General features: G+C 36.7%; 1 protein-coding gene across 3 annotated transcripts; it reads right to left on the bottom strand.

Annotated features, from left to right (window-relative positions):
* Positions 1-5,860: 5,860 nt before the first annotated feature.
* Positions 5,861-67,130, bottom strand: LOC100917314 (adhesion G protein-coupled receptor E4). Of its 3 annotated transcripts, XM_031947716.1 has the most exons (19): positions 66,812-66,843; positions 59,621-59,671; positions 41,596-41,748; positions 38,050-38,184; positions 35,566-35,694; positions 33,822-33,982; positions 26,841-26,899; positions 26,062-26,163; positions 23,681-23,846; positions 22,003-22,122; positions 20,943-21,136; positions 20,695-20,853; positions 19,416-19,610; positions 15,669-15,904; positions 12,308-12,374; positions 11,448-11,539; positions 9,490-9,670; positions 7,959-8,054; positions 5,861-6,687 (listed from the first exon to the last, which is right to left on the bottom strand). In XM_031947716.1, exons 9-19 carry the CDS (start codon positions 23,682-23,684, stop codon positions 6,676-6,678), a joined length of 1,356 nt encoding a protein of 451 aa, XP_031803576.1. In that variant the 5' UTR covers positions 23,685-23,846; positions 26,062-26,163; positions 26,841-26,899; positions 33,822-33,982; positions 35,566-35,694; positions 38,050-38,184; positions 41,596-41,748; positions 59,621-59,671; positions 66,812-66,843; the 3' UTR covers positions 5,861-6,675. The 3 variants fall into 3 exon arrangements, with proteins under 3 accessions (XP_031803576.1, XP_031803577.1, XP_012399301.1); XM_031947717.1 differs by lacking the exons at positions 35,566-35,694; positions 38,050-38,184; XM_012543847.3 differs by lacking the exons at positions 5,861-6,687; positions 7,959-8,054; positions 9,490-9,670; ... (12 more) ...; positions 38,050-38,184; positions 41,596-41,748 and adding an exon at positions 55,043-56,692 and having other exon boundaries at positions 66,812-67,130.
* Between the last annotated feature and the right edge of the window lie 53,001 nt (positions 67,131-120,131).

Genomic DNA, 120,131 nt, shown 5'->3' on the forward strand with positions numbered 1-120,131 from the left:
ATTAACTTATGGCCCTGGTACTGATCAGTTGCTTTAGACATTCCCAACCCCTCTAGGGACTTCTATTCAACAAGAGTGTAAGACTAGATGATTCCTAACATTTTGATATTCCATCACTGTCACTGACTATTATAAGTTATATGAACCTAGCCAAGTTCTTCTCCTTTCTTCACTTTAGTGTTCTCTGAGGAATAGGAATAATATTAATCATATTATTTACCCAACATAGAAGGTGTGAGAAAAACATTTTGTAAGCCTTCAAACTCTAGAGAATTATTGGTTTTTATTGTGTGATCCTGTTCTAAATTTCTAAATTTAGGGAAGAAGAGATCAACTCCCTGTTAAAGATTATATGACAAGTAGGACATTTCCTATTTGAAAAGAGGGAGCTAAAGAAATAAGCACTATCCCAAAGATACAATACCCAGTCCTCTTTGGAAGTTACATATTGAATTTATAATGAAAAGGCAATGTGTATACAATAGAAATCTGGAGTTTCATATATAATCCTCTTCTGTAACACACACGCACACACACACGCACACACACACACACACACACACACACACATACATGAAAATGTCCCTTTCATTTGATTCTTTAATTCAGAATAAGACACACATATAAATTTGTATATGCACAATAGAACATTCTTATAATGTTGGTTAGCACCCTGTCTCTTGAGATAGTTAGACAGAAGGTAGATGACTACTTCTCTGTAACATTGTAGAGAGGAATTATGCTTCAGGTAGTGAGTTTTAGTGGATGCTCATTGACATTTCTTGAAGATCTACCATTTAGTCATTCTCAATTCCTATTAAATTTAATCTGTAGTGTCATAAAATTGGACAATTATCTGATAGTCTGTAGGTATAGTCTGTATCAATTGAATGTCCCAGGAAAAGTAGGGAAGTAGATGTTGTAGTGTTGGGTTCTCTTTAGGAACCACATCTCTCTTCCTAAATTAGCTGTCTTTTGGGATACACATGATTTCACCTCACTATGGGGCAGAGGCTGCAATTCTTAATACTTTCTAGTATTTATCAAGTTCCCAGTAGTCCGAGTCCCAACACTCTGGGAAATAAACAGAAAAACAAAACACAATTCTTATCTTAAAGAATTTACCTTCTCTGAGGAGTTGAGATGAGAATACAATATTTATATAGAGAAGCAGGTAAAAGAAAGTATGAAGTAGCTTTTAAAGGCTAGGGATAGAAGATAAGTTCAGTTTAGAGAAATGCAAGTAGGTCAGTTAAAATGTGATTAGAATGTGTGAAGAGGAATCATGTGTAGTTATCCAGAAAACATAGATAGTGATCATACAGTGAGAGGCTTGAAAAGGAAGTTAAGTATATAAAGTTTGTGCTTTATCCTTGAGATCTTTAGCTTAGAGAACCCTTAAAGTTTCTTGATCAATGGAATGGCATGAGCACATCTGTTTTAAGATTGAGTAGACAGTTTTGTGAAGGATGGATTTAAGAAAGGAGTGAGTAGAAGAAAAAAATTAGAAGGTTATTGCAATAGTCTTGGGGAAAACAGTAAGAACCTGAAATAGTGAGGTGGCCATGTGAGTAGAATAAAAGAGATGTATGAAATGCAGAAATAGAATGACAGACTTATCAGTAGATTGTTATGAATAGTGAAGCAGAAGAAAAAACTGAATGTATATAGCTGAGTGACATCTTAATAAGAAATAAGAAAGCTTTAAGGAGTGGGCAAGAGAGAAGATAGTGAGTTCTGTTGTAAACATGTGAAGTTGGAGGATCCTACAGGTCATCCAGTTTAAAATGTCCAATAATGGTAAAGGTACACACTGGATGGAACTCAGAAGAGAGACTAGATATAAGTAAATAGATATATAAGACAGATAAAAATCTGGGAGTTATCTGCTAGAAATTATACAGGAACTGATGAGATCACTAAGTAGGAGGTCAAAAAGGAAAAAAAAAAAGAGTAAAAGACTTAAGTTAAAGTTTGGGGGTATACCCACATTTGGTAGACATGACTTTAGTAGAGATTTAGCTAAAGAACACTGTGAAGTAGTTAAATAGGTAGAAAGAGAAGCATGAGAAAGAAATGTCATGAAAAACTAGAGAAACAAATATATCTAGGAGGAAGAATGATCAGCAATATAAAATGTTTGAGAAGTCAAGAAGAATGAGAACAGAGAAGACATTAGATTTGGAAAATAAGAGATTTACTGTTAATTTGGAAAAGGCTAGTTTTGGTTTAGTAATGGAGCGAGAAGCCATATTTGAAAGGGTTTTGAAAGGATTAAGAAAAAAGGAAGTAGGATTTTCTAAAGGAGTATGACTGAGAAAGGAAAGAGACATATAGGACAACAAATAGTAGGAAAGATAGAACCTAATGAGGGTTTATTGAGGATGGTGGGACCTTGGGATTATTTGTAGGCCACAGAGAACGAAGTAATATAGAGGGAGAAATGAAAGATTAGCAAGAAGCATTTGGAGCAACCTGCTAAAGTGGACAAGAAGGAATAGGTGGTCCAATGGCACATATAGAGGGGTTGGACTTATCGGTAAAGGGTCATCTCTTCATCAGAGATGGGAATAAAAAATGAGATAGTAGGAGATATCAGAAAGAGAAGGAGGCCAAAATGAATTATATGGTAAGATTGTCAGCTGCAAGAGTGAGGGAAGAAGTCCTAAAAGCAATTTGGAAGGAGAAAAGGTTTGGAACAGCTGCTCTGTTTAATAGAAAATGGGGGAGGAATAGCTAAATCATTCACAATTGGTCATTGTACAATATTGCTGGTATAATTATTTTTGTACATATAAGTCCTTTCCCTTTTTCTTTGATCTCTTTGGGCTATAGGCCTAGTAGATGTATTTTTGGATCAAAGGGAATGCACAGTTTTATAGATCTTTGGGCATAGTTCCAGGATGATTGGCTCAATTCACATCTCACAAATACTACATTTCTGTCCCAATGCTTCTGAATGGTCTCTAACATTTGTCATTTTCCTTTTCTGTCACCTTAGCTAATATGATAAATGTGAGGCTGTGCTTCAGAATTGTTTTAATTTTAATTTTTCTAATCTCTACTGATTAGAACTTCTAAATGACTATATACAGTAGTTTATATGACTACATACTACATACAATTTTGATAAATTGAAAATTTATCAATTGGGGAATAATTTGTATTATCATTAACTTGACTCAGTTGCCTAGATTTTTGAGAAACGGGACCTTTATCTGAGAAATTTCTTGTAAAATCCCCCCCCCCCCAGTATATTGCTTTCTGTCTAATCTAAGTCGTATTGGTTTTGTTTAAAAGTAAAAACTTTTAAATTTTATGTAATCAAAATTATTATTATTATATTTTATATTCCAAAACTTTTTCTTCCTCTTGTTTGGTCACAAAATATAAAATTTGTGACCAAAATAGATCTGACAGGTAAAATTTTCCATGTCTCCTAAGTTGCTTATGATGCCACCTTTTATTTTTAAATCAAGAACCCATTTTCACCTTATCTCAGTGTATGGTATGAGATGCTTTCTCTAACTAATGGATTTCCATTTTTCTCAGCAGATTTTGTCAAATAGTGAGTCCTTGTCTCAAAAACTTGGATCTTTGGATTTATCAAACAATAGATTACTATAGTCATTTACACTATGTACACTTGTGTATTGTGTACCTAATGTATCCTTCTGGTCCATTCCATTAATTCTTAGCCAGGACCAGATTGTTTTGATTATTACTGTTTTGTAAGGCAGCTTGAGACCAAATACTGCTCTTCCATCTTCCTTCATATTTTTCTTATTGATTCCCTTGATCTTGATTTTTTTGTCCTTCCAGATTAATGCTGTTATTATTTTTTCCTGGTTTTATAAAATATTTTTGATAGATTGATTGCTATCGCACTAAATAGTAAATTAATTTAAGTAGAATTGTTATTTTTAATCTATTGGCTTGGCCTACCTGTGAGTTATTAATATTTCTCCAATTGTTAAGATCAGACTTTCTTTGTGTGAATAGTATTCTATAATTGTGCTCATATTGTTCCTAGATTTGTCTAGGTAAACTAGTAAGAATTTTCTATGATCTATGGTTGCTTTCAATTGTAATTTCTCTTTCTACCTCTTTTTGATGGATTTTGTCCCCATTAAGAAAAATGCTGATGATTTACATGGGTTTATTTTATATCCTGCAAAATTGCTGAAGTTGTTCATTATTTCCACAATTTTTGATTGACTCTCTAGAACTTTCCAAGTATACTATTATATTATCTACAAAAACAGAGAAAGTTTTGTTTCATCATAGTTTATTTTAATTCCTTTCATTTTTTTTTCTATAGCTAGCATTTCTAGTACAGTATTGCATAATAGTGGTAATAATGAACCTAGTTGCTTTATCCCTGATTTTATTGGGAAGACTTCTAGGTCATTCCTATACAACCAATTTATTGGTCTACTTTTTTCTATTTTATTGAAGTGAGAGCTTAAAAATACAAATTTTCCTTCAAGTGCTATTTTGGTTGTATCCCTTAAATATAGGTATGTTGCCCCATTGTTATTTCTCTTTAATGAAATTATCAATTATTTCTATGATTTGTTCTTTGACCCATTCAATCTTTAGGATTAGATTATTTGATTTCCAATTAATCCATGTTTCCATAGCTCTTTATTGAGTATAATTTGTGTTGTATTATTATCTGAAAAGGATGCATCTAATATTTCTGCTTTTCTGCATTTGGTTTTGAAGTGTTTATGCCCTAATATTTGGTCAATTTTGGTGATGGTGCCATGTTTAGCTAAGAAAAAGGTATACTCCTTTCTATTCCCATGATGTTAGGCGATGCAGTGGATAGAACACTGGGACTGGAGTAAAGAAGACTGCTCTTTGTGAGGGCAAATCCATTCTCACATATTTATTAATTGTGTGACTGTGGGCAAGTCACATAACCCTGTTTGCCTCAATTCCTGATCTGTAAAAATGACCTGGAAAAGGAAATGACAAACCACTCCAGAATCTTTGCCAAGAAAACCCTAAATGGGGGCAGAGACAGGACTGAAAAATAACTCAACAACCACTATAATTCTAACTTTTTTGAAATTCTATTTATCTCTTTAACTTCTTTCTTGTTTGTTTTATGATTAGATCTATCTAGTTCTAAGAGGGGAAAACTGAAGTCCACCAGTAGTATATTATTGTCTATTTCTCCTATAGCTCATTTAATTTTTCCTTTAAAAATTTATATAACTCCAAGCATTTTTACTGGTTGATCTAAATGCTCTTCCTCCTTGACTCCCTGAATTCATTAAAGTCTCAGCGATAAAATGGGAATAAACTAACTACCCTAGCTCACAGGTCTATTCTAAGGAAAGTGCCCTTTAACCCTAAAGTTCTAAATTACGTCTTTGATCACTTAAAATCTTATGACTGAATAGGAGTGTGGTTGAGATGGGTAAAAATGTAAAGAATTTGGAGATTTAGAAGGAAAAAGGTTTATTTACTTATTTCTTTGAATTAAGGTGAAATGTGAGCATTGCCTCTAGTCAAAGCTTTGTTAATAACTGGATAGGTAGCTCAGGACTTGTAAACTGCCCCATTTTCCCCCTGCAGTTGTACTGATTTGTGACTGATAGCTGAGCTGAGTTATAATTCCAGGAGGTACCAAGGTGATGACCTTTCTGCAAAATTTAATTAGTAAATTATATACCAAAGCATTTTGATTTTTTTCACCTTGACTTCAGTCATCAAACTTTAGCAGTGTCCTCTGATTTTTCTGGTAGCATTTCCAAAGATGCCTATTTCATTTCAACAAATTTTTTGTATTAGCAATCAACTTTCTACCTGTTTTAACAAACTTTTATATTCTTAAACGGAAGACACTGGGTCTCATTCAAGAGTGCTTATATTGTGTTGTCCTCTTTTATTGGTGATGTCACAATCTTGTGGATGACAAGGATATTGATACTGAAGATTTAGAACCATACTTAATTTTACAACTGCAAACACAAATGGGAATTGTAATTTTTAAAAGTTTCTCTCTTTGGCATCAAGTCTTTAATGTTTCTTCATTGAATCCTTTTAGGTTCACTACAATGCAAAGAAGATGGTACCCTCTTGTATGCCATATCAATGAGATTAACACAGCAAAAACTTAGCTTTATACATTTTCACATATGTAACTAACCCAAAATGACATACAGATTGATAAATACAATACTGAGAAATACCTTAGTAGTAGTAATGATTTTGATGTTGCTTGTAGTTTATAACCTTACAAAGTAATTATAAAAACTGATTAACAATGTATTACATTAACAAACTTTATTTGTGAATTCATTGTTTGACAGTAGAAATGTGAATACTGTTTAATCATTGGTAGTCATATTCCAAGGCTAGCCCAGAGAATCCTGTTCAAACCATAAAATAGCTAAAATGCTGTACATTTGTGATAAAAAAAAGTAGATAATATTGCAATACCAATTGAAAGTAAGAACTAATAAAATCAGAAAAGGAGAATGTGAGGAGGGTTAGAATTATTTATACAGGGAAGGAGAAGGAGAAAAATGAATGAGGCAATTTATATATGAGTCCATTCTGTTTCTTCTTATCCCCCCAAAGCTGGAGTCTGCTGATGGAGTGACCAGTGAGATTTTTTTTCTGGCAGAGGTGACATCTTTTTTTCCTTTTAAACTTCACTTATCTTTCCAGCTGTATTGATGAGGAAGGGCACACAGGAAGAGTGGCAATAAAGTGAACAAAAAGGAAGTAGGCAATATGAAGAAGACAAAAACATATTGAAAATGAATAAAAAGGTAATAAGATTTTTGTCCATTGAACGAAAAAGTAAGTCATATAACAATTTTTTGTTGCTGAGGCATTTGGGATTAAGTGACTTGCCCAAGGTCACACAGCTAGGAAATGTTAAATGTCTGAGGTCAGATTACAACTCGGGTCCTCTTGACTTCAGGACTGGTGCTCTAATCACTGTACCACATAGCTGCCCCTTATATACCAATTTAAAACTTATATGAACTAGTTTTTATATTTCAATCAGACATGAAAAATCTGAGCTTCACTTTTAAATATTTGTGATTGTAATTAGATTTATTTGGCAAAGAGTTATATATGACTAGTATTTTAATAAATAACTGGCTCATTAGTTTTATATTTGCAACTTTTGGCTATCCTTTAACTCACATCAACCTAAACTGCAACCCAGATCATTTTCAGTTTACTGGTAAAATTCTCACAAGAAGGGCGCAGCTAGGTGGTGTAATGGATAGAGCACCAGCACTGAAAACAGGAGGACCTCAGTTCAAATTTGGTCTCATACATTTAACACTTTGTAGCTGTGTGACCCTAGGCAAGTCACTTAACCCTAACTGCCTCAGCAAAAAAAAAAAAAAAAAAAATCTTATAAGAAGATGCCAAAATCTATTCATAGACCTGGGGCAAGACATGCATAAGTTTATCTCATACTTGTTCAGTGTTCTCTGATAGATTTTTCCAATCTACCCCGATCTTGTGAAGTGATACTGTTCAAGATAAGTTTGTGATGAGACCCTTAAAGTTTTACACAGTTTCTCATTCATGAGGATGAAAAATCATTCTAGTATAGAATGTAGAGCTAAGGTCCTTTCTCTCAGGAGCAGCTCTTCCTATATATAGGATTTCATTTTCTTTGGTTGAACTAAACTTACTTTAAAGTAAAATTTGAAAATTAATTCAGGTTGCTTTCAGCTTCTACAACTCTTTGAACTCTGGATGATTCCAATATGGAATTCAAAAATTACTTTCAATATTTCTAGGAATTTTACTTTGGGTCTCAGAAAGGTATCAGGAGAAATTGCTATTTTTAGCCTATGATGGGATAGTGACCAGGTCACACTATTATTGGCAAACCAAAAAGCAAAGAACTCCAACAAAGTTGAGGTGTTTGGTTTGGACAATGATGATAAGTGATAAAGAAATAGTCTTACTGTTCTGGTGTGGCTGGTTGAAGAAGACAGCACATAGGTATCTGTTTCAGTCCTTTTCTTACTTCTTTTAAAGCATTTCTTATATTCTTCTTGAACCTGAAGATTCAGGAGGGCAGAGAATTTAGTTGTGGCAACCACATAATCAAAATGGCAGTGTGTGTGTATATGTCTGTGTGTCTGCGTGTGGTGTGTGCATGCATACACACAAACGTGTGTGCGCCATTATCTCCTTTTTCACTAATATTCTGTAGGGGACTTTCTCTTTAAAATGCTATAGAATGTTAATCTTACCTGTTGCTACTCTAAATGTGAGATCTGGGCTCAGGGCGCATTAATTTTACTTTTCCGTCATAAAGTCTCAGGACTTTTGCGAGGACAAGACTTTTTATTATATAGATTGGACAACAGATGAAACAGTTCCAGACATTTTGTTATTGTGAACTTAGTGAGAGAATTAGGAATTACCCTATTGGGCATCTGAGAGGATTAGGCAACTGGGCATCTGAACCTCAACAGGAGTCAAAACTCTACAGGCAATCTCTTGCTGGATCTCTACAAGTAAATGGAAAAAAGTAACCCCTTCCTAGATGAGCTGGCAGGGTTAAGGTCCACATGATCTTGGCAGTGACTTTTTCTATAAATTTGTCATTACCCCAGGTGACCTACCTCTCTCTCTCTCTCTCTCTCTCTCTCTCTCTTTCTTTCTTTCTCTCTCTCTCTCTTTCATTCTTTTTCTCTTTCTCTCTCCCTCTTTCTCTCTCTCTCTCTTTTGTTCTTTCTCTCCTTTCTTTTTCTTTCTCTCTTTCTCTCTCTCTTTCTTTCTTTCTCTCTCTCTTTCTTTCTTTCTCGCTCTCTTTCTTCCTTTCTCTCTCTTTCTTTCTTTCATCTTACCATTGATAATGTGACAGAAGTTTAGATGAATATATCTTATATTAAATTCTTCCTGTCCTTTTATTGTGATCCTTTTGGGGGGGGGGAAGAAACTAATATTGTAATCAGGAAAATAGAGAAAGCTTTATGAAAAATTGAGGATTGCCAAACAGGTTACTGTCTGCTTTGCCAAGAACTATTTTTCCATCAAGAAAATGGAGTAAGGGAATCATAACAAAACTTTTATTCAAGTGATAGCAAACTGGAAGATTGAAAATGAGGGAAGTTCTTGGTCAAAAGGAGTTTCTCCTCCAAAGAAAATGTTTGAAAGAATACAATGTATTAGAAAAAAGATAATATGTACCCATCAAATGGGAGCAGAGGATGGAGGTTACAAAGAGTCAAATTTAGCCTTGAAATAAGGAAACACTTCCTAGGAACTAGAGCATTTCAAGTATGAAATGGACTATCTCAGTGAGTGACAGGACATCTTCACCAAAGGCAAAATGGGGACAAAACAAAGGCAACATTTGTTCCAGAGTGGGGATTAGACTAAATGGCCTCTGAGGCCCTTTCCACTTGGAGATTCTATGAATCTGTAATTCTTGGAAATGGGATTCTTTATGTAAACTGATAAGAGAGGATAAAAGCCCCTTATTACCTGGCGATTGAAGACACAGTGTACCAGGAAGATGTAGACTCCCTGCAAGGAATTGATGATGGTGAAGGCATAGGCAATGATTAATCGGATTGGTTCAGCTATAGAGTCAATCAGAAAGAAGCCAAGACTCCAGGAGCAGCCCAGGATGAAGAGCTGAGCTAGGGCTTTAATTGTCAGGGTCCTGTAAAATCCAAGAGGCAAAGATGAGATTCTTGTTTCATGTTTTATCCTAGACTCAACTCAACAGGTCTTATTCCTATTTAGTTCTTGTCCTTTGTTCCCAAAGAGGACCAATGTGAAGATCGAGTTAGCATCCTGGATACCTTAGAATCAGCTGGAGTCAGGAGAAGCAAAAGTCCTTGGTCTTTATTCATGGTCTTTAGGGGTAGAAGTGAAGGGAATAGACACAGGATCTCCACAACCTTCCTTCTCCTCCTCTACCACCAAAATGACTCTGGCTTGTCTTATTCCACCCCTTAATCCTTCCCACAATTCTCTGTACACACCAAAAGAGCAAACTAGCACAGAATAGTGGGAAGGGCCATTTTCCAAGCATATGTTAATAGAATATTGTCCAATCAAGTAATTAGCCTTAAGTGCTTGGTTGTCTAACCCCAATGCATCAACTCAGAGTTTCAGCCCTTTATAGATCAAAATGACATTACTGTGTTAGAATCAAAGTACAGGGTGTCCAGCTATGGCTGATCAGATCTAACTGAGTTTAGAAAGCTTTACCACAGATTGAGCACAAATAGTCTATAACCTCTTATCAAATGAGACGATTTTTATAAAAAGCACTTAGTACAATGACTGGCACATAATAAGTCTTATACAATTTTTTTTCCTTCTTTCCTTTCTTCCCTATTCCTAAGAACTCTTTTTGAACACCCTTATTTAAGGCTGCCTTTGCTGGTATAAAAAGCCCAAGCTTTACTACTATTAAAGGGGCATTTGGGGAAATGAATTAATGGTTAAAACAAAGTTGAACGTTCTGGCACTTAACTTTATGAAAAGCATATTAAATGTGGATTTTAAATTGTTATTATAGTAAAGCTAAAGCTACCTATTCTTGTACAATAGATAATTTCTTAAAAATGGTATATGAAACTATGGATTTCTGTTATGTACAGCTATTTAAAAAATATATTTTGTCATCAGTATATTAAAATGTTCATTTTTTTAGTTATTGCAAAGTTCATGATAAAAAAGAAAATTTAATTTTAAAATATTTTTTAAAAAACCCTATGAAATAGGTATTTATAAATGAATCACATTTTCCCATAAAATTTTCAACATGGAAGTGAACACAGTGGCTGTCTAGTACTACTTATATTGGAGCAAATGTTCCTCCCAAAAGTGGTAAAAGAAATCTCCTATGGTGGGAAACTCATTACCTACTAGGATAGACCATTATACTTTTCTAATTGTCTCCTGTACTATGTTGATTGATTTCCACCTGGCAGTATCTACTTTTCTTTGAGAGCTTAATGATAATTCTAAATCAGAATGCAAAAATGGAGTTGTTGAGAGATGCCACTTGTTTTAGTGGACAGACAACTGGACTTGAAGTCAAGAGGCCTGTGTACAACTCTTATCCTTGCAACTTATATAGCTGGGGACCATGGACAAGTCATTTATTCTTTTTAAGATGGGATAATATCTATTGAGGTATACCTTGAAGAAGAGTAGTTAGAAAAATGCTCTATCAACTTTAAAATATCTATAAATGGGAACCATCTTTCTCCTCCTTTACTTCTTTCTTCTCCTCTTCCTTTTATTACTATTATTTTATTATTCAATAGAAATGTTCTGTAGAAATGTCAAATCAGCTTAGCACACAGAGTTCACAGAGCATCAGTATTGGAAGGGATCTCAGAGGGAAGACTAGAGCAATACCGTTTATAAATTATCCAGAGTTCCCTGGACTTTTAAGGCAAGGAAGGGGCTGAGCAGCTTACCTGTTGTTTTGTATGGTGGATACTTCTTTGTTGAGTGCTGAAAGTCTATCTCTCAAAATCCATAGGGTTGTCAAATAAAAAGATAAGTTGATCTGTAGGAATTGTAAGAAATGCTTGAACCAAACTTTGGGGATCAATATTTATAATCAACATGGTTATAACCATCTAACCAATAGACTTAGGAGCTCATTCCCTAGCATTGTTGTTGTTGTTTGGTGATTTCAGTTGTGTCTTACTCTTCATTGCCCCATTTGGGATTTGCATGGCAAAGATACTGGAGTGGCTTTTTCAGCTCATTTGACAAATGAAGCCAAGGCAAACAGGGTGAACTGACTTGGCCGGGGTTATACAGTTAATGTCTTAGCCCACTCCACTATATTTGCCAAGAAAACTTCAAATTTTTTCAAAAGAAATCTCACAAAGAGTTAAAAAATGATTGAATAGTGGAAAATTCTTTGATAACCAATGGATTCAGCTCAAATCTCATTTTCTGAAAGAGACCTTTCTCATTTCCTCTGCCTCTTCCATTCATATCTCCTATTTATCCTATATATTTCATAAATGTACAGATTTGATTGGTTGTTATCAGCCCTATTAAAATATGAACTTCTTGGGAATATAGGCTGTGTTTTTGTCTTTCTATCCCTAGCACCCAGCCTAGCCTATAGTAAATACTTATATGAATTTATTGATTGATAAATAACTTATCCAATGTCATCTAGGGATTAAGCAGAAAAATCTAGACTTGAATTCTGGTTTTGTGATATCAAATCCAGTGCTATTTCCACCACCCACTAACCTGTTTTGATTTTCAGCTCATTTTGACAGAAGCAGAAAATTAAAGTTGTTTTTTGACTCACCAAGATGATGAAAAATACTGGTCCCATAAAACTCCAGACAAATCCCATGTGTAGATTTAACCAACAACTGGAAAAAAAGGAAATAACAGCATCAATAAATGAGCATTTTTGTATTGGAGTATGCATCCTGGCTTTGGAGATTTGGGTATTGAAGTCAAGATTAGGGAGAATATCTCCTCCCCAATAGAATTTTGTATCCCCCAAAATTCACTTAGGGCCTGATACATAGGAGCAGCTTTATACAAACATGTTGGATTGATTTGAATTAATAATAGCTCACATTTCTGTGGCCTTTTAAGATTTGTCAAGCCCTTCTGAAGACCCTGTGAGTTAGTCTGTAGAAATGCTATTATTTTTATTTTGTAGATGAAGAAATGATGACCCAAAGTAGTGAATCACCTTCCTCCGGGTCACCCAAATAGTATGTCATAAACTGGGTTTCCAACTCAGATCATTAGATTCCAAGCTCATTTTGCCAACAATTACACAAGTTTCCCAGAAATTTAAAATCCGATTGGAGAAACAGCCCTAAAACACATTAACCAATTAAAAAGCAATTAAAGACTCTAGTGTGAAGATGTTGGTTATGACGAAAGGAAGAAACTGACTGTAGCTAGATACAGGTATTAGTCTGTCCCCAGGGCACTGACAGTCCTTACTTGCCTTCAACAAAGTAGGAACAACTGTACTTAGTATAATTGATAGATCAACTAAGATTCATTAATCTCCTACTATATACCAAGCTCTGTGCTGAATGCTAGAGATGGCCACTAGACAATCAGAACTTCATGAAACATACTTGAAAAACTAGGTTTATTATAAGAGAAATGAATGTGCATGTGGAACCTTAAGCAAGTGCAAAAAGTTCAAGTTCCAAATAGAAATTTTCATATTTATGAAAGTGCAACAAAGGAAGGAGGAGGAAACAGAAATCTTCTCCTAAATGGGAATAGTATTGGAAGAGAAAAGGTGAAGTAAAGGAGGGTGAAGGAAATGAGAAAGGTCTCTTTTCAGAAAATGAGATTTGAGCTGAATCCATTGGTTATCAAAGAATTTTCCACTATTCAATCATTTTTTAACTCTTTGTGAGATTTCTTTTGAAAAAATTTGAAGTTTTCTTGGCAAATATAGTGGAGTGGGCTAAGACATTAACTGCTTTCCTGCTGAAGGAAAAGAGCAAGGTGATAGCAAAAGTTGCATTCTTCACCCTTGGGAACTGCTAGACCAAAAGATATGGAGGGTATGTTTATTTAAGAGGGTCCCAGCTTCACAAGCAGTTTCTTAGCCTAGGAAAGACTGGTCCCTTTCATGACTCCCAAAAGCACATATAAAGTCCAGCAGTTTCTTAGCCTAGGAAAGACTGGTCCCTTTCATGACTCCCAAAAGCACATATAAAGTCCAGCTTGAGGTACAAACAACAAATTATGTCAGCTGTAGGGGGAAGGTTTATCTTCAATATATTTAGAGTCTCCTGATCACTCTGGTTCCAATTTCTAGAAAACATGGCAACTCAAGAAGACAGATCAAGTTAGATTCAGAGCAATATTTCTTCACTGAGATCAAAGCAGCATCTGGGAACACTGATGACCACATCTGATAAACCATTATCTTGGATACCACCTGGGCTGAGTAGCTGGGGGCAAGACTAAAGAGATATTTAACAAAGATAAAGGTTAGCAAACAGAAATTTAACAAGAGAACCAACATGTGAAGGATGGCTTAAGTCTCTGGGAAATCAGCTAAACTGATCAAGATTCTATTGTCCTATAGTACAGAAATAAGAAAACTTTTCTTCAAAGGCTGCAAGGCCTTCTTAGCATTTTCCAACATATTTTTCTGCTCTGATACAGGTACAGGTTTCTGTGTTGTAGTCAATGCATCAAGAGCATAGTAGTTCTACAGAAGCATTACTGAAAGAGTAAGAAGCTCTTCATGAACAGCAGAGATTAACTAGGAAGAAGTATTCATTGATTAAGCACCATGTGCAGAGATATCTCTGCTTCAAGATAGCTTCAAGAGATACCAATGTATCCTTCATATTATTTCTTCAAAACCTTTGCTCAGGTTGTTTCCTATATCCAGACTACCTTCCTTTTCTATTTTGCTATTGAATTCCAAGGGTTTCTGTCCCATTCCTGAATCCTTTTCCTGGTCTTTATTCACTACCTTACAAAGTACTGTTCTTGCTTCTCCCTGATGTATTTACCATTACACATTTTATTTTATTAGCTTTCTTTTCCTGTACCTTTTTCCTATCCTTAAAGAAGTGTGAGCTCCAGGAAGTCTGGGGGCTGTGTCTTAGCTAAGCATTCTGTCTGCCCTGGCATTGAGCACATTCTTAATGAGCACATTAAGCACAGTGCTTCACATGTGCTGAATAAATGAGTTTGTTGGCTAAAGTGTTTGTTGAATGACTGTCTTAGTAACAATTGTTTCAGCAAGGAATCATCTGGTATATGCATCATGTCTATTCACTCCATTATCAGGTCCATAGGTAATGATTATGATTTTGTCTCTACCAAAGGTATTGAGTGAAGATGGGAAAACCTGGGGATGACATCCCAAATGAGTATAAAGGGCACACAAACATTCTTTTGGCTTTATATATAATCTGCTTCAGGATGGGCAAGAGAGGAGATATGGCATAGTAGAGGTGTAATAGAGTACAAATTCCTTGAGGGCAGGGACTGTTTCATTTGTCATTGGATGCCTAAGCACAGTGGATACAGGAACAAAGCAAAAATGAAACAGTCCCTGCTTTCAAGGAGCCTATTTCTTCTGGAGGCAAAAATATATACACAACAAGTAAATACAAATTATATACAACAGAAATACAAATCATTTCAAGAGGCCATTAATGTATGGGGTATTCTACAGAAGGGGATCCTTGAACTAAGCCTAAGAGGCTGGGAGATTCTAAGAGCTCAGGGGAAGGAAAGAGAAACACTTCAGACATGGATTATTGGAGAACATGTCTTATTGACTGTAAGCTAAACAAAAATAAGGACTTATGTTGCATCTTTGTTCAGTCTCAGGGGGCAATGCTGTGCAAATTATAGGTTGTAGGTGCTAGGGAAATGGATGATTTGAATTGGAACCTGCTTGGTCTTCAGTTCCTGAACCTCATTTCTCTAATTTAAAGATATTTATAAATATAGGCAAAACTTATGGATTTAGATAGGAGTAGGCATTGGATTGAAATGACTGGACACTGAATCTTAGGTTATTAGACTCCAATCTTATGAGAAAGGTAACTTGAATTTTGAATAAATTAGGAAACAAATAAAAAAGTTTTAACTCCAGAATACCAGTTGAATATGTAGATTAATGCACAATAACAAAAATGCTGGGCCCCACTCACTAGTGATTTGTCCCATATCCCTGGGGGACAATTCCTGCTGACACAGCCACAATCACAGCTGGAATTCCATAGCCAAAAGGGTACATGAATCTTTTTTTGAACCGGCTGGCACTGGTGTAATTGGCAACCCTGAGGTTCCTGACAGTGAGGAAAAGGTGCAGCCCTTCCAGGAACATCCAAGTGAAAGCAGCCAGGTATAAGTAGTGCAATCCCCCAGCAATGATGGAACACATGATCTGAAAGAAACAGGTAAGGCCGAGATGAGTGATGTGTACGTGGAAGAGAATGTCTACAATTTACCAAGGTGGATAGAGAAAGGAAAATGATATTTTATTTTCTTTCTAGATCTTTTGATATAAAGAAATCCTCCGAATTCTAAGTGACCCTGAGAATTCCCTTTTCTGAGGCTATGTGGTAGACTAAATTTTTTCACCTGTGTCAGAAAAACTTCGGTTTGAATCCTGCTTCTGGTTCTTGCTATTTATTTTACTCACAACAAATCATTTAAACTCAATGAGTCTCCATTTTCTCATTTGTAAAATGAAATTCTTGAACTAGATGGTTTCTTAGGTCTTTCCAATGAAGTCGTCTGTGTAGTGAGCATGTTTGTCATCTCTATTACATTGTTATTTGAGGGCTCAAATGATAATCTGTATAAAGAACTTTGCAAAGCTTTGTGGAGAAAATATAGGGATCACAAAATTTTCATTGCCTAATAATGTAGGGACTTCTCCAATCCCAATTATCTGATGACATAATTAAAGAAAGTCTCCATCTCTTATCAAAGAAGAAACATAATGTAATAATGGACACAAGCATTCAGTAAAAAGTGGATGGTCTGTTCCTCTGAAGTAGCAAATACTTGTCCTTGAATAAGGGATACATATGGTTTGGTCTAAATAGTTACCTCAATCATGTAATTTTGTCTAAATGGATGACTTTCACAATGGCAAAAGTATCTTGTCCCTGAATAGAGAATATACTCTTGATAACAAACCCTGATTGCTGCATGCCAAATATTCCCCTAGGAGTCCCTCCTCTTTCTTCCTTTCAATAATTTTCCCTCCTAAATTGCCACAATGCTACTTATTGACTATCTGCACTTGCCTTAATATGTGGAAACATTTCCTTATTTCTATTTTGACTTCCATTCTTGGGGCCTATTTTGGACCCTAGCTGATGGGTATACCTCTACCTCAGTTCTCTTGAGAAATTGCCTGACACCTTAAAATATTATGGTAATTTCAGTTATTATTATCCTCTGCCTTTCAATAGGCACATTTCTAAATCATTCAAGAAAGATGATAATTTACTACATTTTGATCACAGAATCAAATAATTTTAGCCTTAGAAGAGATATCAGGAGCCACTGAGTTCAACCCATACCATAGTGAAACTCTTACTATGACATATTTAATAAAAGATTATTTGTTCTCTGCCTAATAATATCCAAGAAGGAGGAATCTATTACCTCCCAAGGCAGCTCATTCCCCATTTAGATAACTTTAGGGTGGTGCAATAGATAGAGTACTGGCCTTGTTATCAGGAAGATTCATCTTCCTAAATTCAAATCCAGCCTCAAACTTACTAGCCTCGGGCAAGTCATATAATCCTGTTTAAGTCCGTTTCCCTATTTGTAAAATGAATTGAAGAGAGAAATAAAGAAAGAAAACTGCTCTAGTATCTCTTCCAAAAAAAACCAAACAAACAAACAAACAAAAAAAAAAAACCAGAAATAGGTCATGATCATTGAGACATGAAAACAATTGAACAACAACAAATTAGAGATGTATCCTAACATCAAGCCCAAGTTTACTTCTTTGCAACTTCTTTCCATTGTTCTTGAAAGTCTTTTTTTTAATGATGTATTTTTAAAAAATTATTACTTTTTATTGACAGAACATATGCATGGGTAATTTGTTACATTATCCCTTGCACTCACTTCTGTTCCGATTTTTCCCTTCCCTCCCTCCACCCTCTCCCCTAGATGGCAAGCAGTCCTATACATGTTAGATATGTTATAGTATATCCTAGATACAATATATGTGTGCAGAACCATACAGTTCTCTTCTTGCACAAGAAGAATTGGATTCAGAAGGTAAAAATAACATGGGAAGAAAAACAAAAATGCAAGTAGTCCACATTCATTTCCCAGTGTTCCTTCTCTGGGTGTAGCTGATTCTGCCCATCATTAATCAATTGGAACTGAATTAGATCTTCTCTTTGTCGGAGATAGCCACTTCCATCAGAATACATCTTCATACAATATTGTTGTTTTAGTATATAATGATCTCTTGATGCTGCTCATTTCACTCAGCATCAGTTCATGTAAGTCTCTCCAGGCCTTTCTGAAATCATCCTGCTGGTCATTTCTTACAGAACAATAATATTCCATAATATTCATATACCACAGGCATTATGCTAAGTAGTAAGAAAACAAACAGCAAAAAAAAAAAAAAAAAAAGTATGTCCTCTCTTAAGGACCTCACATTTTAGCATATAAATTACAAGCTCCTTTTGTAATTCATTCTAGTGTTAGACAAAGCCATTCCCCCTCTTCTTCACTGATATTCATAAAGTATAACAGCCAGACTGTTTAACTTTGATCCCTGTGGGGAAATGATAGCATAGGGAATTCCAAGGTGAGGAAACTCTCTCTAGAATTGTAGGTTGGCACCTGCAGCATTGCCCAGAGTTCTGAGACAACCTCTATGTGCCTGAGAGAGAAACTTGAACCCAAACATTCATAGATGTGAAGATAGTTCATTTTCTGTATTATACCAGACTCAGGAAATTGAGGGATTCTGGAAAATATCCACAGGGGAATCAAAATTATGCTACACAAGGAAGTCATGGTGGTTTAGGGGAAACAAAACTCTTCAAATGTGCAGGTAAAGGAGTCTCTTTCCTTTTCTCTCCTCTTGGGCAGGACTTCTGATCTCCCTTTGGTGATGGCTGAGGCAAGGAGTGCTCTTAAGGCCTGAGGCTCCTACCTTGTCCCAACAGCATAACCTTCAGATTGGCCCTGAGCTTTCCTCTTCCTTTGGTCCTGTTCTCTAAGCCCAGTCTGATCATCTCTATCACTCTGGTCCAAGGTACCACAGGGCTTAGCTGTGGCCTCCAGGGGACATTAAGTCCCTCTTCTATTCTCTCATCTAGTCCTTTACTAGAAAGGAAGTAAACAGTGAGTCAGGGACAACTAAATGCATGGCCCATGAGAGTATTGTGATGGGTAGAGGATTTACGAAAGTATGTGAAGGACACAAGCAGAAGAAGCGGGCATTGCTGGAGGGAAGAGCCATATCTTCACAACTAAAGTCCCACTGGAATATGGGAGTATTTAAGGTTTGTAAATTGTTTTATCTGTATTAGCCCATTGGATTCTCACAACCACCAAGTCAGGTTAGTTTTATTATCTCCCTTTTGTGAATGAAGAAACTGAAATTCAGAAAAGTTATGTGATCTACATTTTGTCACACAAGTGTCAGGGATAGGTTTTGAAACTAGGAGCCTCTGATTCTACTTCAGCACTCTATCCACCTTGCCATGCTGCTTCACCTTCCCAGGCCAAAATTCTTACCAAATAATATTTATCCAAAAAAGTGGCTCTTCAACATAATTGAACTAAATGTTTGCCATACAGTCGTTAGCTATTATCACATCTGTCTTCCCTGTGACCCATGTACCTTACCAGCAGGATAGTTGCACTTGATTTCTATAGGAAAGAATTTCAAGAGCTCCTACTACCTTAGGTTCTGTTCGTTCAATTCCGGTGAGGAAGAGGAGGTTGGCCAGGAAGAGGCACAAGGAGAGCTGGAGGTGGAGCAAGGTGCCAGTGCCCCGGATGGCTCGACACAGGAGGAAGGTGAGGGCAGCCAGAAAGAGACAGAGCAGGGAGAGGCCCAGCCCCACATAGGTGATGATAGTCAGCACGAAATCTTCCTTTGATCAGAAAGAGAAGAACAGTGGTCATCATTTTGAGCCTTGCTACTGTCTACTAGAAGACCTCAAGATTCACATGCTTATGTTGATTTTAATAGGTGCTTCTGGACATCAGTGGAATATATATGCAATGGCATTTATTTACCATATGCAGACAGACTTGTCTCACTACAGCTTACATTATTCCCCTTTTGACTTAATCTTTCAGATACAAATCTAGTTGTGACTGACACCTGGGCTGTGAACCTGGGTGACTAGAAGGGTGGTGGTAGCAAGCTGGGAAGAGAGAAGAATTTGGAGGGAAAAAAACAATGATTTTAGTTTGAAAATATTGAATTTAATAATCCATTTTGAGATGTGAAGTGAGTAATACATATTATTCCCATTTTGCAGGTGAAGAAATTGTTTTTAAAAAGTTATCTTGATCAGCAAGCATTTATTAAGCACTTCCTTTGTGCCAGGAATTGTGATAGGTCCTGGGGATACAAAGACAATTCCTGCTCTCAGGGAATTTATATTTTAAAGCAAAAAATATACCCATGTAATAAATAGAGTTAATGACTCCAAGATGAGTATATATTGTTATCTATGATAGATGGCCTCTTACATGTAGTGCAATATCTGCAGGCATTTATTGAGAGACCTCTATGTGTTGGGTCCTATGTGAAATAGACTCTGGGGGTACAGGGAAAAAAATGAAACCATCCCTGCCCCTCAAGGAGGGTATGTTCCTTAGTGGAAGACCATCTGGACAACATATAGCATAGAAGTATATATAAAATAAATAGGAAGTTATTTAGAAGAAGGCGCTAGCAGATTAAGGAGGAAGGAATCATTAAGGTCTTGTGGAGTTCAAACTGCTCCAATGATTCTAAGAACCAGAAGTAATGAGAAAGAGCATTTCAGACATGGGGAACAGCCTGAAAAGTCATGGAAATGGGAGATAGAATGGTGGCCAGTTTGATTGGATCACAGAATTCATGAAGCTGACATATAATATAAAATAATGTATAATAAGGCTGGAAAGGTGGATAAAAGCTGAATTGTAAAGGACATCAAATCAAATTAATTTGATTCAACCTACTTTCAATTCCACGGATGCCATGAGTACTGCAAAACTGGAGAAGTGGCTGCAGCTGCACACAGTGTGACTGTCATTGAAAGAGATGGTTTTACAGCCTTTGTTGGACCAGACTGTATTGTCCCAGTAAACACAAAGAGGCTTTTCTTTCACACTCTTCATCTGGAATGAGAAGGACATGATTTGTGGTATATCAGAATTCAAGAGCAGGAATTCAGAAATAAGAAGGAAGCCAATTACTTTCTACTTACATGAATGTGTTGAAAAGTGAAGATGACAGGTGTGGACAGGAAACTATCATTACTATATCCAATTGTCCCACTCACTACCTTGGAGTTCAGATAAATGTTTTCTAGTTTTTCATCGATGGTAAGGTTTTCCTTGGAGATAAATGTCTCATTTATTATGGATCCAATGGAAACATAAGAAATAAAAACAACTGCACCTGTAAGGAAAGAAGAAAAGCTATTTATTTAAAAACTTTTGAAAAGAAAGTCTTAAAAATATGGGTCAAATTTAAGGGGTCATTGAACCAGTCCAATAATGGGAATGAGTTTTAGAGTTGGAAGAGATTTCAGAAACACAGAGTTTGACTTCCTCCCATCCTTCAATCATGGATTCCCTCAGCAATATCCTCAATAAGCATCATTTAGCTTCTGCTTTCTGACCTTCAGTGATGGGGAACTCAACGTCAGCTTTGCAATGTCAATATATTCCATTTCAGAACAGCTCTTATCTTTAGTTAGTATTCTTTTCTATTGAGAAATTCTCTCAGTAGGTTCACAATCCCAATAAGTTGTTTACATAAGAAGTATAATAGAAATTGTAAAAAGAAAGATGTTTGAATTTTGTTACCAGTCCAGGATAATAGCACACAGTGAAGACATATTTTGGCCACATATTCCCTTCAGGTAATCCTTAGTTATATAAACAATGATTAGGGGAAATTTATCCAAATATCAAGCATGGCATAGTGGATAGAGACTCAACCTTAGAGTCCAGAAGACCTGGCTATCTAACTATGGACAAGTCACTTAACTATTCAGTGTCCAGGCAATTCTCAAAAATAAGAAACTACAATAGAATTGATGATTTACATTGATGAAGGCACTTTACACACTAGAATTTCTCCTACAATGAAGAAACGGTGCATCTATAACTTACCTCCATTCCCCCCAACCACCATTCCTCAATAACAAGCTTCCAAACTTAGTGAGACAACCTCATTAATCTGACGTGGAAGCTAACTGCTTAATATAATGAGAAATTCTAGAAGTCCTTGCTTTAATTATGGCATTTTGTTTTCTGTACCTTTTGAGTCTTTTTCAGCAATTAGGGTGCAATTAAGATTCATCACTTCATTTCCAGCCTTCAATTTGAATGTTAAGTTGTTTTTGTCGCAGTAACCCTCAATGGTCAATGTTGTAATAGCTATTGAAAAGAAAAAAGGAATATAAAATTAATGCCTACATCCACTTATTGCCTCTTCCTCAAAATTTACTTGTGGCATGAAGTACCACAAGTGCCTTTTGGGTGCAGAGACATGAAAACCTGTGTGATGGAGAAATAGCAATTTTGTTGCTGAATGGTCCCTAAATATTCAGATAGAAGAGGATTTTGATGAATCAATATATCTAAAATAGAAAGTTGTTCAATCAGTCAATAAAGATTTATTAAGTGATTATTATGTTCCAGGCAATGTGTCAATGCTGAGGATTTATCAGGTCCTTTAATATACACATGGCATCATCATCATCTCTTTTTTGCCCATGGGAAAGAAAATTTAAGAGCAGGTGAGTAGTCCATAGGGTCATTACATTATTTCATAGGAAATTCAGAGGAAAAGTATGGCCTGGAACTCAGAATTATAGTGTAGTGGAAATAATGTCAAATTTGCATTATTATAGAGCTAATAGACCTATATTGCATTATAGACCTAAGTTCAGATTCTACTATTTACTATCTATATGACCCTGGAAAATTCATGAACCTTTCCTGAGTCTCAGTTTCCTTAACTGTAAAATGAAGTGCTCATACTACAAAATCTTTGAGACCTCTTCTACCTCTAGATCCTTTGCTCTTCTTGTCATTTCTGGATTCATTGCCTTATTCACAAGATTCTATTAGCTCCCAAGAAAATAAATGGTAGGAAACTCATTATTAAAGATAATTTCTACAGTGGGAAAGTGAACAGTAATATTCAAGGAGATAATTCTGTTTATCTGTACAGACAGAAACTTGAAAGAGTCTTCCTTTACTTCCAAGTTTACCTTTCCTGAGCCTTTTGGAACAGGCAACAAAGGTTTGAATTCCTGTGAAATGATTTACAAGGGGTGCTCTAGTAATGTCACATTTTGAATACCAAACATTTCAAGACTTTCCACCATGTTGAAATCTTAAATGCCTTGTCTACATTATGAGCACATATATTCAAATGTTTCCAACAATTATAACAAAGAAATCTTCAAATTTCATATCTTTTGACCTAGAAATACCATGACCAGCATTCTACCCCAAAGAGACCAAAGAAAGAGGAAAAGGACTCATATATACAAAAATATTTACAGTAAGTCTTTTTTTGTGGTGGCAAAGAACTGGAAACTAATCATTTGAAGAATGACTGAACAAATTGTAACATGTAAATATAATGGAATGCTATTGTGACATAAGAAATAATGAAAGATGTTTTCAGAGAAAACTGGAGAACTTGTATGAACGAATGCAAAGTGAAGTAAGTAGAACCGAGAACAATTTATCCAAAACCACCAATACTCTAAAGAGAAATAACCTGAATTTCTTAAGATGTACAATTATTCCAGAGGATCCCTTTTGAAAATTGCTACCCTCTTTCTGACAAAGACAAAAAGTGACTCATGATGCAGATATAGAATGGGGCACATTTTCACATGGGCTCTAGTTGAATATTTTTAAAAGGACACAAATATTATCAAACTGTTAACCCAGGGCAAAATGTCATGATCAGTCTTACCCATTAATTTCTTCTTTACTGAGGATTGATTTCCAGAAGGGAGACTGAGCGCAAACTCATATGCAACTTTCTGTACAGTCTCAAGATAGAAGGTCACTACCTGAGCTATTTCTTCTTTGTTTCTATTTATCTGAGCCGGAAAATTGTCAAAATGATTGGCAATATCCTGTAGTAAAGAAAAAAAGATGCATGCCATATTAGTGAGTCTGATTGAGGTTTCTAGGTTGCTCTGTTCTATCATGGTTGTATTTTCACAGTGAACTAAGACAGTGTGAGTATGGGAAAAATCAAATTTTTGCTGATAAACATAACATGTTCCAGAAATAATGAATCTTGATGTTCCTATAGCTATTCAAGACTTGTTGGGCACTTTACTATATTATCTCACTCACACCAGTCCTATTGAGTTAAAGGTTATATTCTATCCCCATTTATACACAAGGAAACAGAAGCCTGAGAGGTAAAATTATTTGTCCATGGTCAATAATATGTGTTAAGGCTAGGAACATGAATTTAGCTCTCTTTTATTGCCATGAACAATATGCTTTCTGCTCTATCATCAAATTTCTGAGAATTTTCTTTTAAATTATTCTCATTTCTTGAAAACCACAAGAAAGGGGAATAGTTTGAGGATAAAAACAGTGACCGTGCCAAAGAACTAGGCCATTTCTGAACTAGAACTGTGCCTAAGATGTTTCCAAGGTGATATGGATTCTGTGTGGAGACTGAGTCCTCCAGACACATGCTTCTGAGAGACAAGTGCTCTGTTCCCTTGATAGAGGGTATGTACAGCAACAAGATTTGGGCTGGTGCCTTTAGATTAATCAGAAGCCACTGTTCTTCAGAAAGTTGTGATCTCTTTGCTTAGAGGGTGTACAGAGTCAACATGGATCCATAGGTTTCTGGGTTACAATTACAGCCTGGTTGTTTACTACCATTTGGACCTTGATCATAGTATATACATTAATGATGCTTCTTCATTTATAAGATTAGGGGGATTGTACTAGATGGTCTTTCTCCCTCCAAATCTGTCATCCTATGAATTAACACAAGAGAGTGATATTCTTGCTTTTGTCTCATTCATAACCTGCTATTTTCTCATCCCATAAGAAACATGACCACTGAACATGGAATAGAGTCTCATCTATTCTCCTTATTCTTTTTCAAAGGCAGTGAATGAGATTATTGATTCCAATGCACTTGGAGGCTTCTCTGAAAATAATAACAATAATTTACTTTCGAGAACTTTCAAGTTTATAAAACCTTTACTTCACAATAGCTTGGGGTGGTTTATAGGCCATTTGATATGTGAGGAGCTGAGGTTTGGAAATGATGAGTGACATGGTCATGGTCACATAATAAGTATGGAGAAGAAGCACTTGAGCCCAGATCCCTTAATTCCAAGCCCACTGAGTTGGCCCATTTCTCATCATGGTCAAATGTTCTAAGAAGATGAAAAGGCATTGAAATCACAGCAATGAAACCTCTGGAAAAACTGCCATCTTCCATCACCCACTCTATGCTCAACTTTTGCCTCAGGTTAGGGTCATCAAGCTCTGTGGCTGAAAAGGACTTCTGGTCCTCAAAACTTGTTATTGTTGCAGAGTGGGGAGACAATGTGCTTCCAAGATGAGAAGAAAAAGTAAGGAAAATTAATTTGAATCCTATATCATTTGATATTAATGTTAATTTATAATATTTCCTTCTCTGTTTAAAATCCCCACTTTTTCATTTAGTTCACATTAAAAAACCTTCCAAAAATTGCTTCCAAGAACTTACTGAGGAATGTGATCACATTCCACTCCCTTTCAGGATCTGGTCTGGTCCTCTGACTTACTATCAATGGTCACCCTTGCTCCTGGCTTTTCCAATGAAAAGTTTGGTGTGATCTGGCTAACAAAGGAAAAACTTGACCAGATAGATCCTGATTGAGTGATTCCTTGGCCCAGATGGTCAGAGGCTGCTGAATCTCATGAGTCTCTTTTTCCCCCATCCCTAACCCTCTTCAAACCCTCACATCACCCTGTCTCCTCCTTCCCCTCCTCCATTCCTACCATCCCTTTACTCCCATATCATCCTGCCCATCTTCCCTACAATGAAGTGATGGCAAAGAGTTGAGCGCTCTTAGCCCATCTCCTCATCAATATCCACCAGTCAGACTTGCCTCTTGCTGAAATCCTAGTATGAGATCTCAATAATGTTCTGTCAAGAAAACAGACTGGAATTTAAAACTGCCTTGAAAACTCCCTTGGAGTCTTTGGCCTCCAGGGAGACCACTGGCCTCAATTTATTGATTATTTGCTGACCTAATTAACAAACTGATTTTTCACACCCAAGATTTTGTCTCTTAGAATTTTATATGCCATAAAAGGATTTCAAACCTCTAAAGTAAGTGGAGCCGTGCCATTTCGACATGCAGAGGATAAATTCTGTAAACTAGTGCAAATCTCTCTGTGGCCATCTAGAAAGTTGGTAGCACCTGGCTAAGAAAGAGCATGGAAAAATGTTTTTCATTTTTTAAAATCCAGTTGTGTTAAAATATAGACATTCAATCTGAGAAGTGCAAACAGATAATTGACTACTTCTTTGTTTTATATGATATAGCAGCCAAGAAATCAAATGAAATTTAGTGTATGCTAAGAGAAGAATAGCAAAAAATAAGAGAGAGAGAGAGAGAGAGAGAGAGAGAGAGAGAGAGAAAGAGAGAGAGAGAGAGAGAGACAAGGTGACAAAGCAATGCATACAGATACAGACATGCACACACACACACACACACACACACACACCAGAATGAGGACAATGAACACACAGACTATAATCATATAAGAAAATGAATAGGCAAAAAATTTAGATGAAGTCTTAGAAGGAATGACTGCCAACTTGCTATATTATTTTATGTATTCAAATGAATTCATTGAAATGATATACTTGGTAAACAAGTTTATATTATATATATTATATATCATACACTATTATGTTATATATTATATTGTATTATATGTTAATATATATTTCATCTATAACTAACTTGGTTGTATTGATGTTCAATATTAAGTTTTTAATAAAACTTTTAAAATAATTATTTACATATATTTGAAGATTATTTCTATAAATTTCCCCTGTACACAAGGAACACATTTATATAATGATATAAACTCACTTGTATGGGACAATTTCCTGAAAATGTATCGTTGTCAAGTTTAGAACACCAGGAAATATCTAGGATGGAAACAAGAAAAACATTTGGGGAAGAGGTATTATTCAATGGAAGAAATGATTTCATTGACCTAAACAAAGGGAATTTCTCCCTCACTTCCTTCTCAGATTCCAATTATGCCAGGCATTTAAGAAGGAACTGAAACTGTCTTTTTGAAAACAAATTGTAAAAGACAGAGAAAGGAAAAGAGAGAATGAAGATGAGAGTCAACAAGAAGGGATTTTGTAAATAAGATAGGGTTGAACTAGAACACAGGGAGGTCCATTTCCACCATAACATTCCATGAGTCTATCCATCATGGCCTAAATTTTGGCTGATATTACATCATACATTTTTCTGGTCATGTGTTTTGTATATGAATCCTTTTCACACTTATTGTATAATTCCTGGTATTCAATTACTGATTGAAAATGGAGTTCTCCTCAGATCATCAGCCACTTATATGAGTTGTCTATGAATGCGCGATATGAGAAAATATTCTTTTGACTACATTATGCAGATGACCATGAAAGAACTTATTTTTGTTTACTTGAATTGAATTATATTACATAGACAGAGCTTGAGTTGGGTCAAAGTCTTGAGATATGTGAGGGAAAGGGACACTTGATAAAACTGCTGCATGGAATGTGGTCCTGTTTGTACTCCCAGAGACAGCAGAAATAGCCAAAGCTGAAAGGAAGGCAGGAGGTCTTACCCTGCAAGTGTTCACACTGGAATTTCTGATTGAATTCTTCTATCCAGCTCCTATCTAAGAGATACAGCTGCAGTGGTAACTTTCTCAGAAGTTTGGTACAAAATCCATAATAACCAGAACTGCATATTCATTGATATATATGAATCCATTTTATATCACTCAACTATTCAGATGAAAAGTTAAAATGTCCGTACATTTTGTGTAAAAGTCACATATACAAAATGAAGCATATGTTGAAAAAATTAGAAATTGGCCTTTTTATTTATCATCTTAGTACTTGGCCCAGACAGACTAGCCCACAAAAGATAGATCCTTACATGTACATAACAACACTTTTATCTGCATTCACAGATAATCCACTGAAGTGGCAAAGGGATAGGGAGGAAGAGAGGCCTTGGTGGGTGTAGGAAGCAGCATGAGGAGGAGACTGAAGATATAGCACCTCAGGACATCTCAATATCCCATTTGTTAGCTTCTTACTAGGACTGAGACTGGTCATGAGATGGCTTCTTAACTAGAGAATGCTATGTAAGGTCTGAGTGCACAGTAACTGCTGGGTAAACATCCAAAAGACCAAGAAATGAAACTGTGCATACCTTTTGATCCATCAATACCACTACTACTTCTGTATTCCAACAAGATCATAAAAAAGGGAAAAGGACCTACATGCATAAAAACATTTGGAGCAGAGTTGTTGGTTTTTAGTGGCAAAGAATTAAAAGTTGAGGGGATACTCATCAGCTGGAGAATGGCTGAACAAGTTGTGGTATATAAATGTAATGGAATACTACTATGCTATAAGAGATGATGACCAGGTGAAGTTCAGAAAAAACTGGGAAGATTAACAAACTGATGCAAAGTAAAGAGAGTAGAACCAAGAGACATTGTGCACAGCAACAGCAACATTGTTCAATGAATGACACCTCTTCTTTGCAATACAACGACCTAAGATAGTTCCAAAGGAGTCAATGATGAAAAATGCTATTCACTTTCAGAGAAAGAACCATTGAACTCTGAATGCAGATCAGAGCACACTATTTTCACTTTCTTTATCTTTTTTATGCTTTTTTTTTCTTTTAGTCTGTTTTCTCTTGCACAATATGATTAATATGGAAATGTTTTCTATGATTGCATATATATAATCCATATCAAACTGGTTGCCATCTTGGGGAGGAAAGAGATAAAAGAGAGAGGGAGAGAATTTGGAAGTCAAAAATTTTAAAATAAATGTTAAGAATTATCTTTACATGTAATTGAAAAAAAATGAAATGCTACTAAAAAGGAAAAAAAAATTGTACTACTGAGAGAAAGTGAAAGCAAAAATAAATTCAAAGAGATATTCAAGGAAACTATATTTTGTTTAAAAGGAGAGACAAAGAAGTAATATTAATGATAAATATACATGTACCAAATGGCATAGCATCCAAATTCTTAAAGGAAAAGTGAAATGAATTACAGGAGGAAATAAATAAATAAACAAACAAAAAAACTATACTAGTAGAGAAACTCAAATTTCCCCTCTGAACAGTAGATAAATCTAATCACAAAATAAATAAGAAAGGAGTCAAGGAAATGAAGATACTTTTAGAAAAGTTAGATAAGATAGACTTCTGGAGAAAATTGAATGGAAAGATAGGAATCTATCATCTTTCAGCTGTATAGTACATGGCCATGTATTAGCACAAAAACTTCACAAATGTAAAAAAGCAGAAATATTAAATGAAATCTTTGGGAATTTAATGTAATAAAAATTAAATTCAACAAAGTTCTATAGAAGCATAGATTACAAATTAATGAAAAGTAAATAATCTGATCCTAATGAGTGAATGGAATCAAAGAACAAATCATAGGGGAAAAAATCAATAATTTCATTAAAGAGGATGAAAACAATGAGACTACATTCCAAAATTAATGGGCTGCATCTCAAAGTAGGAGATTGGGGAAAATTTTATATTTCTAAATGCACACATCAATGAAAGAAAGACAAAAGAGATCAATGAATATGACTAAAAACAATCCAGAAAAATAACAAATTTAAAATTCCTAATTAAACACCAAAAGAGCCACAGTATTAATAATTGCCCACGGACTCACTTCCTCAATACTATTCTGTCTAGCTAACACCAACTACAAAGGCATCTATAGCCGAACCTTAATCCTAACTCAAGGCCTCCAAATAGTTCTTCCACTTATATGTGCCTGATGGTTATTAGCAAGCCTAGCCAACCTAGCCCAACCTTCTTCTAGCAACCTATTAGGAGAACTAATAGTAATTATAATCACCTTCTCCTGGTCTAACTTCTCATTTATCCTCCTAGGAAAATCTTAAAATTCAAAAGAAAGATTAATAAAATTGAAAGTAAAAAACATCAAACTAATAAATAAAAATATAAACTGATTTTATGAAAAAGAAAAACAATAAAATAGATAAATCATTAGTTAATTTGATTTTTAAAAGGAAAACCAGACTACTAATGTCAAGATGAAATGTACCACCAATGAAGATTAAATTAAAGCAGCTATGTTATTTTGTCTAGTTATATGCCAATAAAACACAAACTAAGTTAAATGGATGAATGATTTAAAATATATAAACTGCCCAAATTAGTTGGAAGAAATAGAATATCTATCTTAGAAAAAAGAAATTGAACAAGCCACAGATGAGCTTCCTAAAAGAATATCTCTAGGATCAGATGGTTTTACAAGTGAATTCTACCAAACATTTAAAGAGCAATTAATCCTAACAATATACAAACTATTGTTTGTATTGGGGGAAAAAAAGAGTCCTACCAAATTCTACCATACCATTTTTTATGACTCAAATATGGTTTGATAATTAAACCAGGGAGAGCATATCAATTTCCTTAATGAATATCCATGCAAAAATACTAGTAAATTGATGACTTCTGAGATCCCTTCCAAATGTCTCTTTCTGATCCCAGTGTATCCAACCCAATAGATTATCAAAATTAATAAGAATTTAGGGAAGTTGACTAGTTCTTTGAATCTCAATGCTGATTCCAATAATTGTGTGTACACATGGAATCAGAGAAAGTTTCAACTAAAATCCCATTTTTTATTGGAAAATTAATTCTAGGACCTACTCTCTGTTAATTATTTCTATTTATTCTGTGTATAGCTTGGTTTATATATACTTATTTGCATGCTGTCTCCCACAATAGATTGTAAACTTCTTGAGGGAAGGGATTACGTTTTTGCCTCTTTTTATATCCCCACCTCCTAGCAAAGTAACTGGCACACAGTAGGTATTAGTAAATATTAATTGATCCAGTTGAGATATCTACTGCACTACCAGCAAAGTTCATAAAGCAATACAAGGGCATATGGGTTAAGTATTTAACAACCAAGAGGTGAAGAAGGGAATGCAGGCACACATTTTAAAAATCTAGTCTATATTATTAATAGTTTTTTAAGTCTAAACAATCAACAAAATAAAAAATCAAGGCCTGAGTTGTGGGGTGACTACAAAGTTCTGAGATGTAAATGCTCATACTGAATACTTAAAGTTGACTTTAAAAGCCACTTAAAAGCTGCTTCCAGTACATTTGCCATCTTTTTGTTGTTGTTCATTGTTGATCATTTCAGTCATATAAAACTCTTCATGTCCTCATTTGGAGTTTTGGCAAAAATACTGGTGGTTTGCCATTTCCTTTTCCAGCTCCTTCCAAAGATGAGAAAACTGAAGCAACCAGAGTTAAGCAAAATGCCCAGAGTCACATGGCTAGTAAGTGTCTTGAGTCCACATATGAACTTAGATCTCCAGAACCAGCACTCTATCCACTGAGTAACCTAACTGCCTATTTAGGGGTCACATTTTAAGAAAGGTCACTGACAAGCCAAAGATCATCCAGAGTAGGAAAATCAGGGTGATAAAACATGTCCAATGTCAGATGATGATCTCTTGAAAGAGTTGGAAATGTTTATTCTGGCGGAGAAGACTGGTAGGGAAAGGAGGCATGGATACAAATAATCAAAGGACTGACCCATCAATGATGGATCTTGGTTTTCCTACTTGTCTTCAGAAGATAGAGTTAGAAGTACTGGCTGGGAATTGAAAGGAAATGGTTTTAAGCCTGACATATCCTAAGCATATCCTAAGTGTTTTGAAAAATAATATAGTACAGTGAAAAGATCAATGGATTAAAAGTTGATGGGAACCAATATTGATTAAATACCTGTTGTGTACACTTTTTAAACATTATCTCATTATCTCATTTGACAACATTGGGATGTAAATGCTATTATTATTCCCGTTTTACAATGGAGGAAAGTGAGGAAAATAGACATTAAGTGACTTGGCAGGTCCAGCACTTTATCTACTATGCTACTGAGCTGCTGGAAATCTTGGTTTGAATTTTATTCCTGTTACTTACTACTTGTGTCAGCCTGAACAAGTCTCTTAATCTATTGGGGACTAGCTTTATTACCTTTAAAATAAGTAGGCTGGATGACATAACCTCCAAATTTCCTCCTAGTTTTAAATTATTGATCCCTTACTTATAGAGACTGCCAAAGGAGAACGGGCAATATCAGGAAGTGATGGGTTCCACTTCACTTAAGGTTATTGAATAAAGGGCAGATCACTGACTGGTGTCTGGTGTTTAGAGGTTGGCTTAGACCTTTCAGTAAACCTTGGTTCTGGTTTAGTGTGAGGATCAAGGACATTTACTCATCTAAACAACTCATTTAAAGTTGACTTTAAAAGCTGCATCTAGTACATCTGCCATCTTTTTGTTATTATTCATTGTTGATCATTTCAGTCATATAAGCTTCTATGTCCCTGTGATACTGCATCAAGATGCAGTTCAAAGATAGCTAGCTAGGAGACCATGAATTTCCTGATCTGTCCAAGGAAAGGAACTGGATTAGATAGTGGCTAAAACCTCTGCTTTCATCCAACCTTGTATTTCTGATTTCTTTGATTTCTACCCCAAAGGCCATTGTCAGGAGGAAAGCACTTTCCAGACACAACTTGCAGTACATTTCTTCCAAGAAATGGATACATTTCATCTCCCTTAAATATTTCTATGGATGGGAAAGAGAAATATGGCAGATGGCAACTAGAGAGAGTGAGGGGCTGGCTGACTTGGGAGGCTTGGGTCTGGGAGAGGACCTGGCACTCAGGAAGGAAGTGATAAACAGAGGCAGGCTTCGGCACCTCCTGGACCCTCACTCTCTTCATCAGAGGATCACAAATATCTATAGTATCTCTCTCACTTAGTCTGTCCACAAACATTTATCAGGCATTTCCTATGAGCCAGGCACTATGCTAAACACACTGGGGGTATAGAGAAAGACAAACATTCAATCTCTGCACTGGAACACATACTCACAGGCTAACAATTGTGTACAAAGAAGATCCATACAGAGTAAATGGGAAGTAAATTCAGAAATAAAGGACAGCTTTGTAAATTGTAAGGGCCATAGAAATCAAGGTATTAATTTGGTGAATCCTTCCTCCCATCAGACTCTGGGAGGTTGAGTCAAGAGAGAGCCCTATCCAGATGGAGAGGATGGAGGTGGGGAGAGAAAGGGCACAAGAAAAAAGCAAGATGGCCCATGTCATAGGGACAGGGGGAAGATAAAGGCTATGGGATAGGAGAGGGAACGTGGTAGAGGGCACAGAGGATTGAGCTCAGAGTGAAGAAGATCTGGGTTCCAGTTCCCCTCAGCCCCACACTAGCTCCAGGAGTATCCAGGGTCCCCAGGCTCTCAGTGCTTCAAGTAACTCCCTTTAAGAACACAGTTGGCAGGGCCTGGGTAGAGAAGTCACTGTCTAGTACCCTCCAAATATTTCTCCTCCCTCTGTCTCGTCAATATTGGGTCGAAGGAGGCAGCATTGCCAGGCAGGTCAGAGCCCCGTGGCCTCAGTCCTTCTTTTGGGCAACAGTTTGGAAAGGGAATTGAACCTCCCACCCCTGAGTCAGGGTCTGAGCAAAGCATTTGGAAGGGGTTTCCTAAGAAGGCTTGAGCTGGGATGAACAGAACAGGGAAAAGGACAGAATTTAGGGGTGGCCCATGTAGGGAGGAGCTAAGGACACTGAACAGAGAGAGCCAGAGTCAGCGAGGGCAAGGGGAAGGTCAGAGGTGGCCCCTATGAGCAGGTAAAGGGCACTTTCATGCAGGAAAGGACTTCTCTGCTTTCAGCCTCAGGAGAAAGAGCTCCTTATTGATTCCCAAGCTAGTCAAAGAATATAAAGAATACCTACCTGAACAATTGTTCAGAGTGAGATTTTGGAACTCCTTCTTCCCAGAAGGAAGTATGTATCCATCAATACAGATACAGTAGAAACTTCTGTTTCTACTGTATTAACACACTTTGCATTTGGGCCACATGTGACTCGTCTGAGTCTTCCACATTCATCAACATCTGCAACATGAGAAAATAAAAGAAAAAAAAAAGAAATGAAGCATGCATTTTATACATGGCCCATGTGGGAATTTGTTTCATCTGACTATAGAATTCTATTTGATATAGGCATTTTCTTTTTTATTTCCAAAGGGCTGGAAAGAAGAGAAAAGATATGCTTTTTGATTGAAAAAAGAAAAGAAAAAGGAAAAGACTGGCATTCAAAGAAATAAGAAAGAACGAAGATTAATAATGTAATAGAAGGGGGTGGGTTCAGGAACAGAGTCAAGCCTTATCTCTGAATTGTATCTGGCATATCCCTGCTGACATATAAATACAGACAATTCTTTTTAGGACTCTGAAAGTTAAAGGAAGAAATGATATGGGATAGTAACTAGGAATCAAGGGAGGGATTTCTAAGGATAAGGGAGATCAGGATGTTTATAGACATCCAGGAAAAAGCCAGTGATGATTTGGAGGCAGAGGGTCAGATAATGGTCTCCAGGGCCAGCTCCTGAAGAGATGAGAAAGGATAAGATAGAGGCTATAAGTAAAGGGGCTGGTCTTGGCAAGGTAAGGAGCCATCTCTTTCCCAGAAAGAGAGGAACAAGAGAAGAGCATGGGTCTAGGAGGAACGATGTACTGGAAGTGAGAGAACTGGGAGGGCAATTTTGATCTGGATTTCAAGAGCTTACCAATCTTTTCTAATGCCCCTAATTTCTCCTGGTGAATAAAGGTCTATATTTTCAATACCAGTATTGATGTTAAATCAATCGGTGTTAACGTCTGTGAGAATCAGAACATAATTAAGGTCCTCACAGGGGCCACTAAAGAAGCCCATGGTGGTGTAAGCCCCTGTATCCAATAACCAATGGGGAGCTCCAAAAACAGGAGGCACAATGTTCCCTGTCCTCAGGGAAATGCATGATAAAGATGGTCTGGGGATATGAAGAGATGAGGGAAGTCAGGAAGGTGGTCCAAATACCCAGTCAAAGTTAGAGAAGAATTAAGGAGGAAGGCCAGTGGGTGGGCTCCCTGTGGCAAAGAGAAATCAGCCAGGAAGGATAATGACAACAGCCCATTTCTGTGGCACCTTAAGGTTAACAGAGACTTTCTTTGCCATACCTTCTGCAGGTGGACCGGGGGTTCTGTAGACGAGCTCCCTGAGCTCTGAGGGGGGAGTGACCTATCCATGTTCCCAGAGTGGGTACTGCCAGTGCCTCAATCCCAGGACTCCTATTCTTAAGTAACCGTCCTTCCCAGCAGCCTGGCACATGGCTGCCTCAGTGCTCACAGGGTTTCAAGGTTTCAGGGCATCTAGCTGGTGCAGTCTATGACTTGTTGCATGGAACCTGTGATTCCAAACTTGTTCCGGCTCAGAGGTTCCTGGCTCTAACCCTGCCGTGGGCTCAGGAGAACAGCTGAGATTCCTGCTTGGCTAGACTTGCCCTGGCTCTGACTTCTGGGGAAGCATTGCCCCTTCCCCATCCAGGCCCCTGATCCTTGGCTGGCTCCCCCAGGGGCTTCTCACAGACTCCCTGGGTCCCCAGTTCATCTCCCCTCACGGGGTTGCAGGTGCTCCTGATCCCTAGGAACATACATACCTACACACTCAGCCCGGTTCTTGAGGCTTTGGACAAAGCCTGGTTTGCATTTGCACACATAGCTTCCAACAGTATTCTCACAGACTCCATTTGGCTCACAGAGAGATGTGTCCTGACATTCATTTTTATCTCCAAAAGGAAGGGAGAGGGGGTGGTTAGCGACCTGAGTTTGGGCCCAGCAGGGACCTGGGGCTTCCAAACCCTCAAGTACCGCTTGCCCCATCTGACTGGGCTGGGCAGGAACAGAGCCAGCCTCGGAGCCCTGGTCTCTCCCTTCAGTCTCCTTATCCCTCCTGGTCGGGGCCTCCTCAGACAATGATCCCAGTGACACTGATTTCCTTCTTGGAGACTGACCCAAGCAGCCTCCTTCCCTCCCCCATCTTCTCCCTGTTCCTTTTTATTAGAAGGTCCTGGAGCTGGAAGGAAATCTAGAGGTCAGGTGGTCCAAGGTGGGGAAGAGACTCAAGCATCAAGGTGGGGTTTGAACCCCAATCCCCATACCACAGAGTCAGGGCTGGCAGCACAGCCACACGGGCCTTCAGTCACTAGGGGACGTCCTCCAATGGCTACTTACTCCATCCCAGCCCTACTGTGGCCCAGTCAGAAGCACTCACGGATTCAGAGTCTGTTTTTAATTTCTTTTTGATGATCTTTTCTTTTTTAAAAAACAAAACGACATGACTGCCACTTCCCAGGGTGCCCTCCCCTGCTCCCCCTGCCACATCCTCATTTTTCACAAATATATACAGCAAGAAAACCAGGCAATATATTGTGGGGTCCAGCTTCCCTTGTGTCAAATGCCCTCCAGGTCCCTCCCAGGGTGGCATCTGTGACACACTATCTGTCTGTCTGTCTGTCTGTCTCCCTCTCTCTCTCTATCTTTCTCTCTCCTGTCTCTCTGTCTCTCTCTGTGTCTCTCTTGTCTCTGTCTCTCTCCTGTCTCTCTGTCTCTCTCTTTCTGTCTCTCTGTCTCTCTCTGTCTCTCTTGTCTCTGTCTCTCTGTCTGTCTCTGTTTCTCTGTCTCTGTCTCTCTGTCCCTCTCTCTTTCACACACACACACACACACACACACACACACTCTCTCTCTCTCTCTCTCTCTCACACATGTACTTATTTACTCTACATTCTGCACTGGCAGAGAATTGAGGTACACCAGGCCTGAGCTACTCCTCATCTCTGGGAGAAGGTGAGAGTCTCCATTCAGAACTAACGTTTTCATTGCACCTACTGTGAGCCCAGCACTGTGCTAAGCACTTCACAAATCTCTGAGTGGATCCTCACAACCTCAGAGATAGATCTATTATTATCCTCAGTTTCCAGTTGAAGAAAGTGAGATCAATTGACTTTTCCAAGGTCACTTAGCTAGGAGGTGTCTGAGTCTGGATTTGAACTCAGGGCTTCCTGACTCAGACCAGCACTAACATTGACCAGGCAAACATATCCATTCTAAATGGCCTCCTGCACCCTCCTCAGCCTCATGGGTAACTCAGGATGGGGGAGAGGGAGAAGCCCAGTACCTAGGGCTGGGAGGAGCAGAAAGAGGCAGGATGTTGATTTTTATTAATTGAAAGGATTTAAAAATAAAAGGTGTCGAGAGCAGGAAAATCGTTCTGCCAGGAGCCAGGATTGGGGCACCCTGGTTCTCCATCTCATCCTGTCTTCCCCTGCCTTTGACTTTGTTCAGTTTCTCAGTCATGTTGACTCTATGACTCCATTTGAGGTTTTCTTGGCAAAGATACTAGACTGATTTACCATTTCCTTTTCCAGCTCATTTTACAGATGAGGAAACTGAGACAAACACAGTTAAGTGACTTGCCCAGTGTCATGGGGCTAGTAAATATCTTTGGGTGGATTTGAACTCAGGAAGAAGAATCTTAGTGAGTCCAGGCTCATTGCTCTCTCTCTCCTGGGCAATCTAGCTGATGAGGGATATTGTGAGCTTATTATATCTATGAAGCACTGGGCATCTTGCCCATATAAATGCCAATTCTCTTCCTTTTCCCTTTCCTGCCTGTGCAGCGGGATGGGAGTTCTCAAGATGAACACCCTGAGGCTCCATAGGGTAAGGGTCTTATCTGTGGTCCCATAGCAGGGAGGGCCCATGGGTCAGACCCAGGAGTCCTGTCCCCAAGACCACTGCTGCTGCCTCAGTGTCCACACACTCAGGGTGTTCAGCTGTGTGGCCCTCATTCTGTTCCCTGCAGGGCATGGGCCCACGTGTGCTCCAAGATCAGAGGTTCCTGATTTAGTGTTTGCTGGCTCCCTGCCATCGGTTTGGGACAGCAGCCCAAATCCCCCCCAGGGGACTCTGCCCTGGTTCCCTGGCTCTGACTTCTGGGAGAAGCATCACCCCTTCCCCATACAAGGTACTTGTTGCCTTGGCCCTGATCCTTGGTTGGCTCACCCAGGAGGCTTCTCATAGACTAACTGAGGGCCTCAGTTCATTCCCTGGGAGTTCCTGGGCTGCCTCCCCTAGGGACTTACCTACACATTCCATTAAGTGATCCCCATTATGTTTGGCAAATCCTGGCCTGCATGTGCATGTATAGCTTCCAGGAGTATTTAGGCAGACCCCATGGGGGGCACAGAGAGAGCTACTGTGCTGACATTCATCCACATCTGTAAGAGGAAGGGAAAGGGGATGAGGAAGACCCTAGTGTGGATACCACAGAGACCTGGGAGGGCCTTCCTGACACTCTGGCACCTCTTGTCACAATCTAGCTCCTGAGGACTATGGAACTGGGCTGGACAGAAACATCCCAAGTTCTTGGAGCCTCCAGATCTTTCTGCTCAGTCTCTCTGACTCCTTGTTCTGGGCTTCCTGAAACAGTCATCTCTGTTTCCTTCTGTTCCCTGATTTGGGTCAAAATGACCCAGGAAGCGATGCTCCTATAAGCTCCTTAGTAAACTAAGAAACTAAGACCTTTTCCTTAAAATCAGGCGCATATATTTAAAACCGTCAGTAAGCATCATATGCAATGGGGAAAAACTGGAACCTTTCCCAGTAAGATCTGGAATGAAGCAAGGTTGCCCACTATCACTATTATTATTCAATATTGTATTAGAAACGCTAGCCTCAGCAATAAGAGTTGAGAAAGAGATTAAAGGAATTATAGTAGGCAATGAGGAAACCAAACTATCAGTCTTTGCAGATGATATGATGGTATACTTAGAGAACCCCAGAGATTCTAATAAAAAGCTATTAGAAACAATTCACAACTTTAGCTAAGTTGGAGGATACAAAATAAATCCTCAGCATTTTTATACATTACCAACAAAATCCAACAGCAAGAAATACAAAGAGAAATTCCATTCAAAATAACTGTCGACAGCATAAAATATTTGGGAATCTATCTACCAAAGGAAAGTCAGGTATTATATGAGCAAAACTACAAAAAACTTTCCACACAAATAAAGTCAGACTTAAATAATTGGAATAATATTAAGTGCTCTTGGATAGGCTGAGCAATAAAGATGACAATACTCCCTAAACTAATCTATTTATTTAGTACTATACCAATCAGACTTCCAAGAAAATATTTTAATGATCTAGAAAAAATAACAACAAAATTCATATGGAAGAACAAAAGATCGAGAATCTCAAGGAATTAATGAAAAAAAAAAATCAAATGAAGGTGGCCTAGCTGTACCTGATCTAAAACTATATCATAAAGCAGCAGTCACCAAAACCATTTGGTAAGTAGATTAATTGATCAGTGGAATAGGTTAGGTTCACAAGATAAAATAGTCAACTATAGCAATCTAATGTTTGACAAACCCAAAGATCCTAAATTTTGGGATAAGAATTCATTATTTGACAAAAACTGCTGAGAAAACTGGAAATTAGTATGGCAGAAATTAGCCATGGACCCACACTTAACACTGTATACCAAGATAAGATCAAAATGGGTCCATGATTTAGGCATAATGAACGAGATTATAAATAAATTGGAGGAACATAGGATAGTTTATCTCTCAGACTTGTGGAGACGGAAGAAATTTGTGACCAAAGATGAACTAGGGACCATTATTGATCACAAAATAGAACATTTTGATTACATCAAATTAAAAAGCCTTTGTACAAACAAAATTAATGCAAACAAGATTAGAAGGGAAGCAACAAACTTGGAAAACATTTTCACAGTTCAAGGTTTGATAAAGGCTTCATTTCCAAAATATATAGAGAATTAACTAATTTATAAGAAATCAAGCCATTCTCCAATTGATAAATGATCAAAGGATATGAACAGACAATTTTCAGATGATGAAATTTAAACTATTTCCACTCATATGAATGAGTGTTCCAAATCACTATTGATCAGAGAAATGCAAATTAAGACAACTCTGAGATACCACTACACACCTGTCAGATTGGCTAAGATGACAGGAAAAAATAATGATGAATGTTGGAGGGGATGTAGGAAAACTGGGACACTGATGCATTGTTGGTGGAGTTGTGAACGAATCTAACCATTCTGGAGAGCAATCTGGAATTATGTCCAAAAAGTTATCAAACTATGCATACCCTTTGACCCAGCAGTGTTACTACTGGGTTTATACCCCAAAGAGATACTAAAGAAGGGAAAGGGACCTGTATGTGCCAAAATGTTTGTGCCAGCCCTGTTTGTAATGGCTAGAAACTGGAAAATGAATGGATGCCCATCAACTGGAGAATGGTTGGGTAAATTGTGGTATATGAATGTTATGGAATATTATTGTTCTGTAAGAAATGATCAGCAGGATGAATACAGAGAGGCTTGGAGAGACTTACATGAACTGATGCTAAGTGAAATGAGCAGAACCAGATCATTATATACTTCAACAACAATACTGTATGAAGATGTATTCTGATGGAAGTGGATTTTTTCAACAAAGAGAAGATCTAACTCAGTTTCATTCGCTCAATGATGGACAGAAGCAGCTACACCCAAAGAAAGAACACTGGGAAACGAATGTAAACTGTTTGCATTTTTGTTTTTCTTCCCGGGTTATTTCTACCTTCTGAATACAATACTTCCTGTGCAACAAGAGAACTGTTCGGTTCTGCACACATATATTGTACCTAGGATATACTACAACCTCTTTAACATGTATAGCACTGCTTGCCTCTGGGGGAGGGGGTGGAGGGAGGGAAAGGAAAAATTGGAACAGAAGTGAGTGCAAGGAATAATGTTTTAAAAAATTACCCTGGCATGGGTTCTGTCAAAAAAAAGTTATTAAAAAAAAAAGAAAGAAACTAGGACCTACAAGAATCCACCTTCCTATGCTGCTGCATCATTAGGTCTGAGCCACTCTGTTGGTCTCTGGTAGACTGATCCAAGTGAGAATTCTAGCCAGGATGGAGCAGATGGGGGTGGGAAGAGAAAGGTCACAAGAAAATAAATAAGATGGCCCATGTCACAGGGACAGGGGGAAGATAAAGGCTATGGGATAGGAGAGGGAATATGGCAGAAGGCAGAGAGAGCTGGGCGCAGAGTGAAGAAGATCTGGGTTCCAGTTTCACCTCAGTTCCACACTAGCTCAAGGAGTCTCCAAGTTCCCCGGACTCTCAGTACCTCAGGCACCTCCCTCTAAGAGCACAGTTGGCAGGGCCTGGGTAGAAAAGGCACTGTCTAGTTTCCTCCAAATATTCCTCCTCCCTCTGTCTCCTCAATGTCAGGTCGAAAAAGGCAGCATTGCCAGGTAGGTCAGAGCCCTGTAGCCTCAATTGTTCTTTTGGGCAACAACCCCTCCCAGCCATAGCCAGGGTCTGAGCAAAGCACTTGAAAGGAGTTTCCTGAGGGAGCCTGAGCTGGGATGGGCAGAACAGGGAAAGGGTAGAGTTCTCAGGATTTAGAGGTGGCCCATGTAGGTAGGAGCTAAGGACACTGAACAGAGGAGCCTGAGTGAGGGAGAGGTAGGATAAGGCCAGAGATGGCCCCTATGAGCAGATAAAGGGCACTCTCATGGAAGAAGGGACTTTTCTGCTTTCAGCCTCAGCAGAAAGAGCTCTTATTGATTCCCAAGCTAGTCAAAGAATGCAAAGAATACCTGCACAATCATTCAGACTGGGATTTTGGAAAATCTTCCCAGAAGGAAGTATATATCCATCAATACAGGTACAGTGGAAACTTCCCGGGGTGTTAACACACTTTGCATTTGGACCACACCTGACTGGTATGGGCCCTCCACATTCATCAATATCTGCAACGTGAGAAAAGAAAAGAAACAAAAAGGAAATGAAGCATGCATTTTTATACATGGCCAATGTGGGAATTTGTTTCATCTGATGACACCATTCTATTTTTAACAGGCATTTTCTTTTTCTTTTCCAAGGCAGTGGGAAGACGAGAAAAGACATGCTTTTTGATGGAAAAAAAGAGAAAAAAGTAAGAGATTGAAATTAAACAAAAGAAATAAAAAAGAAAAAAGAGTAATAATGTAACAGAAGGGGATGGGTTCAGGGACAGAGTCAAGCCTTTTTTAGGACTCTGACAGTTAAAGGAAGAACCGACATATGATGGTAACTTGAGGAATTAAGGGAGGGATTTCTAAAAATTCTGGGTGTTTATAGGCAGCCAGGAAAAAGCCATTGGTTAAGGAGAAACTGATGATTTGGATACGGAGGGTCAGGGTCATGGTCAGGGCCTATTCTAGAGAGATGAGAGGGCCAAGATGGAGGACACAAATAAAGGTGCTGGCTTTGACAAGGAAAGGAGTTATCTCTTACCCAGAAACAGAGGAACAAGAAAATAGAATGCATCTGGGAGGCATGATGTCTCCAAGGTAAGGGAACTAGAAGGGTAGCTTTGATCTTCTCAGGAAAGTAGGCCAGGTCTTCTGCTAACACCCAAGGAGGCAGGGGGTCATGGCCATGAGGGTTTTGAGGAGATGGGAAGGATTTGAAGTACCCCATTAGAAGCTTAGAGTCTAGAAGTATTACAGAGATGAAAACGTGGACAAATAAAAGGATAGGATCCCCTGTAATCCCTGCTACCTGAACGGGAGGCAGAAGTGGATCCCTTGAGTTTTGGAGTTCTGAGCTATAGGATGGTTAAAGTCAATGGAGTGTCTGTATGTATCTAAGTATCAAAGTCTTAGTGTGGTTCAACACCAGTACAGTGAGTTCCTGGTGGGAAGGCCACCAGTTTTCCACCAGGGAGGGAAAACCTGGCACAGATTTGAAATGGAACAGGAGAAAACTCCCTGCCAAGAAATCAGTGGTGGGATTGGGACCAGGTGCCTGCTGAACTATTTAGAAGACAAAGGGAGGAAGAGAGAGAGTAAGAGAGAGATAGAGAGAGAGACAGAGAGACAGAGACAGAGAAAGAGAGGGGGGAGGGAGAGACAGAGACAGTGAGAGACAAAGACAGAGATAGATACAGAGGCAGATAGACAGAAACAAACAGGCAAACACAGAGAGACATAGAAACACAGAAAGACAGAGACAGAGAGAAACGGGGATAGAGTCAGAGAGAGACACAAAGAGACAGAGTGAGACTGAGACACACAGAGAGAATCAGAGAGAGACAAAGAGAGACACAGACAGAGACAGAGAGAATAAAAGTATGATTTATCCAGAGAGGAAAGGTCCAGTGAAAACTTAACAACAGTACTTTCACCCAAAATATAGGATTAAGCATTACATGCTTAGAGCTGGAGGGAATATTCTGACCTCTTTCTTTTCTAGATAAAGAGAATCCCATAGTGCAGAAGTTCCAAGTACATATTCACACAGTCAGTAAGTATCAAAAGTGGGACTTGATTCTCCCTCCTCTGACTCCAGAGCCAAGGCTAGTTCCATTGCTCCTCCCAATCCCCTTCCCCCAGCCTTTCATTAATAACATAAATTTCTTTAGCAGCTAATTACAACCTGCCTATGGATAATAAGTACAATTATAGCTAGCATTTATTTACCACATTAAGGTTTACAAAACATTTCACAAATATTATCTCACTTGATCCTCACAACAACCTGGGAGTTAGGTGCTGTCATCATCCCCATTTTAAAGGTTATTAAAGTGAGTCAGGCAAAAGTTTAGTGAATTTCCTAGGGTCACACAATATCTGAGGTTGGATTTGAACTCAGTTTCTTCTGACTCTGGATCCAATGCTCTACCATTGCACCTGCATGGTACCTCAAGAATAAGCTCTTTGGGCTTCCTTTTCTTTGGGTTTTAAATGTTTCACTGGTACTTTTAGAGAGGCCAGGATATGGCAGAGGACAAACAGCTGGCCATGGAACCAGAAATACTGGATTCTAGTTCTGCCCATGATACATGTTAGCTGTGTGATCCAGGGAAAATCACTTAACTTGTCAATGCTCTAAGACTATAAATTATTTTTTATTTAATGTTTATAAGAGTAAATATTTTGTAGAGTAGGAAAAGTATTCTGTCATGAGTCATATTTGGGAAGTCTTGCTTCTCTTTCTCACCCTGTCATCCTCTGCTCTATGCATCCATGCTGTCCCCCACTGCCTTGTGCCCACTGCCTCCTCATCCCTGCCTGTTAGGATCCTCTTCTATTCAGTGGATATAATGTACCAAACACTGAGGATATAAGAAGAAAACCAAAACAGTCCTCCTGTCCCAAAAGAGTTTACATTCTAATCGAATCCTTCCTTATTTCCTTCAACTCTTATCCCAGTTCAAAGGACTCTCTCCTTCAAATTTGTCCATTCACAATTTTTAGTCTTTTGAGGGGAAAAAACCCTATCACAGCCATTATTCTATTTATGCTTTCTATTTTATTCTAAGTTCCTTGAGACCATAGTCTGTGGTATTCTTCTTTGTTTCCACTTCTCTTCATTCATACAGCCTAATTTGGAACCTCTTGACTAAACCACTGAAACAGCCTTTAAAACTTGTTTCTCTGGATGTAGTTCTTCCCAACACCAAATCCAACCTCCACTTAGCTTCCAAAGTAATTTTTCTAAAATGTAGATTTGACCATGTCACATACATCACCCTGCCACACCTCCTGAAAAAACTCCAAGGGCTTCCTATATCCTCCAGAATCAAGTATAAAAATTAACTGTTTGGCATTTAAATTTTTTCAATACTTGCCTCCTTCCTACCTTTAAAGTTTTCTCATACATCACTCCACACATTCTATGATCCAGTTATAATGGCCTACTTGTAGAAACAGCACTCCATCTTCCATCTCCATACCTTTACATGAGTTCTCCCATGACTAGAAAGATTCATCCCTTCACTCCTATATTCACTACAGTTTCCCTATATTTTTCAAGACTCATCCAAAATTCCAGCTTTCATAAGAGGGCTTTCCCAGTTTTCCCAGTTGCTAACACTTGCCCTAACAGAATGTCTGCATGTACTCTTTGTTTTGTATGTACCTGCTTATTTATATTGTATCTCCCTGGATAGAAAGGAGGAAAGGATTTTTTTTTTTTAATTTTAAATTTACTTTTTTTGTTTTGCATTTTTTTGTATATTTAAATCAGTGTAGTATCTAGCACCTTTATTTAATTAATTTTTTGGGGTCAATTAATCATGTCCAACGATGATCCTATTTCTTTTTTTTAAATACTAGCTTTTATTTTCAAAATATATGCAAAATAGTTTTCAACATTCACCCTTGTGTTCCAAACCTTGTGTTTCAAAATTTTCTCCCTCCCTTTTCCTCACTCTCTCCCCTATGTAGCAAGTAATCCGATATATGTTAAACATGTCCAATTCTTCTGCACATATTTTCACATTTATCATGCTACACAAGAAAAATCAGATCAAAAAAGGGGAAAATGAGTAAGGAAAAAAATCAAATAATAACAAAAGGTGAAAATACTATATTATCATCTGCATTCGGTCCCCACAATCCTCTTTCTGGATGCAGGCATCTCTTTCCATTACAATCTGTTGGAACTGACCTGAATCACCTCATTATTGAAAAGAACCAAGTCCATCACAGTTGATCATCATATAATCTTTTGTTGCTGTATACAATGTTCTCTCAGTCCTACTCACTTCACTTAACATCAGTTCATGTAAGTCTTTCCAGGTCTTTCTGAAATCATCCTGCTGATTGTTTCTTATAGAACAATAATATTTTATAACATTGATATACCATAAGTTATTCAGCTATTCTCCAACTGATGGGCAGTCAGTTTCTACTTGCCACTACAAAAAGGGCTGCTACAAATATTTTTGCTCATGTGAGTTCTTTTCCCTTTTTATGATGTCTTTGGGATATAGACCTAGTAGAGACACTGCTGGATCAAAGGGTATGCACAGTGTGATAGCCCTTTGGGCATACTTCCAAATTGCTCTCCAGAATGGTTGGATCAATACAAACTCCACCAAAAATGTATTGGGTCCCAGTTTTCTCACATTCCCTATAGTATTTATCATTAGAATATTTTCCTGTGATCTTAGCCAATCTGAGAGATGTATAGTGGTACCTCAGAGTTGTCTTAATTTGCATTTCTCTGATGTAATCCTATTTTTTGAGACAGATGTCATTTTCTTCTCCAGTTCATTTTACAGATGAGGAAACTGAGGCTAACAGGGTTAAGTGACTTTTCCAGGGTCACATAGTGAGTATCTGAGGCCACATTTGAATTCAGGTGTTCTTGACTCCAGGACTGATGCTCTATCCACTGTACCATTGAACTGTCCTAGATTATGTCTGACACATAATCAGCACTAATTGTGCATCTCTTAATGAAATCTAAGATTGTATTTATTTTATCTGCCATATATCACTAATTCCTACAAGCGTGACATATGATAAAACCTCCAGGGATTTTTTTCCCCATAAATTTTTTTCTAGCCATGCTCTCCTCCTTTCTGTTCTTGTATAATTGTACTTTTAAATTCAAGGGTTGGATTTTATTTCTACTGTAATTATATTTTATCACACTTTTGGCATAATAGGTGGCATCCTGGGCTTTAAATCAAAATGGTATATTGTATTTAACATATACTTTAACCTATTTAACATGTATGGGATTGCCTGACATCTAGGGGAGGGGGTGGAAGGATGCAGGAGGAAAGTTGGAACAGAAGTTTTTGCAAGGATCAATGTTGAAAAATCATCCATGCATATGTTTTGTCAAAAAAAAAAAGTAAAAATCAAGATGGTATGTGTTTCAAACCTTTCATGAATGCTTACTGGTTGTGTGACTATAGACAACTCTTTTACTTTTCTGTTCTGTTTCTTCATCTCTAAAATGACTATTAAAAATCCTCATAGTACCTACTCCTAGGATTGTTGAAAGGCTCCATTTAGCTGGTCTTTATAAAGCAATTTGCAAAATGCAAAATATTCCGTCCATTTTCCCACTGCCATATCACTATCATAATTATCATCTTCATTTTCATCATCATGATCATGGAGGCATATTGACAGTCAGAAGAGGTCTGGATTTAGTAAAGTAAAAAAACACACAATAACAGAGTTTGGACTTGAATCCTAACTCTGCCACTTGTGATAGAACCATCTCCTAAATATCCCCTTGCACAAATTATTCAATTTCTCTGAGCCTCTTTTTATTCATCTGTGTTATAAGGAGGTTGGTTTAGATAACCACTACCATCCCTTGTAGCTCTAATTTTATGAGTTATTCATCATGATCATTCAGTTAGGTCTATTGTCCTATCCATTCTACTTGGATCTTATGGGATTCTGACCTTGTCATGCAAAGTGTTCATTATCTCCTCTAGTTCAGGGTCTTCTGAAAATATGAAAAGCATGCTACTGTAACTTTGTCATACACACACACATACACATATACATATTTTTGATAATCATATATACATATATGATAGATATATGTGTACACAAATATGTGTGTATGCATAAATATATGTATATATATACATACATAAAATATTAAACTGCAGCAGCCCAAACACAGATTTAATCAATTTATTTTGACCTTGCCCATGAAGAGACTTTAAAATAACACCAAAACTGATACCCATTACACTTTGATCCCTGAAATAAACACCTTCATTGTCTGATAAGTAGACATAATAACAAGACTGAATAGTATAGGTCCATAACTGAAGTAGATGCAGGAATGGATTAGATAACCTGTGTACAGATCTTCATTTATCCCGGGAAACTGCACCAATTATGATTGCTACCATCTTCTTTACTTGAAGGGTTATTTTTGTTATTGTTATTTTATTAGGATCTATATCTTTAAACCCAAGTCCATGTAATAGGAGCTCAGATTTAGAGGTAAGATATGCTCCCATTACACATAGAATCATTACCACAGAACTTGAGGAAAATATTTTTGAATTTGATTGCACAAATATTGCTTCCATGGTGTGGATTACAAGAAATTTATTGGAATCCCCCTTGTGGACAACAGATTGTATGAAATTAGAAAAAACATTAGGACTCCCAACTCAAACCTTGGTGTAGACTGAAAATATCTGGACACTTTTTAAATCTAAACTTTTGTTTCTTTTTATTTTTTCTCATTGATATTAAGTTTAGAATGTATTCTGATTAGTGAGGGATATGCTATACATAAATGAGAAGGGGTCCTTAAAGTTTAGTAAAAGAAAGAAAAAACTGATTGCTTTGGGGAAACTTTACAAAAGTTAAATAACTACAAAAAGTGGATTATCTAGTGACTGTAATTCACTGTGTTACATAATGCAAACTAGTTTTTGGTTAATACTGAAATTGTTTTGTAAGTAGAAGACTGTATTCTCACAGATGGCCTGAAACATCTTTCAGTGAATGTATATGTCAAGACATTATGCAGTGTAGGACTGATATAATTTCTTTGTTTTGTTTGGTTTTTTGCCATTTGCCTGTGGGATATCTAGAGACTAATCATTTCTTTTTTATTATCATGCATTCTTCAATAAAATATTTTGCTGGATTCATGTGCTTAGCAATATGAGGATTCCTCCCCTCATAGGTACAAATACCAACTTGCATATACCTTATCATTGTGGGATTTTTTTTTCAAATCATAGAACAACTGAATTTCTAAATTAAAGGTACTTTAATGGCCATCTAATCCAATGGCTAAAATAAAAAGAATGCTTTTATGAAATACCTAACAAGTGGTCATATAGCATTTGCTTGAAGAAGTCCAGTCTTCCTTCCAAGGGAACTCTACTATCTCTTGAGGCCACCTATCTAGTTTTGTTTAACTCTAATTATTAGAAAATATTTTCTTTTATCAAGCTTGAAATAATAGAAGGCTTCTGGAATTTGTTAAGTAGGATTACGGTATGGTCAGATTTCTGCACCAAAGTGGAGGCTGAATTAGAGAGGAAAAATACTAAAGACAGAGAATCCAATTAAGAAGCTATTTCAGTAATCCAAGAGAGAGGTGGAGAGGGCTTGAAGAATTGAATAGAACAAAGATGCAAGAAATGTTGCAGAGTTAAAAATGAATAATATTTGTCAATGACTGGATATGTGGGTGAAGGTGAGGAGATAAAGTTGATTCCAAGGTTGTAAAGCAAAGTAACTAATAGATTTGGAGGCAAAAGGTGATAAGTCTGAGGGTTTTTATTTAATAGTTTTCAACATTTACTTTGATAAGATTTTTATTTTTATTGAATCATTTAGGTCTAAATAGAAGCTGCAGAGGAATTATATTCAAACCAATGGAAGCCAATGATTTAATAAGGGAGCAAATGTAAGCAAATGTAAAGTGAATTACACTTACAGTTATAGAGCATTATACCAATGATTACCAGATAAAGAAGGTCAAGGAGTAAAGTGAAGAGGAGGGGAGGCTAGGTAATGTAGTGGATAGAGCCCCCACTGTGACGTCAAGAGGACTTGAGTTTAAATACAGTCTTAAACCCTTATTTGCTGGGTCACCTGGGAAAATCACCTAATTCAGTTGTCTGGGGCGTGGGGGAATGGAAGAAGTGAAGAGAAAGCAATTATAAGAATTCAGAGACAAAAGATTGTAGAGAAAGAAAGGATGGTCAACAGTGTCAAATGATACTGAAGTCAAGAAGGATAAAGACAGAAAAAAGGCCAATACATTCAGCAATGAAGATGTGTGAAATTGAAAAATGGTTTGTAATTGTGTTAAGACTTAAAATAAGTCTTTTTTTTGAAAGGTTTCTTTTCATTGAAAGGTTTAATCAGATAACCTTAGGTCACTTATCTCACAATTCTTATCTTGTAACTAGTACCTCCATTCTTGTATTGAAACTTATATCTTCACCTTTGCAACTTCACCCACTAACCATATTCTGGAGAAATTTGCCTAAAGATTGATCTCTTCAATCTAAACTGTGGTGGCAATTCTGATCACTTTTAGACTAATGCCATCACCTGAGAATTTATCTCATCTCTCACTGATATCATGGAGAAGAAGTAAGATGTCATTTATCCTACCTCACTGAAATATCTACCCATCAGGATTGTTTTACCTTTGTCTTGAGATCAAACCATGCAACTTATTTGTGGTCATGGGGATTTCAAAAGGGGATATCCAAACAATCATAATAGCAATCTGATGTTTTGTGTGTGTTTTTAATAACTTTCTGGCCAACTAGAAGAATACATAACTATGTTGCTCAAGATATTTTGCTCTGTCATCCTGTTAATCTCTAAAAAAGATCTTGCCCTCTCTCACTCAGGTGGTCTTTGACTACTAAGGAGTTATTTATCTCATTTATTGGCTACTGCTAGTCTAGGTAATAAATGAATTATGCTTCAGTCTATCTTTACTTCTATCACAATATAAGTAAATTTGGAAAGAGTAGTTTCAATTGAATGATAAGGTCAGAATCCATTTATAAGGAATTGAGAAGTGAGTAAGATGAGAGAAAGTTGAGGTAACAAAATCAGAAAGCTTTTTCTAGGAGCTTGACTGTGAAAACGAGGAGACAGACCTTCACAGGATGGCAGGGTCAAGTGAAGATATTTTAAGGATAGGTGAAACTGAGCATATTTGTAGGAAGCAAGTAATGATTCAATAAAAAAGAAGAAACTGAATGGTTCAGAGAGAGAGGGAATGATTTGGGCAGTAATAAATTAAAGGAAATTGATTTACAGGTATTTTAATCAATAAGCAAATATTTTTAAGCATCTGCTATATGCCAGGTGCTATTCTAGATGCTGGAGATTCAGTTATGAAAAATAAGATAATTCACATTTTAATTTCTTTTTAATTGGAGGGGATGGGGACACCAAGTACATTACAAGTATGTACATTGTAAAATGCTGCCCATTTAAAAAGTTCACTTGGTCACTGAAAAGATGGAAATATAATTTTTGTGGAAAGAGCAAGTATGAAATCAACTTGTGAAGAAAGTATGGTACTAATCCTTTTATATGTGCATAATTTTGATTGCTAAAAGTAGCAGAAAAAAACTTTTATGTAAAAAAGAACTGATAAAGTATCTCAGATAAAACTGAAATAGAGATGTTGGAAAGATCAGATAGCTGCATCACAAATTAATGTACTGAGAAAATGTATTTTAAAGTAGAGAAATTATTTAGGACTTGAGACATATTGGCCCTAAACTTATTTGCATGTGATTGTTTTTAGAGTTCTAAAGGTTACACATGACAATGTTATTTAAATTGTAATATTGTTACTTATAACTTTATAATGGCTTAGAAACTTTTGGAAAGGTGAGTGTTTTTATTTTGCAGCTTACAGAAAGAGGGATTATATGACCTTTCTTTCACAAAAGAAACTTCTCTAATCACCAGGAACTTCTGATTTGAAGTATTTGAAACAATCCAATATCCAACTTTGAAGAAGCTAAGTGTAAAGGAGTCATTGGTAGAATCCATTTTCAGGTATTATTCTGGGAGTTTGGTGATTGGAAAAGAAGCACTACTATGGACTGCCTGAATAAAAAAACAATTTCTGGGAAGATCATTGGAAGAGATCTAAACTCCTCTTTCTTTGAGCTGTTGTTCTCTAGTATCATCTCCAAATTATCTTTTTTTTTTTTCCAGAGATCTATCATATCTAACTTTTCTAGTATTCTAATTTGGGCAAGCTATATTTTTGAAGGTATTCTTCCATTTCATTTAAGTTGTCAAATTTATTGGCATAAAGTTGGGCAAAATAATTCCTAATTATTGCTCTAATTTCCCCTTCGTTAGTGGTGAGTTCTCCCTTTTCAATTTTAAGACTGACAATTTGATTTTCCTCTTTCCTTTTTTAAATCTGATTTACTAAGGGTTTGTCTATTTTGTTGCTTTTTTCATAGAACCAACTCTTAGTTTTATTAATTAATTCAATAGTTTTTTACTTTCAATTTTATTGATCTCTCCTTTTATTTTTAGAATTTCAAGTTTAGTGTTTGACTGGGGGTTTTTAATTTGTTCCTTTTCTAGCATTTTTAGTTGCAAGCCCAATTCATTGACCTTCTCTTTCTCTATTTTAGGCCTCTAGAGATATGAAATTTCCCCTTATTACTGCTTTGGCTGCATCCCACACATTTTGGTATGATGTCTCATTATTGTCGTTTTCTTGAGTGAAGTTATTAATTATGTCTATGATTTGCTGTTTCACCCAATCATTCTTTAATATGAGATTATTTAGTTTCCACTTATTTTTTGGTCTACTTTCCCCTGGCTTTTTGTTGAATGTAATTTTTATTGCATCGTGGTCTGAAAAGGATGAATTTACTATTTCTGCCTTACTGCATTTGAGTTTGAGGTTTTTCTGTCCTATTTTTGTAATAGGTTCCATGAACTGCTGAAAAGAAAGTATACTCCTTTCTGTCTCCATTTTGTTTTCTTTACCTCTTTGACTTCTTTCTTATTTATTTTGTGGTTTGATTTATCTAATTCTGAGAGTACAAGGTTGAGATCTCCCACTATTATAGTTTTGCTGTCTATTTCTTCTTGCAGCTCTCTTAATTTCTCTTTTAAGAATTTAGATGCTACACCATTTGGTGCATATATGTTTGATATTGATATTGCTTCATTATCTATGCTATCCTTTAGCAAAATATAGTGCCCTTCCTTATCTCTTTTAATTAGATCAATTTTTGCTTTTGCTTGATCTGAGATCAGGATGGCTACCCCTGCTTTTTTGACTTCATCTGAAGCATAGTAGATTTTGCTCCAACCTTTTATCTTTACTCTGCATGTATCTCCCGGCTTCAGGTGTGTTTCCTGTAAACAACATATTGTAAGATTCTGGCTTTTAATCCATTCTACTAACCACTTCCTCTTTATGGGGGAGTTTATCCTGTTCACATTTATGGTTAAAATGACCAATTCTGTATTACTTGCCATCTTGTTAACCCCTGTTTATATCATCTCCAAATTGAAAGAGGTGAAACATCTTAGGGGTTTCTTTGCTTTCTACTATCTTTTCAGGTTTGAAAAGAAGAAATGGGAAAGGAGAGGCTTTGCATTTGTTTTGCTATAAGAAAAGATTTAAAATTGATTGGTAACAAAGTAATCTGTTCAGTGAATATTTGGCAAAGTTTGTCAGCATTTCTTTGAGAGCTAATCTGAGGAATTTTGCTGTGTCATGTTTTGCAATAAGAAGAGACTGAGAATCCAGAGGAATGATGATTAATTTTACTATTCTCCTAATCACTGGTAGGTGGGGAATTTAAGATGCAGAATGAAATATATAGTTTTGGACATATATAATATAGGGATATATTTTGCTTGACTATGAATATTTATTACAAAAATATTCTTTTTCTTTGTATTCTTTTAAATGGGGAGATGGGAAGGAGATAAATAAATTTTGTCCACTGAAAAATAAAACACTTAAAAAAAAAGAATAGTGGGTTTTTTTTTTTTTGTTTGTTTGTTTGCTTTTTAAGAAAAAGTGGAGAGAAGATAAGATAAAGCAGAATCCTGGTGATCCTGGACTACTCTGCATTGTCCAGGGGATTTGTAGCATCTAGGTTAAGAGAGTTACTTGTTGCAAAAAAAGAATTGTTGCCACAATAAACTTTTTCAGCATTCTCTTAAGGGTGATAGTAAATTAATAGAGCTTGTTATTGCTTCGTCAGCTTGAAAACAAGAGAATTTGGTTTGCTCAGCAGGATAAGAGAGAAATTAAGAAAGGGAATAAGTAATAGAGAAATATCTTCATGTAATGTAGATTGTTCCTGGAAAGCCAACAGAGTTGTGTGTTATCCTGAGTGTTAAGTTTTCACCATTCATAAAGCCCTCCGTTAGGTTTGTGATCACCCTCCCAAATGGACACTGCATTAGTGGAAGGGGGAGACCTAGGCTTATGGATGGACTTCAATATTTTTATTGTTATTTTCATTATACTGAGTAACTAGAATGTTACAATTAATTTTGCTTTTGTCTTATTAACTAAATATTATATGTTTGCAAATGAATATAGTGTCATAATGCTTTATTTTTTCATAAATGGAAATCACACCAGTGGAAATTCCAGAGCTAGAATCATGGGTAGTAATGATAGGGTGAATGGATTCTAGCAAAAAAATTACGTCCCTGATAACAACTCAGTATCTAAGTGGGTCTCATTGAGGAACAAAGTGATTGTAGAATTATCTTGGACAGAACTAACTTGTACTGATGCCCACTGTTATCTTCTACAAACTGAGGTTAAACTATAGATGTCAACTCTCAAGGCTATCCTGTATAAATAGAATGATCATGACCACCAGTTGATTTACTGATACATGCAACCAACATAGTTAGCACACCTTAGCTCTAGGTCCTTTCCCATAAAAGATCCCATTTCTCCTCTTGTTGATTGCGAGTTCATTAGGAACTTTGCCTGCTTGCTAAGTGTTATCATAAAGCTTTGCTCCTTGACTTGGAAATGACTCTCCACCTTATGAATTGTTGGACCTCACAAGTAGGAGTATAGCCTCCCATACAACAAGTACTTTGAAAGTCTCTTGAGTTGTAACTGTGTAGTGGTAGCTCTTTCCTGAGGATCACATACTTGATAATTGACGATCAGCTGAGGTGAAAAATCCACCCTAATGGTCAAGAGTGAGACATTCTATTCCTTGGGATTAAACATGCAATAAATCAATCAACAAGTATTTATTAATCACTTATTATTTGCCATGCACTATGCTAACCATCTGGGATTCAAAGAAAGACAAAAACATTTCTTGCCCCCAAGGAACTTACATTCTAATGGGTAAGACAGCGTGAAAATAATGAGATACAGACACAAAACATAGAAAGCAGATGGAAAGCAACCTTAGAGGAGATGGTTCTTGAACCTAAAGTGATGGAATAAAGGGTAATAGAGAGAGAACCTGGAATCTGGGAGTGGCAAAGAGGAACAAGAAGAATTCCAACTCAACCACCACAGCCTGTGTCTCAACACAGAGTTAAAAGAGAGGAAAAAGGTGACTAGGGAAGCAGTGTCTCTGAGTGAGAGCCAGGTCTCAGTACCAGAAGAGAGAAAAAGTGAGAAGGAAAGATGTTTAATATGAAAGGAAGTTTATTACTTGATAGAGCATTTCAGAAGGTACAAAGGAAGGAGTGGATCTGGAATAGAAGACTTGTAGAAAAGTAGAGATGAATGGGGTAAAAAGGAGAGAATAACAGATTTGGGAACAGGTTTTATTCAATTCTAGCCGGAGTGCAAGCTAATACTGGTTTAGGAAGGGTGAATGATATTGAAATTAGCAAATTATTAAGGAATGATTCTAGGTTCCTTTAGATATCCATGTATGGGAGGAAGTCTTTAAGGTAGGCAAGAGATTATTCTGTTCAAAGGCCTCTGGTAAGCTCCAGTGATTGTTATGCTCTAGAATCTGGAGATCCAGTTGAAAAGCTGGAGGTGACTAGGATGGATACATTGATACTGATGTTACTAAAGGAGAAAGCCTATCTTTAAAGAATGGGGAATAGCCATATATAGGCTTGCCACGGCGTAATCCAGGAGGGCCTCGGATACCATTAGAGGAAGATGCTCTTTTTCGAAGGGCAAAGGAGGGTGGCAATGTCACTGGTGGCCTGCTGGGCATAGGTTGGTGAGGTCTCCGGATGATGATAGTCCTGGATGGAGAGGAGTTGAAGCTTTGCAAACCACCAACACGTAAATCTTGGAAGTTTATCAATCTTCTGACTCTATGACTGGAGTGATCTGTGATGACTCGGGGAGTAGCTGTCTGTAGAGTCCAAGGTGAGGATCTGGGGTCTGGAGGAGGTGGTGTTGTGACCTTTGGCCAAATAAAATGGTTCAGGAGAGGGCTGGGCTGTTGAGAAGGGAAACTAGTTACTGGGGAATGGGAGGTGGTGGTGTCCTGTGCTTTCTCATTCTCAGTGGATGCTGGGGAAGCCTGAATCGTCACAGAAGCAATCAATTTGTAGAGTCTCTGCTGGTAGCAGGGTCTGTATTTCAAATCTTCATTGAGAGAGGAATGGCGTCGGATTGGTCTCTGTGGCCTCCACCCCCCAAAACCAATGTAGGAGACGTCTAACTTTCCACAGGAGGAAGGTGATCTCCTGTGCTCAGGGTGGGGAAGTGTTATGCTGGACAGTATCTGGGGTGATACAGGTTGACCCTGGAGGAAGCCAGTGCTCGAAGGCTGGGCAATGGTGGTGGTGGCCAGTTGCCACCAAAGGAGCCGTAAAGGGAGAAACATAGAGTCGTTGTGTTCTCCCCATCTGTGGGAGAGGGCTGAAGGAGCCAAGGTCGCCACGTGAGGAGGGCCGACCCAGAGAGGTGAGCCATGGCGGTGTCGGGGTCTCCCAGGGGGACGCGAAAGCGTCATGTCCTTCTGCCGGTTCGCTATCAACTGCCGCCAAAAGGCACAAGAGATAGCATTCTTAGATTGCCGCCACTGGGGTTGAAGAGAAGTGCTATAGCAGTCTTGAGCCTCGCGGGTCACAACCGGAGCCTTCCAGGTTCCATTCGGAGGATGATGACTTTGAAGGGCGGGAAGTGCCCCCATCTTGTGCTTGGGAACGTTCAGACCAGACTCGAAGAGCAACTTGAGGCTTAGGAGATGGGAAGTGCTATTGGTGCTTTTCTGCCCCCCAGGATACAGCGCTACTGGCTTCTTGCGGGGCTTGGGAGCCAGGGGTGGGTGTGAAGGCGTAGATGGGGCTATGCGGTGATTTCGAGTCCTTCTTTTTCTCAGGCTGAAGGGAGAGCCAGAGTTGATAGAATGAGATGGTATTCTAGGAGCAGGAGATGGCGATGTCCCCACCTCAACTGAAGAGGTCCCAGTTGCCACCAAAAGTTTGTCTTCTGGGATGGGAAGTGATGGTAACATATTGCATATAGAATAAATGTAAAAAGAACAAATACAAATACAGAGTAGTTAAATACAGGGTGGGTTGGGAAGAACTAGCCATTAGCAACTGGGGGCGGGGGAGAAGTAGTATCAGCAAAAGCTTTCATGCATAAAGTGGGGCTTCAACTGTCTGGTGAGGACAATGGGGATTCTATAAGGTGGAGGTAATGAGGAAATACATTCCAGATGTGGGGACTGTCAATGGAATGGAATGGAAACCTGATACATTATTAGATATGAGGGAAAGAAAGAAGGCTAGTTTGGATCAGAGAATATTAAAGAACTAGTAATAGCTAATGAGATCTGGAAAGATAGTTTAAGACATGATTGCACATAAGTCCAGAGTTAACATTTTTTCCTATAAGAAATCACTGGGCTTTATTGAGCAGGACATAAATCTTCACTTAAGGAAATTACTGGGCAGCTGTGTGGAAGATTGATGGAATGGAGAGGAAATAGGAAACTCTTGTTTATTGGAGAATAATCCCCCAGATTATTTCTAGGGGAAAGGTAATGATTACTGTGAAGTAATAAAGGGCACAAACTGATAACTGATGATATATTTAAAATGAGATTAACAAGGCTTTTAGGAATGTGGGGAAAATAAAATGTCTAAATAGAGCAGTGGTGATTTCAATAGAATTAGCAAAGTTTAGTAGAGAATTAAATTGGAAGTAGAATCAGATGATAAATTATGTTCTGGATGTGCTGAATTTAAGATGACTATGAGACACCCAATTAGAATTGTACAATGGGCAATTGATGATATAGACTAGAATTTGAGAGAGAGTAGAGCTGTATATATAGATGTGGAAAGCATATGCACAGAAATAATAAAAGGCATAAAAGCTGATTAGATTACTGAGAGATTGTGTGTGTAAAAGGAGAGGGAAAGAGAGCCTGGGACAGAGAACTTTTCAGAACATCCACAATTAAAGGGCTTGATTTGGTTGATGAACCTGCAAAAGAGAAAAGAACCAGCAAGGAGTGTCACAAAAACTCAGGTGAGAGATTGTCCATTCAGTAGATAATTGAGAAAGACAAGACCTGAGAATAAACCATCAATAGATTACTGGTAAATCTGAAGAGAGTGGTTTTGGTTGAATGATGAAGTTGGGTACCAGATTGCAAAAAATTGAAGAATAAATGAGAGAAGGGAATATAGAAGCAATAAGGATAGAGAGTCTTCTCTAGGGGGTTGGCTAAGAAAGAGAAGAATGATATAGAATGATAGCTTGAAAGTGGGTCTGTTGGGGGATTTTTTAAGGATGGGGTATTTCTGGGTGGTACATAAGAACAGTATATAGGAAGAGATTGAAGATTAGAGAGGGAATGGTTGAAGCATCATAACTCTGGAGATGAAATAAAGGAAAGCGTTTAGGATACAGGTAGAGGGCATTGCCTTGACAAGGAAAAAGTCAGTCATTGTCAGAGACTGAAGGAAAGGAGGAGAGAGTGAAAGATGGTGTCAAGGAGTTTTTAAGATAAAGAAAAAGATAGAAAAGATACCTCATATTAAATGGCATTTTTTTCTGTAGGATAAAAGATCATGTCTTCAGATTGAGGAAGAGGAGTAAGGGGAATGTATGGGAAGTTTTATGATAGAAGATGTTTGAAATAATTTCTGACATGGGAAATCAATTATAGAGTAATTTCTTGACTTTATAGAGTAAATAAAAGATTGCCTTGCCTAATTGAAATTAGATGCCATGAATTTAGACTGTATTTGTAACTTTTCCAGCTTGGAGCAGCAGTACCTCAAGTAGGAGGAGAGAAGGTGGTGGATCATAGGAAAAATCCAGGATTTGGTTTTGACAAGGGATGAGCAGTGATAGAATAAGGGGGCAAAGGTTTCAATAGCAGAATAAAATTTGGTTGAGATTTGAAAATGGAAAATGTAAAAGACTGAGCAGTACTTCAAGTAGGAGGAGAGAAGGTAGTGGATCATAGGAAAAATCCAGGGCTTGGTTTTGACAAGGAATGAGCAGTGATAGGATAGCAGGATGAAGGTTTCAATAGCAGATTAGAAAAGGGATAATGAAAAGTCCAAGCAAGAATAGTGACCTGAAAAAGCATTGGGGGATGAAGGGAATGAAGATCAGAGAGAGTGTCAATAATGGGTTTAGGAGGGGTGAGACATAGAGAAAGGTGGAATGATGCTAGGTTATTGTGGTCAAACATTGTTTTGGTGAGGGGGCTATTTTTCTCATTTTAATTCTAATACTAATTTTGTTTTTCTCTAGTTTAAACATCCCCAGTCCATTTAACTTATATAAATTGTGGTGATTAGAAATGAATGCATCATTTCAGAGAGAATCTGAACAGGACAGCATATATAGCTCTAGAAATAAAGTCTTTCTAAAGACAACCTGAGATTACATTCTCTTTCTTAACTTCTGGACCTTGTTGGTAGTTCATTTTCAGATTGCAACTCATCAAAGATCCAAATGTTTTTCATGAGAACTTTTTTCTAGCCACACATCTCCACTCCCATCCTATAAGCAGCATCTATTCACTATAAACAATGAATAGAGCCCTCAGCCTGAAATTAGGAAGACCTGAATTCAAATCTAGCTACAGATAACTATATGATCTCAGAAAAGACACTTAACCCTATTTGCCTCAGCTTTCTTATCTGCCTCAGTTTCCTCAACTGTAAAATTGGGACAATAATGGGACTTATTTCCAGGGCTGTTGTGAGGATGAAATGAGATATAATCTTTGTAAAGTTTTTTTTAGTACTTTTACATAGCCTGGCACACAATAGACACTTTAAAAAGTGCTTATTTCCTTCTTTCTCTTTCCTATGCTGGTACATTTTATTATTTGAACCCAAATGTAGGCCTTAATATAAGCATCCTTGTTTCTAAATATTAACATACCTTGACCTGATGAAATTTGAATCTTCAAGAAATAAATGAAGCAGATGCCACCTGGGTGAGAGAAAAAAGAAACCAGATTAAGCAGTTGATGTATTTTATTAAATGTGTGATGGATCCATGAAGTTCTTTCAGGTACATACCAGTCTTTCTCCCAGGTAGTACAACACACTTTCAGTCTGGGAAAGGGCTTGTAACATCCCTAATAAATGATCATTCAACAGTCTCTTGAAAACCTCATTCCTAAAAGAGATGGGGAGCTCACTTCTTTCTTAGGCAGCCCATGCCCCTTTGTTATAGCTCCAGTGGTAAGGAAATATCTAATCTGCCCTTTTGCAAATTCTATCCATGGCTCCTAGTTCTGCCCTTGGGGCCCTTGAAATACTTGAAGGTATGTCTGGCCTAAGTCATCTTTCCTCTAGCTAAACATCCCTTAGTTCCTTCATTTAATTCTCTTTTGGTGTGTTCTCCAGTCCACTCTTCATTCTGGTCATCTTCTTCTGGATGCTTTCCAGTTTATGAATATCCTTCATAAAATATGAACTCTATCTCATACATATTAAAATATTTATAGTAGCCCTTTCTATAGAAACAAAAAATTCTTGTAAACAAAGAGAGTGCCCTCCATTGGAAGAGTAGTTAAATAAATTGTGGTCTGTAATGAAATATTATTATTCTGGAAGAAACAATCAATGTGAGAAATTCAGAGAAGCATGGAAAGACATGCAAGAATGAATGTAGAGTGAAGTTGCAGAACCAATGAATACCATAATATAAATATTAACAATACTTAAGGGCAGGTGAGTTCCAGTTAATTGTATTGACTGGTCTTAGTTTGGAAGAACAGATGGTGAAGAGATACATATTTCTCTCTTACAAAAAAAAATCCCTTTGTGATAGATGATTTAAAAGAATATCCCAAGATCCTGTTAGTGGATGACATCACCATTTCACTGAAATTGCTTTCCCCAAGATTACCAATGATCTCTTATTTGCCAGACCCCATGGGTTTCTCTTAATCCTCATTCTCCTTGATTTCTCTTGATTTCAATTATTCTCTTTTCCTTGATGTTTTCCTCTACATTTTTGGAACATCACCCTCTTCCAGATCACACTGGATAACTGTAGTTGTCCTAAAGGGGGTCTCTTCTGGGCCTTCATCTCTTCTCCCTTTATATTGCCTCCCTTGGTTGTCTCCTTACTCTCCATGGATTTAATTATCATTAATTAATTCTCACATCTAGATGTGTTGCCCCAAAGTCTCTGCTGACCTCCAGTTCAACTGCCTTTTCAGACATCTTGAACTGAATTTACAGTATATACCTTAAACGCAGTGTGTCCAAAGTAGAATTTTCTTCCACATACACACTACCATTCTCCCAGTCCCTTAGACTTACAACCTCAAAGCCTTGCTATCACTCACTCTCCCATATCCAATTTGTAGACAAGGCCTGTCAATTTTACCTTTGCAGCATCTCTTCAATATGCCCCCTCTTTTCCTCTGACACCGATTCCATCCTAGTGCAAGCCTTTATCACCTTAGGCACGGATTATTGCAATAACCTGCTGGTGGCTCTGCCAACTGCAGTCCATTCTTCTTTCTAATCTATCCTTCATTCAGCCAAGTGCTTAGAATGATTTTTCAGAAGTACAACTCTGTCACTTTTCCTAATCGGTAAACTCCATTGACTCCTTATCACCTCCAGGATCAAATATAAAATGTTGTGTCTGACGTTCAAAGCCCTTTGTAACCTAGCATTTTCACTACTTTGCAGTCTTTTTAGACCTCCTTGTATTCTTCAGTCCAGTGATATGGGCTTCCCTGCTGATCGACCAGTGAAACTTTTTATTTCTCCACTCTGGGCATTTTCTCTGACTGTCTTCCCCATGTCTGAAAGGCTTTTCATCCTCATTTCTACCTATTGACTTCCATGGCTTCCTTTGAATCCTACCTAAAATTGCATCTTCTTTAGGAAGCCTTTCCCAAACTTTCTTAATTCTAGTGCTTTCCCCTGTTAATTATTTTCTGTATAAAGCATATATACATACATATATATGTATGTATGTATTTGCTTGTTATCCATCTACATTAAATTGTGAGCTTCTTGAGATCATGGACTATTTTTTGATTCTATATTTCTAGCACTTAGTACAGACTGTTCCAGAAGAGCAGATAGGCAAAGTGAGCATACAGGCACTATCCTCTCTTTTCCCATTGACTGTGGAAGTAAATGCTGAAAATATCTTCTCTCATTTTTTCTCTCCATATAAAAAAAATTTGCCCTCTAGTATCTAGATAATTTCTTCCTGTGCAATGGTGTTTTTTATTATTCAAATTTATTCATTTAGAAAATATCCATTCTCCATTGTTTTGCAAAATATGAGTATAAATATTGCCCCAGAGTTGACTATATACAGCTCGTAATACATTTAATAATTTACAGAATATATAAGTAAGGCCCTCAATCCTGATTTGGTGGTCTATGACAATGGTATCTTAATTTAAATGGATACAGTTCTCTGCGGCTGCATAATGATTTAGAAGACAATTGTGTTGTGTTCTATTTTCATTTATTTTATTAAACATTTCTCAATTACATTTTAATCTAGTTTTGGCTGTACTTGGGAGTTTTTTAGGCTATTTGCAATAGCTACGAGTTAGACACCTCTTCTAGGAGACTACCTAGGGGCATATGTTATTTTATTTTTTAACTAATTAAATTAATATTTTTCTGCACTTACATTCGAAACATTTTTTATATTTGTTTTTAAGATTCTTTCCCTTATCTCCATCCACAATTAAGAAATAGTGAAGTTATGTAAAATATTTCTATAAAAGTCAAGTTGTGGAAGAAAATATAGATCTCCCAACCTAATGAAAATAAAAACCCTCAAGAAAAGTTAAGTTAAAAAGAAAGAGAGATAGGGAGAGAAAGAGAGAAAGCTTAAATCTGTTTTCAGACACAATCAGTTCTTTCTCTGGGTATGGATAGGATTTTTCATCATAAGTCCTTCAAAATAGTCTTGAATGATTGTACTACTGAGAATAGCAAAGTCATTTTCAGCTGGTCATCTCAGAACATTGCTATTACTTTGATTACAATACATTTCACTTTGTTTATGGAGGACCTCCCAGGTTTTTTTTTTCCCTGAGAGCAACATGCTCATCATTTTCCAGAGGATGATAATATTTCATCACAAACACATACCACAATTTATTGAGTCATTTCCCGGTTGATGGGCATCCCCTCAATTTCCAATATTTTTTTTTTTTTTGCCTTAAGAAGAGAGTTGATATAAATATTTTTATACATATAGGTCATTTTCCATTTTTGTTTGTTTTTTCTGAATCTCTTTTGGTATCCTTGCCTCGTACTGATTTTAAATCAAAGGATATGCATGGATTTGTAGCCCTTTGGGCACAGATAATATTTTTTTGATCATTTATCAATTGGAGCATGCCTCTTATTTTTTTTAAAATAAATTTGACTCAGTTTCCACTGTTTGAGAAATAAGACCTCATCAGAGAAATTTGTTTCAATTTTTAAAAAATTGCTATCACTAACTGTATTTCCCCCTATTTATTCTCTCTCTCCTTTCACCCAGTGCCTCCTCAAAAGTGTTTTGCTACTGGCCACTCCCTCTCCCAATATATCCTAATTTTTAAATCACCTTTCCCCCTTGCCATAGCCCATCTCCCTCCTACTTTCTTGCTGAGTTAGATAGATCACTATACCCTTAGAGAGTATGTATGTTATTTTCTCTTTAGTCAATTCTGATGAAAGGTTCACTCATTCCCCCTTTTCTCCTCCTCTCCCCCTCTAATGTAAAAGCTCTTCCTTGCCTCCTTTTTTATGGTCCATAATTTGCACCATTGCACTTCTCCCTTTCCTTAGGGCATATTTTTAAAGCAATTGTTGTGTTTCCTAGCTAAAGTCCAAGAGCAGAATTGGGATAGAACCTGAAGTTTTCAGTCTGCCTCTCATATCCCAGATCTATCTCATTTCTCTTGGTCAATTATCTAGTATGATTCCCTTCATAGTAAGCCCCTAAGGTTAAACATTTCCTTTATCTCAACCCTTCCTTCTCCAGCGAGAGTAAAGAAAAATAAGTAAGGAAGAATAGACCAGAGGTAAAGGTCCAGCCCCAGCTGACCTGGGAGGCAATATCCAGACAGTCTGGATAATTTTTTACCTTGCCCCTTTCTGGTTGGAAGGAACAGAAGCAAAGAAAGCACAGAATACATTCTAACAGAAGGATAAAGGATAGAGGCTACAGGATTATAATTACAGAAAAATTAGCATTTTCATAGCCCCAAGAAGATGGGAGGTTATTTTAGTTGATAGTTGGACAAAGCATTCTAAAAAGGGGGACCACCTGCCAGTTTCTTTGAAATGTTGCTACATAAAGCAAATCATGTGGCTGCAGAAAAATTGATTGCCTGTTTAATATCAATATAGAGGGCAAAAATTGGCACCGTGCTTGGTGCAGAACTTAGCACAGTGCCTGGAACATAGTAGGTGCTTAATAAATGCTTATTGATTGAATTCTAGAAATTGAGGGAGGGAATTTCCTAGAGAAGCAAAGTAGAGAAAGTCACAGAGATGTCCACACTTTAATACTTTTGAACCAGTTTTTTTTTGAACCTGAGTCACTGACAGGTTTCTTCAAGCCTTTTTTTTTTTTTTAACCTCACAGATCTTTTAGTCATGTTTCAGAGACCTTGATAAACTTGATGGCGCTTTGGTGTATTATGCCTCCTGGTGGGAAAAATTACAAAGTACACTTCCTTGCTGGTTAATGATAAAGTGATGCAGAATTGTGGAAAGTAAATTAGTGTAGATGGTTATGGGGACTATAGCATCTCAAGTGTCATCTGAGATATACACCAAGTGTGTCTGTGTCAGATAACAGCAACAAAAATCCACTCTAAAACTTCCCTTGACTTGGTTACTTCCTTATTAAATTTAATATGCACAATTTTTGTTTCTTCTAATAATTACTAAATAATAGAAAATGGACAATCGATTCTTTTTAAGCCATTTTGTTTAATTCATGTTTTGATGGGCACTCTCATGCTTTAGTGACTCTTCATATACCTGAATGCCTTTCCTGGGCAAGGAGAGTTGAAAACAAAGAATGATAATGAAATCATTATTACAATTGGTTCCAAAGACAGCCTGATCTGGCCCATTCCTATAGTAATCTGACCCGGTTTCTTGTTTTTATGCTGAAATTCCTAACCCAGCTCCCTTCTCAGCTTTCCAGGAAAAAAAATATAATATTGAAGAAGACTTGCTGGGAAGGTAACTAGTTCTGAGAACCATTTTTGACTTTGATTAAAATTTGCAGTATAAGGCCGGAGTCTCAAAATGTCCATATTCTAGAAACTCATGGATTGCTAGATCAAAATTCCATAGGTATCAGAGGCTGTCAATACCTTCCAGAGTCCCATCTCCCTACCTCTACCCTCATTACAGCGGCCAGGTTAATTCTCCCCTCCCTTCCACAAAGACCAAGGAGCCAAGACTCAATTTATGTTGCTTTTAATGAGACTTCCTGGCCTGAGGCCACATGGATTTAGCTTCCTAGTCATTTGCCTGGTGTCAGCTAGAATTGAAACTCAAGTTTTTGTGATTCCAAGTCCAAAGTGATTCCAAGTCCAGTGTTCTATTCAAGATGTCATCTATCATAGATGCTTAATGTTAGAATCATATATTGTTGGAATTAAAAGAGCTTTAGAGAGCTTCTTATTCAGCTGGTTCATTTTACATAGGAAGAAACAAAGAATCAGAAATGGGAAGAGAATGGTTACTCCTGGGCTAGAAAGTGAAAGAGCTGGGATTCAGACCTAAGACTTCTTCCACATATATTCTTCCATATATAAGGGCAACCATGCAAGGGCACATTTCAGTGAATTCAATGAATAAAATTTTTGAACTCTTGTGGTTTTATTTTCAAAAAAAAAAAGACTTTTTAAATATCTTGTGTTCAAGATGAATGATGGTATGGGATAGATGGCTAGATTGGAATTAGGAAGACCTAATTTCAAGTTCTGCCTTTAATATACCTTTGCTATGGGTTCTTGGGCAAGTTGCCTTCATGCAACTCTCCTCCAACACTGTGAGTTGCAGATAACTTGCTGATACTTCCTTTTCTGTGAGAAGTTTCTTCACTGGAAGTTCCCTACACTGATAAAATCACAAGTCCTGATAGGAAAAAAACCCCAAATAACAGAAACTGACAAGGCACTGGAGATACAAATATTAAAAAATTACTCGACCACTCAATTTCTAATAAAATTATTTCCTCCTATTATGTACCAAAGAGTGATGATTCTACAGGAAGAGACATCTACATAGAAAACCAAAAGGAAACTGTGTCAGGAAATGAATTTAAGAATTAAAATAATAACCCCCAAATCCAAGGCTAACCAAATCAGATTCAAAGAATTTTAGAGTTGGAAGGATATTTGAAGACTATGTAGTCTACCCTATTCATGAATCTCTTCAACAGTATATTCTCTACTAACTGTCATTGAACTAATGCTAAAGATCTTCATTGATGGAGAGCTTACTAGCTCCTGAGGGACTCCTTTCCACTTTTGGGCAACTCTCTTTGTTTATTCTTAAATTGAAATCTAACTGTCTCTCCTTTCTACTCTTTGCTCCTATTTCTGTCCTCTGAGGCCAAGAAAAATTCATCTTATCTCTTTTCTACATAATAATCCTTCATATAATTTAGATTAATTACCATGTCTCTCCTAAATCTTCTCATCTCCAGACTGTGCATTCTTAGTTCTTTCAGCTCAGGAACTAGTCTCTAGTGCTTTTCTCACTTTTTTAGATCTATCATGGACACATTACAACTTTTCAACATCCTTCCTAAAACATATAAACAATTCTCCCACAGAGGGATGTAGTATACCAACATACCTGGGGTTGATGTCTGAATTAGATTTATTACTGCCCAATTGTGAGCAGCTACAAAGTTGTCTATGTATATAAGGGTAAAAAAGACTAAAGGGCATAGATACCCATCCCGGTAATAGAAAATACATTGTAGAAGGGATACAGATTGCTTCACTCTCTGAAGTACATACTGAAGACAATAAATTTTCTGTGGACCAGCTCAAAAATTGAACATTTTTCAATTAATTCAAATTGGAAAAAGAATAAGTTATTGAATACTTACCCCACAGTAGCAAGCCCTGACTCCCAGCCATGACGGTTTCACAGTTTACTGATAACAAAGAGGAAACTAGCAGTCCATCCTTTTATCATCTGAGTTTTCTCAAGAAGGCTAGGAGGCTATTTTTGTAGTATAGTTGAAGTAGCTTTGTTACTTGAATTAGGAAGCATCACATGATTCATAATTCAGAGAAATTATCTATTCCAGAAGGGGGTCATGAGCATCATTATTATAACATTCATCCCAAAGCATTTTCTGTAAATGCTCAATTGTACTGAAAGGACCAATTTGAGTGAGTATAAATTTCTCTCATAAAAATTATAGTCCTACACAGTTGCCTAAAAATTACTTATGGGGTAAATGATTTGTCCATGGTCACATGGCTTGTATTTGTCTACAACTATCCTAAATCTGATTTTCCTGACCTCCATGCTATCTTCTATCCATTTCACACTTTTCAATCATCATGTCAAAGCCCTATGCAATAAGGGGAAGGTGCAGATAATGTAATAATGTGCTATTGCAGAGATAATGTTTGAAAAGTGCTCCATAAACTTTAAAGTACTGTATATAAATCAGTTATGATGATTATTTTTCTATGAGTGGTCCTTTTTTGTAATGATTTGCCATTTTAATTTTTTAAATGATTTGCTATTTTTATTTTTATTTTGTCCTAATTAATCCGGTCCCCCCCCCCAAAATAAACAAAACAAAACTGTACCCTATGAGAGGCAGCATGTCTTGGTGGACAGAAGACTAGCTTTAGAGACATAAAAACTGAATCTAAGAGTTTTACTCCTAATGTGCTGCCTCTGTGAGCATAGGCAAGCCACTTAACTCTCTGACACTACCAATTGTTAATAGATGGAGTTTCCAAACCAGGCATCCCCTAGCCAGATTATGACAAAGGTCTAGACTGATATTCAGAGAAAGTGACATAACAAAACTATGTCAAAAAAGGAATTGAAAAAAATAGTGTGGCAATAGAGATGACCACTCTCTACTTGTCTACTCCCATCTCAGAGTCTATTCACCTTGTTCTGTGATGGATGAGCTGTAGAACAGATCAGAAGTCCCTGCTATCAATGCTAGCAATTTCTTAAATTTCAACATCCTTTTATTCAAGTGTAAAAAGTTCATGATGAAGTGCCTTTTCTTCCCCTTTCCCAAAAAATATAATTTCTTCCTTTTAGAAATTGCTTAGTAATTATGGTCCACTCAGATCAAGTGATAGGGAAGGGCATAGTATATGTCATATCTGGTTCTGTTTCATTTAGTTCTGTTAACTTATGGAATTCTCCAATAGGTCATGTCTCTACAACTTAAACTTTCTTCTTTTCACTATCTCCCACACAGGTTGTTGGTTAGTGGGCATTTATTAAGCAACTACTGCATGCCAGGCTTTGGGCTACGTGTGGGGGATACAAAAAAAAAAGACCCTGATCTCACTGAGCTCATTTTAATGGAGGAGACAAGACACAGACAACTTTGTATAAATGAAATGGAAATAGGATAAATTGCAAATAATCTCAGGGGAAGGTATTAAAATTGGAAAATGGGAAAGGTTTCTTGCAGAAAGTAAGACTAGTTGAGACTCAAAAAAAGCATGGAAATAAGAAGATGAAGATGAGGGAGAGAGCTTCAGGAGCAAAGGACAATGAAAACATCAGGAGTTGTTTTGTGTGAGAAAGAGCAAGAAGACCAATGTCACAAGATGGCAGAGCAAATGGAAGAGGTTAAGCTCTAATAAGGCAGGAAGTAAGGGCAGAAGACAGGTAGAAGAGGGTATGGGAGGATAGGGGACAGAGTGAGAGAAGAAGATAGACAAGAGAGTGGGAAATAGAGAGATGAGGAGTCTGAGGTCTCTTCTCATCCCAGCACCACTACCAATCTAAAACAGATGAATATTTTCTGGATAAGCCAAGGATGTTTATAAGTTGTTTCAAATGTTGAATCGATGGCTAAGATGACAAGAAAAGATAATGATGAATGTTGGAGGGAAAACTGTGACACTGATACATTGTTGGTGGAGTTGTGAATAGATTCAACCATTCTGGAGAGCAATCTGGAACTATGCTCAAAAAGTTATCAAACTGTGCACACCCTTTGATCCAGCAATTTTACTACTGTGTTTATATCCCAAGGAGATCTTAAAGGAGGGAAAGGGACCCACATGGGCAAAAATGTTTGTGGCAGACCTTTTTGTAGTGGCCAGAAACTGGAAACTAAATGGATGCCCATCAGTTGGAGAATGGCTGAATAAATTGTGGTATATGAATATTATGGAATATTATTGTTCTATAAAAAATGACCAACAGGATGATTTCAGAAAGGCCTAGAGTGACTTACACGAACTGATGATGAGTGAAACGAGCATGGCCAAGAGATCGTTATATACTTCAACAACAATACTATATGATGACCAGTTCTGAAGGACCTGGCCATCCTCAGCAATGAGATGAACCAAATCAGTTCCAATGGAGCAGTAATGAACTGAATCAGCCACACCCAGGGAAAGAATTCTGGGAGATGACTAAAAACCATTACATTGAATTCCCAATCCCTATTTTTTTGCTCACCTGCATTTTTTATTTCCTTCACAGGCTAATTGTACAATATTTCAAAGTCCGATTCTTTTTGTACAGCAAAATAACAGTTTGGTCATGTATACTTATTGTGTATCTAATTTATATTTTAATATATTTAACATCTACTGGTCATCCTACCATCTGGGGGAGAGGGCGGGGGAAAGGAGGGGAAAAATTGGAACAAGAGGTTTGGCGATTGTCAGTGCTGTAAAGTTACCCATACATATAACCTGTAAATAAAAAGCTATTTAAATAAATAAAAATTAATTAATTAATTAATTAAAATTATAACCAGGGAGCTAGTAAGTACTATCCATTTTAACATTAAAAGGATCCATGATTTCATCAGCATGACTGTGCCTTCTGATGATGCTGATCCCAATCCCTCCATACCAAGATGAATATCAAGAAATTCAGCACCCAGCAGCTAACCTGGTGGTGAACTTATTTGGTCTCAGCCAATCTGGTCACCAAATGGCAAGCCCAAAGCTTGCTGGAAATTTTTCCAGTTTGGAAAAAGGACTTTCCAGAATTGATCTCTGTCTGTTTGTCTATCTATCCCTGTCTCTCTGTCTCTCTCTTGTCTCTCAGTCTCTTTCTGTTTCTGTCTCTGTCCATTAGGAGGAAAGTTCTTTATAAATTTTGAAGCTCAAGATAAACATAAATATTATCTTAATTGTGAGATATTAAAAGACAAAGAAAAGCCCAAACAGCAAAAACAAAACAAAACAAAAACATTTTCTGATAGTCATAAAATGACTTTTAAAAATAGAACTTAAAATATAAGATTATTTGTCAACTTCTCAAATTGAGGGTAGGAGGCAAGCTTATTAGTTGAAGATTACTAATGTGGAAGAAAAGAATTTTACAGTGTCAGATGCTTACTCTCTATCATGTTTCCAGTGTTAACATTGGCACATAGTGGTTACTTAAATAATGCTTATTGAATTAAATTAGTAAGACAACTTTTTTATTCAAGACTAAGTGTTGATCAGTCTTTCACCCCAGAATTCTATCCATTCTTGCAGAAAAAGAAGCCAGAAAATAGAAATGAAATGGAAACCACAAAATTATGAAAGAATAATACAAAATTTAAAAAGGATAACCATGACCCCAAAGAAGAGCAATGAGAAGGTACATCCATCCAACTCCTTTGAAGAAATAACAAGGTCCACAGGTGTGGGACACCGCATACATTTTCTGACTTTTTTTTGGATATTTTGATGATTTTTTTTCTTCCTCTTTTTTTTAATCTTTAAAAAAGATTCATTGTTCTATGGAATGGTTTTCTGGGGAAAGGATGGAAAGAGGTACTGGGAGAAATTATGGTGATGAAAAAACAGAATTATGATAAAAATATTGGTTTTGAAAGAACAAAGTCAAAAGAGCTAGAATATTTGGATGGCTAACTTTGTAAGTTATTGTCCTAGTTCTCTGTTTCTCTTTCTCAGTCAAACTCCTAAAAAAGCTATCTACCTCCCCTTCCTCACTTCTCACTCATGTATCAACCCTTTATAATCTGACTTCTGATGTAACCATTTGACTAATATCTTTCTCCAGGGTCATTTATCATTTCTTTTAAAAAATGAAACTGATGTCTTGTTTTTATAAACTTTTCAGTTACAAATAAATCCCTCCCTTCACCTCTATCCTCATGAGCCATTCTTTGTGAAAAAGCCAAAAAAAAGAGAGGGAAGAAATAATTCATCAAAATTAATCAACATGTTTTAGTCAACAGTTAATTATGAAATGTTTATTACGCATCTTATATGTGCCAGATTGGGGGATTAAGCATTGAGGATACAAAGAAAGGACTCCAATCTCAAGTAACTCACACTCTTAATAGGAAGACAACATACAAATCATTATGTACCAACACGATATATACAAGATAAATCTGAGATAACCAACAGAGGGAAAGCACTAAAATTAAGGAGAATAAGTGAAGATTTCTTGCAGAAGGTAAAACTTGAGCTGAGATTTAAAGAAAGACAGCAAAACTAATGGGCAATGATGGTGAGGGAGAGCATTCCAGGAATGAGTGCCTAGAGAGTGGAGATGGAGTGTCTAGAGCTAGGAATAGCAAAGAATCAGTGCCACTGAATCACAGAATATATAACAAGTATAAAGAGTAAGATTAGAAAGGTGGAAAGAGGCAAAATTATGGAGAGCTCTTAAAAAGACAAATAAATGTTTTATATTTAATTGAAATAATAAGGAGATACTTGGAATTTATTGAGAAGTAGAAGGGATGATGTAGTTAAACTTGTACTTTAAGAAGATCAATTTGATAACTGAGTGAATGATAGACTAAGGTGGGAGACAAATCAATAAGCTACCAGATCCATTGTTCTATGGAATGGCTTTCTGGGAAAAGGAGGAAGAAAGGTACTGGGAGAAATTATGATGATGAAAGACCAAGATAATGATAAAAATATTTTTTGAATAGCAAAGTCAAAAGAGCTAGAATATTTGGATAGCTAACTCTTCAATTATCCTATTTCTCTGTCTCTCTTTCTTAGCCAAGCCCCTAAAGAAGCAAACATGAGATGATGAGGACCTGTGCCCAGGTGGTGGGTGGTGTTGTCAGTTAAGAGAAATGAAGAGGAAGTATGTATTAGATGTTCTTAGAAATGCCAGAACTTGGCAATTGATTGGATATGTGAGGTAGAAGTGATAGTGAGGAGCTGAAGATGGCACTGATGTCTTGTTGTTGTTGTTGTTTTTATTTTTTGCTGAGGCAATTGGGGTTAAGTGATTTGCTCAGGGTCATGCAGTTAAGAAGTATTAAGTGTCTGAGGCCAGATTTGAACTCAGGTCCTCCTGACTTCAGGGCTGGTGCTCTATCCACTGCGTCACCTAGCTATCCCAGCACTGAGGTTTTGAGGAAGGATTCTTCCAGCTGACCAATTCCAGTTTATGGATCAGCTTTACTCAACAGAAGTTGTTGTTTGTTCTTCATTCTCAAAGAGCACGATGACATCAGGGAGGTGATGTCATGACATGCAAGTGAATTGGATTTAAGTGAGGGAGGACTGGCAAGGTCACCTGCCTCATTTTATTCTCCAGAGTGACTGGGAAAATAATGGAATCCTTGTCAGTAATGGGGAAGTTTGGGACAGGAAAGGATTTGTTGGTAAATATAACAAGTTCAATTTTTGACAAAAATTGAGTTTGAAATGTTGACAGGACACCCCATTGAAGATATCTATAAGACATTTGGTAAAGCAAGATCACTGAATCCTTGTGAGCAAATGAGATCACCAATAAAGAAAAAATGAAAAAGAGGGACCAACATAGACCCTTGGCACCTTCATCAGAACTGGGGGTTTAACTATCCAAAAGGGAAAAGTTGGGAATCATTTTTTTTTTGACAAGCTGCCACATTCTTTCTCTCTTTGAAATATAGAAATGATGATATCAATATTCCAAAGTCTGGATCTGGAGGATCAAAATATAGCTCCTGTGTTTCTAGCCGTCCTGAAGCATTAGTCAGCTGTATTAAAAAAATTCTTTAATAAATTTTATTTAGATGCATAAATCTTATGAATTATTTTACTCAAAAAAATTTTTTTTGGTGAGGCAATGGGGATTAAGTGACTTGCCTAGGGTCACACAGCCAGAAAGTGTTACGTGTCTGAGGCCAGATTTGAATTCAGGTTCTCTTGACTCTGGAGCTGGTGCTCTATCCACTACACCAACTAGCTGCCCCTTTTATTTGATTTCTACTCACACACAGAATCACAATCTGTGGGTTGGAAGGGACCTCAGTGGCTATCTAGTTCAGTCTATAATATAGATGCCACATAATTATTTATTTGGAAAAAAAAACATCACTTCTAAATGTTGGAATTAAAATAGGTAGGAGAAATTGATTGTCTCCTAATTTTAAAATGCTTAGAACTCCCCAAAACAGCGATTCCAATTGTTAATTGAATGAATGGGTTCATAACTCATGGGGTGGGAACTCTAAACATTTATTATGGAATTAAAGTGTGTTTAAGAAAAAAGAATAAAGAAATATTTAAATGTCACTTCTATTTATTATTGGAGAGTTATATGATGTTGTAAAAAAAATACTCCTAAATTTGTGGTCATATGATATGAGTTCAAATTCTAATTATGATACAGCCTGTATTCAATTGGTGCATAAACATTGTCCCTAGTTGAAGGAATATTGCCACCAAGAATGGATTTCTCTATTGATTTCTTTACATTGTTGATTTTTCCTCAAAAAGCCTAACTTTTCAGATACTCAATCTACTCAGCTTCCATGATCTATTCTTCCAGTATACCTCAGATACACACAAAGTCTGTTCTGAGTCTTGTCATTACTTACATGTATTCCACTTTCATTTCCATGGACTCCAAATTTCCTCTATCTGTTCACAATCTTTTATCTTTACATCTCTCCCTAAGCCTTAATCTTTTTCAATCTACTTTCGGTCTGCTCTTCATCTTAACTATGACTTCCCTCAGACTAGACCTCTATGCCTACTTTGACAATACACTACTCTCTTCTCAATCTTGACTCTAGATTGAACAAGATCAACTTTACACCATCTTCTATTGTTGAGGTCTAGATCTGGGGTACCTATATGAAATTAGGGTTTAGTTAAGGTTTAGTGGCAGGTTTGGGTACAGGGAGTCAAACAAAGCTCCCCTGAAACCCCCTTGGATTTGGCGCAAGGATACGGTGGTAAATGGGGTCTAGTAGTGGCGGGAGTCCCCAATAAAAGCATTTATTAGCCCGAGAGCTAGATTGATAAAAGAGGTTTATTATTGAGTTTGGAAGTAGGAGATAGGTGAAGGTAGAGACAAGGAGGGCACTGGACAGAGGGTCCAGTGGACAGAGGGTCCTCACATGGCTGCCATGTTTGGAATCTCGGCAAAGAGGGGTTCCCAGCGTGGCCCTTTTATGATAGGAGACTTAGCTCGAGGGGCTTTTGGGTGTAGTCCCAAAGTTGGCTCAGATCCGGATGGGGCTGGGATAGGTCCGGATCTTCTATTGGAATTCAAAGGAACTAGGGTTTGTGAGTCAAAGGGTAATTACATTCACTAGAGGGGTTTGGGAATCAAAGATAGAAATCTTTCCCACATCACTATTGCTCTTGTCCTCTCACACATTATACTTTCCCCAATCCAATCCTTATATATAAATGGTTAGGTACTCCTACCATCTACTTCCTTCCTTCCTCTCACATGCTGCTGAATGAAGGTAGAAGAAATTATGGAACTGAGTCCATTATACATTTTTACTAGCTAATATTGACTGGGCATTCACTACCACAATGCAATCCTACTATTCCTGAAAGATTCCCTATTCCATTCACAGCAACTATCTAAATTTTCTCTCTTCAAATTCCTCTTGCCTTTCCATGAGTCCATTCTCAGCTGAGTTCATTTCCTAAATCACTGGAAGTCTATCTTCAAAATAGCTACTTCCTCTCCTCTCATTCTCTTACAAATTTGCTACCATCAGACTATCAGCTTCAAGGCTCTGTCTTGGATTCTTAAAAAAATAAAAAAGTCTGCATTATCTTACTTGATGGTTTCATCAGATTCTATTAATTCAAATATCATCCCGATGCAGATAACTTCTAGATCTATTTATCTAACCCTCATCTCTCTCTCTCTCTTTTGAGTTTTTGTCTCATACTACTACTTGCCCATTTGATATTTTAAATTGAATTTTTCACAGGCATCTGTCAAGATAGTAAGAGACACTGTTTTTTTTTTTTTTTTTTTTTAAAGCTAAGACCCAGCAAGCAAGCAAGCTGTGCCCTGAGTTTGGCATAGCAACAATCCATTGCACTTATCTTCCAGATGATCTCAGTCGTAGCAAAATCCCCGAATTTTTTCATATGATTATATTTCTTTGAACAGCACCAGATGTTTTCTGAGCTTGGACAAGTCTGATCATGAATTCCTGCCATAAATAAAACTTGTCAGATTGTTGCTGTTACCTCTCCCCCCTTGTCAAGGCTATAGATCACTATACTAAGTATTGAGATCTCCCCACATTGTTTCAGGTCATCCTCCTACTAGGTATCCTTGCTTGCAAACCATTTCCCTCAACTTAAAATTAAAATTCTGTTTGAGTCCTGACTCTCCTGACTTTAACTTGTTCTGTATGGGTCTGTCTGACTATCCACAGATTAGAGGACCATTTGGTCCAGTTGACTCATCTCAAATCAATATGTCCACTTTGTTATCTTTAATTCCAACCCCTTCTCCTTCTGAACAGTCAAGGGCATCTCCATCCTCCCAGTCACCCGTTTTGTAGCCTTAGTGTCACCATTCTTGTCTCATTTCTTTTGATCTCCCCACATATCTAATCAATTTAATCAAATCTCATAACCCTTTTCTCTACATGATTTGTTAATAATATATCATATTTAATGTGACAATAAATTGGAAGTGGATGGAGGTAAAATGAGCCAATGAGAGTACATATCACCCAGGAAGTAATAAAGAAAAGAACTCTAGGAGATAATACACATTACCCTGATTACACTCATAAGGAATTGAAATATTTGTAAAATTTTCCCAAATTTCTCCTAAGTTTCCCCCAGGGCTAAGCCTAAACCCCACACATTACTAGCCTTTGGGCAATTTATATAAATTCCTGTAGATCTGGCTTACCAATCTGCTAGGCAGTACAGGGGTTAGGGTTCCACCAGACCTGAAATTAAGAAGACTTAGTTCAAATGTGACCTAAGATGCTTACTAGCTGTGTCACTCTGAGCAAGTCATTTAACTATGTTTCCTCATTTGTAAAATGATCTGGAGGAGGAAAGAGCAAATCACTTCAGCATATTTGCCAAGAAAGCCCCATATGGGATTACAAAAAGTAAGACACAACTGAAATGACTGAACAACAAGGACCCTTAGCATAAACTAAATAGAAGTCTCTTCTTTTTGATTCCCTTCTCTTTGTTTATGAGAGAATAGACTAAAAGAAGTAAAAGGTGGGGAATGATTTGATGGAATTATGAGATAAGAAAGGGGGGATGTGAAATGGGTACAAGAGGAAAGAGAAGGAGTTCTTGCAAAAATCTCAGTTTCATGGGATTAAAAAGATGATGTGAAAGATTCAGAAGAAGGGCTGGTGTTAAGGAATACTGTGAGAGTCTTGAAGAACAAAAAGCTTTGGACTAGTCATCGGGGAAAACAAAACAAAGAATCACTTAGGGAGAAATAAAATGTTTGATTGATTGCCTTGCTTCAGTGAAGCTCCAATAGAAACTAGATAAGATAAATTTGTACTGAATCTACTTAGCAAATTAAGACTTTCTGTAACAGGTGAGGATAAGCAGAGGAGGCAGATAATAGATATCATTTAGGATTAAGGTTAAGCCATGTGTGAGCAGTAACAGGACAAAAGATGCAAGAGTAGTGGGGCAGTTATAAAGTGGAGCTAGTTCACTGAGGCATCCATATTTTGAAGGGGATTCAGGAGTAAAGAGATTGCAACTCACCATGAGTATGAATAATAGGTTTGGAGAGAAATGGGTTGTGATCTGAATAAAAAGAATTTTGAGTTCGCAAATGTGGAAATGGAACATTTATGGGTAATGGGAAAATCAAGAGTGTGAAATCTAATTTAGCATATTCTTGAGCAGAAATTCCTCTTGAAAATCCCCAATGTGTAGTTACCTAAACTCATGGGAAAGCCTACAAATTCATAACAGGATATAGTGGAGGAATAGGAAGGACATGGAGACTCGATAGAATGAGGAAGTGGGAGGCTAGAGTATTAAAGAGGATATCAGCCCATAGAATGAAGTTTTATAGAAGGAAGTAAAGAGTTATGGAAAGAGATGCTGTGATCCAGTCACTGAACTCATTTAGGAAGAAAGAAGACTGTCCAAAGGGTCACTAGATAATAGCCACTAGGACTTGGATTGGGTGATAAATTTGGATAAAGTGAATTTCATATAGAGGGAGAATCTGGAAGTGGGCAATAGAGAGTAAGGAGTATTCCAATTCCATTTCTGGGACCAGTGAGTTTTGAGAACTAAAAGAAAGTGCAAGCTGTATTAGATCACCTCCTGACATGATCTGTTTCACAGGAAGAATCAATTTTTTGTGAGAGACAGAAGATGAAGGGAACATGAGAGAAAGAGGTCTAAAATGAAGAGAAGTTTTAAAGATTATAGAGCACGATTTTCAGAGGACATGATGTAGTGGGTGAGAATAGATAGGATAGGACATGGGTGAGGGATATAGTTTTGAGAGTTAGCAACAGAAGCTGGAAATTTGGATTTAATGTTCTGAGGTCTGGGTTTTTAGTATTATGTGGCTCGGTAAGAAGAGAATAAAAGGTAGCTAACTCATGATTTGGGAAGAAGTCTATATATATTATGTATCTGGGGATGAAAGGAGCTACACTAATGCAGGCGTTTAATAAAAGTTTCCACAATCTCACTACATATGCACTGAAGCAACCTAATAATATGAATTCCAGAAAGTGTGTATTCTTGCTGCTAAAGCCATCAGATTTGAGGAAATTAGAAAATTGTTGGCAATTTTGGAGAGAGAATTCTTAGTGGAGTGATAAGCTCAAGAAGTCAGAAAGGAAAGGGTTAAGAAGTGAATGAAAAGAAAGGAAATTGAAGTAATAAGCATAGATTTCCTCTCCCCCTCCCCCTCCCCCAGTAAATTGGTTGAAAAAGAAAGGAAAAATATAGAGATGCAAGCTGCTTATACTAATGGGCAATAATCTAATAAAATAAAATTTAATAGAATTAAAAGGTCCCTTTTAATTGTACAAATATAAAATTGAGGAGTTGTGTGGATAGATAAGTGGTCAAGTGAAAAACATCTGGGTCTTTTAATTAGATTCTGAGTAGAATGTAGTTAAGTGACATAATATGGAAGCCAACAAAACTAATACAATTTTAGAATGCATTAAGAAAGTTTTCTTGGTTTACAAAAATGATAGTCCTATTGTAATATGTCCAAATCAGATCATAACTGGGATATTATATTCAATCTGGATCCTAAATTTGGGAAAGAACATTGTGATAAGCTGGGGCATACCCAGAGGAAGGGAAGGAATGGACCTAGAGACTGACAAGTGATTAGTTAAAAGACTGGGGCATAATTAACTTGGAGAAGAGAGACCTTATGGAGAGCATAGTAACAGTCCTTAGTTACTCAAAAGAACATTATGTGGAAGAAGTATCAGACTTGTCAGACTTAACTCCAGAAGACAAAATGAGGAGCAATAGGTGGGTGTTCAAAGCAAAGATTTTTGGCTTGATACATGAAAAAGCTGTCCAAAACTGTAGTGGGATAGTAAGTTCACTATAATTGGAGGCTTTCCTACTTAGACTAATTAACCACTCACTGGGGGTGCTGTAGAGGAAATTTTTGCTTAGGCATGAGTTAGACTACATATGGGACATCTAGATAGCTTAGTCAATAAGTCTCATCTTCATGAGTTCAAATACAGCCCCAGATACTTACTAGTTATAAGCCACTACTAGTACTAGTATCATTACTAGTACTAGTTGACAAGCCACTTAACCCATTTGCCTCAGTTTCCTCATCTATAAAATGAGCTGGAAAATGAAATGGCAAAGCATTCCATTATCTTTGCCAAGAATACTTTAAATAGGATCAGCTAGACTTATACATGATGGGAAAAAAAATGACTGAACAAAAACAAAAATACTAGATATCCTACTTGAATGTTTCAACTGCTAAATTCTATCATGTCAGTGATATAGTTTTATGTAAGTCATTTTCTTTCTGAATCTGTTTCCTCATTCATAAAATGAGGGAGTTGGACTAATTAACCTTGAAAGTCTCTTTTAGTTCTATCACTCTGCAAAAGTTCCCTTTTTTCTTCACAAAAAGTTACTTTTCATATTCTACTTAGATTATTGTAAAAGACCCCTGTGTGTGACCTCCTTTCAAGGGACAATTCTAGTATTTTCTCCTTCAAGAAGGTTTTTTTGAATCTCCTAGAGAAAGCATCTGTCCTTCCTATTTTTCTGGATCTCTTTTTTAAAACTATTTTACTCTCTCTGACCTCATGTTTTTTATCCCTCCCATATAACATTATAAGCTGCTTGAGAGCAGACTCCACACATCTTATTTCATATTTGAATTATTTCATACCAATGTCTACTACAAGACTTTGTACTTAATAGTTACAGAAAAAATATTGGGTTGAATTCTGCCTTGATGATAGTTATTTATGTAGCTACCTTATTTTTATTAGACTAAAAATTCCTTGTGAGTAGGAAATCTACGTTATTCATCTTTCTACCTTACCATAGTGTCTAGAACAACAATTTACACATAGCATGTATTTAATTAATATCTGTGGAAACTAAGGTTCTTTCCAGCTCTATGTTCTGTGGATTTGGAGAAGAGGGAAGTCCCAGAATAATTGATTCCAGCATTTTAATAACAAGATAGCAGACTAAACATTTCATCTGCACATCTCAAACTTCCCAAAGAGGGAATTGTTCACCAAAGATAAAAGCAACTTCAGCTGTTTGCCATGGTCCTAATCCAGAACCCAAAAATGATAAAACAAACACTAAAAATTCAGAAACTGACACTCCCTGACCCTGAGTTACTTAGCATGCCTTCCCTATATCGCATGTGTTTTGCAGTTAGGCTACACTAGCATACCCAAGAACATGGCACAGGCTTACATCAAAATCCATCTCTACACTTTGGTTTCTCTTTCCTTCTTTCCAGAACCATAGAGCCCCAGATCCCAATTGTAGATATTTCCTTAGTCCTCAATAGCTTGAGCATTGCCCTTGCAAAACAGAAGTTGGAGGAAAGTGGGAGAGGGAAACTAAAACCCAAAAGAATTTATATTACTGCCAGGAAAAACAGCCTCTACCCTTTGCATTATTAGTGCCATCAGGTTCTGAACAACTGGTGCTAAGACAGAGAACTAAGGAACATAAAGAATGTTACTAGGACAGGGTACTACATGTGAGGAATTGTGCAGAACTCCACCAAGTCTGAGGAAAAAGCATAGCAACCAACTGGGGCTAGTTCTGACCACAGAAGTAAATGGAAGCAGAGGGCTAGGCTAATGAACCATCAATTGCCCAGTGTGGGAAGAGGCTGACATACTTTGAGACCTAGCACCCAAAGAAACTATAATTAGAGGGGAGGGAGTCAGAAGTTACTGATAAAGAAAAATAAGGTGACAGAATGGGGGGGGAAATGAAAAAGAAGCTCAAAATAACAAAGATTTCAGGAAGAAGAAACTCAAAGATCTTGAACATAAACATAAATCAAAAGGAAAAACAACAGGAGAAAAAATGGCCTCCAGATCTAGTAAATGAATTCAGGTATCTTTGAATAAATAGGGCAAAGTGAAATAAAAATATCCAATAACTGAAACAGCGACCCTGTTTTGTGGACTCAGGAAAACAGAGCCATAGCACACTGCTTCTGAATGGTTTAAAAAAGAAATGAGAACAATGAAAGCAGAATTTATTTCTTGTACAGCAAAAATAATTGATAGAATAGAAAAACCATATGACCACATTTCAACATTCTAAAAAAATATTAAAGTAACTGAAGAAACAATATAATGATTACAACAACAAAAGTGGGGGGGGAATCTTTTAATGATAGATGGGGGGAAATATAAACCTAACTCATCATTTTAAGTGTGAATAAATTAAATAATATAATAAAAAACAGATTATGTAAGAAAATAAATCCTATAATTTGTTGCTTACAAATTTTTTCTTAAAAAAAACCAAAGATACACACAAAATTAAAGTGATGGGGTATATATACTTCAACAACAATACTATATGATGACCAGTTCTGATGGACCTGGCCATCCTCAGCAATGAGATCGACCAAATCATTTCCAATGGAGCAGTAATGAACTGAACCAGCTACGCCCAGAGAAAGAACTCTGGGAGATGACTAAAAACCATTACATTGAATTCCCAATCCCTGTATTTATGCCCACCTGCATTTTTCATTTCCTTCACAAGCTAATTGTACAATATTTCAGAGTCTGATTCTTTTTGTACAGCAAAATAATGGTTTGGTCATGTATACTTATTGTGTATCTAATTTATATTTTAATATATTTAACATCTACTGGTCATCCTGCCATCTGGGGGAGGGGGTGGGAGGTAAGAGGTGAAAAATTGGAACAAGAGGTTTGGCAGTTGTTAATGCTGTAAAGTTACCCATGCATATAACCTGTAAATAAAAGGCTATTAAAAAAAAAGAGAGAGATACATTGTACAGGCAGAATTTGCATATTGATCTTACATTCAAGAAAATTAAGAAATTTTCTTAAACTAATATGTCAACGAGATTGTATTCAGCCTCAAAAAAGAGTAAACATCAAGTGATGTCTTTTTTTTAAAAAAAGTGATGGGGTTAAAAAATGTATTAAGCATAAGTGAACCCCCCCCCAAAATAGGCGCTGCCATCATGCTATCAGAATAGCAAAAACAATCATCCAAAAACTAAAAAGGACAAAATAGGCAACAATATTAGGCTGAAAGAAATCATAGATAACAAACAAATATCAGTAATAGACCCTTATGTTACAAATGCCTTAACATTCAAATTCATAGAGGAAACATTATCTGAGCTTCAAATGAAACAGAAAATAACATAATAGTCATAAGGAAATTTCAATACCCCTCCATTGATGTAACATGAAGATAAATAAAAAGGAAAATGTGGAACTGAATACATTTCTGGAGAAACTAAAGTTTAAAAAAAAAAACAGCTTGTAGCTTCTTCTAAATGGGACAACAAAAAAAAACAAAAACAAAAACAAAAACAAAATAAAAAAACATATTTTTCAGTACCACAAGGGAAGTTATATAAAAAATTGAAAAAATTGACCATGTATAGGATACAAAGATATTACAAATATATATAAAAATACAAAAATAGTCCATTCATCCTTTACAGACCATAAAGCAATAAGAAATTGGTTCAAGTATCACAAACAAAAGATACAGACCCAAATGGAGATTTAATAATGGAATATTATAATGAGTGGATCAAATAACAAATCACACACACAAAAAAACAATTAACAACTATGTGAAAGAAAATGGTAACAATGAAGCAACATGCCAAAATTTTTGGGATGCAGCTGAAGCAGTTCTTGAGTGGGTGGATGAGGAATCATATCTTTATAATCATACATTAACAAAATAAAAAGGAGAAAATTAATGAATTGAACATGCATTTTAAAAAAATGAGCAAAGATGCTTATTCTCCTCACTATTATTCTCCTCACTATTATTTAATGAATTTCTGGAAATATTAGCAATAAAATTAAGATAAGAGAAAGGAAATAAAAGACTAATGATAGGAAAGGAGATAAAATTATCCCTGATGATGATATGATGATAGAAAAGGAAAGCCTATTCCAAATAACTACAAAACAAACAAAACATTTGGAGATCAACCTTCTAACACACATCAAAAGGGTGTAGTTACCGAAACCTCCTGAAAGAATTACAAAAACAAAACAATCTAAATAATGAAAGGACTATTCATTGCTCATGAACAGAATATGCCAACATTATATAGAATGATAATATTACCAAAGTCAATTTATGCTCTTAACATTATACCAATCAAATAACAAGGGGATACAATAAAGAGCTTGATAAAATAGTGAAAAAATTCATTTGGAAAAATAAAACTTCTAGAATGTTAAGGAAAATATGAAATAAAGGATAAAAGCACTTCCAGACCTTTATCTGTAGTATAAAGCAGTGATCATCAAAACCATCTGCTATTGGTTAAAAAATAGAGAGATTGATCAGTGGACAGACTAGACAAGGGAAATTCAGTACTCGGTAACCCCATTGTTTGATAAAGTGGAAAGTATAAACCATCTAGAGGAAAACTCTCTTTTTGATAGAAACTGTTGGGAAACTGAAGAGCAGTTTAGCAGAAATTAGGCTTAGACAATTGTTTCTTATGATACTTCACAACACATTTCTAATGATCTTAATATAAAATATCATACTATTAAAAAGATTAAAAGAGAAACAGATTCTGTTTCTCAAAACCTCACAGCTATGGGTAAGAGACATTATATTTATATAAAAGATATATTTTAAAATTTGTTTATTTATCTAATATTTTCCCCCAGTTACATTCAAAGCAATTTTTTTGCATTTGTTTTTAAGATTTTTGAGTTCCAGGCTCTCTCCTTTATTCCCACCCACAATTAAGAAACCACATGTGAAGTTATGCAAAGCATTTCCATAAAAGTCAAGTTCTGAAAGAAAATATAGATCTCCCACCCTAATGAAAATAAAAACCCTCAAGAAAAATCAAGTTTAAAAAAGAGAGAGAGAGAGAGAGAGAGAGAGAGAGAGAGAGAGAAGAAAGAAAGAGAAGAGAGACAGAGAGAGACAAAGACAGAGACAGAGACGAAGACAGACAATGTTTTGATCCATCTAAATATGAATAGAATTTTTCATCATAAGTCCTTCAGAGTAGTTGTGGATGATTGTACTACTGAGTATAACAAAGTCATTTATAGTTGGTCATCTCAGAACATTGCTATTGCTTTGTATACAGTATATTTCACTTTGTTTGTAGAAGACTTTCCATGTTTTTTTTTTTCTGAGAACATCCTGCTCATCATTTCCCAAGAACAATAATATTCCATTGGAGAAAGTTGCTTTGAAAAATTTTTTTACAATTATTGCTAATTTTATTTCCCCCATTTATTTTCTCTCTCTTGTCACCCCATCCTTCTCAAAAGTGTTTTGCTACTGAGCACTCCCTCCTGCAATATACCCTCTCTTTTATCACCCTTCCCTTACGTTCTTTATGATATCACTTTCCTAATTACCTTCTTATGCTTCTCCAGAGTCCTGTACTTGAAAATCAAATTTTCCATTCAGCTTTGGTCTTTTCATCATGAATCCTTGAAAATTCCATTTCATTGAATGACCACTTTTTCCTCTGAAGTATTGTACTTAGTTTTCCTGGGTAAGTAATTCTTGATTGCAATCCTATCTCCATTGCTCTTTGGAATATTATATTCCAAGTCCTCTGGTCCTGTAATGTAGAAGCTGCTAAATCTTGTTAATCCAGTCAGGATAACACAAGATGCTTGAAAAATTTTTCACCTTGACCTGGAAGTTCCAAAATTTGGCTATTGTATTCCTGGAAGTTTTTATTTCAGTAGGTGATTGCTGAATTCTTTTAATTTCTATTTTATCCTCTGGTTCTAGAATATTAGGACAGTTTTTTTTTGATAATTTCATGAAAGATGATGTCCAGACTTTTTGTTTTGATCATGACTTTTAGTTAGATCAATAATTTTTAATTAATTAATTGATTGATTGATTTTAAACACACATTGCTTTGTGAATGATGTAGGGAGAGAAAAATCAGAACAAAAGGGAAAAACCATGAGAGAGATGAAAAAAAAAAAAAAGAAGTGAACATAGCATGTGGTGATTTACATTCAGTCTTCTTAGTTCTTTTTCTGTATGCAGATGGCATTTTCTGTTCAAAGTCTATTGGGATTGCTTTGGATCACTGAACCACTAAAACGAATCAAGTCTTTCATAGCTGAGTATCGCACATTTTTGCTGTTATTGTGTACAATGTATTTGTGGTTCTGCTTGTTTTACTCAGCATCAGTTCATGTAAATATTTCCAGGTCTTTCTAAAGTCAGCTTTTTCATCATTTTTATAGAACAATAATATTCCATTACCTCATATACCACAACTTGTTCAACCATTCTCCAATTGATGGGCATCTACTCATTTTCCAGTTCTTTGCTGCCACAAAAAGCTGCTACATTTTTTTCACATGTGAATCCTTTGCCTTCCTTTATGATTTCCTTGGGATACAGACCTAGTAATGGTACTGCTGGATCAAAGAATATGTACAGTTTTATAACCCTTTGGGCATAGTTCCAGATTGCTCTCCAAAATGGTTGGATCATTTCACAACTCCACCAACAATTCATTAGTGTCCAAATTTTCCCACATCCTCTCTGACATTTATCATTATCTTTTCTTACCACTTTAGTCAATCTCAGAGGTGTGAGATGATATCTCAGAGTTGTTTTGATTTGTATTTCTCTAATCAATGGCAATGTATACTATTTTTTCATATAACTATAGATGATTTTAATTTTATCATCTGAAAATTATCTGTTCATATTGACTATCAATTGAGGAGACATATTCTTATAAATTTGACACAGTTCTTTATATATTTCAGAAAAAAAGACCTTTTTCAGAAATACTTGCTGTTAAGAATTTTTCCCAGTTTTGTACTTCCCATTTAATCTTGTTTGTGTAAAAACTTTTTAGTTCAATGAAATCAAAGACCCTTTCTATGGACCTTTCAAGGCTTCCCTTGGTATCCCTGAGCTGAGAAGACTCTAGAAGCCTCCAGCACTGCGGCTGATTCAGAGGTCCTGCCTCACTGAAGCTAGCATCGGTCAGGCACTAGGGTCCACTCTGGTTCCACAGTCCTTTTCTGCTAACCTTCCAAGTCCTCTTTAGTGCCTCTGGGCTGAGAGGTCTGGAAACCACCAGTAATGCGGCTGATTCAGAGGTTGGGCTGGGATTAATTTGGGGCTGGATCAGCATGCCTTGCACCAGGGCTGCACATTGGATTCCCACCCTGGGGTCACAGACCTTTTCTGCTGAGTTTCTTAGTTGCCTTTGGCTGGAAAATAATTTACTTCATCTTTTTTATGAGTTCTGATGCTCTAAAATTTGTTTAGAATCTTTATTTAAAGGAATTTGGAGCAGTTTTGGGGAGATACTGGCCAAATTCTTGCTTTTACTCTGCCCTCTTGGCTCCACTTCAAGAGATATATTCTTAACCAAATAAGTGATAGGGAAATTACAAAAAATTAAACAGATGACTTTAATTAGTTGAAACTGAAAAGCTTTTTCATAGATAACTTTAAAGTATATAAGATAAGAAGGGAAGTGGTTAAGTGGGGAAAAAAATCTTTGTATCAAATTTCTCAGATAAAACTTAGGATCCAAGATGCATAAACAGTTAATAAACATATATGACTAAAACCATTTCCCAAAGAATATGAACTAACAATTCACAAAAGAACTGCAAAATATTCAGAAACACATTTTAAAAAGCATTCCAAAAAAACTAACAAGAGTTATGCAAATTAAAACAATTCTAAACTTTATCTCATATCCTACAAATTAGCCAAAATGACTCCCAAATGACAACAGTCAATTTGGAAAGGAATATGAGAAGAGAGACATACTAGTATATTGTTGATGGAACCATTTGGGAAAGCAAATTGGAATTCTTCAAATAAAATGACTAAAATGTCCATGTCTTCTGGACCAGAAACTTCTGTTAGGGGTTTATATCTCAAAGAAGGAATTAATAAGAAAAAGTCCCTATATCCTCCAAAATATCACTTTCTTTGATAACTAAGAATTGGATACAAAGCAGATGTCCATCAGCTGTGTTTTCTCATCACTTTGGGAAAATTTATAAAAGCTGAAAATGTTTTGGAGAGGCTGTGAGGAAACTGACACATTAATACACTGTTGTCTGCACAGTCTAATCATTCTGGCCAACAGTTCTGAATTGTGTATGTGGGAAAAACCAATAAATGGAATATATCCTTTCATCCAGAAATTTCATTGTGGGCCACATACCACAAAGAGGACAAGAAGAAAGAATGTATCAAAATATTCATAGCAATACCTTTGTGATATTAAAAAACCAAAACCCTGGAAACAAAGTGGTTGTCCATCAACTAGGACATGGCTGAATAAATTGTAGCACATAAATATAATCAAATATTATCTTGTCATAGGAAATAGTAAATATGAGGAATGCAAAGAAACTTTGGAAGGCAGCAATATGTTTTAATGGAAAGAATTCTGGATTTGAGTCCAGGAACTTGATTTCAAATCCTGACTCTAAAATTATTTCTCACCCATTGACACTTCCCCAGGTTTCATCATGCCCTCTGGATCATAAGCAGATCATAGTAACCCTGAAACTCACATCTCCTCAGTACCCCATTCTCCTATGGTCCCTCCCCCTATCTGATTGGAGTGTTTGGGGTGGACAGTGGAGAGTTACCTTTAGAGTCTTCATTTAAAGAAGGAGCCCAGTGAAGCCAGCTACCTCATTCTTTCTCCCCTAGCTTCTCTCCTGAACTTCATCATAACCCAAAGCAAGGTACCCTCTCCTACCTGGCTTTCTAGCTTCTTTGTATGTGTTGTCTTCTCCCATTAGATGGTAAACTCTTTGAGACCAGAGACTATACTTTGTTTTTTGCATTAATGCTTAGCATAGTGCCTGGCACATATTGGGCACTTAATAAATGCTTGTTGATGTCTGATTGACTCCAATTTATTACCTGAGTGATCTTGGGCAAATCACAACTTTTCTGAAACTTGTTTCCTCATTTTTAAAATAAAGCTATTGGACCAAATTCTTCTTGTTATAAATCTATCATCTAATGATCTATGATCACCATACTTATATAAACAAATGTAGCACAAAGTAAGAAAAACAAGAAAAACAATTTATCTAATCACCACAATGTAAAAGAAAACACTGTAAAAAGAAAATCATCAGGACTGTGATAAGTCAATGATCAAGCATGGCTTCAGAGAAATACAATGAAGCATGTCTTCTACCTATTGGAAGAAAGAGAGTAAATGGTCTTTTGGTACAGAATGAGAGATGGGTTGTCAGATATAGCAATGTGTTAACTTCACTTCTTTCCTAATAAGGGAAGGATGTGATGGGGCACTTAAGTGGTAAAATGAATACAGCACCAGACTTGGAATGAGGAAGATCTGCATTCAAATCCAGCCTCAGATACTTACCAGCTGTATGTTCATGGACAAGTCACTTAATCCTGTTTACCTCAGTTTCCTCATCTTAAAATGAGCTGGAATAGGAAACGGCAGACCACTCCAGTATCTCTGCCAAGAAAACCTCAAATGGGGTCATGAATTGTTGAACAAAACTGAAATCATTGAACAACATATTCCAACAGGTCACCTAGGTACTATAGTGTATTCACTATAGTCAGGAAGTCAGGAAGACTCATCTTCATGAGTTCAAATCTGGTCTCAGACATTTATTAGCGAGTCATTTAACCCTCTTTACCTCAACTCCTTACCTATAAAATAAACTGGAGAAGGAAATAGCAAACCAAACCACTTCAGTATCTTTGCCAAGAAAATTTGAAATAAGGTCACAAAGAGTCAGACTCTACTGGACACAGTGCCAGTATTTAGGGAAAGAGAAGTAACAGCTATTTTCTTTCTTTTTTTTTTAAAGCGTCAATGAAACATTTTTAAATTTAAAAAATGCATAAACACATCCCAAAGAAAATATAATTTTCACTTCTAGAGACTCCATGGTTCTTCCATGAAGTGAGAAGGCATTGACTTTGCACAATTTCCTTCTTTGTACCGTTGATTCTGCATGATGCAAGGTTGTGTCAACAAGTCAGGATGTTACATTTAGCCTTATGTAATGTCTGCAATATTATCTTCACATCAGAGTTGTAGAAAAAGGAAACTAAGACTCTGAGATGTGACTTTCTAAAGATCTAGTAAGTGACGTGACTGGAATGTGAACCCAAATGTTAGGTTCTAACTCTTAGTGTTATGCTCTTTCTGATGATGTTAATAATTGGTATTGATATAGTGCACAAAAGTTTGCAAATCCTACACCATATGAGCTTAGAGCCAAGGCAGAATTTCATCATTTGAATTGACCTCAAACACTATCTATTCAAATCTATACTTAAATAAGAATTTTTTCTATAGTTTTATTCATAATAAAGACTTAAAGACATCCAATACTCAAAACTGCTCTTTCTATCTTAGGACAATTCTCATTAATAAGATTTTCATTATATTCAAATGAAATCTGCCTATCTATATACCTCCCACCCATTGCTCCTTCTCCCATATATTTCAAATACTTGAAATTAGCTCTTATGTTTCCCTTCGGTCTTGTCTTCTCCAGGACAAACATTCCCATTTCTTTCTGTATCCTACATGACTATTTGCCAAATCTCTCATCATTCTGGCCAATTTCGACTCTTTTTGGCTGCTACTCCCTTCTTGTCATCTCCGAAAGGGATTCCTTGAGAAATCTCCATCTTAGGATTTTTCTTTCCTCCTCAATTCTCCTCTTATTAGAACCACCATTTTGGGATAGACCCCAGTTTCATTTCATTCTTACTTTGATTCTCTCTGAACTTTACCTTCTACTTCTTAACAATTGAATTGCTTCATTCACCCTTTATCACCCCTTGCCTCACTGTCTAGTACCGCTGTGCAAGTTGTCTTTCCCCATTTTCCCAATTTAAAATTCCCCATTTTAATATAATCTCCTTGGAAAGAAAGGGAGAGGACTATATTGTTTGCTCATATTTTGTCCTCAGCACCTTAATATAATACTCAATAAATATTTAAAGAATAGTAAATGCTGCTAGATGGTGCAATGGTTAGAGCATCAGGCCTAGAGTCAGGAATGTTCTTTCTGCATTCAAATTTGGTCCCACTGGGCCTGGGTGAATCACTTCCAACTGTTTGCCTCCATTTCCTCATCTGTAAAATGAGCTGGAGAAGAAAATGGCAAATCATTCCAGTATCTCTGCCAAGAAAACCCTAAACGGAGTTATAGAGAGTTAGACCCTACTGAAAAACAACTAAACAACAACAAAAGCTTTATCCATTCTTTCTACTTTGGATGTCATGCAAATTTTCCATGTTTTTTCTTGAAATAAGTTCCCATAATTGAATATAATACCCAGCATGTCTAGGGAGCAAGATTTTTGTTAGAGTTCTCCTTAATAAGTTGATCCTTCACCTGTAAAATGGTCATGTACCTGAGAGCCAGTGTGGCTTCCAAAAAAACATGAAATGGTCATTTTGGTGTTTGCTGCCCAATAACTCAAGTAGAAATGTCACAGGTGAGAAATCTGCATATAAGATTTGTCAAACTGACCAAGGCCTTTGATACTGTCAGTTGTGATGTCTTGTAGAAAATTATGTCAAAATCTGGGTGCTCAGAGAAGTTTATTAGTATTGTATCAGTTTCATGACATACTTCCACAGGTTCTGGATAATGGATGATGCTGTCATGCTTTCTCAAGTTATCAAAGGAGTGAAGCAAGGATGTGCACTTGCTACCATGCTTTTTAAGCATAATATTTTCAGAAATGTTGTCAGATGCCTTTAATGAGAAAAAATATGGCATGAAAGTCAGTCACTGCACTGATGGTAAATTGTTTTAACTTGAAAAAGCTACAAGGCAAGAGAATTCCAGAGAAATAGAGAATATAAGTCAGAAAATTCCATCTCCAGATTTCCCCTACAAAGAAAACAAAATTGTGCCTCCGGGTGAAAGTAGACAGTGAAAAACAAATAAAACTTAGGGCAGAACAGAGTGCTCCTGGGACAACTGAAAAAAGACTCTAGGAGGAAGGCTTGGTTTGTGTGAAGTTTAAACACCTCCAGGCTAGTTGCATTGAAATAAGAAAAAGGCAGCCCAGGGGCTAACTAGATTCAGAAGTAGCCTCAGCCCAAGCTACAGAAACTTTTATCTTCAGGACAATATGAGTCGTTGGGAGCAGAAGACTGAGGGAACCTCTGCTGATAAAAACCACTAGGTCCAGCTGTGCTGCTGAGTTAGAGTCCTGGGTGAGAAAATCAGCACACATTTGCCCTGTGAGTGCAAAAACAGAGAGGCAGGGTAGGTACTGGCTTCAGACACTTACAGGAGGATGGAGTTCTTGGTTCAGGGTTCCAGGCCAGAGGCGAAAACTGAAGTGAAGCCAGAGGCACCATATTCCCCATCCCAGGACAATAAGTAAATGCACTAACAAATTCTTAAAAAAAAAAAAAAAAAGAACAAACAAAGGAGAAAGAACCCAACTATGCATAGTTAATATGGGAATAGAGAAGACCAGAGTTCATCTTCCAAAGAGGATACTGAAGTTAATAAAAAAGCCTCTCCCACTCTGAAGAGTAATGCTAAATGATTATCTGCCCCAAAAGAATTTATAGAAGTACTTAAAAAAAAAAAAACCTTTAAAAATCAAGTAAGAGAGATTGAGGAAAAACTAAAAATAAACAAACCATCCAAGAAATACAAGAGGATTATGAAAGGAAAGCCAACTATGTAGAAAGGTAGATGTAGAATCTTAAAGAGGATGACTCTTTTAAAATTAAAATTGGGCAAGAGGAAGCCAGTAAAGTTATGAGAAACAAAAAATAATAAAACAAAATATTCTAAAAACGAAAAAATAGAAGAGAATGTGAGACATCTCATAAGAAAAATTTAAATCTGGAGAACAGGTCAAAAAGAGAAAAAATAAGAATAATTAGTCTACCTGAAAGCTATGACCAAAACAAACAAACAAACAAAAAACCTTGACACAATAATACAAAAGATATTTGGGGCAGCTAGGTGGTAATAATGGATAGAGTACCAGACCTGAAGTAAGGAAGACCTGAGTTCAAATCAGGTCAGAGATATTTAACACTTCCTAGTTGTATGACCCAGGGCAAGTCATTTAACCCCAATTGCCTCAGGGGGAAAAAATGTATTAAGAAATACTTAAAGAAAATGGTCCTGAAGTAATAGGACAAGTGGGAAAAATAGAAATAGAAAAAAATCTATTGATCATTACCTCAAAGAGATCCCACAAACAAAACATACAGGAATATTCTTGTTAAATTTCAAACCCCCAGATAAAAGAGAAAATTTTACAAGCAACAACAACAAAAACCCAATTCATATATTTTGAAGTTATAATTAGAAATGCATAGGACCTATCAGCAGCTACAATAAAAGACTAGAGGACCACATATTAATAATCAAAAGAACTAGAGCTGTGGTTGAAAATATTATATCCAGCAAAATTAACTATAATATTTAATGGGAAAAAAATGAACATTCAGTGAATTGTCAAATTTTCAGGATTTTGTCTCACAAATCTGAACTCAATAGAAAATGTGATATATAAGAGCCAACATCAAAAACTAATTTTAAAAGATTCAGTAACAACAAATTGTTTATGTTTTACATGTGGAAATGTAAACCATATATCTAAGATTGAAATTTGTAATTAGGTAATCCAGAAGAAAGATTAGAGTAGGCCCAAGTATGATGTGACTCTCAAAAGCAAAATACTAGGTAAAGGTAAAACACAGTAATTATGCTATATGAATGAGGTACAAGAACAAGAACTAACACAGAGGAATTAGATGGAAGGAGGTATGGTAATTCTAAAATCCTACTCACATCCATAACGGTTATAGAGAGAATAAACAACATATATACATACAGAAGAATAACACCCTCTAAAAATCTCCAGAGATTAGGAGAGGTAATAGCATAAAGTGGGGTACAGAAGGGTGTTTAGATTAAAAGGAGGGAGGTAAGCTTTATAGATTAATGGGAAAGAAATAAAAAGGAATGGAAAGGGTGGAGGGAGAAAATAAGGGAGGGATCCATGGGGTGGTATGTGGCTGGGAGATTAAGTAATAGCAAGGCAAGGCAAGGCAAGGCATAAAACTAAAGTAGAAGAGTTAATAGGGATAGAAAATAAGTGATATATACAAACTCAATAACAAAGATCAGGAGTAGGATTTATTAGAAAAAAAAGTAGAAGTAGTTAATCATTTATCTCAAAGTCAAATTTAAAAAAAAGATTCAATCAAAAGAGAAATCTACATTATATGTCAATCTATGTATACAGTTATACCAGCATCATGCCAGAAAACTGAATCACTTCCATTTTAATTGTCTTAGGAAGATTCTAAAGAACACCTGGCAAGATACTAGATATTGAGGCCTTTTTCAAGATAAAATGCCAAACATTCAAACTTTACTACAAAAAGTGTGATTCTGATGAACTGGTCATATTGTTCAAATCCCTAACATACACTTGTCTAAAAGATTATTTTACAGAGAACTCAGAAGTTCTCACATGAAAATCAGAAGAAGAAATAGAAAGACACTGGTCATTCCAATGATCTTCTGATGATGAGAGCCATCTACACCCAGAGAGAGAACTGTGGGGACAACACAGTATTTTCACTCTTTTTGTTGTTGTTTGCTTTCATTTTTTTTTCTCTTTTTTTTTTTCCTTTTTGATCTGATTTTTCTTGCGCAGCAAGATTATTGTATAAAGATGTATACGTATTGGATTACTTGCCATCTAGGGGAGGAGGTGGAGGGAAGGAGGAGAAAATTCGAAACACAAGGTTTTATAAAGGTCAATGCTGAAAAATTATCCATGCATATGTTTTGAAAATAAAAAAACTTTAATAAAAAATAAAAAAGAAAGACATTCTGGCCTCTCCAAAGAATTATGGAATTGATTGAAACATGGGAGACACTGGCAAAGGACTGCCAGCCTGGCATGCCAGCATTGTTTCTATGAATGAAGCAGAATTGCAGTAGCTCAAAAGAAATATGAGATGCACAAATTCCACTCCAAATGTTCATGTGGGCTATTTGTGCCCAACCTGTGGTAGAGCATCAAGTTCGTCTGATCAGCCACAGTTAGAAAGATTATACCTTAACTCTAATATAATAATGTTATTTTGGTCCTCTTTGAAATGGACAACAAAACTAACCAATCTATGCAATAGTAAATATCAAAGAGCTTAGATCCCTATTATTATAACATGTAAGGAAATGTTAAAGCCACATAAAGAGCCTTAACACTGGGGAAAATTTTGAAAGCAAGACATTTTCTGTAGACCAGCTCTCAAGTTATGAATTTTTCACCAGATTTAATATATTGGAAGATAATAAGTTATTGAATACTTATCCAAAAGTTCAAGTCCTGGCATCAAATCTTATCATTTGTTTACTATTTACTGATAACAAAGGAGGAACTAAGTCTATGACCTCTTCTCATTTTTATTTAATGCCTGCTAGATGGGCCAGCTAAGTGGCACAGTGGTTGGAGCAATGGCTCCGGAAAACAGGAAAATCTGAGTTCAAATCTGGCCTCAGACACCTAAAACTTATTAGCTGTGTGACCCTGGGCAAGTCATATAACCCCAACTGCCCAAACAGAACAAAACAAATACTTACTAGGTGCCAGGCTTTACAAATATCTCATTTTATCCTCACAACTACCCTGGGGAGTAGATACCATTATTAGTCCCATTTTATAGCTGAGGCAATTGAGGCAAACAGAGATTACATGCCCAATTCAACAATTAAGTGCCTGAGGTTAAATTTGAATTCAAGTCTTTCTGACTTCACACCCAATATTCTATCCACTATACTATCTAGCTGCCTACAAGTAGGCAAAGGGAGGAGAGGCACTCAATCCCAATACCTGCAAGGACAATTCAATCTCAGAAGTTCTTCAACACTAGATCTGACCATCATTTAACTCACTTCAGATGGAATGCTTGTTTCTGAACTGTCTGGCTATATCTATACATAGGCCCAGAAGTGTGGATGATTGTTCTAGCCAATTGTAAGACATTTACTATATAGTATCACCTGTTTTCATTCAATGAACAAAACGTTTTGTTTCTCCCGAATTGACTGGTTCGTATCTAGTTTACTTTTGATCAACTGATTCAGCAAAGTAGTCTAGGCCTATGATTAATTGGAATGGGAGTCGGTACTTACCCTTACACTTATATATGGACATGTTGCCTTCCCCATTAGAATGGAAGATCTTTAAAAACAGGAACTGTTTCACTATTGTCTTTGTATTTTTACTGCCAAAGGCAGTGCATGACACACAGTAGATATTTAATAAATAATTGTTGATTGGTTGTTCTGATTAGTCTCCCTCAGGTCATTAAAAGGAAGTGAAGTATTGATGTACTGGGAAACAACTGAGAGGTGGAGGATTTGAAGGTAAGTACGGTAAGTACAATAAGGACAAAGAACAGGGTTTGAAGTGGTAAGACACAAGTAAAGATTGAATAATAAAAGATTATGATTGGATAAGGGAATTTTAGAGCTCATGAACATTGAAGTGGAACAACATGGATGAAGGTATGATCAATGGTATGACTATCTCCTTATGTGGCTAAAGTTGGGCTATATTAAGTCATAGGAAGTAAATAAGTTGAGGGACTGGGGAGTTAAGGTGCTGCAGGGAGTATCAATATGCATGTTGAAATCATCTTGCAAGAGGTCAAGAGTTGAGAAGGAAATATCATGCATTCATCAGGGAAGGAAGGAGAGGTGGTTGGAGGTCAGTAGGTAAAAGCCATCAAACTCCCAAAGCCAAAATCTATCAGATATGTGTTAGATACTGATTAGAAGATTGTGAAAGGAGGAAAAGTTACTGAGTGACGGTGGTATTAGGGAGTCTGGAAACATCTATGGGAAGCAGGAATATTCTAATTCCATCACATCAGTGAGTCCATGAGTATGAGAGAGAAAGCCATCATTGTTGAAAGAATGTGTAAGGTCATCACAGAAGGAGCTATATCTCAGTGAGAGTCAGTAGATGAAACATCAAAAGTTTATAATGAAAGTAAATTTGGTACCTACACAGCAGGTGTTCCATGGAGTATTGTGGAAGTGGGGGAGGGAATAGATTTGGGGAGGGATGTTAAGGGAAGAAGGTTGGGATGAAAGAGCAGGAACAAAAATAGTCAACTCACCTGCTTTACAGCTCAGCAAACATTTCTTGAATGTTTCCCTTTCCAAGGTAATGTGTCAGGCACAGGTCCTATATGTCCTTGATGTTTTCATGACATAAACTACCATTGGTGAAATAATGCAATTTACTTATCCCTACCACATGCTTTCTAGATCATCTGTGATTTTGATTCTAGTATCATAGTATTTCATGGTCATAGTCAATGGAAGAATACTAAAGTTTCACAGGAAAATTGTGAAATCTAAAAATGAGCTTCTATAGCAGTAACCAGGTTGAGATCAAAAGTTCCAAAATAAACTAGTTCAACTTTATATTCTTATTTAATCCCAGATCCAGTTCATTGCTGATTTGCAGCATTTGTCAAAGATTGATGCACATGTATATACATATCTACATATATATGCATACATATACATAGATACTATTATCCTTTATACTTAAAAAAGATCAAAATGATATGATTATATCAGGATCAAGTTATGATGTGTCTAACTGACAAGCCAGATCAATACAAGTTTGGAAGACTACCATAGGTTGGGCACACATAGTCACATTTAGAGATGTCTAAATTTGTGCATTTCATGTTTATTTTGAACTACTGCAGTTTTATGTTGCCCATAGAGCATAGCATATTCTTTGAGTGCCAATGTCTTCATAATCGATTCCAAAGTTCTTTACAGAGACCTTCAGAAAGTGTCCTTGTATTGCTTCTTCTGACCTCCATGTGAGAACTCGCCTTGTGTGAGTACTCTACAAAATAGTCTTTTAAGCAAATGTACCTTTGGCATTTGAGCAATGTAGCCAGTCCATCAGAGTTGTATTCTCTATAGCAGAGTTTGAATGTTTGGCAGTTCAGCTCAAGAAAATACCTTAGTGTCCAGTACCTCATCTTATCAGGTGATCTTCAAAATCTTCCTAAGAAAATTCAAGTGCATCCACTTGGATGTGGTGATGAAGAGAGCTACCTACACCCAGAGAGAGAACCATGGGAACAGAGTGTGGAACACAGCATAGCATTGTCTCTCTGTTGTCAATTTGCTTGCATTTTGTTTTCTTTCTTAGTTTTTCTTTTTCTTCCTTCTTGATCTGATCTTTCTTGTACAACAAGGTAACTGAATAAATATGTATACGTATATTAGATCTAACATGTATTTCAACATATTTAACATGTATTGGACTACCTGCCAGTTAGGGAAAGGGATGGGGGGAAGGAAGGGAAAATTTGGAACAAAAAGTAATGCAAGGGTCAGTGTTGGAAAAATTACCCATGCACATGCTTTGTAAATAAAAAGCTTTAATTAAAAAAAAGAAGAAAGAAAATTCAAGTGGAAATGATTTAATTTCCTGACACGACCCAGGTGTCACAAGGATATATACTACAATGACATCAGCACACTGACTCTGTGGTCTAATGATCTGCTCAATTCAGTGCCATACTCTGGCAATATGGAGAGAGATATGTTGGAAAGGCTATTCTGATAATTGTGTTTTTGGCTGGTATGGATAAAAAAGGTAAGAAAGTGGAATGAAGTACTGATTGAAGGATCATCAGAGACTGATGACCTTATTAACTTCCTTTTCCCTCCCCACCCCTTTTTCTTGTCTCATACATTTATCTGCACCTCATTTAAGGAGTATTATTGGAACTAAGGAGTGTCTTATCACTGGAGCACCACTTACCTCCTTAAGATAAAGTCTCCAAGATGATTTGGAGGATTATATGCTGACACTTAGGGACCTAAAAGAAGTTAAAATTTTCTAACCTTAAGTCAGAGAAGAGAGATGACTTGTTCAAAAGAGACATCCTTAAGTGTGGGGTAATACAACTACTTAGTTCATGACCCAAAGAAAAAGAAAGAGGACCCAAATGTACAAAAATATGCATAGCAACTTTTTGTGCTTTGAAGGGCAAAGAATTGAAAACTAAGCGAGTCCCATAAACTGTGATAGAGAGAATAAATTATGGTATATGAATGTAATGCAATGCTTTTGTACGATGAGTGTATGAATGAATCAAACATTTATTAAACACTGACTATATGCAAAGAGCTGTACTAAGCTCTGAGAATATAAATAGAAAAATAAGATAATTTTGGCTCTTAAGGAGTTCACATTCTAGTGAAGGAAACAACACATATGGAAGATCAGATAGAAAAGTTCCAATGTACTTATGGTTTAATAGCAAGACAGATATTAATGTCTCTTCTTTAATGGAATTTTCACTGATAAAATTGCATCAGTTTCTAACGTCAAATCATTTGACATTGAACTGGAAGATCAAAGGAATAAGTTCCTGGTTTCAGAGTACTGGGTTGTCTTCATCTGGGTTTGAGGGGAGAAGGTAGTCAACAATGTAGTGGTTGGACCTTCCTGATTTATGCTGCCTCTTGTCTCTTCCTGGGCATGTCTTCCTACTTTAACTAGACTGGCTTGCCTGCCCTATGAGTGGCAATTGGTTGGTATTTGGTGGGGATGACTTGGTTGCTTTTCCACAATTGCCTTCCCAGACGATGGTTATGATGGTTAGTCCAGAAGCAAGACCGTGTATGCTATAGGGGAAGAGTAAGGAGGAGAAGGGGTGTGCTGTACTGCCTCTCCCAGAGCTCCTGAACTTACTTGCCCATTAGTGGCAGTTGGTTATGGTGAAAAAAAATGAGCCCTTCTCCACAATGACTTTTCCCTTCAATGGGAGATGGTGTGAAAGCTTTTGGTGGCCTCAGGGTCAAGCCTCTTGGTTCAGGGTCCTGAGTTGTCTTCATCATGGTTTAAAGGGAGATGGAAGTCAAAGTGGTGGCTGGACTCATCTGACATATGCCGCTTCCTGCTTCTTCCTGGAGAGAGCTCCAGCTGGCTTGCCTTTCTGTGAGGAATGACCAAAGGAACAACTTCAAAGAAACGTGGTAAGACTGAAATGAACAGACACAGTAGGAAATGAGTGGAACCAAGAGAACAAGTTCTACAATAGCAAAAGGCAAATCTGAAAGCCATGAAAACCCTCATCAGTTCAATGACCAAGAATGATGATGAAGTTTGCTACCCAACTTGTGGGAGAGAAGTGATGAACTCAAAGTGCAGAATGACTTTTTTTTTTTGACATGGACAAGGAAGGAAATTTTTTTTTTTGCTTGATTATGTGTATTTGGAGCACCACCTAATGGTCCAATTACATATCGCAGTCTCCATCATTATTCCCTACCTGCCTTCTCTGTATTGCATCTGTACACAGGCTACCTGAATCAGAGTGAAACTTAGAATTTAGGAAGATGGGTGACCTCTGAGGAGATCGCTTTCCACATGATGACTCTATGACATAAAAAACAAGCCAGTTTTGACTATTTGGTTTCACCTTGGACACAGAATGCAGGGATTGAGCATTATAGAGTCTTGAGTTGAAAGCTACAATTTCAGAACAACTTTCCTGAGAGAAACATCTTTTCCATTAGTTCTCCTAAAATATCAGGTTTATTGAAGTAGTCCATACCAAATCCTCTGCAAGTTCAGAGTATAATTAAATGATAGGAAACTAGAAAGATGAGAGTGGGAAAACACAGCAAAGATAAAGAACTCCTCCAGACACATGGTCAGAAGAAGGTAGAAAAGCTCCTATTGAATATAGGAAAACTCAAGGAAAGTATGTTAAAAAGTGGGAAAAGAAAAGGCAAGAATGACAAGTAATTAGACAATCAAAGGAGTCTGTTTTTCCTGTGCAACAACATGTGAATCCTCTGAAGATTTCAGTTTTTGGTGACATCCTACACAGTGACTGATATTCAGCTAGCGATCCAGTCAGAAAGTTAAAAACACTAAGAATAGCCCAACATGAAGATCTGAGGATGGGCTTTAAAGGTTAGTCCTATACTAACAGTTATGGGAAGTTCTACATGTCTCCAATCATATTAGGCAAGCTTCTTCCCCTCTAAAGGTCTCAGCTTCCTCCTTGTCTAAAATGAAAAAGGTAGAGCAAGAGATCATTCACTTTCCTTAGAAATCTAAATCATTCACTCTATGATCTCATTATTAGATAATTTCTAGAGCCCCCTTTAAAATTAAATTCTAGAAGATGAGAAGAGCTCTGGCTAAGTTTTAATCCTGGTTTGGCTGTAAACTGTATGGCTTCTTCCCTCTGAGACCTTGTTTCTCCAGGTTTTAAGGGGAAGGGGGGTGTTGATAAAGTTCCTAGGGGAAACAGCAGTGATGGAGTCCCCTGAATTTAGGGTACTTTTGTTCTAACAATCTGTCTGATTCTCAAGTCTTCTGGCCTTAGAATAGGCCTATAAACTTTGCTGATTGTCAGATAGATAATCTGCTGGTCAGTAGTAACCAAATTCCTGAGACAATAGTGAATAGACCATTCCTCAGTTCTACTGCTACGCCATAAAATTAGCGTATCAGTGACTTGAAGAACTGAATAATTTATCTTCTTACTCCTGGTTCTTTGCTAAATTCTTTTGGAACTTGGTCCGCTTCAATTGGCATTACAAATACAATAAACTTTGCCCCTTGACTTGGAGACAGGTTTAAGCCCGCAAATTCTTTTGAGACAACTCGTGACACTGGTCTGTGACCCTAATCTTGTGGTGTCTCTTTCTGAACCATAACATTTGGTGGCTGTGTAGGGGGAGAATCTGGCCTTCCCTGGCTTGATTCCCTCCTTTTCAAGTAAGCCCCTCATTTATTTTCTCCCTCAATCCTATAGCTGGAACACCCCAAGCCACTGAGAGGAGGCTTATGTGGGTCATCTTGAGCTCCACACTCAGCAAATTTTCTTTGACTAGGGATGCTCAGACTTGGAAATTCCTATAATTTTCAGCAAAGTTTCTAGGGAATATTTGCCACCTTTCTCTAGGATGCCAGAAGAAACAAAATACTATAGGATAGGTTTTGAAAAAGAAATTTTATGGCTTTTGGTAAAGATGGGACAGTCATCTTTCATGTCATTTCTGTCTGTGTCTGCATCTCTGTGCAGAATGTCTGTGTCATATTTGTTCTGTGAGCTAGATTTTATTACCTGGAAAGATTTAAAGCACAGCCATCCAGAAAAATAGTCTATGCTGTAATTAGAATGCTGGAAAAGATTTCTTAATATCCTTCAAAAGGGAAAAAGCCTAACTTTTTCCTGTGGACTTCAGCTCTGACAGAGCTGGGGGCTACAGAAATAAAGTTAGCTAATTAAAATTAAAATGACATCTTAGCAGATTCTCAAAGTTTTGAGAGCAATGATTAAGAAGTTTGGCAATTAGTCATTTTAAGATTGCTAGAAAAATTCCTGAAACATTGGGGATAATTCTAGGAATTTACCACATTCTGAAAGAAAAGAAAAAGAAAAATCAAATTAGGTAAATAGCAACTTTTTGCTAACCCTTCCTTGACTCCTGTCTTGTCTGGAATGCCCTTCTGCTTCTTTGAGAAAGCACCCCATAAGGCATTAAGGGACCCTCTCCACTCCATTCCCCAGAGTCCTGCATGTATCTCAGTTATGGAGATTGTTAACAAGATTGATATAGCACAGATTCCTCTGTCTGCTAACTCCTCTTATCTCAGATCAGATTAAGAAAAGAGAATGCTAAGGAACTATAGGGAAACTCAAATTCTGCCTCACCTGTAAAAAACAGGGAAAGAAGCAACAGCTGTAAGGACCACACACAATTTTGCCCAAACACCTCTCCAACCCATCTTGGGAAAATGGAAATGGAGTGAGGGTCAGGCTCCACGGTCAGCATTCCCTGAGCCAAGCCTGGCACCTGAAACTAAAAGGGATCCTGGCACCAGTTACTCCAGCCTTCAGAAGGTTCTGTCCAGCAACTGCCTGGGAAGAATCTGGGTACCCTTGGTACCACTCAGATAGTGTGAGGAGAGAAAGCCAATCAGCCTCTGCATTTGGTAAGCCCACCATTCATTCTCTCAGTTGTGGATATGCATTAGCTATATAATTTATGGCAAATTATTTTATCTCTGTCCAATTTTCTGACTTGTAAAGAAAAATAGCAATAGTTGTTGTGAAGATCACGTGATTGAAAAAGTGCTTAGCATAAAACAAATGCTATATGAAACTACTATATTGTATATAATTGTTTCATATTTGATAATTTTACATGGGTTTTTAGATGTGACCAACATACAATGCCAGTGTTGAGATAAATGTTTGTGTGTGTGTATGTGTGTGTGTGTAAAGTAATTTGGAAGCAAATTCAACTAAATTAAGATGTCTCCAGGACTAGGAGGATAGTACATAGAGGAAAGAGAGTCTTTTTCTCTTTCTTCTCTCTTCCCTCTTTCCCTGACTTCAGCAAGGATACATGAATAGAGATGTGAGATAGAGAGAAAGAAAATATATTCAGTTCAGTAAAATTTGTTATTGGAGATATTTTAAAAGAGCTCTAATCAAAGTCCATTAAAGGGATATGCAAATTGTAATCTATTTGCACTGATAATGCTAACAGAAGATTAAGAATTTGGGAACTTTAGAAAACAGATAAGCAATTTGCTGTTATGAAATCCACCTGCTAGTGGCTGCTGGGGGTCTAATTCTGACCAGCAGAGTAGATCCCTTCATTTGAAAGGATGATAAGGACACAAGGAGACTGAGAGGCAGTTGCATTCTCTGGCCTCCCTCCTCTTTCCTCTTGCCTCCAATTTATTTCATTTCCAATTTGTGTGGAATTTGTAAATTCCTTCTTTGTAAAACAAAGAAATTAAACTTGAGTCCTAGGGACTAACTCTAAATCTTTACATTTTGTGAACTGCCCTCAAAATTTTATTATAATCAGAAAAAAAAATGCCTCTGCTCTTTCTAGAACATATTCCTGTTCTATTTGTGAACCTCTCTGCCTAGCTTTCTATTAAATTAGCAAATACAACATCAAAGAGGCCATTAGCTTGATAATTCAGGAAGCTGAGAAGCAAAGTAGAGGAATAAAAATAAGGGTGCTGCTTCCTGAGGAGGAGAAAATAACTGAGATGAAGTGTCATTTGCAAGCAGCCCTCTGATGCTTCTCAAATTCAGCAGGCAGGTGGTAAACACCAGAAGATTTGAACTGAGGAGGATGAGTCCTTCTGACTCCAAACCCAGCACTTTTATTTACTGCACCATCTAGTTTCCCTATTTGAATTATCAGAAGTAAACAAAAGAAATGACAGGTGTGGTAGCTGATGAGGTCCTAAATGGTGTGTTGGGCAGAGAGAAATTTAAGAACTGATCCCTGAGACAGGCAAGGGGAAGGCACTGGTAAGGATCAGTTTAGCATCATGGTCCCACACCCTGAGGAGGTCATCCAGTCAGAAATCCAAGTTATGTCAAACTCCTGAGACACCTTCTGTAAGGATCTTGGGCAGCCTCACCTTGCCATGGCCTGTCAGAAATACCTGTTCTGTCCCTGAGGGTAAATTTTCCCTATAAAATCTACTTATGGTCCATGCCATACTGACTGCCCTCCTTTGGGTCAGTCCTCCATGGCACTCTGCCTCCTGGTATCCTTCTCCTTACCCTTCTCTTATGCCCTGATGCTTCCTTCAAGCTTTCTAACCCACCATATTTTGTGGTGTCTGATTTCTCCTCCTTATAGTTTTTAGCTGTAACTAACTCTTTTGGGGTGCTAAGTACCTTTCAGGATTTAGCCTGCCTGTTAAGAGCATACCCCAAACTTATGGGGTGTTTTCTTTTTCCTGGTAAATCGCAAGTTTCACTAGGGAATTTGCCCTTATTAAAACCCCTTTCGATGCTCTCCCAACTCTTATTTCACATTTACCATTCCTGCCTATCTATTGTATCCCTTTATTTTGTCTGTAACTTCTTCCCCTAAATAAATTTACCTGTTGCTAAAGAGAATGGCCAATGTGAATTCTTCATATGACTGAACACTAACTTTTGGTGTCTGCCATCATCTACATCAGCCACGTTAGCATATTGATAACATTCTATCACAGCTCTGTACATTTGTGTTGACTGTCCCCTATATCTAAAATGAAGGGACAGCCTTACTTCTGCTTTTGGGCTTCCATGATTTCTTTCAAGGCTTTGTTCAAATCACAACTTCTTCAGGAGATCTTTCCCCTTCCCCTTCCCCACCTCCAGTAGTTCTTTCTGGGACCACCATGATTTTGCCTTTGTATTCTCAAGGCTTAGCACAGTGCCTGGAACATGGTAAGCACTTAAATGCTGTTGACTGATAACTGTTGACTGTGATTGGCTAGATATCAAAAGATATGGATTCTAATTTCAGCTATGTTACTTACTAGTGATGTGATCTTGGAACGAGGATTAAACCTAAATTAATGATTTATTGAGTTATTGAAAATATAGGAAATTATTGAATTATAGGAGTAGTATAATAGTATCTCTGCCTCCCCCTCAGATGGTGAGTATTAGGATCAAACAAGGTGGTGTCTGGGGATGACACACCAACTCTACACAAATATTAGGGGCTATTATCATTTCCTTTACCCTTTTTGATAGTCACAGCATGGGGATCTGGGATACCCTTTACCCTCCAAAAAAGGGGGGGGGCAAGGGCCACTGTAAAATAAGATGTTCCAATAAACTCTCCAGGGACTTGAGAAAGATTGAGTTAAGCTGGAAAGAGCATCATAAATGGGGGAAGAATGAAAACACAACAGAAATGAAAGAGGACTTTTAAATTGCTAGAACTCCTTTGTCATGCATAATAAAGTATGGCTATCAATAATGCTAGAAGTAGTGCTCACAGAAGCACTTAATGGCAGCAGAGCTGGCTTATTCCCTTTCTTCCTCCCTACTATTCTAATGAGAAAATCCTCTGCCATATGATCTATCCATGAGACATCTGACAGCAAGGGAAATATTTTGTCTGGCCACCAGATGGTACCCAAGATAACAGGTTGGTATCAATTCTATTCCATTCACCCCCAACTTCTTCCTGGCTCAATGGAAGTTTAGTGGCCATATTCTGGAATATTTTTGGAAATTCTCAAAAAAGATAAAAATCTCCCTCTCAACTCTTCACAGTGAAACCATAGTCTGTCTTTATCACCACCTGTCATACCCATCAAATGCATAAGATTTAATATCTTATTGTTAATAGCCATGGGATTTATTACCATAGGCAGATAGTATAACAAATAGCAAATAGAACTTCTCTTAGCAGTTTATACACTGTCACAGCTGGGGTCGAGTTTTCCATTTCTTCAGCATCTTCCACCCAACTAATGGACACCGAAGAGAAAGAAACTGAGCAGATTTGAAACAGCAGCAGGTACTTCCTCTGTTGTGCTCTGAGGGAAAAAAGAAGAAAGAAACAATGACCTGGAATTTGACTTACTCTTACTGTGATCCCTCTTGCACTTCTATGGAACCCTAGTTGTATCTCAATCTTTGGCACCTTCTAGTTTGCCCTACAACAGTCTTCACCATGCACCCTGGAGTCCGGTGCCTCTGCATTCTCCAGTTTGCCTCTTCTGGCTTGTGTCCAGTCTATAAATGGCCTCATAAAGTGATCTCTCTGAAGGTAATTGCACAGTATGCCCTTCTCCTATTCCTTGTCCCATGGCAGGGGAGGCTTGGATGGCTTTCACTTCCTCTTTTGATGATCCACAAAAGTTTAGGTAGAAGTCTTTTCAAGAATTAAAAAAAAGTTACATGATAACTTTATTATAAATTTAAAAGGAATAGCAAGTTGTACATAATAGATTTGCAGTTTCATGTATAATCATCTTTTTTTCCTATTCCATGAGAGTATAAAATGCTTGTTTTCTTTCTTAAGTTCAGAATAAAATAAAATTTTAAAAAGAGAGTGGCAGATACTATTGGCAAATATATTTCTCTCTGTTTTATGCCTTGACAGCAATAAAGAAGTTGCTGAACAAGCTAATCTTTTGTTTTATTTTTCAAGGGATCAAAAATTATTTTTAACGTGAATTTATAACACTTTGTTGGAGATGTAAATTGACATTTAATTCTTTAACAATAAAAAAGAAGAGCAAAGAGCTGGAAAATCTCAGCTCTGGGAATTCTATGCCTGAGTACTTTTTCTAGCTTTGATTATTATTATTCTTTTACCTGATTACCCCAGGAATAGAGAGGCCAAACTATATTTATGTAAATGATGTGTGTGCTTCATTTAGCTACATCTAGAAGAGAACAAGGAAACCTGAGGAGGAAAAAGGACATGACTTACTGAACAGACATCATGCAATTTTTCAAGATTGTCCCCAGACATATTGCTTTGGACTAGAAGATAAAAAGGAACATAGAAAGTGTAACATGTAACATAAAAAGTGTTACAATATTATATTGGCTCTAAAAAGAGGCCATACAAGACTAAAAAGGAAACTGAGACAAACTGTCTTCTGGGATTGTTAGATGATGATCATGGTTGAAGAAGTATAGAAGATAAACAGAGAGCTTGTGTGAGCAGAGGAAAATACAATTTCGAAAAGAAAAAGCTCCAAAAACTTCAACTCATAATGCCTTCCTTCCCCTTTCCTAGTCTTTGGATCAAGTGAACTTCTTTCTATTTATTGCTTGAATTATGCACTCTCTTATCCCCTGTTTTATTTAACCCTGCCTCTTAGGAATCTTGAGAAGGCCTCTCAGGGGGTTGGGTGTTATTGTTCTTTTGTTTTCTCCTCTCACTGTTTGCTTTTTTCTTTCTTAAGTCTTTAATGTGATTTTAAAAAAACTGGCATATATGAATGTATGGTATTTATTAGTTTATTATTCAGATTTACAGATAAGGAAGGGAGGCATAGGGAATGCTTTGTTTAACAGATGATTCCTGATTTTAGAGACAAAATAAGTGGTTCAAACTAAAATGGCTAGACTTAGGGTTTGGAGCCATTAAGATGAAGTTGGGAGATCAATAATGGATTTTAACAAGGCTGACAAAAGAATCTGAAGTCCAGGCACACACACACACCCCTCAATAAAAAAAAAAAAATGCTACAGGAGTGTGGGAGGAGAAGACATATCTCTCTCTATTTACAAATCAAAGGGGGTTGGTATAGAGTTGATGAAAAAGGTGGAAGATGAAGAAAAAATGATTTCTTAGGCATGCTTAGGTTCTATGGGACAGGTCTTCTTATACTTTTTGCAACACAACCCCTTTTCACCTGAGAAATTTTTCCATGACATAGGTCCATAAAATAAGTATATAAATCAAACATTTACTGATAATAAATCATAAAAAAATTATTTTAAAACAATTCTTTGGTATACATATAATTTTACCATTTGTTAAAGTCGAAAGCAAATTTGCATGCTAATGAGATGGATGTGCTTGTTTATTTTTGCATAAAGGATTAAATCGTGGCAGAATATTTGATCCCTTTTATTGTTGACAAATTTTTCACGACCCCCACATTCAATCACTCACCTCCATATGAGGTCAAAAGACCCACAGTTTAAGAAACTTTGCTTTAAGATATGCTCAAGACATGACTATTCACTTGTGTCTTTTGCGGGGTCATACCTAAAAATTAAAAGATCTAGGTCAAAATCCCAACTTAGTCCTTGTGAATAAATGAATGAGTATGCTATTTTCTCTAACCAGACTGTAAGCTCCACAAGAACAGAGACAATGTCTTACCTAAACTTTGTATATTCTCTAGCTCCTAATACTCTGCAAATAGAAACTGCTTAGTAAATGGTTGTGGAACGAGGAAATACTCTTGTTTTCCAACCAAATTATAAAGTTGATGACAAAAATTGTCCAAGAGTCCATTAATTTGGTCCAATCACACAATCAATAATACAGAGATGGGGATCCTATGTTTTATTGTGCTCATAGTGCAGCTTATACTAAATAACTACCCACAAAGTCAGTGAGCTTCAAGTATTAGTTTTAGAATAGATTCTGTAAGTTTTGGTTACATAAGTAGGATAGAGACAATGTCATTTCAAAGAACAATAAGGAAAGTTAATGACTTAGACATTAAAGAACAGATGACTGAAGAGAAAACTCTATTTTAGGTAAAATAGAAAACTAGTCAGTTAATATGAAAGTTGTAGTTGATAAATCAAGCTTGGTTTTATGAACTAATTTATTAGATGATATGCTTAGTTTAAGTAAATGGCAGAAAGAAAACTAAGTCAAAAATTGTTTTTGTCACATTCCATGAGAGCATGCGCTTGATTAAAGTTTTCACTTGCCCCAGTGCCTAACACAGAGCTCTAAGTACTTTAGCCATTCAGTAGATGTGTAATTCATGAAAAAAAAAAATTCTCTTCCTCAACAGGATTGTAAATTCTTGGGGGCATATATTCAACAGTGACTAATACAATGTCTTGAATAGGTTATCCCCTCCATATGGCTTCATCGAAAGTCAAAGTGTCAGTGACTAACAAACACCACTCCCTTTATATTCATCTCAAAGTAAGGTAGTCATGTTTAGTAGAATCTTAAGATAAGGCATTTTGCCAGTCTAGCCATAAAACTTTCAAAAATTCAAAATAAGATTTTCCAAATATAGATAGCTCCATTGCTTATAGCAGTAATAAAGTTTCTCCCTTTAAAAAAATAAATAATCAAAATTGTATTTAAAGTCTAAAGTAGAGAAAAAATAATTTATCCCAAAAAGAAGGATTACCCCTTATAAGTGATGACTGGGATTGGAAGCATTTCACCAGGTAAAATGGCTATTCCTCTTTTTGCCTCAAACTCTCATTTGGATACTTTCCCAGCTCTTCATTTCAGACATGACCCTTTCTAATCCCTGCCCAGATCTCCAGTCCTGGGGAGATGTTTCCTTAAAGGAAACTATAAGAAGGAAATATATCTAGGTAACAGAGGCATTTTCTCTGAGAGAACAATACCAACTCTATTTAACAAGGCTTTCCTCTCCATCCCCCCAATTCTACCACTATCTAATTCTTTGCTCTTGTGAATCCAGGAATGGTCTGGTCTCATTTTAATCTCTGTTTTTTAAGACTTTAATAATATACTTTCCATAAGAAATCTTGGTTCATTTCATCCACAACCAGTCACCCAGGCAAATTAGAAAGAGAATGTTTGACTCTTCATTTCTAGCACTCTGTCTATATTGTCTTGGTCTTGGTTTCTGTCTTTCCCTGCCTCTGTCTCTCTCTTATTTAAGCCATGAACCAAGTGAACAGTAATGATAAAATACAATCTTTATAGAAAAAAAAGATGTACCCTCACTGTGAGGGAGAAAGGAGAGAATAAGAGAGAAAGAAGAAGTATTATTTTCAACAACCAAAAAAAAACTACATTCCCTCCTGTTTCAGACTCCTGGTGTTAATCGTCAAGACAAAATTAGCAAAAATAGCAGAGAATCAATCTCTAATTTGTTGCACCTCATTGTCAGAGGCTGCATCAAGTGCACAATCATCTGTGAACAAAAAAAATCATGCACAAACTTTTCTTCCACTTTAGTCTTGACTTGTATTGTCCTCTAAAGTAATAGAGAATGTAGGAGATAGGGATGTTGTTATTGTTGTTTGTCCTTTGTTCTTAAAGAGGACCATGAGATGTGTTGCCATGATTTGCAAGTGAAATGGATTTAAATGAACGTGGACTGTGCAACATCACCAGCCTCACTTCCTCCTCCAAAGTCATCTGGGTTCAGTGGCAAGAGATAGATTAGGATGACTGGAGATGATCTTCAGGAGATAGCAAGTGTTTAGGGGGAAATATAAAAAGTTCTGTTTTGAACTTTTTGAATTTAAGATGTCTACTGGACATCCAACTGGAGATGTCTGAAAGGTAGTTGGAGATGCAGAAAAATTGGAGAAGGATAGGTAGATCTAAAAAGTCTCTGGATAAAGATATCTAGCTAGAAGGATAATAAAAAAAAAAATCCATCAAGGCATTGAGTGACGGTCACACTATTAGTCCATCTAGGTGGTAAGAGGAGATTGGTGAGACAAACTAAAAACTTCCATATATCTTTTGCCTTTGAAAATAAATGTTTGGTTCCAAGGCAGTTCCAATAAATGTTAGATAGAAGATGTCATTTGCGTCCAAAAAAAGAACTATGGAAACAGAACGTAAATCAACACATAGCACTTCTTTTTATGTTTATTTTCCTCTTCTGTGGTTTTTTCCCTTTTGTTCTGATTTTTCTCCCCCAACATGATTTATAAAGAAATGCATACTAAAAATAAATTAAAAAAGAAAATAAATGTCTGGTTTATTCCATAAATTAAGAAAAAAAAGAAAATAGAAAAAAATAAAATAAAGATAGCTGATCCTTCATCAATATAGTCTCTGGAGAACACTAGACATGGCAGACTGTAGAAACTGACATTTCAGATCTTACTAGGTATGGGGATTAGATAGTGCTCAGGAGTTTTAAAACTAGCATTGTTAATTTTGTTTTCTCTGTAGTAATTTACATGTAAATGAATAATCCTTTCAGGTCACTGAAATTGAGAAATAGATTGGATCTTTTGTGAATAGGGGCAAAAGGCAAGCAAGTTATGAATTATGATGGTATTAAATCATGCTTTTAGATGAAAACCCTGAAACAGAAAGCAATTATTCTAGGGGGAGGATATGTGGTCTAAAATTTGAGCATGTTTAAATAGTACAGAGCAAATGGTTCAAGATTGGAACCAAGAAGTTGCTCAGCCAAACCTAAAGTAATCAACTAAATAACTAAAGCACGTAGTGTCACCTAGTGATAAATATAGGTATTGCATGGAATAGTTATTTCAGCTCTGGTCATGTCTGAGTCAAGGGGAAAATTAAACATTTCACATGATAAAAACAACCTTTAATAGAATGCTTCAAAAAGTAGAGGCTTGCACATTGCTGGAGGGCTTCAAGATGATACTAGTCTGACATGTTGTGGAAAAGATTCTTCTTTAGGTAGCATTTTGAATAAAATTTTAAATAAAAGAATCCCTAAAATCCCTTTCAACTGTAAAGATGACACAGTCCCACTGTATATAAAGGACTAGATAATAAACACTGTTCTTAGAACTGTAGGTGAAAACCACAAAAATTTCATAGGACCATTCTGGAAAAAAGCATCTTGGTCTATCATCAGTTTTCCTAAGACATCATGTTAAGCAGTAATAAAAACAACAACCACTTAGATGATGATCAGAAACTATAAATATGAAAGCTGGGCAATTTGACAGAGGCAAGTTCCCCCAAACACACACTCAGAAGAAAGGGATGACCCCGGGAAAGAGAAAGATCATAATATATATACTAGAAGATCATAAGAGTGATAATAGCAGGTAAAAAGTGTGACCAGCAACCATGAAACATATCGTTGGGAGAAGTTGAGAAAATCAAAGGAGGCCATGTTATCTAGCAATTGAGAATGCCTTGTAATCTTGTAGGGTGTTGATAATGATAAAGGTTCGGGCAATGATTGCCCTAACAGGTTCAGATATTGATTGAATCAGGAAAAAAAAAAAAACAAGATTCTAAGAGCAAACCGAAGATGAAAATCTGAAAAAGGTACTAAAAGTCAAGGTTCTATTGAAATTTTAACAAAGAAATAGGATGTCTTTCTGTTTCTAAACACCTCAAATAGTCATCTACCTTTACCTCTTTATTCATGAAATGAGCAGTGGATTTCCAGTGAGCCACCAAACATTTTTAAATATTTACTATCTGCCAGGTAATGTGCTAAACAGCCAGTTCTCAGAGTTCAAACTCTGCCTTAGCTGCAGAATCCTATAAGATGGGAAATTTTCTTCCCCTCTCTGGGTCTCAGCATTCCCAATAACAAAAATGCACAAGTTAAACTAAATGAAGACTAAATTCCACTTCAGTTTTAAATTTGTGATCTTATGAAGACTCAAATAAGATGATTTCCAGTGGTTTAATAATAATAATAATAGTAATAATAAAACATTGGACCATAAAAAATAGCTGCCACATGTTTTCTGAATCCCTTCTTATCACTTCTCTCTCCTCGTCTAGGGCAATTCATACTGGTTCTTCCTCAGCTTTTTTACAGTGAAATCTTCTATTGTCATCTATATGAATTCTTTCTGCAGCAACAACAGCAACAGCAATATGAGCTCAAGTTACTGAGTCCTTTCCTTTTCAGGCTGGTATCTTCTTACCTCATATTTTGGATGGTGGATATTTCTTTGTTCAGTGAGGAAAGTCTGAATCTCAAAATCCACAAGATTGTTAAATTAAAGGACAAACTGACCTGTAAGAACTACGTGAAATATAATAAGTTGAAGGAATTTTTTAGGTCATAAGTTGAAGGAATTTTTTTAAGGCTTCACTTATATTCTTGTGATGTAATAGAAAAATTCTGGATTTGTGTGTGTAAATTTGATGATGTAACTTGAAAAATAATTCCCTTTTTGACAAGATTTTTTTGGGAAAAGTATCTGGGAGAAATTATGTTTATATCAATATTTTACACTATATGCTATCATAAACTTAACATAGATACAGGATCTAGATTTTAATGGTCATATCATAAAAATATTAGAAGGGATCTAGGCCAGGTACATTTCAAAGATATGAATAGAGATTGGATTTTTAAATAAAATAGAAAGTCTTTTGCACAAAGAATGCAAGTAGGATCAGAAGCAGTTGATTGGGAGAAAAAGCTTTGTATCAAATATCAAATATCAAAACTTATTAGAGATGATAAATGTCTGGGATGGGAATAGGGATATAGCCATCTACACTACTCCATCCCCATCAATTGATTTAGTTATTGAAAATCTAGAATGCAATTACTAGGTGTTAATGGAACTGTTAAAATAAGTCTAAGCCATGACACTTTTTATGAAGTAGATGAAAACCTCTCTGATTGAGTCAGAGAAGTGAACATTAGCTAAGTAAACAAATTAGTCATATTTGTGACCAAAAATAATTCTTTGGTTATTTATTTAAAGGATATAAAAAGTTTCCAAAAATTTTGCCAACATTAACATTAAGAACCATTCCAAATTATTAATAATAAGAAAAATGAAAATCAATACAACTGAACATAACATTTTTCTAATATCTCAGTTAGTTTTTCTGAATTTTTAAAATCTTTTTTTTTTATTCTTTATTATAAGGTATTTTTCTCTAGGAGAGAGATGGGGAGGGACATAGTGGAAAAGGCAGATGATATAAAAACAAAATATATCAAAAGACTGTTAAAAAAAAAAAAAAGAAAGAAAGAAAATGCACCTAAAAACAATTCTATTGTTTCATCTTACAGATGACAAAAGAAGGAAATAGTCAGTATTGAAAAGAAAGATAGATACAGCAATATGTTGGAGCTATGAATTGCTTTAACTTCCTTCCAAAAAGCAATTGAAATTGTGCAAAGAAAATTACTAAAATTGTACTTTTGCAGTAGCAAAGAATTGTTTTTTTTTTTTTTTTGTTTGTTTTTTTAATGAAAAAGACAGTGGGATTTTTGTTAAACACTAAACTCAACATTTCAAGTGTTCCATGATAGCCAAGAAAAGCTAATGGTATTCCTGGTTGCTTTAACAGAGGTTTAGTTCCCAGACCAAGGGCAATAATAGCTCTATTTTCCCCTTGTCAAACTAAATATTATGTTCACTTCTAGGTGCCATATTTTGTTTGGTTTTTTCATTTATTTGGTATTTTATTTTACTCCAGTTACACATAAAACAATTTTTAACAATTGTTTTTAAAACTTTGAGCTCCAGATTCTCTCCCTTCCTCCCTCCCTACCTCACTGAGAAGGCACATGTGAAGTTATACAAAACATTTCCATAAAAGTCATGTTGCAAAATAAAACCTAGATCTTCCCCCCAAAAAAAAAATCTTTCAGAGAAATTAAGTTTAAAAAGTAGTAGCAAAGAATTCTAAATAATTTAGATGTTTAACATTTGAGGAATGTTTGAGCAAGTTGTAGTACATAGATGAAATGGAATATTTATCTTATATGAAACAATAAACATAATACATACAGAAAAGCATAAGAAGACTTTTATGAACTGATAGAGAACCCATACAAGAAAAACACATACACAATGACTATGGAAATATAAATAGAAAGAGCAACAACAAAGCAATTAAAACTATATGCTATGAAATTAAGACTGTTTTGCCTCAAAGAGATATTCAAAGTCAGTTCCTTTTTTTTGCATTTTATTTTTCCAGATATATGCAAATATAGTTTTCAGCATTCATTTTTGCAAAACGTTGTCTTTCAAATTGTTTTACCTTTCTCTTCCACTCCTCCTTCCCCAAGACAGCAAGTAATCTGTTAAGTTAAACATGTGCAATTCTAACATATTTCCATGGGCAGCTAGGTGGCTCAGTGGATAGAGTACCAGCCTTGAAGTCAGGAGGACCTGAGTTCAAATCTGCTCTCAGACACTGAACACTTCCTAGCTGAGTGACCTCTAGCCAAGTCACTTAACCCCAATTGTCTCAAAAACAAAACAAAGAAAGACATTTCCATATCCGTTGTTCTGCACAAGAAAAATCATATCAAAAGGGGAAAAAAAATACAAGAAAAGAAAAATAAGCAAACCACAATAAAAACCAAAAAGTGAAAACACTATGTTTTGATCCACATTCAGTCTCCATAGTTTTCTCTGGATGTGGGTGGCTCTTTCTTTCACACCTCCTTCAATTCTTTGCAGAGGTAGGGAATTGCAAGATGGGAACAGTCCATGTAACACCAGATTTCCTTAATGTATTTAGTTTTGCTGAAACATATTTCTGTCTTTTAGAAAGTCCTTGTTTATCAATATTGGAGGGGAGATGGATACATTGAGAACTGTAGGGCAAAGAAACAAAAAATATCAATACAAATTTGCAAAAACAGAATGCTGGATTTAGAATCCTAGCTCTGTTTCTTAATTTATCTCTCATAAATAAAAAGAGGAAGATGGACTAGATGGCCTCTGATGTCTCTCCTGTTCTAAACACACAATCTTGTTTCAGGTCATATTGCTGTCCTTTCTGGGAACATTTCAGGTCAAGTTTCTATTAAGTTGACAAATATAACATCAAAGAGGCCAGTGGCTCTATAATTCAGGAGTTAAAAAGCACAGCAGAGAAAAATAATTAGGAGATTGCTTCCTAGAGAAGAGAAAAAGACTAAGATGGTAGTGCCATTTGGCAGCAGTCCTGAGAAGCTCCTCCAATCAAGCATCTCAGAGAACACAGAGCAGAGAAGCTTTGGCCATCACAAGATACTAGCATTACAAGTATCTTGTGGTACAGATCTAAAGATAATTAACTGGTTTTAGAGTTAGAAGACCTGGATACAAATCCAGCCTCTGCCACATCCACCTGGTATGATTTTGGGCAATTCACTGCAGTTCCAAAAAATTCAACTTTCTTATCTATTAAATGAGGAAGTTGGACAAGCTGCCTCCTGAGGTCCTTTCCAAGCCTATTGCTGGGATCCCATGAGCACTTTTAGGGATGCTTCTGTGAATAGATAAATGAGTGACAGCTCATCTTCACTAAAGACCCATGCCCTGGGAGGGATACATGGGGAGGACATTGCTCAGAACTATGGTAGCAAAATACAGACCTGTTGCTGTAGAGAAGAACAACCAGATGAAAACAAATTCTATGTGCTGTTGATATCACATGAAAGTTTAAGTTGTACTCTTCAAGCCACTGGAACCAGCAACATAGTGGAGAGTACCATAAAAAGCCTTCCTGATTCTCCTCTGGGACATGGAGGCACAAGGGAGTCTTGTCTAGTCCCTCAGGATATATTTCCAACCAAAGCAGCCCAGACTGAGAGCCAGATCTCATGGCTGGGATTAAGCAATTAAAATGTGACACCTGTCCCAAAAACCACCACTGCCTCCTTCCTCCTGCTCTCTCTGTTTGGGTCAGTGCAAGGAAGCAAAGGAAATGTGGTGATTGGGTGGAAACCATTGGATGAGACTTGGATGCTGTTCCTGACTAACCATGGTGCTTACTGTTTAAGTGACTTGGCAAATCCTTTAACCTCTCTAAGTGAATAAATGCTCTCTGAATTGTTTAATTAAATTGACTGTGTAAAATGTCCCGGTTGCCTTAGTGAGTGGTTATTGAGATAATGGCCAACTGGGTAGAACTTGATAAAAAGCCAGAACTAGAGTCAGGAAGACCTGAGTTCAAATGTGACTTCAGACACTCACTAGCTATGTGACCTTGAGCAAGTCACTTAATCCTGTTTGCCTCAGTTTCCTTATCTGTATAATGAGCTGGAGAAGGAAATAGAAAACCATTCCAATATTTCTGTCAAGAAAGCCCCAAATGAGATCATAACGAGTCAGACATGACTCAGATGATTGAACATCTGAAGTGAGATAATATCTGTGAGCAAATCCCAAGCTCATACACATGTCTAGATTATTATTATTATTGCTCCCTCTTCATCAGCAACAGCCTGGGAATTGTAGTTTGTTGCATTTCTTCCATTTCCAGGTTTTTTGTCTCAAGTAAAGAGGCAATTCATGGTAATTTTTTTCCCAGAAACTCTCCATGGGATTGAGAAACATCAGCTGAGGCTGGAAGGAACATCATTGTGAAACTAGGAAAAACAGAATAAAGAGTACTAAGAAATGAATGAGGATATGGAATGCCTCTTTTTTTTGTCTTATAGTATAAATAAGGAAAGGAAAGTCAGGTTACACCAAGAATAAATAACAATCATGATACAGAGGGGAACGTCCCCTGTTCAAATCCCAATTCTACTACATCCTCTGCGTGATTAAAAACAAGTCATTTAATTTCTCTGGGCCTCACCTGTCTCATTCATAAAACAAAGGAGATGGGTTCCCCTGTGATCCCTTCCAGCTTTCCATCAATCATCTCTAAGGCCCTTTCTTCTGAATCTATGATCTGGGTTCTCAAAGGTCATACAAACTACTCTACCAAGTACAAGTCTGGTAGTGGAGATTCAAGCCCCTAATCCTTCATTTATTAGACCTATTCCTTTTAACCTACTGACTTTGTTTATAAGACAGGTCATCATCTTTTTAGTGGTCCTGTGATTTATTAAATGACAGGTAGAGGATGCAGTGGATAGGATCATCTTCATGAGTTCAAATCCAGCCTCAGACCATTATTAGCTGTATGACTCTAGGCAAGTCATTTAATCCTATTTGGCTCAGTTTCTTCATCTATAAAATGAGCTGGAGGAAAAAAAAATTACTAACTGCTCCCATCTTTGCCAAGAAAACACCAAAATGGGATCACCTAGAATAAGAAATTACTAAGTAACATCAATTAACTTATTAAAACAAAAATTCCTATGAAAAAAAAATCATGTAGAGTAGAAAATAAAACTAAAGAATCTTCCCAAAAGCAAACAGCAAAGATAATGCTTTGCCTAATTGACTGATCTCCTAAATGACACATCTCTGCCTGATTCAGGAAGCAATCACAGAAAAGCAGAGAAAAGGAGTGAGGCTGAGATTTGTAACTGTCTCTTAGTCACATTGCATCTGGAGGTGTGTGTGTGTGTGTGTGTGTGTGTGTGTGTGTGTGTATGTGTGTGTTGGGTGGGGAGTTTCATATAAGCTGCCAAGCTCATTCAATTTTGCTTTAATTTAGTCTTAGGTCGCTGATACAAAAAGGGAACTAGGAAGTATAATGGATAAAAGATTGAATTTAGAATCAATCTTTTGTGAGTCTGAATCCTACCTTAGACACTTACTAGTTGTAATTATCCTGAGACAATCACATTCTTATTCTTCACATCTATGAAGCAATGGTAATAGTATTTTCTTTACAGAGTTATTATGATATTATAAATGATATGATATAAGCAAAAAACTTTGTAAACCTTAACATTCCATATTAATATATTTTTTTATTATTGTTAATAGTAATGTCTTGCATCCTCAATGTCTTACCCTCACCATGGCTTGAGATTTCTCTCCTACTATCTCTATCTATTCTATCTATCTATGTTTCTTCCCACCTCCTCATTTCCAGTACCCTACTCAAACTGAAATGGCAATGTCATCTACTATTATAGCAGCATGGATCCCTTGTGCTATGGGAACTCTGATTTCTCCGAAGACTCTGTTCCCAGTGACATGAAAGAGAAAGCATGGAATGACAGGTCAGAAGCCTAACTGGAAAAAATTGCAAACCCTCTCTAAAGGCCAAAATGGAGAGGACCAGTTTGCAGGTCTGCACCCACTTTTGAACCTTCTATTATAGATTTACTGCTGCTCTGAGGTCATTCATTATATTTTGGTATATTTGCTGGGGATACTTGATACTTGTACATGATACTTGGGGATCTCAATTAGGTTCTCCCAAATGAGACCCTCAAAAATGTGGGGTTCCAAATTGGTATTGCAAGGTATTTCAAAAGAAGTTATAGGATTGAATCTCAAGGGGCAAAATTTATTAGAATTGTAATGTCAATTGAAATGGGCTAAGTTCCAAAAGATTTAGCAAAGAACCAAGAGCAAGAAGATAAACATGTAGGAAGAATGCCATTGATATGTTATTTTAAGGATTAGAAGTAGAACTGAGCAGTGGTCTTAGAAGTGGAGTTGAAGATTATTGAATTCTATGGCTTAGAAATGGAGTTATACTTTGTTATTGAATTATTATTGAATTCTATGGCTTAAATTGTCTCAGAAACTTTGGTATTACTGACCAACAGATTGTTATCTGACAGCCAGCATTGTTTGTGGAACTACAGCACTCCCAAAGCTAGGTGACCTTAGGGTTATTCCTCCAGTCTCCCAAGTGGCTACACTACATCAAGGGGACCCCTGAAGTAGTGCTGGAAGCAGGAATGATTGCTATCTGGCAGCTCCATTATCCATTGCTTAGTGCTTAGTACAAGTTGCAGATACAAGGTGGAAAGGAGTGGCCAAGATAACACAAAGCCCTAGCTGAGTATTGAATACAAAACAAATTCCAGAAACTTAGTTATGTGGCTCTGAGCCCAGGAGCTGACCAGTGACTCAATTCTAACCTTTAGTCCAAAACATAAGCCTGAAGGGGGAAAAAACAGGGAAGAAGAGAAAAAAGCAGAGGAAGGGAGGGACCAGCACTTTGGTCAATTTGAATCTGCAGAACCTCCTAGCAGCCAACAGTGACTGTGTCCAGCAACAGTCTAATGAAACTCAGCCACATGCAATCCAACAGACACAAACTGAGGGATAAAACAGACTACTTCTAAAGTCACATCATTTTGGAGGCACTAAAAATTTGCAGATTCCCAGACTGTACCATGAAAGCAGCAGGAGGAAAAAAAGAAGAAGTTGAGGGCTGATATTTCTCATACACATATATACACACACACTCTCTCCCAAAAAAAGTGAGCAGAGCCCAACAATGATATCAAATACAGTCAAGAGGGAGACAGGCAATGAGCAAAATACAAAAAAGCCACTCAATCATAAAAAACCACTTTGGTAATAGGGAAGCTGAAAACGCACACATACACACATACACACACACACAAATACAAGAAGACAATGATTTAAAAACATCTTCAAGCAAAGCTTCAAGGAAAAAAAAATGAAGGCTGGACACAAGTCCAAAAAATATTTTTAGAAGAGTTTTTAAAAAGAGATTTTTTTTAAAGCCAAAATATTTTTAAAAATCAGATAAAAGCAGTAGGGGGGGGGGGGGATGGAAAAAGAATGAGACCTAATCAAAAATTTTATTTAAGAAAATTAATATCTTAGTAAGAGAGGTACAAATCTCACTAAAGGAAACAAATTGTTTAAAAAATTAATATTGACCAAATGGAAACTAGTGACCTCTTGAGAGATCAAGAAGTAATATAACAAAGTCAAAAGACTGAAAAAAAGAAGAAAACACAAAATATCTGAAAGGAAAAACAACTCATTTGTGAACTAGACAAGGGGAGATCATTTAAGAGTCATTGAAAACCATGAGTAAAAAACAGAACTTTGAATTAATATTTCAAGAAATTTTGATACAAAATCAACAGGATACCTGAGAACCAGAAGGAAAAATATAAGTTGAAAGATTCAATATTGTTCCCCCTCCCCCTAAAAACCCCAAAACTTTAAAATGAAAAAAAATTAAGAAAAATCTGGAAGTCCTAGTTCAAGGAGAAAATATAGCATTCAACAACCAAGAAAGAATTTGAGTATTACAGAACCACCCTCAAGATCACACAAGATTAAACAACCACTCTTATAAAGAAATGGAGGGCTTTGATGAAATTCTTTCTGCAAGGCACCTT

The sequence above is a fragment of the Sarcophilus harrisii genome, chromosome 1 (assembly GCF_902635505.1).
Source record: "Sarcophilus harrisii chromosome 1, mSarHar1.11, whole genome shotgun sequence".
NCBI classification, from domain to species: Eukaryota; Metazoa; Chordata; class Mammalia; order Dasyuromorphia; family Dasyuridae; genus Sarcophilus; species Sarcophilus harrisii.

Excerpts from the sequence above, each read along its gene's own strand:
- LOC100917314 (XM_012543847.3), bottom strand. The coding sequence starts at position 66,842 with ATGGCTGGGAGTCAGGGCTTGCTACTGTGGG. Across the intron at positions 59,672-66,811 it reads TCAGGGCTTGCTACTGTGGG|GTGGCATCTGCTTCATTTAT; the intron begins GTAAGTATTCAA and ends TCTCTCACCCAG. Across the intron at positions 56,693-59,620 it reads TCAAATTTCATCAGGTCAAG|AAGACAAACTTTTGGTGGCA; the intron begins GTATGTTAATAT and ends TTCCCATCCCAG.